A 144179-nucleotide genomic window follows, 5' to 3' on the forward strand; every position below is an offset into this window, starting at 1 on the left:
ATATCTTTAACAGAAAATAGGAGAAATAGTTTCCTACAAAACCTACCATAAATTTAGCTGATTCTGAAGAACTATAAACCACAATTGGTTATTGTCCACATCTAATTTACTTCAGGGTTGACATTCTTCACCCACATCCAGTCATGCAGGATTAGAAGTAATCTTTTTTTATGCTAATCAAGAGACAGAGTTTGCTGGGAAGCTCCCATCTTCTGTCTAACCTTAGAGTGGCACATCTGTCATTTTATGGTATTTCCTCCTATCTGTGCCACAATGGTTAAAATCCAGAACAAAATGCCGCCATTGCAACTTGCCCTTGAAAAATAGATACTTAATAGAGCTGACTTCCACGAGGTGAGTATAAGAGAAAGAAAGGCATTTCCTGATAAAAACAAAATTAATCTTAAGGTCTCCAGCAATAACCATAACTCACATAATGTTATATAAATAAAATTTCATGCAACATACTCTTTGGAAACAAGGAACTTTGCATGCATTGCTTTCCTTTCTTTTTCCCTGTACCCTTGCCACAGCTTGCAAAGCTACTTCTCCACTAAATATATTTAATGTGCTCAGGAGCATCCTCAGGCTATCCTGGCACTAAACTGCTTTCTCTGTAAACTCTCTTATGCTTTAAGGGGACCTGACTATTTCCAAGTCGCTCTTTGGAAGCGGCCACTGTCAATGCACACTCTCATATGGCACCTGAGAACCATCTGCAAGCCTGTGGGTCAAAACTGAAGCAAGACTGTTCCAACAATTTATCAACATGACAGTCAAGTTCCAGTGCCTGGAACATTTCAGTGTTTAATTTCCTCTTGTTTATGTAGCCTAAATTTTAAACAGCCTGGCTCAGGTCCACATTTTTTTACAAAGACAAGTTTTGTTCCTAAGCTGTTATGTTTAACAGTTAAACAAATGCCTTGAGAAATACATTAAATAAATAAACTTGATGACAGCAGAAATGTCACAAATCCATTTTAAGTAAAAATCAATATACAAAGGGGAAATCTTTCATGCTGCCCTTTCATTTTCTTCTATTGCCTCTATAATTTCATGAGAATGAATTTCTTTTACTGGGGCCCTCCACTGTCAGCTTCATCCTACTGATGGCCTATTGATAAATAGCCACTCCTGAAATGCACTGTTTTACTGAAGTCACCAAGTAATTTCAGGACTAAATACTATACTGCCAAGTGCCAATGTAATTTTTATAATTCGGTAGAGAAAGTTTAGGAAATTAATAGTATAATTATTAAATCTAACTTCCCTACTGTTGGCTGGTGTACCAGCTTTGGAAAGCTGGAACATCAAAAAGGCAGCAAGAGTTGAAAGTTATTCAGGACTTCAACTAGACTGTTAGATAATTGATAGAAAAAAGAAAGACTGATAGCATATGTGCTCTTTCCACTGTAGTTGGGAAAATGAAACAAATTCAAGATGCTAATGATTCCACTATTCCATATACAAATAATGTGGTGAGGGTTTCAGAAAGCTGAAACATCAAATTATTTTAATATACAACAAACAAAATTTTATTCTGTAAAATAAAGAGGCTAATTTTCCAAACGGGAAAATAGTCACAATCTAGAGTAAAAAATTAATTTCAGCAATTTATATTTTTAATACCCCCCAATTTATCCAAACCTCTCAGATTCTAAGTTATTAATATTGTTAATCTATCAAATGCCATATATCAATAGACAAGTAAAATATCAATAAAGATTTGGAAAAAATGTGGTTTTTACATAATCGAAGAGTGAAAAAAATTAAATGGCTTTTTGTATCCACAAGCATCCAACTGTAGAAGAATAAGCAAGACAGGTGCACAGCGCTTACAAATATACAACTTATATCTCTCAAATACTAACACTGGTGAGAAAGACATAATCACACACAAAATATTACTGAAATTTTCTAGATAACTATATAGGAACATATTCTAATTTGAAACAGTATATTCCACTAGACAATTCTAACAGTAGCTAGTCTCATCACACTCTAAAGTCTGTATCGATCTTTTTTGGCTTAACTAATCTTGTCACTGATTTAGGATAAGATTTGCAGGAGTGTTTTATATCTGCATCTTCTTGTGTGTCTTAAACTTTAGAAATATTAATATAGATTTTCCTTTCTGTCATGTACAGTGCAAGGCATAAACCAGATCAGAGGTTTGCTCAGCTTGTACCAACTACTTACATGTTTAAATTGATATTTGTGAATTCATTTTCCTAAAACACGAGTCACAACCATACAACATTCTGGTTGTTTTAGAACAAGCCACGTAACGCTGTAAAGTTCTTTGATATAAATCACATTAACCACCAGGCTATACATAAGGAATACATTCTACATTTGAGCACGTCTACCTTCTTTGGTATGGAAAAGTATACCCCATAAGGGGAAAAGATGAAACAATTTGCATTACCAGAAATCCCCCACCCTGAATCCCAAAGTTAAGTTTAAAAACCTGCAGATGATCCTATGCCCTCATGCCTGCAAATGCAATGTCTTTGGTGATAAAGTCAAGATCACAGCTCAACATAACACGAAGTTCTTCTTGGAGACTTTTGTTTACATTGCATTTAGTATCTACTTCGTGCTATCTAAAAAATGGGAAAAAGAAACAACAAAATTGAACCTGATGACAAGGATAAAAGTATAAAAGAACATATTATACTGATATAGTATAATATCACTATTATAGATATAAAAGAGGAACTAATTTTAAAACTAATTTGAATCTGCTAAAACATAATTTTAACACAACTATGAAGAATAGAATTCTGGCTGTAAAAAGAAAGACCAAAAAGTCAACCAAAAACCTCAACATGATTTCAGTCATCAAATTTTGAACTTCTAAAGCATTAAAACAAATATTATATACATTAGGTGCTTTTCATACTCTGTTTTCATTTGAGTCCAAGACAAAAAAAACCCTAAATTCTAAGACTCTTTTAAAATTGGAACTGTGACAAAAAACATGCCTATATAAAAAACTTCAGATTTGAGTTTAACATATTTTATTGTGTTCCTTTCTACTGATGCAACCAGACTCCACAATGCATTTCAGAAATGTTCCTGTAGAAAACCATTGAAATTCTATACCTACAGTAAATTTCCACTATAGCAAAATTTATACATTTATGGTTAAGCATTTAATCAAATATGTTTGAGAAGGTTTCTAAAAATTTTCAAAAACTATGTCATTTCATGAACCTTTTGTATACAACACCTATATTCTATGAGATTTGGAGATGTATCTGCTGTCCTTACTGCCAATAAACTATCTATGACTATAGCTGGCAATGCAAGGACTCTATTCTTCCTATCATCTCACAAATGGAGTCCTCGGCAGAGTTCTGATTGTAGAATCTGTTATCACCAGCAATGCTGATAGATGGAACTGTGAGGCAGCATCAGCCTCAGATTCTTGCTGAATTTGATAAGTGAGAAAACCACCTGCAGATCTGAAATCTGAGAAAAAAAAATTATTGAAGTTTCTCAGTTTTCCTTACATACAGCTGAAATAGAATCTCTTCATAGAAAAAATTTGTAAATGTTACTGCAAGTCAGCACAGAATTGAAAATAATTCCAAACCTGACATACACAAAGAATTAGCTTTGAACTTGTACTTTCTAAGTCAGAAATTCGAGGGGTGATTTTAGTTACAAAATTTTACATCAGTTTTTACATATTTTTATACACTTATATATTTTTTTACTTACTTATATTTTTTTACATATTTTTATACACTAGCAAAGTAGAACAAGGTGTATAGAAATGTAAGTTGATGTAAACCCTTCAGAAATTATTATTGTTTCAGTGATTTTTCTTGCTATGAAGCCCCTTGACACCAGCTCCAATTTCCTTCTCACATCAAGCATAAATACAGGAACCCTGAGTATATCTATCAAGCACAATCCGACATGCTGCCATTGATTTTGAAATGTCATATCAAAACACATTCTCCAGTGTAACATGAAAATTACAGAAGCCACAGTTCTGCAATGAAACCAGCTGAAAGACAGAAAGGCAGTCCATACTGAGAGCTTTTTTATCATCTGTGGATGTCTTAAACACTTTAACAGGAGTTTGAGGCCAATAATTATTGTTATATAAACCAAACTCACAAACGTACACCTGGTCGTGAAACAGCAAGGTCAAGAGAATCTCAAATTACTCTTACATGACTGTGCCCTTGAAATGCCTTATAAACTTACATTTAAAAATGCACTGCCACGACTTTCAGAGCCTTGGCTGATATTTCCTTGCCATGCTAAGGGAACTTCCCTGTCTGGCCATCCAGGATCCACTCTGGTAGTGACTCTCATACCACCTGAGATGGGGTGGAAGTCCCTCCACAGGAACACATACCACACCCACAATCACATCAGGGGTTCTTACTGGCTCAGTTCTAGGTTTCCCATAGCAGAGTCTCAGATGTCCAGATCCTTAGAGAACTTCAAGCTTTGTCAAATTACTAAGTATTAAAATAATAGCTAAAGCTGGTTCCTCCAAGGAGGGGCTCTGAACAAAGAAAACTAGGATTTTATACCCTCGCAGTCTAAAGGTGCCAAAGCCTGGGGTCCTTCGCTTCTGCTGTGTCCCTGAGTGTCCAGTCACCTGTCTGCTCTACAGGTCCCTTTGTGTGAAAAGGGACCACCAGGCTGGGGCCTCTTGCCTCGGGGTCTAATGCAGAGCTCAGCTCACACCTGGTACTGCAGCTGCGCCCACACTGCCTGCACTACCTGGGTTCCTCAACAGCTGTGGGTGGTGGTAATCAACCCAGGTCTCTGCTTGGTGCCCAAGGCAGGATGGTACTAATTCTCTCAGGACAGTAGGCACTTTCTGTTAGCCTTATATTGCCAAGCACACATGTTGCTATGTAAAATAGGAGTTACTTAAAATTTTCATCCATTTTTTTGAACCATAATTCAAGTGTCTCACAATCAGCCAAAACACAAGTAAATAACACTTTCTCTTCTTGTTCGAATTTATAACAGCTACTATAAAATATTAGGCACTCTCAGAGGCATTCCAGAAATCTGGCTTCAATGTTTATGTTTTTTCGGGCTCAGCACAGACAGACTTCTTGTTTTATTTTTGATTCATAACTGTCGTTTCTTGTTGGCATTCTAAAACAAAGCATTCTTCTTGTTCATTAGTTATGTTCCTTTTGCTGATTATATTTCTTTGCAATGAAAATATGGTCCTTCTCTGCAGTATTTTACTGCTTGTAACAACTTTCTATCTACTAGATGTAACACAAAACTGACCTTTTCCCCCAGCTTTCTGGGCCTGATTAATATTTTGCTGCCCTTTCATTCTTCAGTTTTCCTATTTCGCAAAGGCAAGAAACACTGTTTCTTTATTACCGGATGGCTCCTTTCCCTCAGATAGAAGATCCCTTTGTCCCCCTAAATTTATTATAACTGAAAGAACCCAGAACACAGTAAGCAATACTCAGATCTATAAAAATTAGTAGCATGTATGATGTAGACATTAAGCAAAGAAGAACAAAAATTCTTCATGTAATGTGTTTTAGTCTTACTAATATCATCTCTTTTTGGATCAAAAATTAAGATGAAAGAAACACCAGGGTCTTTCTCATCTGTGCTTGTACTGCAAAGCTTGTACTTTAACAATGGAACAAGCATTTCAAGTATGCCTTGTTTGAAGCATATAGTGAAGGAAACATAACTTAAAAGTGTTGCAATCATGCAGTTAAATAAAAATAATCAGCCTACAGTAGCTATGAGATACTCAGAATCTGCTTTCCTTTCACAGCAGAATGGGACTACACTGATTTGTTCACCTTCAAAATATAAAACAACAAGTAAACACTTAAGCATCCTAAAAACTTTTTGGCAAATCACCCCACCATCTCTCTTCACCATTCATTGAGGGCCTCAAAAGCCTTTTTGATGAAAATCTGTATCAAAGCCAATATGTTAATATATCAGCCCAAATAATATACTTTTTTCCTTTCTAAAAGTTGTTACCAAAAATGTCAGTGTAGCTGTGATCAAAAATGTTCATGCCAGTTTTGTGTACAAGACCCAAGATTCTAATCCAAGTCAGAAAGAATCATTAAGTACACTTACAGTAAAACAGAAAAAAAGTATATAACTGATGAGTTTCAGTGACAGATGGTTTTACTACCACGCAAGAAGGCAGGAGATTCACGAAATATTACAGTTTGTCATATGATTCCACATATGCTTGAGCCTATGCTTAGACTAGCCTAACACTCACTGTACTTGCAGCCTCAACCAAAGGATATTACTGAGTCTAGAGGACTAGAATGGTTCAAAAATAGCTGGACAGGCAGACAAAGCACAGTCTCTTAAAGAGGAAGAAATTATCTTTGGTTCCATAATAGCTGAGCCACAAATCACTAGGTGTTGGGGGAGTGATTTAGGGCAGTATCATTATATGCTTGCTCCCTAGGTATCTGCTATTAGCCAAAGGATACAGAGTAGATAATGATTTTTCTGAATCGAAACTGTTGCTCTTATGTTCTTATTTTCTGAGATTTGTTTCCTGAAAGCTCAGCCATAAGCCAAGTCCTTAGAGACTATGTATGATAGCCTTTGAATAGAAATTGTTCCAGAAAGTATAGTCTGGAAGCAGAAAATCCACATAACTATCCTTGCTTTCAGACTTTAAAGCATTCACAGCACATATTCACTGTTAAATCTTCTTTTGATTCCATCAGAATTAATAGCATGCTTCAGAAAGTGTTTTATTATAAGATTGGAAATGCTATTTATTTAATGCCCTGGCCATAGGCATGTTAGGAGATCAGAAAACTATTCAGTGTAAGACCTGTTTTTTGATGTTGCTTTACCTTTACCACAGAGAACGTAAGATTGATTATAAGTATAGGGAAAAAATGGTTTCCTTATTCTGTTTTACATAAATGTTTCGGAGAGCAGGAACTTAAGCATTCAAATGGCAGTACCTTAGAGTAGCAAAGCTGCCTATTTGACATGCTCCAGCTAGATGCTTAAAAGCACAAAGAGTGAGATAATCAACTCTTAGGAGCAACTAGAAGAATATTAAAAAAAACAAAAAAAAAAAAAAAAAAAAAAAAACAGTGAGGGTACTTCAGACATGGCAGAAGACCATGGGCAATAATGTGTTCCATGCACTGGAATAACTGGAATACATGCACATATCAGAGATATGTAGGGCAGGGAGAGAAGATCAAACACCAAACCAAGCATACAGACTACAATTCTGACAGCATAGACATATATTACAATGTTATAGTAAGTGTTCTACAGTCAACGCAGAAAAGCTCCCAGAGATTATGGGATATTGGTTCTGTGGTAAAGGAGGTCAGGAAAGCAGCTGGGCTTGATGATCTTAAAGGTATTTTTCAACCTAAAACATCCTATGTTTTTATGAAAAAAATACTAAGCAACAAATAGAAAAAAAGAAAAATTTTCCTACATATGCAGAAGTCACCCATGATACTTGACAGAACCAAGACCTCTCATCAAGAATGTTCAGGGAAAACAAACAAAAAGCCCAAATACTTTCACTTCGTGTTCTAACACTGAAGTTGTATTTTTCATGACAACTTTCTGTCAGGTCATTTCAGTACATATTTTTTGAGGACAGAAATCTTTTCTCCATCTTTTCTCCCCATGAAAAGCTACTTAAGCACATTTCACTGAAATTGACAAAAAACTCTGTAGGGAAGAAAATGACATTTTCTGACAGTTCTTGAAAACTGCAAAAGGTAAATATCATTAGTGAGACTGTGGAGGGAAACTCCGCACACAGTGAGAGGTATTTCATAAAAAGAAGGTACCTTTCATAAAAACAACCCTGAATGTCATATTCATTAATAAAATTACATCTCTTAAATGAGACAAGAAATTCACTCAGTTCCTGAAATTTTTCAAGAGCTGTTTACTTCTTCCCTGTTTACTAAAGCATTAAAAAAACCTCCCGACAGTTTCAGTAAGTTTTCAGACATGCTGACACACATCATAATCTCAGAATGTTCCCTGCTCTAAAGCCTCAGTCACAGATTTTTGATTGTTTCAGCTGACATTTTGAATAAACTTTGCACTAAAGTGCTTCTTTTTAAAAAAGAGGAAAAGCAAATTTTGATGTGATGGGAAATGACAGTTATATAAAAACTGACTGCATATGGTTGCTCTCAACCTGTGGTGGGGGCACTACACAGGACTGTGGCATGGAAATCTGCTTGAGGAGTAACAGCCAGCTGCTACATTGCACTTTCTAGGAAAACACAAATGTAGATAAGTATGGATGACCAAAAGGAAGCAGGAATTAGACTAAGCATTTTCCCAGAAAACATGCTATAGCATCACCCTACAGAAATAGTATACATTGGAACTTGTGTCAGACAAGAACAGGAATAAGTTTAAACAGAACACAGCAGGAATGAACTCAGAGGAAACAGACCCAGGCAGCAGCGTGCTGTATTCTGATCTCAGCTAAACGCAATTAAATGCAGAATAATGCCTCTGTTGAACAATTCTCCCCTGGACTCCTGCAAAACTTTCAAGTCTCAGTCTCTGCATGGAACTTACACAGCTGATTCTTGTGTCACACTCGTTTGTAGCTGTACCTGTATGGAGCCTTTTTCTCCTTCCTAATTCCACTTATTTGACATAGTTTAACTCAGACAGCAGTCAAGTACCCTGCAGCATTTCACTAAGTCCCCATCTCAGTGGGATCAGGAGGAGAATAAAAAAACGTCATTGGGGGAGATGTGAAAATTTTCATAAAACTCAGAAAAATTAATAATGATAATAATGAAAAAAAACAAACTCCAAGAAGAACAAGTGACGCACAATCAAATTGCAATAGAAATTATAATTTATGGAAAATTTTAATGTAATCAGAGAAAAAATATGAGATTTCTTTAATTTACTTGGGTTTTTTTTTACTTATTTTCTATGAGGCTAAGAGAAAAGTATATTCCCTGTTTTGGGTGCCATGCTTTTTATTTTATTTATTTTTGCTCTGTTCTTGATTTTTGTAGTTCATTTCCCTGATTCTTGTTTTTGAAAGTTCAAGGAAGCAGAGAACTCACTCAGACAATTCCCTAACCCCTCTCTCATGATCTAAGTGTTACTAGGAAATTGTTTCATGTGTGGCACAGCTCAAGTTCATTTTTACATATTGGGGAGGGGGCATTAGATCTATACAGTGTGATCTGTAAAACACCAGAGCACTCAACACTGACATAAGAGATCCACTGCTTACTTCTTTCAGTAAATTTAGCATAAAGCTACAACCATAATGTTCCCAAGACACTAGATGGAATAGAGGTGACGGATAAGGGTATTTACTCTGAATAAAATTATATAAACAAAGTTCATGCAGCCCTAACCCATCACTCTTCCCTATCCCATTGTTACTCCTCTTCCAAAAAATGGTAAAGACTGTTCACTATCTTTACATTACCATGTTCTGAGCACACCAGCTTATTTCCTGCTCACAATGACACATAATATATGGAAGTACAACTTCAGATATCAATTTTCCTTGGATGTTTTTCATCCAAGAGTCAACTGTGGCCAGTGTGAATGGAAGACAGCATTCAGTGAAATGCTACTGCTGAAGGCACTTAGTAACCCTCTCCTTTTATTTATATTTTATTTTGATACAGTAAGCAAAACCAAAGGGATTATATATTTAAAGAAATAAAAGAACCTTCAGATATACTAAGTCAGAAGGTCTCTAACAAAACCTCGTGGAATTCATTTGTGCTTTCAATTTCACCAAAGTGCAATGTAAACAACCATAGGAACCACACAGCCAACTTTCCAATTAAATCCTACAATGAATAATTTATATTTTTAAACAAGGATTAGAAGTTCCATTCAGTTGCAGAATATCATGGGTGGCTTTAATAATTTACATGCTTTCCAAAGGTGAATAAAATGCCCTCCTGAACAAAAATCAAAACAATGTAAATATTTTCTTTGTTAAAACTACACTGTGATTGACAAAGGAGAGGGCCACTGTCATAAAATTGAATGCACATTCTATGGGAGATAGGGAGAGGAATTCAACCATCTTCAAAGTAAAAGTCTCAGTATGGAATTCCTAAACTTAGCAAGAGGAATATGCAAAAATAAAACCCATTATCAACAGGGAAAATCTACATATGATTTTTGACCTTTACTGAAGATCTTGAAGTTTTACTATATAATTTTGTGTGTGTGTGCAGGAGACCACATTGTCCCCTCACAGCAACTGAAAAAGAACTCCAGGTCAAATGTTCTCAGTATTACCAGGGTTGTCTCTGACCTTGCAGAAAGACATTAAATATAAAACACATTATATATAAAAGACATACAGTCTGTGAAGCACTATCACCTGGCTACAAGGAACATACTCTGACTTGAGAGGACTGATTGAAACTAGAGCCACCTCACTGAAATTTTTGTAGGTAAACTGGCTGCCTCTGCTGTAATTCACAGCCTGTGTTCTTTGCAGTCCTAATAAATATTCTCTCACTATCTTTATCCAGAACATGTGTACCCTGTAAAAAAGGGCAAGGAATATTGTACCTGATGAAATAGAGTCCACTCCTCTGGAGAACTCAATACAATCACAGCATGAGTGATCTATATCTTTAATGCTCAGGCAGCATTAAGGTAAAATTTAATGCAAGACAAATGTCCAGTGCTGCAGACATAGTTCATAAATTAAATACACATTCTCCTCTAGTTTTCATTCCTCCATGAAGAAATAGTAAAGATGATAGCTGCTTTCTTCAAACATATAACAGGATCATTATTTGCAAGGAAATACCCCGGACCAGACAATTATTTGTAATTTTGGTTTAACATTTTTAAGAAGAGTTAAGCATTCTTAATCTCTGCTCACTGTAATACTGATACTAGTTAGGTCTCACATATATAATCTGAAGCAATATATGAATGAAACATAGTTTTATTTCAACAAATGACATCGTTTATCATAGACCCATTGTAAAAAAAAAAAATGGCAGGGAAAAAAATTAAACCATTTCAAAACCAGGTGACCGTAAAGATCAAAGTGAGTCAAGACCAAATCCAGTCAAAATTTTTTTGGGGGGGTTAAATAATAGTCATCTCCAACCTGTATCTAAACAGACAAGATAAATGACATAGAATCTTAAAAATGCAGAAATCAAAGGTTGAAAACAAATTACTTGGGAGAGCACCAGTAAATGAACACAAATACATTGAGTCTGAGCCTGGCTCATTATATCATTATAACAAGTCCCCGAGCTAAGAGACCCAGTTATAAAGCAGGAATACTAAGGAAGAAAACTCAGATATAAAGACAATGACTTTAAAATAAGTAACAGGCAAAAAGCTGTCTGTTGTACTTGCACTACCGAGGGAAATGGTCTTCAAATTTTGAATGCAACACCAGAACCAAAAGTAATTTTTTGAGGGTTCAGCTTAATAGTGTGATGGAACACCAAGTCCAGTAGAAAAGCTATCTGTATGGCTTTTAGAGATCATGCTTGGTCATTCTAGAGTGCAGATTAGTATACCTGCTGCTAATACCTTGGGAGAATTGGTTCTCTTAGGTTGATCTGGAGACAGCAAAGAGACAGGAAGATTTGAGACATATTTTATTGCCTGTAGATAGACATACATTAATTTCACCAAAGAATTAAGGTCCTGATGTTTCTATTGTTTTACTCTCTTCCAGTTTTGTTTATTTTCCAAACAAGACTGCAGGAGAGTTATTTGCTAAATTAGCTGTCAAACTACTGTACTAAGCCACTCAAATGCTGTAGGCACCTGAAATTTTGCTCAGGCATCTAAATAATCTTAGGACTCTGTACTGCAGTATACTGAAGCACTTTGTTCCCACTCATTTTTATCAAGGTCTATAAAATCTTGTAATAAACAGAAATTACGCTTAATTCTCATATCCTCACACAGAACTTTTCCTCAATCCTAAAATGATGGATCAGCATTATGAAGACTGATGAAGTTCAAGTGTGAAAATTGGGACAACAAAAATCCCGCAGAGTGCATACACACAAAGTGACACAGGCAAAAAGAGAAACTGCAAACATCTCCATATCAGTGTTCAGTAATGTTTGACAGGTGGAGGGGTTTTAGCACTTTTCTTGCCTTGATTTCACTTTATCCACTCTTACTCATGTGTCCTTTAAAACTTCCTCCTGAAGAGCAATTATTTTTAGACAAAAAGGTGTCTGCACCAAAGCCAAGAAATTAAATTATAGCAGGATCAAAAAATTTGGCTATAGACAGAAAAAAAATCCAACACAGAACTATCAGACAGTTCATTTTGTATGAGTGTATGTAACTTGCAGTCTTCCTCAAACAAGAACATGTCCTTATTTTCTCTCATTTTTCACAGGTCTTTTCTTTATTCAATATTTTATTCAATATTAGACTACACTGCTTTGCCCATTAAATTAGTTCACAAGATAGGATCCAATCAGATTCTTTATGCTACTCCTTTTCCCTCTCATTTCAAGCCCATACTATATTAATTACTGCAAGTTTTTGTGAAGACATCTTAAATAACATTTCACCACTTTTATTCACACCAAAATATTTAATGGGTTTAATTAATCATACCAAAAGTTGTAACATGTCATGATGAGCTGCAATTTCTAAGATGCAACGTGGGGTATCCTGTACTATTCCTGAAATTTTGAAGAAAGTTCACAGCTCTTATGAATTAATGGAATGCTATACAAGTCAATAGAACTGTAATAATTTACACCTACTAATCTATAAGATATTAATTAGGGGGTAGTGGGGAAACCCAAAAAACTTTTTCAATCTGGGTAGCAGAGCCCATTGTATCTTAAACATACCAAGATATCTTAACTTTCCACAGTCTTACTGTGATATGTTTCTGGCTGTCCAGAATCCTGAAAACATAGAATTATTCTGTGAGAACAGTGATATTACAGTTATTTCAATTGGATGAGAAGGATCGAGCAGTTTTCAGAGGTAATATATTCACTAGTGTAAGAAATGGTAGATGAGGGTGGTCAGACTGAGGGGAGACAAATATCCTAACATGCTTTCAGAATCTTCTGCTAAGTGGTCAGGGCACAGTAACACTACCAAGTCTTTCAAGTACAGTAATTTCATAGTGGAAAATTCTGACTGCTGTCTTGAAAATGGCAAAATAGGAGGCAGATAAAGCTCAAATGCTTCCACCCAGTCCAAAACTTGGTTGAAAAACCTAATTAAGCCTGTCCTACTGGACTGCAATTATTTTGAGTAGTCAATCTCCTGTCTGGATCATTTCCAGCTCAATATATATCATTTGCTTAAGTAAAAAGCTCTCATTTCTTCAGGGAAAGTATTCCTGTTTCAAGTTATAAGACTTTTTATTATTATTTTTAATAGAATACCATCTATTAAATATAATCAGCCTTTTTTTTTTTTTACTGTAATAATATACATAGACTGTTAAATAAAATTGGAAGGGAATACCTAACCTGCAAAGATCATTCATCTGAATAAAAGCTACAGAAAATTGCAGAAGATAAGAATATTCTCACTGAGAGATTGTCCAACTTCTTCAGCTCTGAGCTGTGGTAACAAGCACAGGTAAAGCTGCTGTGGGACAAGACATACATTCTGTAGTGCTAGAAGACAGGCTTACCTCCTGCAGCAATTCTGAAAATTCACCATATTTATCAAATGGTGATAGTAACAAGAGAATTTCAAATTTATCTTTGTATATGTAATGCCATTTCTATTTCTAAAAACACATTCTGATCCAACAGGGGAAAAAAAGATACAAAACAGGATCCATTTATCAGAATTTATCTAAAGGATACACATGAAAAACTGCTCACAGAAAAATTACAACCAATAAATTAAAAAAAAAAAATCCCCTTAAATTAATCTTACTGAGTTACAAGCAAATGCTACACTGCTCAAGCTGGTGATCATCACATACAAATCCTTAGTCCCACAAGGACAGAGAAAGCATTTATTCAAGAACTGGGCAACTTCCAAGCATGCACATCAGAAAATTTGCTACAGAGAGGAAATAGAAGCACTGAACATTTCTCCATTTGTGAAGAAATGTCAACAAAGAAGGAAACAACCTGTGATCAAGGAAAATGTGCTTGTTACTTGAAAGTTTACCAGGGAAGCGGATACTAGCGACCTGGCATTGCTGAAACCTTCCTCTTTCTTTCTCACTACATTTCTCTTGCCTAACTTATTTTCAGGTGATTAATGAACATTAGGTGAATATTGCCATAAGATTCATGATGTCCAAGGAGAAAATAGAGTACTTGATTTTAAAGAAGAGTTAAAAAGAAGGTACTTGATGTAAAAACTGCCATTTTCCCTCATCCCTTAAGTCACTGGTTCAGCCAGGTGGAGAGAGGAGAGTGAATCCTCTACGTCATGGACCTTATCTGCCTGTGGGGCCTGGCCCAGGGCAGACAGGACATGATTCCAGTAGCCTCTTTGTCTCTCTTTTCTACTCATCTCCTCCTGGAGCTCTGCCAGTAAGTGGAGGAGTTTCTTTACCTGGGTGCAACTTCCCACAGCTCTAATTCCTGCTATCATTCCTACTGGCACAGGAGCAAGGGCCACCCTAGAGCCTAGCACCTGGCATCTGTGTCAGCCATGGTGGGTGCAGAGCTTGGAGAGCCCATGACTTTCTGCCGGATCAAGACCACTGTTCCCCCATGGGGCTGGTTGAGCTTCAGGTCCTTCCTGAACACCCTACCATGCAAACTGTCCTATCATCTCCTGTTTGTGGTGCTCCTGGCTGCTAATGCTCCCTAAGGGCTCCTGTCAAGTGTGGAGGGGGGGCTTGGTCCCCAGTGCTCCCTTTGTCCTCAGCACTGGTGAGGCTGCACCTCAGACTGGTTTGCAGTACTTCATTACAACTCAGACATTGAAGTGCTAGAGCCTGTCCAGAAAAGACCCTCCAAAACACATTCAAAGAGCAATTAAGCTGATTAAGTGTCTAGAGAAGAAGGAACACAGGAAACACTGCAAGAGGAGTGTCAGCCTACATAGCTTGTAACTAACATTAAAATCAGCTTGAGTCAGAACAATCAATAAACCTTCCAATGCCAGAATTTTTTTTGCTTTCTTTCACCATTGGTTTTCAAATGCACATGGTAAAGCACTGAACCCTGGAAGGTAAAATCTGGGAATATAAAGCAGCTTTTTGCATTTTATTGGAGATGAGAACTTATACATTTTATTCTGCTTTATAATTTCATGGGGAAAAGACAGACCACAATTTAAAAAGCAGAAAATCAATAGGGGAGATATCTGAATCAGGGATTTATTGTTTTTTTTCTTTATCCCATAGGTGTTATTTTGAGGACCATGATAGCATTCAGATTTTTCCATAAAATATTTACCAAACTTTTTTTGACTTGATTAAAGACCAAGTTCCCCAAAGCCCATACTGCTATGGATGCAATTACTCATCATTACAATAATTACACAAGACAGTTTAGTAAAAATTATAGAATCTGGCCCTTCTTTTTTGGTGAAAAGTGAAATTTTTATCTCAAGCTAATTTACATGAGAACAATTTGCAAACAAATGTGTGTATCATCAAGTATTCAACAGTTTTGCATGCAAATGATCCCACTTAAGGGCTACCAGCTCTATGAGCTGAGGCTGCTCCAGTGCAAAAATACTTTGCTGGTTTTCAATGAACATGGCAAACACCTGGCTGCTTATCTTCCTTATTACAATAAGAAGAACTAATGGAGATAACAAAAGCTGCCATGAAAAGAAAAGGAACACATTTAAGACAGCAACAAGAAGAAAGATTGTTGAAGAACTAATATTTGCTTCACATTATCATGTGAACAACAGAAAAACAGTTACTTTTAATTATACCAACAGGAACCAACAGATCCTAGTGTTTCACAGCTAATTCCCAAACACTGGAGGTATGTGTGCCCATCATTACAGTTCTTTATACTCCATATAAATGAAATTCATTAACGTAAATGAGGAAGGACTTTCAAAGATGTTGCCAAGCAGAACATGTTAAATGCTATGATGTATAGGCATGGGCTTCTCATGCTGAAGATCAGTAAGAAAAATTCCTTTGGAGCATTGCTTTACTCTTAGTGCTTTACTGAGGTGAAATTAAAGAGACATTTTTCTCTGTAAATTCTAATTTATCACAAGCTGTCTGGAATCTTTAATCTCATGTTAACGTAGGTCTCTCCTAGGCCTCATCTTACATTAACCTCATCAGCCTTTATCAGCATTTCAAATATCTTAACTTTCAGAAATGCTGAGACAAGATTTTGGATAAGAATCTTCCAAAAAAGTGTTTCATGTCTCGTGTGTTATCAGATGTTCCTGATGAGGAAAAATATTAAGGCCATTGTACTTCCTTATGGAATTTCCAAGACCCTATTAGTTTGAACACTACTTGAAGCAATATGCACTCTGTATTTCTCACTCAATAGATTTTTTGATCCCTTTTGATATTCTAGGGAAGACAAGCCACCAATTTTAGATAATTTATCTGAAAATAAAGGTGTATGTTGCTGACACTTATCATCTGTACATTTTCACCCACTAGTCAATCACTCCAAAAGTATTTGTTTTTCTCTTAACTGCTACTTTTGGAAAGGCATTTGACATCAATATGTATCTGAAATCCTCTAGGGAAAGGATAATGTTATAAATAAAATACATGGATCAAGGAATGTTATAATCAGCTATGTTATACAGTGGTTGCTCTAGAGACCAAATCTTTGATATTAAACTGGAAAAATGGAAATGTAACTCAATGAAGATACACATGATTTAACTTAGAGCATAAGAGAGTCCCAAAGGGCTGGAAAACTAAAGACATAATTCCTGCTCGTTAAAATATATTCTCTCCATGGAAAACTGCCTTTAAAATTACTTGTTTCTTTCTCATAATGAACATCCAGTCCGGAAACTTACTTTCTTTTCTTACTATTAATGTTAGCTTTTGGGTAGAACCTGTGTTTCTGATTTCAGAGTGATTCTTTGTTACTCTGCTAAATTCTGTGATGCAAAGCCTTTATAATTTAGGCAACACAAGTTCCTTTTTTAATCTATCATTTTGAAACTCCTTTGAGTTTACCTGAATAAAATTTGAGAATAGACTTTAGGATTGTGCTCTACATTCTTTTAAAAAAGAAAAGCATAAAAAAGTTCAATGCAAATATGCTGTGAAAAATATTCTCAAAAAAACCCTTCTCAAAAAATTTACACATATTTTAAAAATTAATGTAAGTGAAGGAGGCAATCAAAATGACAGATTCCAATACAAATCCTACATTTACGATATTTGTACAAATGCCTATGACTTCTATAACAGTGCTGCAGTGCCCTGATAGTCTTGGTTATATCACATAAATGTCAAAATCTACCTATTTAGCAGAGGTAAAGTGTCACGGTACCACTGCTATTTACCTCTTGGATATTATAATTTTAATGAGAACAGATGAATAAGAGCACAAAACCTGCCTGGCCAGAAAACACTTGGGCAGAATTTTAAACCCAGGCTTGCTTAACACTGTTGAACAAACCACACACTGCACTGCTTAAAACTGGTGGTAAAAGTTCTGTTAGGCTCCTAACAGCAAGGTCCCAGCAACATCCTGATTTGTTACAAACTGCTCCAGCTAACTGCTTTACAAATCAGTTTGTGTGTGTTTTTTTTGTTTTGTTTTTTTTTTTTTTTTTTTACACTGACTGTATGATATCAATAAACAAGGTGTAGAAATGAGAATAAATATGTGACTACTACAAGCTGGACAAGGTGGACCTCATGCATAAACTATTCCTTTAGTTCTGCTATAAGAAATAGTAAAATAGAGCACAGTACTGAGATTCATCTATCTTGGAGGTATCACCAAGGTTAAGTTGGCCTATGTGCTACATCAAAACTACATAAAGGGAAAAAAAAAAAGAAAGAGTGTCATTGTCATAGAAGGCCTCTTTCTGACAGGAATGTGGTAGTGCTGGGTTAAGTGTTGCACTCAAGGTCTTTTCCAACCTAAATGATTCTACAGTTGATTCTATTGGACTTTCAGAAATGCAATCTTCAGCATCTTAGCCCTAACTTGCAGAAGGGTATCCATAGATTTGACAATGCAACATTACTGCCAGCTGGGGATAATTTCAGCCTTATTGTATACAAGCAAGACATGGAATTTTTGAAGTATATTGCTTTCCTGTAAATTACCTCAAAAACCTTCCAATGTGTCATTCTAAGCAACAGTGAATGCCAAAGACCCAGTTCTGGCAGTACCTCTATAATACAATATAATACAATGCCTTCAGTTCATTGCAATAGGCAAAACCAGCTCTGTGGCATAGATATTTTTCTCCCATTTCCAATTTTTATTGCAAGAGTTAACATGAAGCAGGTATTATCCAGTTATGTTGTGAATAACTGATAATATTTTTATCATTGTTCTTTTAAGAAAACAAAACAATTTTCTGAGAACAGTCAAGTTTAGCTGAGCTCTCCCCTAAACTTATGAAAAAAAAATGTTTCTCAAAAGCATTCTTTTTCTGCAAGACAGTGTAGCACTATATAGTTGATTCTTTCTTTAATAGGCAAACTACTGCCATATTATACTTAATTTTTTTAACTTTAATCACAAGACTTTTATACATTTGCTTACCCATTACACCAATTACTCTCTTGTGAAATATGCTTATGTACTACAAGGCTCAGGAGGGGATTTTTTATCATAAATGGATTGCAGAGATGGATTCCAACAGAAGTGGAGACTGTAAATATTTTACCAGTTTTGATTTAGTGCTGTCTCAGTTCCTAAGTGTGCTCTGGGAAAAGGAGGCTACAGCAGCTCAGGACTGGTATGGTCTCCAGACTACTCATTACCTTAAAGAACATCCAAATGGAAGGGCAGAATGCACCATGTGGATAACTTCCACCCAGCCTCCAGCATACTGTCAGAAGAATGTTGTCTGTTGCATATCTAGGTCCCTGAGAATAAAATCAATGATAAACAGAAATGGTAACTTAAACAGGAATGAAAATGCTAAACATGCAGCTCACAAAGGAATTGCAATTTTCTTCTAAATTTTGTCTAGAGAAAGAAAAATCTCACACATTTTTTCATAACGCAGCATTAGAACAGCCCCACTAGGAAAAGAGTCAACCTGTGTGACTAATATGGCAACCTAGTAAAGTAGCTAACTAGTGAGCTGGAATTTGGATATGATATCACAGCTGTCCTCTGTAGTGGTGGGGTAATACTGAAAGGCAATACAAAACAGCAGTCAACATTTTTCTAAAAAGACATTAAAAAAATTTATTTTGCAGAAGAGATTTAAATTACTAGATAAACAGGTTTTTTTTAGCTAGGTTTGCCTACCTCTCAGGAAGACTTATTGAGAGATTAGTATAGTTAAAGAATTTATGGAGCTTCACAGGGAAAAATAAAACCCCAACAGCAGCACAGCAGCAAAGGAACACAAGCTCTTTAAAAAAAAAAAATAGGAACAAACGGCTGAATGATAAAATGGGAAAAAATCAGATGGAAAAGAAATGAAGATTTGTCAGGAAAGTTCAGATCAGATGTTAGGAAAAGTTTTTTCTTTGAGAGGATGACTGGTCACTGAAACAGGTTCCCCAGGGAAATAGTCATGACACCAAGCCTGTTTGAGTTCAAGAAGTGTCTGGATGATGCTTTCAGTCATACAGTTTTTAGATAGTTCTCCGAGGAGCAGGGAGGACAATTCCTTACGGGTCACTTCTAACTCAAGATATTCGTGATCCTATGAAATTAGGCAGGGATTTTTTTATCAGAATTATTAGATTCTGATAAAAACGAGATACTGTTGGCAGTATCTCAATCTTCTCTATGTCCTCTAATTTAGATGAGATACATTCAAAGAGATATTATGAACTATATAGAATAAGTCAGTAGAAATTGTCAGCATGAAGACAGCATTATACAGTTATTCTGGCAGCTAGAAAAGTCTTATTTTTAAAAAATGTTTGACTCACAGTAATGTAATTTTTATATACTCATAGGTCAGACATTGAACATTTCTTAAAATTTCCCTTCTTCAGATTTATAGATGAAATCACTCTTCACTGGGTTTATTACTTTCTCTATCTCAGCACAATCAGCAGAAAATTCATAACTTATGTTCTGGTCAATCTTGGTTTTGAAATAGTTCAAAATACCAAGAAAGATAGATTGTGTTTTATGATACTGTTTTAAAGGAAATTAATTCTTTCAATGTGCATCCTCAGCTACCAAGGTAGTGTGTATCAATTTTACGATTGCTATCAGTTAGTTACACAAAAGAAGAACACCCAAATGAAATCAGGTAACTTCACAGAAATGTATATTAAGCAGCAACACAAATAAGCTCAACACCAAGCTCCATTTTCCACCAATTCTGACCACATGGAAGAACAGTAATTAACTTATGACATCAAGGGAACAATCTATTTATAAATCACTGAAACCAGAGATTAACCTACCTGGTTTAAGTTCATCCATTCCTCAAAAATGTTCATTTCCTTCTAAACATGGGGGAGGAGGTTCCAGGCCTCATTCTTTGTAGCTTAGGGGCTCAAACTCAGAGTCTCAGAGTGGTTTATTTTCTAATTCCTCCTTAGTAGGTGGCACAGCTCCCTGTTAGTGGAAGCCTCCTTAACTACAATATCCACTAATAGGCAGTAGCACATTCAGTCCTTCCTACTGAAGTTATTCAAGTCCCTGTAGAAAAGCTGAGGATTATCTGAATCCAAGCAAGTACAGAAGACTACAAAATCTAACACCCTCCTCTGCTGGTTCATCAGACATACATGGGTGGACGGGAAGCTTGAGGTATCTGGATCAGATTTTATTAATTTATTATTTATTACTTGTTAAGACCTGTTCAGAAGGACTTTTTTCCAAGAGTGTTCTAACTGCCACAAAATTTGCCATTATCTTTTGAGATAGAGAACTGGTCTCAAATTTCCCTCAGCAGCTCTTGACACATTCCACCTAAGGTGGAGTTCTCTATGTAAGCTTGTAGCCTATCTCAGTGACTAGGCATATACTCAGCAGGTAACCTTTACCCTAATCCTCCCTATTTTAAATCCAAAACATACTATTTTGCAGTATATGTGAATGTTTGCAGAAAAAATATGTGAAAAGTTAGTTTCCTAAAGAATCAGGGATTAGGCTGTGAATGAAATAGAACCCCTAAATTAATAAATTACCTCCCATGTCTATAAAACCCAGAATTTAAATATCTGCCTAGAGTAGCCACAGCTGACCCAAATCAGCTCTACACTTTCACTTATATTCATGCAAAGACCTTATAGTATTTTTTTCAAAGGAAACCTAATTTGTATGCCAAATCAGGAATTGATTTCTAACTGAATTACATGCCCAGTAAATTTCATACCAGACATTTGCCTGCCCACAATGCAACAAAATAGCATCCCTCACATTCAGCAGTATTCCTTAGTTCACCCAATCTTTGCCATAAGTGTCCAGCCTCAACACATTTGCACAAAATTACTTTTACACATCACATCATTTTCATTGCAAACTCTGACTATGATGAGTGTGTAATATCTAATTATCAACATACCAGTCAGAAATCAGCGCTGTTTATTAAAATTACAGTGCAGGCAACTCCCCGTTTAGAACTAGTCTAAGACTAGTCACATCTGGGTCATAGATGATTATTTCACTTGGAAAGGAAATACCATTCTACATAGACTATATGGCCTTCATGTTCCATAAAATTCCTCATTTTCTTTTCTAAGTTTCAAAATTTCTCCACACTTTTAGAACTTTTACCAATTTTTCCTAAAGCTTTTACCATTTCTACCATTATTCATTTAATAGAAACAAGCTTATCTATCTATTCAGTGTGATAATTACACTGTTCTTCACTGAGCACACAGATTTGTTGATTGAAAGTGTATCAGGGCAGTACTGAAAAAAAACACAAGCATTTCTTAAATAAAAAGTACTAGCAAAGAGGCAGTCAACAAGAGAGAAAACTGACTAGGGTGAGGCAAACGAATACAAATGACGGAAGGGAGGAAATAATGCACAGAACGAGAACACACTGATATGATATTGCCATGTTCTGCAAGTCTTGTCTGTGTATGCTGAAGGGGGAGAGGAGCAGATCAATAGAGGGGAGAGTATATATTTCATGTCTTTCACACATATTAGGTCCTTATGCTATTTACTCATTTTATATGTTTTTCAGTTGCATTATTTTAAAAGTTTGCAGTGCTTTTCATACCTTTTAGTCATTAATTAAAAAGTATTACTCATACAAAATTAAAAAAAAAATAGGAGGACACTCAGCTGTAAAGCAGTGTATTGAAGTTTTGTTAGTCAGGCTTCCTTCTGCCTGCCACACATCTTGGCTTTTTTCCCACTTCCAAACGATCAGCACGCTAATAAATACAATCCCAACATACCATGAAGTCGATGTTCCATTTTCTGTATATAGCGTGGCTCTTTGTACATACTTGTCATTTAAGAATGTATTTTTTTTACATAGTGCATTTAGAGTAACTCGAGAAAAAGAAGACAAAACAAGACCATAAAATCTACAGCAAAACTGCTGCAGCCACTTACCTAGGATAGATCTTAAGGCACAGCAGGTTTACACACATCCACAACTTTCAGTGTGAGCTGAAACTTAGATATGAATGCAACTCTGGAAAGCTTGTGAAAACAATCAGAACAAGCTCAAAACAATCAGAAAGCAAAGAAAGTATCAGGTTGCATAAGAGATGAGACTAACACTAAACACATTAAAATGCCATTATATAAACTAATGAAACTGAAAATCTGTGAAAATTTTGTTCAGCCTGATCACCCGGTCTCTAAATGGTAAGAGCAGAAATAGAGTAGTTCCAAAGAACATCCATGAGTCTGGTCAGAGCATGGACAAGGTGCAGGCAGCGCTGCCAATACTTGCTGCAGCCCATCTGTACTCTGCCGTCCATCCTAGAGGAGTATGGGAGCAGCCGGTGCCAGGCAGGCTGGAAGCACCTGGCCTCCTGCTCCCTGAAGAGCTGTAAGTCCAGGTGTATTGAATGCTCTGGCCATTGTTGAGAACAAGACTTGTTAGGGTACCTCAGAAACAACTTAACCTAAACCTATTATCCACACAACAAGGAAAAAGTGAGTGATCCAGGTGATTGATGAACAGATTAGAAAAAAAATACTCAATTATATCTATTTCTTACAAACAAGAAGTGCTGGATGATGTAAAGGTCAAGGGCAGCCTTGGCATCAGTGATCAAAATACTGTGAAGTTTAAGATCTGAAGAATAGTGAGTGAGATTAGCAACAAATTTGGACTTCAAAAGAGCAGGCTTAGATTTGCAGAAAGCTAAGCAAGAAATGAAGAAGACGAGCACTGATGAATGTCGAGGACCTAACTTGACCTTAAACACAAAAAGGAAATATACAGGAGGTGAAGGGAGAAAGAGGCTATATGGGAGGAATATGAAGACCAATCACATCAAGAAAAAGCCAAAGCCCATATCAATCTGAAACTACCAAAAGAGACAAAGGGTAGTAAGCAAGATTTTTCTAAGTTCCTCAGCAACAGAAGGAAAGATAAGACAAAAGTGAACTCATTGCTCTGGGGCAGAAAGTCTTATATGGCAAGAGATAAGGCCGAGGTATTCACTGCCTTCTTTGACTCAAGTTTTCAGTGGCCAATCTTGTTCTCAGTCATCCTCCAAGTAGAATCTGAAGGAGCGAAGTTATACCCTCAGTAGAGGAAGAAAGACTTATGGATTACTTAATCATCCGGTACATATAAAAGTTTTTGGAATTGAGGTTTATGGAGCTGGTTGTGTCACTGTGAGACTGTTCTCTGTTATCCTGGCAATCATCAGAGGCTCCTGATGGCTGGAAAAAAAGACTTATGCCCCAGAAAGGTTATGGCCCAATTTCCCCTAGAAGCTATTTCTTGAAACAAGATACAAGAGGATGACTAAGAGCAATGATTTGTTAAGAAACAAAAAAAAAACCCACCCAAAACAGCCCTGTTCCTAAAACCTGAATTCCACCTAAGTCCAGCTGGAGATGTGATGACTGCAAGGTACTCTAGCTACACGTTTGTCTCATTCTAGACCTCTCAAATTCCTCTATGCATAAATAGGACTATTTCACAAGAGTTAAGTCTTCTGTGAAATTTTTATTTATATGAAACACAAGACTTTTTATAGAATAACGTTAATTCTATTGTACAGCTTCAGATACTGACAGACCACCAAAAAATGATACTGGTTGTTTTGGGAATATGTTTGAAGCCAAGGGCTAACTTCAAGTCCAATTATTCAAGGAAATTGTTTCTATATAAATCAAAATTTACCTGCATGTTATAGTAAAATTTGGTCACATGATAAATAAGAAAAGGTAGGCTTACCTTTTCAACGAATACAAAAAATTTGTCAGTACTGTTTTCCTTTTTCAAACCTTGATATAGCCATCAATTTCATATAAACTTACTTAATACTACCTTCCTAACATAAACAGATTGCATTTTAGCCCCAAAGGGACTAGGAGAAGCCAGGATTTCAAATAGGGTATTGGTACATTCCTAACAGAAAAACAAAAAAGCAAAAAAAAAAACAGAATATACTAGAGCAAGCATCCCACCATTTCTCAGTCGGTTACAAAAGAATTAAGAACTTGACCAGGGCTGTGACATCAATTCTCAAAAAAGATGAGGGAGACATTCATCCATTGAAAAAGCAGGTCAGCATATTTCTTAATTTATATGAAGAGATAACAGTATATTAAAGAAATCTCATATAACATCTAATATGCGTTTCTTTAAATGGAATGTTTGAATCAAAGAAAAAAAAAATCACTCAAAATACCAAAGAAGATAAACAGAAGCATATAGATGATAAACAATTTGTATGTCAAGTGATACTCTAAACAGAATAAAAAAAAAATCAAAATATTTCAGCAAAGCAATAAGCTTTTTATTGTTACAATTTAATTTTTCTTGTAGAGAAACAAAATCATACAATATTCAACTTAAAGTAAATTGTGATTTTTCATCATTTTTCTATTCTTTGAAGAAATATAACAGTGATTTTTTCCTCTGGAAGTTCTGATGATCCCAAACACCCCACTTCTGTTGAATTTTTGTGATGATCGAAACTCTACACGAGTAAAATGTAATGCGCTCTAGTCAAAGGGAGTTGCTTTTTTTTTTTAAAGAAAACAAGCAGATGGAAGGAGACAGCATGAGTAGTATAAATGTAATTATTAATGTTGCTGAGTGTGAAAGGAAATGAACTTATTAGATAAACTCCATCGTAAAATGCGGATTATATAAAAAGCAGTGGTGCATAAGGGTACATCACATCTGACTAATGTCATGTCTATGTGCCATATGAAGGAGCAATCTTCTCCATCTCCAACTAATGCATAGCAGAAAAAGTTGATTTCAATTTCAAATACCTGGGAACTCCTCTCCAGAATTTTCAATTCCCATTTGGCCATCTTTCAGTCAGATAATTATATAGAAGTTGACAATTTAGGTGATGGGGGAGAAGAAAGCAGCTATTCATAGTGACGGTGAGTGAGGACAAGTGACATCTTTCTTTTCTTACTGTAGTCAGTCAGTGCTAGCTGGCTTATTGCTCTCTTCCTGTTAACTCAATTAATATTATTTATCTGCTTTATGTTTGGTATCTCTCATTTTTTTTACATCACTGCACTCATCTTGGGTTTTATTTTCCGTTTTCTTGAACATACTTTCATGCTGTTCCAAGGAATTATTTGTTTACTCTCCCTCACTTCTAGATCTGTTTGAACAGTTAATGCATTTGTCATGTAATTATTTATTGTGGTTTTGTTTTCTACGTTTTTCTTACTCTGCTGAATGTTTCAGTTCTGGACAGTATTTGAGACAAAGTTTACAGAGCAAGTAAAGTGCTTTGCACTGTAATTTTAATCTAGTTAAGTGTAAAATTACATCTACCGTAAAGCCAAAGGAGGGAAATGAAGATACTGGATTTGAGAAAAACAGAGTTTAGGGGAAAAAATTCAGCAGGTTGAGTGAAATCGAGTGTAATGAAATGGCAGAGAGGGAACAGCAGAGAGAAACTGAAATGTGTATAATGAGATTAAAGTGTGCCCAAAGGATGCGAAATGCAGAACATACAGCAATAAAATGAGGAGTTTAAAAAGCCAATATGGCCAAAGGAGCGAAAATAGGAAAAAAACAACAACCCACACAGTAAAGAAAATACAATACAGATGGAACCTCACTGATATTCAGTATGAAAAGATTTGTGTGGTCATCTTGACCCAAAGGTTTTGATAATATTGAAAACATCAAGTACAGAGAAAGATTTGAAGGAATAGAAGGAGAGGCTGTGATCCTAAAACTAATTAAAAAACAATCCTGCAGTGTAAGATAGCTGTACCAAAAATAGATTAAGGAGAACTATTTCAAAGGATTGATGTAAGAAATTGGGAGGATCTTTATTTTCCTGCCTACACATGTTCCTATTGCCCATTAAACAACAGGAACTGAGAAATTATAGACATTCAGGGCAAAAGCAATCAATGCAAGAGGCCGTAGTGTTGCATTGGAAATAAAAACAAAAAAATTACTCGGTGAACACCAGTAATTTCTGAACTTTAAAAAAATGAACATTTTTCCAAAATTCTTACTTGGAGTGAGATAGGTAAGCACAAATTTTGATTGTATTTTTACCCTTATATCCAATTAGAATATTTATTTTTAACTTGCAGATTTAAAGAAGTGGCAATGATCAAATATATAATTCATTCTTTGAACAATTAGGAAGTTTTTCAACATCAAACATTACTTTCCCTAAATTAACCCACTGTACAGTAAAGACATTTTTGCTTGTTATCTCACCCCTCAGCGGGCTGGTCCTCTTATAAGTGTCATGCAGAAGTTTGCTGAGGAAGTAATTTTCTCCTCTTAAGGGAGCTACAATACTCAGGAAGACCAGAAAATACCGTGGCAAATCTTGATCTACAAACTCTTACAGAAACTGTCAGTTCAAATGAGTTTTGAAACTACACTTTACTAGACCTTAAAAAGACCTTATTTTTAATGATTTTTTTTTTTTTTGAGGGGGAGTAAAAAGCTAGCACAAATCAGCACAATTTATTTGTTTTAGTTATAGAAAGTAAAATATTCTTCTGGGGAAAAAAGCAAAATTTTCCACTTTTATTGAAAAGTATTTTCTATTTTAAATCAGTTCTGAAATATTAACCTCACAAATATTATCACAATTAAAAAGCACCTAAAACCCCAACCTACCTCCCCAAAAAACCTGGTTTCCATTCAAAAAATAGAAAGAACAGTCTGTCTATTATACTATGTGTCATTACCTTCCTCTCCACTTTTTCTCTTTGTTTCTCTGGTTTTCTCAGTCTTAATTTAGTTCAAGTTCTTACATGAGTAACTCACACAGATATTCTCACAAATTAAAGGCTACCACCTGATCTCGTAGCCCTTATAAGTACGGACGGATACCTTTGGGGAAAGGTAGGTTAGAAAATCTAAGTTGTGATCCATCAGTGAATCATCTTTTGAGAACCTTACTGTTTATGAGTCTAGAGGGAATCTAAGGAGACTAACTGAATAACTCAGATTCATGAAGCCGAACAGGTTAACAATGTTGTACTTTCCTTGTGCAGTCACCCGTCAGACAAGCAGCTTATTAGTAAATTTTCAGGAACAAATATTTTGCGTTAGAGCGTATGCATCAAGCCATTAATACAGTTGTGAGTTACATATAACAGGTTGAAATAAGATTTAGTAATTTTTTTCAAATAATCAAAAGAGATCTTTTCAGACATAATAATAATCATGTACTGAAATAAGTGATTAGTAGAAAGAGAACCTCGGGTTTAGTAGGATCCTGATTCATACATTTGTTTCCTGACTGACTGCTGACAGAATGAGACTAGCTGACCCAAGAGGAAAGCTGAGGAAAAAAAAAAAAAAAAAAACCACAAACAGAACAACAAACAACAACAAAACAAAACCAAAAAAAACCCCAAAAACAAACAAACAAACAAAAAAAAGCCAGACAAACCCACAATGAAATTAGAGCACAAGAGGAAAAGGACTAAATAGTTTGAGGGACTTACAGGTCAAGTGCCACTTAGATGTAATATCTGTTTCTGGAGATAATTTATCACTGTTGCTACCAGCAAGAAACTTTGCAAGCATATCTGTACCTCTCCAGTCATGAGATGATACTTTTGAGATTCCTGTACAGTAAAGCAACGCAAGTAATTGCATAGTCTCTGCCACTGTTTTCCGACGCTGTAGCATCATTGTCTACAAAGAGAACTGACCCATAGCTCCCTAGAACTATCATCCAGAATACTTCAGAGGTAATTTAACAACATTGACCTGGAAAACTTCCCCATGGGTGGCAAGTAAGGGTTTCTTGTAATAAAAAAAACAAATTAGAAGTATGATTTTTAACAATACTGATTTGGGAATGGGGGAATCTGACAAACAGAAAACAAGCTAAACTAAATTTTGAAATCTTAGATTGAAACTAGGTTGGGTTTTTTAGGCATAGTTCTAATTCTAAAGTTTATGCCTGTTTCTTATCATTATTTAAATTAGAGCATGATTGAAGACTGAATTTCAAAGTTAGTTGATCATTGAATAAACTGGTTGCTATAATAAATAACATTGAATAAACAAGTTGCTCTCCAACTCCTCATTTCTCAGCAAACTCTCTCGAGACATTTAAACATAGATTCAAATGCAGCAGAATAACTGAAAATGAATTTTAAGGCTATGACCACATACTTTGTTTTCCTCCTTTTATGCTATCAGTCAGGTCATCAGAGCCGCAAGCTGATCATTCTTGTTTTGATCATCTGGGATTTTGTACCAAAAAAGCATAGAGAGACATTCTGAGTTGAAAACTGTCCATTTTGAAAGAGGAACAAGAATCCAGGTAGCTAAATGATAAACGCATATTCTACCAATTGCACACTGATAGTCTTCGGAGTATTATTTACCACAGAAAAAGGCAGAAATAAACAAAGGTTCAAAAACTGATCTCTTAATAAAACATGCCCTGAGTAACCCAATTATTTAATACTAACTTTATACAAAACATGTTGTGGTAGTGAACAAGACGGATTGTGGTAAATCAAATACAATGATTGGCAATGACAAAAATAAAGTCACTATAAACGTTGCCTCTGATATGTAGGTAAGCTGGTACACATGGACTTCAGTGATCATAGGCATGAATTTTTCTCTTGTTTAGTTGTACCACAGTCTAAAGAAGCCTTAGCAACTGCTGCAGACTTAAGCCCTCTTCAGTGCCAAATATTTCGGTGAAGGTCAGTAGTATTCTTAAAGCACACACAGAAACTACAATAGGTTTTGAAGATTTATCTGGATGTTCTTTAGAAAGAGGAATAAAACAAACAAAAATTCCCTTTAGAAGTTTTCTATGAATGAATTCTATTTGAATTCTATTCTGTTATTAGCAGAGATGAGATTATTCAAGGTCAAACATGTCTCAACTCCATGACTTGCTCGAGACCTCGGAGCTGTCAGAGCTGCCTGATAATTTACTCTGATGAAGACCCTAGAAATTCCAGAGGCAATGGGAGAAATATGTCCAAGGCACAGACTTTTTTTTTCTGTTAAATTATTGCCTTACTACTGAGTCTTTCATCAGTTCAGTGATACTCTGATATAAAACAAAATATACTCAGAATTCGTTTTCTCTATATGAAGTAAACTTAAAAGTCATGACTTTTACTGTGACCCTTTCCTACCAAAAATGAGAGATGGTGTTCTGCTCTCGTGATTTAAAAACTTTTTGGAAACAAGATTTATATAATTCAAAAAAACTCCAATAAAACCTCCCAAAACCGCCCCCCAAATATCACCCAAACAAAAAAAAAATATCCCCAAACAAAAAAAAATATCCCCAAACAAAAAAAAATATCCCCAAACAAAAAAAAAATATCCCCAAACAAAAAAAAATATCCCCAAACAAAAAAAAATATCCCCAAACAAAAAAAAATATCCCCAAACAAAAAAAAATATCCCCAAACAAAAAAAAAAAATCCCCAAACAAAAAAAAATATCCCCAAACAAAAAAAAAATATCCCCAAACAAAAAAAAAATCCCCAAACGAAAAAAAATATCCCCCCCCCAAAAAAATCCCCAAACAAAAAAAAAAACCCAACAAAAAGACAAACAACAGTGACATTAAAAAAAAATAAAAAATTCCCCCCAAACCAAAATAACAAAAAAGGCCCTACAAACCTAAAAAAGTCCAAATATTTCTTCCTAACAAAGAAAATTGTGCTGAAGACAAAAAAATCAAGCTGATGCCACAGAGACTAAAAAACTTTCAGGATTTTTAGTACTGTCAAATCACATATGTTCTTTTCCATTTCACTCAGTTGTGCTTCTACCTGAGTTGACAAGGCTTCACATTTACATCTGCCAGAGGTATTGCTATTGTAAGTTTATCTAGAATGTACTGTGCCATATCCTACTTGCCTGTCCTACACTTTGAATTCATGTTGCCTTAAGCAGAACACACAAACCCGCTCTCAGAATGGCAAAGAATAAAAAATCCAAAGCAAACCCAACCGAAAAAAAAAAAGTTTTACTTTGATCCTCAGCTGCCAGTATTGCAACCTGAACTTTTGGTTCTGCATTCTCCAGTTGAAAGATCAAACCACACTGATGTCCATAAGTTATGCACAGGAATCTGGAAGTACTGAGAGATACAAAAATGAACTAGGAAACAGGGAATTGTGTTGCTTCCATTTAATCCATAATCAAAAGATTCATCAACCAAAATTTATGTTGATTTATGTTTGACTAAATCTGATTGCAGATGGGAGGAAAATGTGAAAGTAGGCACCAGAATGGGAACTGATATACCTAGCACACATAGAAATATTCTGGATCCTGGCACATTGAGACTTGATTTTAGGTGTCTCACTTTCCAACACTCCATGAAGAAATGTCCAACCGATTTGCTAGATAAATCAATTAATACAAATAACTATGTTCATCAGCTGAGTACAGAATATTAATCTGTAGATTAAAGAGGAAAGTGTCAGAGTTTAGTCTTGCAGATCCTATTAGAACTCTTAAGATTGGTGAACTAGTTCAACAGTAGCCAGGACAAGACTTCTGCTCTTACTGAAGGCAGGCTGAAGAGCACATGAACAGCAGTATGCATAGCCATTACAAACAAAACAAAAAGTAAAAAGGCGAGATATGTACATGTAGCTTGTCCACTTTGTCATCAAGAAACAGCATAGTTACAGAAATACTGGATCATGTGAAAACTTGAATTCCTGTTGAAGAATTGGGAAAACATGAGAAGAAGCATTGAATGTGTTAAACTAGTACAGATATGCTTTTATTTCTGAGGGAAAAGATATGCAGTTCTGTTAACACCAGCTGTTCAGAAGTCCAGAAGAGGTTAGGTTTATATATTTTGTCAGCAGAATGACAGACAAAGCATTTGCTCTAAACCTGTACATGGGAATGTGCTTTGGAAAGAACAACTTAACCTACTTGTACACACAGAGGTGGATAACTAATTCAGAGCCTTTTCACAGGAGAGATTCAAATGTCCATGTGGACACTATAAAGCATCTGCTTAGCCTGAATAGACTGAGACAGGTCTTGAGAGCAGCAAAGAAAATTATCAACAATAAACATCTGAAATAAACATCTCAACAGAAACCAGTCTATAAATTCATTTACTCATTACCTATGTCCATCAGAGTTCACACCACAAAGAAAAAAGTGCTACTCCCAGACTCTATGTTGAAGCAGCACAGTGTTCTAGCTCTATGTTGGAGAAAAGTTTTTGCCATTAAAGACATAACAAGGACAACTTCTATTAGAATAATAATTCTGGGTCATGTCTCTATGGACTATTTCTCTTTGTTTTCTTCTGGGTTTTTTTCTTTTTTTTTTTCCCTTTTGTTTTGTCTACGTATGCTTGTGTTTGTGAAAAGAGCACCAAAGCAGACAACATTAATGTATGTTGGAGTTTGTGTGATTTTACTGGTCAGTGTAAGTAACTGTGTCCAGAAATAAGATTTTGAAAGAATCACTGAAATTATTTCTCTTTTATGATTTATTGGGAGAGGTAAAATGTCTTGTTACTAGGAAGTAAAGAACTATGAATTTACTAGGCCTACAGCAATTTAGTTAACATAATTTAGTTTTGTTTAAAATGGCTATTGTACTAAACCAGGGTTGGGTTTACCATTCCATCAGACTTACTGCAGAATACAAAGATGACTTCCTGACTGGAAGACAAGGGGGAAGAAGAGGTGTGATACTTCCATTTGTCTGGAGCCATGCAGTCATGTCCAGTTATAAATCTGTTGTCAGGTTCACTGATCAATAATGGTTAGCAATAAGCACCACTAGTCTCCAGCTTGACACTGATGAATGGTATAACCAAGAATGGGATAAATCTCCTGATAACAGCATGTAGATTCAAAGAAGTCATCCATCTTCTTCCTTCTTTCTCCTGTCCTTCATCCCAAGAACTTATTACTCTAAATGAGTACTATTCCCTTTTTATCCCTGTCTCAAGATATGCTTAACCCTAATTTTGTTTCAGTCCTCTCTTGCTGATATGTATCTTCCTATGAAACTCACTAATTACTCTATTCTTCCACAGCAATTTCTAAAGAGCAAAATCTCTCTAGTTTATAAGCATTTCTGTTTTACTAGAAAGAAATTCAGAAGAGAGAAACAGTAAGAAAAATTCATCATGCAGCAAAGGTACCTCTCCATGAATAAAAAGACTAGCAATCTTTAAGGCTAGGTGTTGAAAAAATTATTTTATTTGTTCCTGGGAGAAGAGTATTAGATTTCTACACATGGACATATGTGTGACTGTATATTTATTTTACATATTTATTTAATTTCAAGCAGCTTTAACTTTAGGTTCCCAAGTCCACATGAACAACATGGTTCATTACTGGTAGCATTAACTTTTGTCAGTGTTACTAAGACAACTGAGTTCTGCTTGCACATTTATGCAGCACAGATGGAATCTTTTAATCCAAAACATTGTAGAATAATTTTGTTCAACTTCTTTCAGTTTTAAAGCTAAGTTATTATTAACGTTTTAGAGCTAATATAATTATTATTAGTGCACATCCCACTGGATTTTACAAAAATGCTTCATGGAAAGAATTGAGGCACCTCCACGGGAAAATACTAATTATGCCAAATTTCACCTAGAATAACACTTAAATTCTTTATTTGCACAACCACTTTTAAGCCAGAAGTAAAATAATGCAGAATTTTCATGGGATTTGCAGAATTTGATGGTGATATCCAGTTTTATTTGAATGCAGAGATATTATTCTGTTGAAATGCAATTTTGCAGAAAGAAACGCCTTCTGCAGTTTAAAGACTGAAATCAGGTGTCTATAAAACTGAAGACCCCACTCCATCTGACAAAAAATATTAATTTAAGCATATTATTTTGCTCTCAGTATAATTTTGGTTTAATTTTCTTATTTGATCTCAATAGAATTATTTTTAAAAAGCCTAGAATAATTTTTAGAATTCTTTTTACTGGTGTTAGTTCAAAACAGAAAGCAGCAAAACACATTGGGGTACAATCACAAAATTTTCTTCAACTGCAATGGGTTGGACAACTGTATTCTGCAGATCACCTGGAGAGGTGCCACCTGACAAGGAAGGCAATACAGAAACACATTGGATTACTAAAGCACAAAGTAATACTACAAGTGTTTTAAGAGAAGGGTATCTTTATCCTTTCACTGTTCACTTCTTAAGAAGCAAATCATGTAAGCACAGATCCATTTCATGCTATCTCATCGACATTGCAATGTTACTTTTCAATTTATCTCACATTTGTTGAGCACACAGGAAAACTTCTCAATAACACCTTCTAAAACTTCCATTGATTATTGCTGTACTTAAAAATTCTTCTAAAGTAGAATTATTGTAGTCCCAAGTGGACCTTGTAGGAAAGGGGAAAATCTATTATAGAGGAGAAGTCAAATCACAATAGCCAGTTATTATGGCTAACACCTCTTTAAAGAAAGGGTACTATCAGCTAAAGCCTTCTATCAGATTTAAAATGCACAATCATGCCTGAGATAAGCTTACCTAATTTTAACACAGGAGTACACATCTCAATGTTCTTAACATACCTAGCAGCCCTTAAATTCTGTGGCTATATACCACTCATGCATAGATCATTTTGTGGCCAGTCTGCACTTTATATCCGCCAATTATCTATTCAGTGAATGAAACACAGGTGTCAATCAATTGCAGAGTAGACTAGATATGTAAATGGAGTGAACCAAAGCAAAAATAAGACTATCAGGACAGAGGCTGTAAGTCTAAAGTCTTGTACAAAATATAATGACAGGAAAAATTCAACTGGAGATGTTAAATGTTCAGATAAGTCTTGCTGCCAGTAGTCATGATAGCAATGAAAAGTGCAAAGATGACACTGAAGTAGTGGAAAAATATATGCATGTTTGCTGCCTTTTTGTCTTTTTATTTATTTTTAAATTTTTGGCCTCTGCCTCACCTTATCTTTATATATGAGAAATTTGAAGCACTAAACACCAAATCTATAACCATCCTTCAATACAGCCTGGAAAAGTGAATTAATTTGTTAGTAGTACATTTCTCAGTAATCATGGGGCTGTCATGAAATCATGCTTTCTAAAGACATTTTTAAAACTGTGTTACACTTCCCCATCTTCATGTAGTCTTTTATACTGCATTCTGGTGCAATACCAATTATTTCTCTGGCTTTCTTATCAGTACTCTCTAAATCTTAGGAGAGTATTATGCATTTCCTCTGGACAGTCAGACAGGGAATTACACTGCAAAAAGCAACATTTCTATGTGCATTTTTCTTACTGTAACAATATGAGCACATTGATATATGGTCAAATTTAACTTGCTGTTTAATGTGTTAGAAGTCAGATGATTAATAACATAAGAAGGCATGTTACTATTATGCAAATAGATGCACCTGTAATATCTTACTGATAATATCTTACTATACAAAGTCAAAGAAAAATACTATGGCCCCCTATGTTCGTTTTAAAGACATCCTTATTGTCTATTCTTTGTACTTATCAAATTAGTGGAAGTAATTAATAGTAGCAATTAGTCAGAAAATTCAGCACTTTGGTAAAGGGATGTAAAGCCACTCTTATGGACACTGGGACTGTCATGCACTGGGCCAGGCTGGGACTGAAGGGCCTGGAAGGCTCTCCTCAGTTTTCCCAGAGCACTGCTTGTTGCAGCTGCTGCCTGTTCTGTCCTGCAATGCCGATGACACCCACCTGGCAGATCTGTCTTTCCAAGGGCATCAGAGAACAGTCCTGGGAGAGATGTGGGGAGAAACTCTTATCCAAACACTGACCAGAAACTTCCCAGAGCATTCCTTTTCGAGTCCATGGGATGCTTGGTGTGACAAGGGAAGCCAAGTAGTCCTACGGATGAGGCTCTGCAAGACTCTCATTAGGACTTTTTGAGCTCCTCATCCTCTAGCCACCTCTCCAGAGACTGGGGTATCCTGTCTATTCCCTGACATATTCTTTTACCTAAACCAAGGTCTCACACCTCAGGATGTGCTTGCAGGGCATGTTTCCCTCCCACTGGGAAGGGCTGAATTCCAGTGAAACCCCTCTGGGACATCTGGAGCTTATCCAACCTGTTTACTGCGATCACACTGCTTTGCACTCCATTGGTGACATTCACTCCCTTAATGGGAGCTGAGGACATAAGATGACCTTGTTTGGAAACTGATCTCTTTCTCTCCATGCAAAGCTTTGACCTTTGCCTTCTCCCACCTGATATTGCCACTGCCATGCTATCCCTGTCCTACAGCCTCCAGTGCCTCTCTCACCGCTCCTGCTAGAGCGACACAGTACTAAAGAAACCACTAATGTTTAGATTCCTAGTTTCTGCATCACTTCATCACAGTGCAATTGCACAACTGAACAGGAAGCTGAAATTAAGGTCAAGGTCTCCAATTTCTTGAGGTGGAATCCCTTCCAAAAGTTTCCAAAGGACTAGTGGAAATTCTCCTCGTGAGCAGAGACTGAGGTCAGGCCTGCTTCAGTGGGCAGAAAAGAAATCCAGGTGGGATTGTGGGATTGTCAAGTATGGATTAAGAGAGTCAGAAAGCACTATCAACCCACAAAGGCAGGATTTAAATGTAAATATTTAGGGCATATTTTTTAAGTTTGATAAAATGCACTGATTATACACTAGTATATCCACCAGTATTAGATCCCTGCAAAGTCATGTTGAATGGTGACTGTTTCGGCAGTAAGAACTAGGCAGTCTGACTTTCAATTATTAGTTCAAAACTGCAATCTATGCTTTAAATTAATCCTGAATAAATCTTGTCACTATTTTACTTAAATTTGGAAATTAAAATACCTTTTCAAATAGTTTGTTAGTTAAAGCACATAAAAATAAAGGTAGTCCAGACTCCGCACTCCACAGGTGTCAAGCTACTTCATGAAACTAATATGAATATTAATTCCAAATCTAAGAATAGTATCTTTCTAACACAAATATTCAACATAAAATAGGAAGCCTTCACATACTACATTCCACTAGTTGATTCCTAACATATCTCTTTTCTTTGGAATAAGATTCTAAACCTTGCAAAAGTTCAGTACTACAGTTGAAAAGCAAAAACACAGATACAAAACTGCAGAGTTTCTAAAAATATTATTACAGCTTAAGATCCTATTAATTTTAAGAATTTCATGCCTAGGGTGATATAATATAAATAAGTAAAAAACCCAGACAAACAAACTCCAAAGAAAAAACACACATACTTCTCTCAGTTCTTTGTTCCTCTTATGCCATTACTTTTCTAAAATATTTAACTTTGTATATGCACCATTTCATTCTGAACCTCTCTTTTTCTCATGTACCAAATACTGTACTCACCCTATTTCTCTTTTGTCAATCCCTTGATGCACTATGACTATATTCTGTCTTCTCTTTTCCTCTTACTATAACCTAAAGCCTGAGTGCAACAGATGTTAATGTCTTCAAATTCATACTAGTTTTTCCCTTAATCTCTCATTTCTTCTTTAATTTTTAATGAAATGTTACGGAAGCATTTTAATGGAGTTCAAGAGCTCAGGCTAATGAGCAGTTATGAACAATTCATAACTACCCTTCCTGAAGACAAACCATAAAAGAAGATGTTCATCAGATTTTCAGTTTTGTGAGTGCCTGAGGATAGCAAAGGACAGTGGGGACAGCTATAAAGGGAATTAAATGTATTCCCTATTATTATAATGTTTCTGCCTGCTAATTAAATTCACCCAGGGGTAAAGATCTTCCAAAACCAATGCATCTTAAACTTTTCCATATTTTGTGCAAGCATGATGCACCTTGGAACCAAAAATTCCTTTCTGTCTGTGCCAACAAACCCTTGTATACTTACTGTGGATTTTATCTAGAAAAAAAATGCACTCTTAGAGCTGATAACAAACTTTAGAAAAAGATTAAAGCAAAAAGTCAGGATCCAGGTTTCTATGCAGCCTACTTACAATACAAAGTAGTGATCCTTTGAAGTTTCTTAAATAAAACAGAGTTCATTCCTAAACTAAATTCACTTTTTGAAGTAAAAATCAATTTAAACAGAATCCATTTTAAAAGATCCCATTTTCTACTATCTGGATTGCTTTGCTTTGTATATATTCAGTATTTCTGACAACATTTAAAAGCTAACAATTTTGAGTGCATTAAAAAGTTAATATAGCTGGTTTTCTCAGTGTGCAATATCAGCTGAGTTCCATAACAAAATGCAACAGGAGAGAGGGATTTGTAAGTAAAAAGAAAATTTATAAAACACTGAAGTAAAAGGTTTCCTTTAAGTAGTGTTTATCAGTACACCTGTGTCAGATTATGGTCCAAGTAGATGCAATCCCTACCTCCTGTTGCCTCCAAAATGAAATAGAGTGTTGTACCTTTCGTTGATTAATACAGGAAACAACTCCTTTTAACTGAGCAGAAATTAGCCTTGAATGAAAGGGTCATACTGTCTTTTTAATTAGCCATTTCTTGAAAGCACAAGTAAGTATAGGTACATTCATTCAGTCTTATGTCTCACAAAAATTATTGAAACTGCAATTATGCTACAGAAAAAAAATGCATTTTTATTAAATACAATTGGCTGAATATTACCAATAATGAGTCTTCCATCTCCATTAAATTTTCATGCTATCACAAACACAGGTGTGAGCACTTTCCCATCCATATTCCCTTTCATTACTGATCCTACATTTTCATTATATGAAATAGCAAAGAGGAAGGACATATGGGGGGAGAGGGAAATCAGTCACCATCTTTTCATTCAATTGAAGTGATGAGGAAAAGAAAGACTATTTATCTAATTCATGTTCACCTGAATCAATTCCTGCCTCCTGAAAGTAATACAAAGGCACTCAACCTGAAGGAAAAATTCTGTGTTTTGTTAAAGATACAAGTAAGCAATAGGAGACAATTATCTATTTTATAGCCATATGATCCTTGACATGCAGTTCTTAGACTCAGCTAAGACTGATTAGAAAAAAAAAAGTCAAACAAACAACAAACAAGGGACAAAGAAAATGGCATATTGATACTGTAGCAGTTTCAGACCTAATACCAAAGTTAGACATCAAGACAGACGGATAAAGCAAAGCAGAGAAATACATATGACCATTCTGAAAGCAAATGAAGTATCTGCACTTAGCAGTACACTGAAAGTATTTTGATTTTCAGTCAAGACTTAAAAAGATATCTAGCCCAGAACCCTCCTTACTCTGCAGCCTAAGAGCTCTTACAGGCATAGCGAGACGTATACATGGGAACTAGAGTTAAGAAAAGACACCTGGGTCACAGACTTGAATCAGTCCTGCAACCACCTCCTGGCTGATGACCAGATGAAGATGAAGCTGAAAAAACAGCATTTACTTGAGAACTTCTGAAAAAAAAATCTTTTGTTTCTAGAATGCCAAGTTTTTGTAACTGAAAATGCTGCAATGGTCCTGATTCCCTACATTCTTAGATCCAAGTAATTTTCGGTGATGTGTTTATAATAAAATAACTAAGATTTTCTTCAAGTTCTCCTTCTTCTATCTCTTTCTGATAAGACTGTTGTGGAGAGAAAACCTCCATTTGCCTTACTGGAATCTGATGGTTTTAGTGCTGCCCCATGGCACCAGAGAGAAGTCAGTGCTCTTCCAAAAATGTCTGAAGCAGGGAGTTTCAGACTTTCCCACATTTCATGCCCTTTTGTATGACTTGAAAGGAAATCAATTACAAAACACTTCTCTGTTTCTCTAGAAGTGCTCAAAGTATCTAAAATCCTCCTCTATAACACTTTGTTTAAAAAAGAAAATATCAGGTCAAATAGAACCTTGCATCTCGGTATCTTTAGATATCTTTTGGGACAAGCTGGACCCTGCCTTTCTATTTTACCACATTATTGAGTACCATTTGTGATCTTCAATCTAGCCACAGCAGATTAAACTTGTCAATTAGTCTGACCCCTCACTTGCCCTTCAGCCACTTAAGAACACTGTACTTAAGAAACTCAGTATTAAAATATATTGTTTAATGAGTATCATAATCTTTATTGTAAAAGAACAAGAAAAGTTCTTCTGCACTCTGTTCTTTTCTATAATGGAGTGGGCAACTAGTAGCAACAGGCTCCGGCCATTACATACAATCTTGTAGGAATTTTTATCTTCTTTTTTTGGTTTTAAGCTCAGCTGTTGCTTCCTACTACTACCTCTGTTGCATATCTTCATCAGATGCATTCAAGACGTTCTAGTATCAATACCTCTGTAGCCTTTCAATATCTAGGAATATTATATTATCTTCTAGTCTTTAAGCACTGTTAATTGGACTATTTTATTCAGTCTTACACTTTCAGTATAGTAGTTTAGAGTTGAACCCCAGAGAGACCATTCTGGAATACAATTATACCTTTTGATTGTGATTTTTGCCTTCTGTTACAACAGCAACTATGCAGACAGATCAAAATGAAGTTAAGGATTCATGCCATGTATGAATTATATGCAGAAGTCCCAGGTATGACCGAAATCACCTTTTGATGTTTGTTGACTTCTTGCTCCTTTACCACCCATTGAAAAAACTCATTGCAATGTGCATTCTAGCTTTTCATATCACAGTAAGACTGATAGTGAAATTAATACTGTAAATTAAATCATTATTTCTGTTATTTCAGTAACCTTAAAAAATTCTGAAGTAAAATGGTAACTACTGTGGAGCAGCATCAGAGCTTTTTGGCAATCCCTGAATAGCAAAATACCATAGTTTATGAATTATAGTGGTATTATACTAAAGCAGATCAGTTTCTTTACTATAGTATGAAAGACAAGGACCAAGAGGTTCAAATTCACTCTGCTGCTGGCTTTTTATTTCACAACAGGGATAACAAGCAATAAGTTTAAACATAGCTTTTGAATATGATGTCTTAAAAGCATAAATATTTTCCATTAATTTGTCTGTGAGATTCCACTTTTCTCTCCAGGTTCCAAAAAAGAAAAAAAAAAACAAAAAAAAAAAAAAAAAAAAAAAAAAAAAAAAACCAACTCTCAACAATATGAAGACTAACATGTTAAGAAAGAATGACAAGAGATCACAAGAAAATAGGAACCTCTTCCCTCCAATGATTTCAGTGAGAGGACAAGTTAAAACCTGAGTAGCAAGGTATGTGAACATTTCACCAGGATAAGGACATTTTTCATTACAAATTTTCTGATATACTGCATATCACAGTGCTTAAAATTCAAAGCTGCTCAGATTGTATTCCATCCAATGTACTTGTTGGTTGTATTTCTTGGGTATGTAATTTACTTGACAGGCAGAGTTCAAATGCTTTAAAATAAACCATTGTACCAAGAACAGATGCAGTGTACTAACAGAGCTTCAGTTTACTGGGCTTTTAACTGCAACCAATTTGTTAGGGTGAAATCTTTAGAAATGCATTTACAGCCCCAAAACCTGTAAGTAGAAGAATCCTTTTGCATTGCCTTTTTTTTCCTCCTCACTGAACCACTCAAACCTTTTCCATTATTCATACACAGAGGCTCCAGTAACTTATTATCTGTAGTGTAGAAGACGTGGCCTGCTACTGTGACTGCAGCACCTATGGCTAATCCAGCTCTGGGCTGAGCACTGATGAAAACCACAGTCAGCAAAAGATTCTGCTGAACACATCAAAAGACATTAAAACATTACACTGTCTTTTTATACCTGCTTATCCTCCATCCTCTATTTCTTCCTATATATTAGGTAATCTAAAGTGTTTTGTGTTATGTTTGTTTGCTGTTGTTTTGATTTTTATTTCACAAGTACTTTAAAATAACTCTGTATCCTCCAAACTCTGTGATGAAGGCTGCCTCACTCGAAAGTTGTATAAATACACTCTTAAATGAAAGTTTGCACAACTCAAACATGATTCGACAGATAAACACCCTAAAACACATTACCAGTCTATTATTTCACATTGAAAATGGCATATTCCATTCCACGTTTCAAATATTCCAACAGGCAATAGTTATGTGAAACAGCTGATTGTTAAAATAAACGTTAGAGTATATCACTTCTGAAAATGCAAGGGAAAAATAAAAAGGGAAAAGAGTCAAGGTGATGAAATTAAAAATTTCCATTACTATTTTGTTATCTTACAGAAATACACAAGCAATAAGGTTATTTATCATCCCAGTTAAGTGGTCTAATTTTGGACACCAACTGGAACAAAAGACAGCAGTATCAATTAAAACTTAGGTTTCTTTAATATATACTTCATACTCTAAAATATTTCCTTCTCCTTCTTGACCTGCTGAAAAAGGCTCTATAATTTTTTTCTGTTTGTATTTCAGTTGAGTTGACAATGACTGCCAAAGTTACCCATTTCTCTTCTATTGATTAAGAACTTCTATTGATTAGTCTATTGATAGGCAACCACTCAATTTTTATTGCTAAATGAAGTTGTGGGGTTTTGCATGATTTTTTTAAATCTTAGAATCTTGATACTTACAAAGTTTATTGAAAGCCTATGTAAGGTCTAATAACCTAAAAAGAAATAACATGAAACAAAACAATACTCAAGTACCAAGTAATAACTTATGAGGGAACAATCAGCTTTTAATTTGTAACACAAACATGTGGAAACCATACAGAAAGGAAAAAAAACTGATTATACACAAAGGTTTCTGATCTCTCATGGGCAAGCCTCTGGATTAAATAAAAGACCTCAGGGGCAGACTGTCAGTGGAGAAGGTGAATGTGTTGATCAGTTCTCAACCCTTGTTCTTATGAGATTGGCAGGTTCTGCAAAAACTTGTAGTATTTTATGGAAACACTGGTGTAGACCAACTCTAACTTTAGTAATCACAGTGCAAGTATAGAGTTTCATGAATATATTGAAAATATAGACATTAAATCATTACATGGAAAGAGAGAGATGATGCTATTTAAAAGTAATAAAGTTCTACTGCAATGTCATGATCTTAATATGGAAGCATTTTCTAGTAAATATACTTTTTCATGTAAAAAGATGTCAGACCTACTATGAACTCTAGCTCCGAGTCAGATGAATTAAGTATTCTTTGCCAGGCAAACAGCCCTTCTACTCACAAGCTGTGGAAATAATCTAGAAATAAGTAACAAAGGACACTGTTTTCTGGGAGGTATCTACAGTTTAAGCATAGACATAATCCAGGCTGTTAGCATGATCTTCCTGCCCTTGCCTCCAGAACAAGCCAAAGCAACATAAAAGTGACATCCTGCAATTTGCTGCTTAGGTCTAAGAATGGCAGCTTGTATGCAAATATGCTTGGTAATCAAGGCAAAAAGCCCCCAAGATGGAACAAGAAATTCCACTAGCAAGCAAAGATGTGTGCATATAATGGGGGAGTCACGATACTTAAAATGGTAAGGTTTACACTGGCCACATACAACAGCATATATGGCCAGGGACAGCAGTCAGAAAGAAGCATAAGACACCCTTTCATGTACAGACAGGGATGGCCAATGTCGAATGGAAAAATAATACACTGAATTTGAAAAAGTTGTTTCCTTTGGCTTCCACAGTCTTTGTTAGATCAGGACCAGATAAAGGAAATTAAGATCTTTTGTGAGAGGAAGAAACTATGATTATTTTAATGATTTATCTGTACAACATAGGTCTGGATTAATTGCCCCAATACTACTAATTTTCTTTTACTTAAAAAAAATACCTTCAAGATTTTAATTATCCAGAAAGTTCTAGTGTAATCACTAATCTGTTAATATTAAAACAGGATTTGACATATTCTCTAAGAAAATAAAATCAAGGAAATTTTTCAATTCATTTTGTGGAATAGTGTACCATTTCCAGCAACATCCTGAGAGAGCATGAATTCCTTATCCTGGTTGAACAGATTTCTGGCGTCCTCACTGAAGGTAGTAAATCCACTAGCATACAGGAATGAACACTTTATTTCGAGTTAAGTGTACAAAATCCTGTATGAAGTTTAATCCTCTCAACTAGTAATCAGACTGGCCATAAAGCCTTATGCATGCTCTATTAGGAGCTCATATTTCTTTTCTGCTCCAGTCTAGCAAGCCTTTCTTGTACTGAAAAGGTGCAAATGTGTTCTACATTTTGTACCTTGCACTCCTCTTTGCCTTGCCTCACATATCACTACCTGAAGAATTCTGCAATTTCTTAGTAACCTCAAGACATTGCCAGACATTCTTCTCCTTTTCTCATGTTACATTCCATCAGTGACTTTAAAATAAAAGACATGTTCAGACCCAAAAATTCAAAACTGGGTATGGGTACAGAAAAAACTGTGGTTCATAGACAAACACTTGAAAGGATGTTTTAGTGAAATCAGTATTGCTTTACAGCAGGCATATAAACCTGAAAATGATCACATCTCAGTTGCAAGCTGGAATAGACCAAGATCTGTTACTTTTTCTTTTTTTTTTTTTTTTAAGTAATGGTGGACTACAAGAGCTAAGCTATGCATCATTCATCTAATGAAAAAGGAGTTTTTCAAATTAACATGGTACACAGCTTTTTTGAGATATCACCCTTAAATCCTATTTTTTTTTGTTTAGCAGTATGAAGCACTAAATGGTCTTAATTAAGAAGTACTCAAGACAGCTAAAAAAGGATACATGAAGGAACCCCAGAAAGAGTCAATAAATATTTTATCTAAAGAAATTACATTTTTATTACCAGAGTTCAAATTTCTACAGAACTGATATATCAAAAGGATTTTAAAATGTGCTCACAAGATACATGCATGCCTGTGCATTCACATTTTGCAGCAGCACTACTCTGCCTTATCAGTGAATGCTACAATGAAGTCAAATTTAGGGATTCTCCAAAGTAGTATCAGATGAAGGAACACTTGACTTTTATCCAGTAGTAGTCTGAAGTACTGATGTGTACTTTCAAAACTATCTATACTTTTTAACTTAAAATATCCATCTACATCTATCTATATTACCTAGCTATATATCATCTATCTGTATAGGTAACTAGCACTTCCTCTCAGAGGACTTGAAGGCAACTGATGTTGACTATGAAGAACATTAGTGAGAAAAATATTGGTAGATTGTGAATTCACTGCTGCGTCCATCTAGTTTGTTTTGCAAACTATGTAATTTTCTAACTTGAGAGTATGTCTCCTAGTCCACCCTGTCAGTGTTGCTAGTTCCAAAACTGTAATGTCTGTAACATTAAGGGAATGAGACATTTAGGATGCTGAGATCAATTTCAAATCTAACAAAGTCTAAACTTGATCCTAGCTATCATTTACAACAACACAAGCTAGGATGGTATCACTTTGTATATTATGTCACAAAATAAGCTCAAGTTGGAAGGGACCCACAAATATCATTGAGTCCAACTCTCTGTCCTGGACAGCATCATCCCCAAGAGCTACAACATGTGCCCAAGAGTATTGTGCAAACACTTTTGTCCCTCTCCTTCCCCAACATATCCCTACCCCCCATATCAAGAGAGAAAGGCATTGGTTTATGTCATATCAGCTAGAGAGCAAAGTGTACTACCCATCTTCAAAAAATTTAATAATCTTCTAATAGCTTTTTCTTTCCTTCTCATCTCTTCCTCCAAGGATCAAGCACAGTCAAAAAAACCCACCCCAAAACACTTCAAAAAAGGAGTTAGAGGGTTTGCTCTTTCACAGTTCATCAAACCAATCAAGAACTGATGATGATGTACCTGTGATCGAAAATAAGATTTTAACAAGCAGGGAAATGAATAATTAATTTTCAATGTGATCTTTGGACTGGTGTCCCCTGGTTCTTCTCAAATTCACTACTTCAGAAGAATTACTCTGAAGAGATTTCACATGACACAAAGATTCCTTTGTACTTGTCAGAGAGTCAAGGTGGCCTCCCATCAACAATATGGCTTCAGGTTCATTTTCTTTCTCTTTTTTATTTCGCTCTCCTGAATACTGATTAGGACCAATATCTGCTGTGTTCCTGTGACTTTTAACAGATCAAACAAACTCAACTTTGTGAAGACATTCACTGGAAACTGTTTGAGGCAGGACCATGTCAGCTCTCTAAGACTGAAAGGATTTTCTACTTGCCACGTGGATTGTCACTGCACTGACCCTCAAAATTGGTATGAATAAGATGCATTTCAGCCCTCCCTTGAAACATTTTGTATAGAACATTTGTGACAAGAGCGACAAGATATTGATTTTTTTTACTATAAAGCTCTTTTCTTATTGCAATATAAGTGGAAAGCAAAGTCAAAATAATACACATGGAGCATAAATTACAGATGTGAAATTAAATACTTTAAAAAAGTGAAGTTCTTGAACATCAAGATATACTGGCATTTCAAAATATGACCCCGACATGTTTCTGTATTGTTCCTGTGTGAGCATTAGTTGCTTTTTTTCAGAAAGAAATATATTTTGGCAAGTATTTCTTCTGCTTATTCAAAAGCTATAAAAAGGTGTATCTGATACAGACCTTATATTTCATTTTCAGATCAGTAACAAGGTCTTCTGGAAAACCAGAGTTACCTGTTTTCTTATCAAATGTGCAGTGCTTTGTGCTAAACACTATCAGAATGATAATATTTAGGAAAGGTTGTATTACCTATATTTTCTGTTTAGGATACCAGCAAGATTTGGGGTTAGAACACCTGGAGGAAAGGCAGGCTTTTCCTCTGTGAACAAAAGCTTTCCAATATTCCCAGCATAGGCCCAACACAAGGAAAGGAATGCAGATTTTTTTTTTTTTTTTCTCCACACTGGGCATTGATTGAAGGGATTTACCTAGCATATCAAAAGAAATCCAAGACAGAAAAGATTTAACTAGGAAAGAACCCATCTCTCCTGGAGCAAGTATTTACTTTTTTTTTAAACTGGAAATGTTCTCACATTTTGGGAAAAGTGAGCTCACAGAAATCAAAAGGGAGATGATTATAATTAATAGGCACTAGAACATCTGACTGGGGAAAGAATCAGGAGACTGTTTTAGAAAAGGCATGTTCCTTCATTACTGAGATCTTGTTAGTATCAGAGAGCTCACCCTGAAAAGCTAGCTACTGAAGGGGAACAAAAACTGTTAAGGCATAACAGACCACTTCATTGATAATTTTATAATTAGGCAGGACATCAGAATCGTTTTGATTATGAAACAACTACAGTCCCACACTACAGCAAGACAGAATCCACATTAGTTAAACCTTTCAAGGATAGCTAAGAGCAAATAACAGTATAAACAGAAACACCTGTACACCTACACATATTTCCTAAGACTTTAAAATGAAAACAGCTGAGACACCATAAGAGCAGGTATTCTTTATACTGAAAATCTGTATAAATTGATAGCACAGCTTAATACAAGGCTGAATGTTACCAGAAATGACACAAGATCATGCTCACTCCACAACTATAAAATAAGCATAAATATTTTTAGAGATTTTCAATTCTCTAAACAAAAAAGTTTAATTCTAATATAGTCAAATTATAGCAAGTTATGCTACTAAATAGAAATTCATACAGGCAATCACTTCTACCTCAAACTCCAATGGTACTTAGAATTAGCAATATGATACTGAATTAAGATATCCTTCACTCTAATGACTCCTATCCATTTCCAGATTTATACAGACAGGAAAAGACAACAATTGTGGAGGGCACAGAGAAACTAGGGTATTAGTGCTAGGTTTCTGAAGGACTGTGAAAAAGTTCAACTTCGCCATTTCTTCTCTGCACAAAATAAACACTCCCCTCTATCCCCAAGAGACAATTCTGCACTGTCAGCAGTGAAGTGAAAAGCAGGATCTTTGTCCTCCTTCAGTCAGTGTTCTTTACTACACAGTAGATTTTAATAAAACAAACAAAAACCCACCCAAACAAATCAAGCCAAAAAACACATCCTCCAAAAAACAAACAAAACACCAAAAACTCCCAAAGAAAACAAAAATACCAAAACCCAGCCAATCAAACCAAACAACAAAACAACTTTAAAAAACCAAAACAAACAAACAAAACAAAACAAAACCACAAAGTCTACTAAGACAAGCATTAAAACAAAAGTCCATGGTTTTCAAAATATCGTATATACAAAATATCACACAGGCATATGGGCATTTATTTCTTCCACAGACTTTTTGAGAAGGTGATTGAAACAAATCAATGCAGCTTTGCAATTCACAGAAACTGTTACTATGCAACAGTAGAAAATAAATGGGCCAGTGTCTTACACACGTCTTCAAATAGCCACTGAGTGGGAGCACATATCAGCCTTTGAAATGGAATTGGTTAGACAGTGCTTGTTCCTCTAGTCCCTAAAGGACTACAGACCTGTTTCCACATCAGTAAATTCAGTGGGAACTTACTTGCTGACACAAAAATCTCAAACTGGGACACTGGCAGGCATACTGTAGGCTAGAGTGTGACTCTAGGCAGGGTAGAGAGACACTGATAGTATTTTAGCCACTGCTCTTACTAGTCAAGATATTAATAGCAGGAGACATCCTAGTCCAGAAAAGCACGTCAATATCAATTGCTCTCTCCTTTTTTCTTTTTCTTCAGGGTAGACTTTGCTGTTTCAGAAAGGACTCTTGGTAATTTACTATTCACTCCATCCAACCTCAAACCAATTTGGCCAGAAAGTAGGACAAGAAGCAGAAAAATAATATTAGAAAAGGACTCAAGCTGGAACTTGGGTGGTGTGACATGGTGGGTCGAGGCATTGGCTACATAAGGACTTGGGAAGTTGGTATGAACCTGTTGTGGATAAAGACTGCAGGAGCAACATAATGCTGAGTGTTTTGATGAGAATGTTGCATAAACTGTCCCCTGTATTTCATGTCTTCAGAGATATCTCCTGCCACGAAGAAGTGTAACAACTACTCTGCTATTTTTCTTATGGGTTTTTTTTTTTTCCCCTTATTTTTCTCCAGAGGAAAGTTAATTACATCCAAATGTGCTACCATATAAAATTACCCAAATTAAGGAAAAAAAAATGATCCAGCTCTAATGCAAATTGAAGAAACTCTGCTCTTGAGCCAAACAGGAGGTTTTGCCTCATCTGCATGTTGATATCCAAAATGACCCCAAAAGTCACTCATCCTAAAGTGAAGTGTACTAGCTAAGGAGTGGACACGTGATGTGAGGTGAACTCCATCCGAGCTATCAAACCCAGAGCTACCTGGGCTATCTCCTCACAGGCTCACGCCCTAGGAGAAAGAATGCAGGCAGTGCTATGCTGCTCCATTACAGAAGATGGAATAGTACCTTCAGTGAAAGGCAATGTTAACTTTTCTGCAAGCAGAATAAAGAATGACACAACAACTCATACAGCTGTGAGCAGCTGGCCTTCACTCAGGCTCTGTCTTGTGTCAAGGTCTGTCTCTGTCCTGGTATTACTATTCTGCGTGTCATCCTCCTCAGTGCAGCCTTCACCTTTTTTCTGAGGCTGTGAAACAGAGGGTTCAGCCTGAGGATCATCATGGTATAGTTCACAATGGCCACTTAGTTTTCATCCACTGAGAAATGGGATCTGGGATGCATGTAAATAAAGACAATAGTCCCGAAGAACAGGTTGACCACGGTCAGGTGGGAAACACTTGAGCTGAAAGCTTTCAGCCAGCCGTCAACAGAGCAGATGACAGCAAGGTTGATTATCAGCAGTTGATGACTAAGTTTAGGAGATGAAGACAATGATGGTGTTCAGGATGCTGAGCACAAAGGACAGGGTGAAAAGCACTAGCTAGCTACTGAGGGCCTAATGCAGGCACAAAAGATCCCTATGAGGATACTACAGAAGTGGCAGATCATGCTGGTGGCATGCTCCCCACACTTCTTATTCCCATGCACACAGAACTCCACTGGAAGCAGCAGCAGCTCTCCCTTATTGCCACTCCTAGGGCTCTCTAATCTTGCTGCTCCTCAGAATGCTTCTGGGTGCATCACTAGTGCCCACAAACAACAGTAATGGTTAATAGTTACTTTGGGAAGTTGGAAGATTCTGCTTGAAAATTGCTTTTGAAATCAAATACTAATTTCACTTTTTAGCACTTAGGTTTTGCGCCTGACAAACACTAAGAATGAAAATAGTAACTGCACTCCTCTGAACATGCAATTTTTCTTCAAAGTACCCTAAAAACCCCACAATTATTTTTCACTGCTATTAATCTGAATCACCCTTTAGTGCTTCCAAGTAACTAAACATTGTTTTATGTCCTTTGCTCAATGTTCTTATCATTGTGAAGAGAGGGTATCACTAAATAGTCAGATGTTGTAGCAGGGTCAGGGTCTTTGACCAACCTGGTCTAGTGGGAGGTGTCCCTGCCATAGCAAGGGGTTGAAACTAGACAATTGAAAGGTTCTTTCTAGTGAAAGCTATTCTATGACTCTGAAAGCTTCTTGAAGAGTAATATGAATAGTAATAATCTGGGTTAGGGAAGAACCTCCATCACAATTTTTAATATGTATTTTCCAACAAATAAATAATAGGATATATACTGTGTGCTGTTATACCACGGTCAGTCAAGCACTCCACTAAAAAGCACAGGATAGCTGAATTCATATGGCTAACAGTAGATTTTCACCAAATAAATTTAGTTCACATTTATGCTTTTTAAGAAGATGGCAAATAATATCTCCTACTGGCAAACAGAAGCAGAATATAGATATCTACATTCAAGATTTATTCTTAAATACACTTTTTTAAATTTCTCACATGGCTTACCTGTCTTTTAAGTATACACTAATCTTTTAGGTATACACTAATAAAATGTAATTGTACTCCAGCAGAAATACAGGGTTATTCTGGTGGATCACAGATAGAGTTAGGCAATGCCAGTCTGATCCAGAGTCAATACCTGCAAGAAACACGAAGGGCAATATGAAAGGATTCTAGAAATACACAAGCAGCCAAAGGAAGGGCATGGAAAAGACTGAGATACTCAAAGTCATATCGGCCTGTCTCTACTAGTAAAAGAGTCTTTCAGGAATCCCAGGCCCAGAGACCAGAGGGAAAGTATGGAAAGTTCTGTGAATGTAATTTATGCCCAGAAAAACACACCCTACAGCATTTTGTGAGAAGGCCTTTGAAAAACTCAATACTACTTTGTTTTCCTCCAGGCATTTTGAAAGAGTGACATCTAATGCCTCCCTTTTAATTAATTATTAAATCAATTAATTTAAAAGTTTATTTGTTGCATTAATATTCACTAGTCAGGAAAAGAATCCTGTTTATCAGTAGAAAAAAATCTGTAAGGCTGTCTAGATGTAAATCAGCGGTTAAAAAAGGGACACATTCTATTAGAATGCTTTGTATTTAACTTAAGTAAACTGCAAATAGAACAGAAATGTGAGTGATTCTGACACAGCGCTCCACCTACTCAATGCCATCAAAAAGTGGATGCAGAATGCTCAAGGAGCTCCTTCACAGACCTCAGTTAACCTATAAAACACCATGGTGGGACAACTGAGAGAAGTTCCAAAAATCAAGACACTCAAAAAAGGGTTAGCGATTGTATGTATAATGAAAACATCTACGGATATGACTTAAGATATATACACCAATCACTGGAGAAAGCTCCTTGAAAGGCAACAGTATGTCCTTGAAAGGGTAGTTATGTAATTTCCAGTATCAAATGAAATCATTTTCTCTGAAACACTTACTACTCCTATTCTAAGCAAAGAAGGACCTACACTCATTGTGGCTTATGTCCCTAATTGATAAGACTCATTTGGATTTACAGCTACAAGAGGGAAATAGCTTGTCTGGTGCAGAGAACAGAACTATAACTATGGATTTATCTATTTATGTAACTGAAAAGGACGTAAGTGTCAATACAACCTAATGGTACCAGCAGCTGCTTTTCTTCCAGTATCAGTCCTCTAAGTTATTTTACAAATACATCATACATTAGTGCAAAATTACATCGGTGAGAGCTGTGCTAGCTTTAACAGTTAGTATTTACATTTGCACTTACAGATGCCCCATCTGAAGTCTGAAGGAAAGACCTAAAGTTAGGAGCTTACACATAGTATTTCCTCAAGAAATCCTACACCAATAATGCAGAAAATGAAGCATGGGTAAGAGCATATTAAAATCTCTTTTTTTAGTTTCCCCTTTATTTCTTCAGGTGGAAGCAGACACAATAGTCAGAGCCTATCCAAAAACATTTTACTGAGGAGAATCTAGCAAGCTACATTCCTTAGCTGCAATATGAAAACACTTTATTGAGGGTAATCAAGTAGCAAGTTATTTGTAGGGCACTGGCAGGATGGGCTGGAATTTCTGGTCATTCTCAAGAAGGAAGTCATGCAAAGCACAAAAAATAAATGAAATCTAAGACAGCTGAGAAGTGTTTGTCCAATTTTGATTCAGAGTAACACTGAAAAGCATTATTCTCATTCTATGGCGGAATGAATAGTAATGGCAAGACTTTGCATGTTAACACAGATACATTCACTGTCATTAGGCAGGCAGGCAGACAGAAGTCAAAGCCTGGGGGAGCTTGAGCTCTTGCCACTACATCCTTCTCAAACTCTGATTCTGAAAGAGGAATGGGGGGGATCCTTTTAGGAAAACATTGATTTACCAGATCATGTAAATCATGTTTAAAAAAGAAAAAAGCCCAAAGTTGTTAGTTTAAGTTTATAAATGAAGAATGAAGTAACTATAGTGGAAAATTATCTTTAATTTACATATAATCACAGTAAATATTTTAAGTAACTTCTATAGGAACCTATGACCAGCTTTATCTAATAGCAGAAAAGTGTTAATAAAACAGGACGGATTTTTTTTCCCATTGAATGTGCTGTAAATAAACAGCAGCATTCCCACAGCTGAGAGGAGAATTGAGTATGAATTATTTACACTGCCTGGAATAGATTTAGATTCTTTCAGACATTCTGTGAGTTTTGCAGTCAAGATGCAATCTTTCAATAATTCAAATGTCATCAGAAAAGAATAAGAAGTCATGTTTCGAAACATCATAATAAATAAGTTTGAAGTGTTGAAAATACACAATGCAAGGACAAAATGAAGTTATTGTTTAGCTGGCATTTGAATTAAATTGTTTATATTATTAGGTTGACTATGAGCTACAAAATAAGGGATTTTAAAATGATGTTGTCCTGTGGAGGAGTAGGATGAGCTAGCAACATTTATGAGTGTCAGTCATATAGAGATGTCCTGAATGTAAATGTAACACTGAGAGAATAAAACCAAAAAACATCACTGAATTTGTGCAGATCACCTTTTTGATTTTAATTTAAACCAGTTCATGAGACTTTGTTAAAGTTAGGTGTTACTTTTCAAAGCTTAGAAAGGTTATCTGTTAAAGGTTACCGTAAAGTCTGAGTATATGAAATTATTTACTGATTTAATCCAGTAAATAGCAATTTATTTTTGGTAATATGGTAATTCCTGATCATACTTTGCTATTTCCATTAATTCTCAATCTTCCCTCAACAAGTATTAATTTGAGGCAGAATTGTACCATATTTTCCTTAACAGGAGTTTAAACTGCCTTAGGCGTTCTTACTCTCTAAAAATGACTCATGTCTCAGGGAAAGAGAAGCAAGAGGCCTCTAAACAAAAAGATTAAAACTCATTGATAAAGCAGATAAAATGTCCTCTCTGTCCAGTATTGCCTAGAACCCTTTCTTCCAGTTCTGCTTCCTAGTGTTGATACTTTCAGTGGCTCTCATGGCTGAAATTCTTAGTCCTCTTGAATCCGTAACAAAGGTTTTATAAGCTGCTGTGTAGCAGCTTAGCTCTTGGTCTGCCCAGAAATCTGTTTCTCTGTCTGCACTGCTCCTACGGTTGCCTGTTTGCTCTATACCCCTCTGAATGCTAAATCCACACATTGGGAATTTCCCAGTCTTAGTACTCACAGCCAAGAGCCTCCTTCTAAAAGACCAGAGCCAAAGTAGGAAAAAGCAAAAGCAACCTCATTCATTTTAATGAATATCAAGAAATCATGGAGCAGCCCATTGAACAAGGCAACAAGTCATGCATTTGCTACACACGCACTTTTATAATCACATTTAATGACAATTGACCTTTATATTTCTGTAGCATATATATATACACACATGTAGCAATAGGAGCTTTGGAAAGAACCAAACTGCAGTGGTCCACAGAAAGAATAGTCCAACCAGGCATCACTCTCCATCCTCCCCTTCCAGTTAGCAGGACTGGGGTCTTTGTGATGGATCCAGGATACAAATAGATCACTGCTGAAACTGTCAATATGATATTTTATCTTCACAGAACAGAATAGGGAAGTCTGTCTTTTATATTTGGTCCATTTATACTTAAATGATATCCTTGTTTCCTTCACTCTTGTACATCAGTTAGGTGGCTGATATTGTAAAAATTTTTCAGACTCAGTGATAGTGCAGTGATTCCAAGTGACAGACACAGAGTGGGCACATTACAGCAGTGTTTTCACCTCTGCCTCAGGCATCATTACCAGCAGTGAACATTGGCTGGGTTCAGAAGTAGTAATTCTTATAAGCCCCTGTTTCTCACAAGACTACAGAAGGTCTAAAAGGTTTTTAGAGAGATTCAGCTGACAGCATCAGTCACAGCAGTGTCTTATCTGATCAGAGACCCTTTATTTCTGGTGCTATCCTGGTAAGGGGTGGGACAAGAATCTCTTTCAAAACCAGCCTACCAACAGAACTGCTAGAACTGCCACCAAGCAATGTGTTACACACACATTTTCACAAAAAAAGGCTAGGAAACACAGTCTATTCCTCACCTAAACTATTAGTCACATCCACTTTTACCTCAGCTGAGAATATGCTTTAGTAAGTCCTGAGCTAAAGGATTCTGAGGGCAATACAGAGCTGAAAGTACGGGGCAGGGAACCAAACTGTGACACTGAAAAGGAGGCACCTCCAGCATCAGATGCATTTGCTTTGGGTAATCTTTCTGACGTTGCACACCAAGGTCCTTTGAGTTTCACGTGTCAGTTTTTTTCCCCCAGTCTACTGTCTCCTGATTTCTTACTGATGTAACTGCAATAAGAGCCAACTCTACAAAACAGGTAGCAATTTCAACCCAATAGTTGCAGGGTTTTTTTCCTTAACTGAGTAAAAGTAAATTGAGATATGTTAAAATGAATTATCACACAGTCTTCAGGTATAGGGAGTGCTAAATGGGAACATTAACTGAATACTGACAGCTTGAAAAAATACTCATTACATGGTGTCACAACAGTTTCTGGAGCACAGCAGTGGAAAGATACATGCTAATAATATCCCAAGGTCCTTGTAACCTCCTGCTGGTATGGGGAAGATTTCCTCAACAGATGTGGAGTGCAGTTATTAGAGACTATGCACTAATACAGAAATAACAGAGAGACTTCTGCTTTTCTTCAAGAAGAATTTGCACTGAAATTCTGGAGCAAAAGAGAAATTACAGAAAGGGTACACACAACTACTCCAACATAGAGGAAAAAGGGACATCAAGTTTTTCCAGACACAGCAGTTTCTTTCAACATCAAAACTTTCTTGAGAAAAGTAATGTATTCTGAGCAACATACACAGTGTTCCTCTTCCCGTCTGCTCACATGTTGATATACGCCACTCCTCTAAAGGTATATACATTTCAGTGTGGTCAGGTACCTAAATGCATCTTCCTCCATCAGAAAACCATTTTTTGCTTATTTTGCTTAAAAATTAATGCTCACATGAATGCACCACACAACATTCTTTTAGGACAACCTCTAATTCTGATTTTTGCGAAGTCTAAAATTTTTAAACCTCATCACCTCCTCTGGCTGACACGAATTTCAGGTTCTTTCTGCTTTTATACTGAACTATGATCACAGAGATATTTTTCTAACCTAAACAATCCTATGGGATTTTTTTTTTCCAAAATCTTAATTTTTACTGTTTTAAAGTAATTTTTCCTCAAGGAAACAGGTTTAGAATAAAACAAAAAACCTCCCCAAAACACAATAAAACCCAAAAGTAACCTGCATTTTTTTTTCTGAATTAGGCACACCTCTGTAAATATAAATTTTGAAGAAAAAATATTTGATGTTTGACACCTGTATTTCTTAAAAAAATGTTGGCCTACAATTTATTTATATCTTTGCTCCTTCTATTTGTGATTCCTTTCATTATTTCTGTGTGCTCAAGATATTTACAAAGAGGACAGAGCCATGATCACCCAAAAATAATTTGGATAACTGTAAGCGAGTAAAAAGGCTTCCCAAAGTGCATTTATTTTAGCATTAGAAATGCCTCTCTCCTCTGTAATTAATGGGGTTCCTTTCACATCCAATTTCATAGCACAATAGACATAATTTCATCCATTTTCATTTCCCCTAAAGGGTTAGAGTAGAAAGGAAGAGGGGAAAGACAAAACCACATAATAGAAGGTAACAACAAAGACCAAGGCTGAGAGGCTGGGTTTGAGGGGTACTTCAAAATATTGAAATGCACAGTAAAAATCCTATTGTTACAAGTGCAAGCATAAGCATTCTGCAGCACTCACTGTAAGTATATTCCTATGTGTTGATCAAGAACATTAATCCCTTTTGTCAAAACCCTTACTGAGGCTCTCTAGGCAGTTATTTAATTTTTACTAAAACTGCTATGAGAAGCATTTCTGAATTTCTTATTTTTATAGTTCTTACTTTTGTTCTGTTGGATGTTAGCATGGAAACAAGTTCTTTTCATTAGAAACTTATTCTTTACCTGGAGCCATAACATTTCCACTGAAAAATGACAATGATGTCACAGAGGCAAATCAAAGAGGTTATTCTGTTAAAAAAGTTGTGATTACAGGGTTGTTCTCAAAGTGAGAAACAGAAGGTGTCTCAATAATTGTTTCAGAATGGAGTTTCCCACGTTATAATTTCCTTTAAAATAAAAAACAGATTGGAGCATTAGAATTCATTCTTTCGCTCTGTATACGCAGCTTACTTATAGTGCTACCCACAGCACAGCCTCTGTAATTCCTACAGATTCATGAGGCAGAGCAGCCCACCAACTCCCTTTGATTCATGTTACTGAAATTAACCCCCTGAATACGAATTCAAAACCTTCCTGTAACAGGGGCACAGATTGAACAGCTATTGATTGTTTCTTCAGGGTTATTCAGGAGATTCAGCAACTGAGTGGTGAGCAAAGAGCAACAACAAAACCATCACTGCCATGTAAATCAGGCCAAATACTGAGACTAAACAGAACAGTCATGAAAAAACAAAGGAAATCAGAGAGACAAAAAAATAATATTGCTGGACATCTGAAATTCCATTGGTTTAAAACTATTTTGTTTCATAAGCCAATGGTCATGAAATAACTATTAAAATAGGGAGGAATTATGTTTGAAGTCAGATTGTTTCACAATTACTTTTTTTAGCCACTCCAAAGCAACAGAGAACAGTTGCAGCAACCATGTTTAAGAGGGTCGGGACAAGAGCAGGTGAATAAAGGAAAGGGAAACTACTGAAAACTGCTACATCAATAAAATTGCAATGATAGGTTTCTAGAAAAAAGAAGGCTGAAAGAAGCATGCATATGACCTCCACAGCACAAGGGATTTCACCTAGGCCAGAGAAGGAAGCAAACTTCTTTCTTATTTCAAGATGTCTTTCAAGATATAAGCAGACACCTTAGAATCACTGAGGGTCAAATTATCATCTGTGTTTTGTTCCACAAAAGGAACATTGTGAGGCTCCAAAAAATTCCTTTTATGAACAAAGCCCAGAGATCAAGTAATGTTTTTAATCTTTGAACATCACATTCACCACAACATCAGGCTAATAAAGGCACCTTGAATATATAAACCAAAACAATTTGGCAAGTATGGTAAAAATTCAAAATTAAGCTTATTTTAGAATCTATTCATATATTTAGATCAAAGATGTGTCTTTGATCATAATAAGACATAGTATGTTGATCATAATAAGACATAATGGCATCATAATAAACTCAGAAAGAAATCATATCCAGAGGGTGCTAGAATATTCAAATTAGGCTATCCTTACAGCTGTCTGGATATTTTCAGAGCAACGACAACCTTGGCAGGAAAAATCTTATGGACAATTTCCTTCTCTCTTCTGAAAGAGTCTTAGTCTGTTGAAGTATTTCAAGATTACACTCTATCCCATCTCTTTTCTTCTGCACATTCTTACAACAAGCAATTAGGGAAAAAAAAAAAAAAAAACCCAAAAAAGCAAACAAACAAAAACCCACCCAAAACAGAATTAATCAAGACTTAGAAGTTGTCTTGGCTGAGAGAAGGTGTGGAGCTGAGCACTGTGTGGGCATGGCCAAGTTGTTGCTCTATGTCATGCACTCTATCATAAGGAAGGGGTGGTTTCAGGAGGAAAAACTGGCTGCCACTCGAGTTGTGAGATCTTTTTGGAGTTTAGTTTCTGGCTGGTGTTAAAACCAGGAAAGAAGTGAATCTCTTTTGTCCCTTGGAGCCAATATACTTAAAATATAACAACTTACCTTTCCAGTGACTCAGGCTTAACAATCAAACCACAAATTTAAAGCATCAGGTACCTCTGAGCCCCTTCTCCAACATCCCTAAAATATACTCAGCCTTCTTATGTGAATGGTAACAGTCTCTACATCATCTGGATGTGTTTTCTTCATCTTCTTTCTAATAAGAATGCAGAATAAATTGCAACACCTTATCTTTATGGACTGCTATGTCTGTATATAAGGGGAAAATACAGAAAGCAGTAACATAAAAGAGTTGTGAAAACATCACCTCACAGTGTTTCTTATTGTACTGCAAGTTGTGAGAAGTAGATAAACAAGGACTAAATGGGATCCAGTCTCACTTCGTACACTGCAGGGAAGTCTGCAGGCAGCATGAGATAAATTGCCCTAGTCATAGGTCATCTTTAATGTTTATAGAGCACTTTCCTTGTGAATGATCAGAGAGTGAATCATGAACGTTATAAACAAATTACATTAACATGCACACTGGCTTGCACTTGACAGAAATACCAATAAAAGGAATTCAGTATGCAAGTAATACATACAGTTTCTCAGCTAAATAAAGTTTTGCTTTCATAGACCGAAAAATTACTTTCCAAATCAGAAATGGCCAAAATCTTATCATTTTCTATCATCTCAAACAGAAGTTAGTATCAACCCAAAAGAGTCCTTGGCTCCTGGACTATCTCTTTCTCCCTAGCCTTCAGCAGAAGTTTGCTGTCCAGTTTAATCACCAGATACAAACCTTGAATTGCTAGGGTACTTTAAACACCCTGTTTATTCATACTAGAATTTTCACCTAGTTACTGCTAGCAAGTTGGGATTTGTGTTTTGCTGTTTCATTTGTTGTTTTGTGGTGTGATGTGTTGTGTCATGTGTGTCTCTCCTGTCCCAGTTTCACAAACTTCTACCATAGAACTATCACAGAGATATACGAGACACTATTGGTTTGGGAGTGTACATGATATGGTATAAGGCACACTCCTGGGAGAAACGCATTTGCTTCTATCCCTCCTCTTCTGAAAATAAATTTTACAAATTGGAATCATTCTAGTGCATTCTGACCAAGAAGCAACTGTAAGTTTTTTACTAAATCAGGTTTAGCATTCTCCCATGTAAATTCCCACCATCTTCTTTCATGTGCCAGGAAATCCAGTCATGGGAATTGAGGCCCTATTCTCACTCACCCAATTTCCTGAAGGGTAGGTGTCTCAGTGAGAATTTTCAAGCACAGACCCGCAAACCTAGTGAATGATTCAAGCTAATGGGTGCTATATTTTCACAGTCCTCTTACATTCAGTGCCTTTATGTCTAGTACATCTGTTACCCTTTTCATGTCCCTAGTAATGCTTTGTTCCAAGAGCCTTTGCAGATCAACTGACCATATAGAGACATGTGTCCAAGTTCATTAATGAAATTCTACATTTCATAAAAGCAACTCCATTTCATGTTGCAGCTTGTACACCAAATTCTCATTTAAACAGATTTCTGTTACTGAAAGAGATCACTGTCACAAGAAAACTTTTTGTTCAGAGAATTACTGTGGAAGAATGAAGTTTGGAGTTTAAATCATGCAATTTCCAGCACAATTCCTGATTTTAGTGAAACTATACAACAGCAGGGAAAACCAGAGTTTCAAACGTTCTCCTATGCCATTCCTCTCAGATGCACAAAGGACACGCTCTTGTTGAACAGCCTTTACGTGGTACATCAATAAAGATAATGTTAAATGCCCTTCTACAAATCAGGCAAAAGTCAGTTCTAGCAGACTTTTGTCAGTTGTACTGCTTTGAGCCTATTCTTTTTAGAGAGATGATAAAAAAAAAATTAAAATCCAGTTTTTTTGCTATAAAATTTCAGATATCCATTTTAAGTTGTGGATAATTTAAAAGAAGTAGATTGTGGAATAATATTACTGCTTTCCTTATGGAAGTTTTTTGCTCTTATACACTATAACAGAAGCATCTTGCATACCATTCCCATATTCATGGCCATTCAGAGCTCACTCATATTCTGAAAACAAGATTCAGTGCTTTTTCTTTTGTTTTCCTGATCATTTCTGCTTCACAGATCACTGCTGGTTGCCTTAAAGTCATCAACATTAGTCTAAAAGAGCAATATGGAGTTTCAGAGATGAGAGAGGAAGTTGATACAAAACTCTCTGCAGTTGTATCCCTCTGCCTGCAGTGCACCCTGCATTAAGTTTTGATCTATATGAATACAGCATCGAAGCACTTTTCTTTATGAAAACATGAGAAAAATAAAAGCAGAAACAATCAATGCACATGAAATATTTTGAATTATTACTATCTTAAATTGCTATTCTCTTAGAAAAAAAATCTCTCAGCTTGTTAGCACAAAACTAAACAAGCAAACAAAATAGCCTGTGTACCCTTAACATATACCTATGCTATTACTATCGGTAATACCAATAGTCCAAGTAAAATTGTTTCTTAAATTTCCACTGCAAATAAGTATATTCAACATCTGCTATTATATTTGCATCATCATAATTTATTGAAATTCAGGAATTACCACCAGCTAAAGTAGATTCTTTTCAAAGTAGAGCAGTGTTTTTACCATCTTGGAATTAGAGGATACGTACATATGAAAAAAAATTCATACTAATTTGAAACATTAAAATATGCATAGCACAAAGCAACTCTGAGTGTTACAGGTAGTTGACTTTCAGATTGCTCAGGATAAAAGAAAAAAATGTTTTTACATTTCTCAAAAGAAGCACAAACACTTCTGAGTTCATTTTGCAGGTTGTATCACTCAGAAATAAAGAAACCTCTCCTAATTAATATATAAAAAATAACGAGATTATAATTCTCCAGAATACCAATTAATTGTACCATAAAAAAAGGCAAACAGCAACATTTTCTGGTTTTAAAATACTAACTGAAACACCATGCTTATTCTATATCATTGCATATTACCTCTCCTCACAGTTTCAGGTGCATAAAATATCTAGAAAATCAATTTTAAAAACCCAAAAACACCATAAAAAACCTGAAAGCAAATATTTCTATGCCTAATCGGAAATTAATTACTTTTGCTTGTCATGAGAAACTAATCTGGTAGCATAGTCACTAGAAAAAAAATCAAAACCATAACTACATTACCTAAAATTACACCTTCAGCAAGAAAATTAAGTGATTCAAAGTCAACAAACAGGTGGAAAGGTCAAAGGGCAAAACACATGGAGGGTAGGAACAAAGTCTGTATTAAAAAAAAACTTATAGCCAGCAAGAGGAACACATTCAACATAGCAATTAAATTCATAATCAAGAAAAGCACTCTTAAGAACCTCAGCCACCACTTAACCAAATCGCACTACAAGCTTCCTCACTAAAATACATTCCCGTCCTTAAAGGGCAACTAAACTTGAAATTTGTGTTTATTTTAATGCAGACTAGAAAAGTAATCCCTAAAACCAATGCTAATCAAGTAAATACTTTTTTCACTTCTTCAGATATCCACAGCAACAAAACCAAATGGCCGGCAGGCCCTATGAAAGCATGCCAAAAAGCAATGAGTTTTACACAATGAAAATTAAAAAAAAAAAAAAAAATAGACACAAAACAAACTCATGCACCAAAGCATGAAAAAAAGAAAAAAAATAAAAGCAAAAACTCAAAAACAACAAACACACCACAGAAAAAGCAACAAATCTACAACTTCTATTACAACAATAAAATCAACTAAGCTCGCCCTCTGTTTCTACTTCTTACCTTTCTTAACCATTTTGAGGGTGCAGTCCAAATCTCATGAGCATTTTACTCTGGTTTCTTCTCCAAGCGACAGAGGCACTCCTGGTAGCTTTGAAACACTTTTTAGTTTCTGATCTATTTTTCATTTTCTTTAAAGTAAAATAAAAAAAATCTTACTGTTAGAGATTTATTAATGAGTTAGTAACTCAAAATCTTGAACTTAAAATAGTAAAAAAATAAAATCCCAAACAACAAAAAATACAAACAAACAAAAGATTTTAAGAAGCATAATAGCATCATACAACATACAAAAAAAAAAAAAATCCTCATCCTTTCACATCCCTGACTCTTAGCCCACTAAAAAGGAAGAAGGCTAAAGGAAAGTATCTTTTTTTAAATCTCTATTTATATTGGCACATGAACCTAATTAAGTTCAAACACAAAATAATTTCATTAAGAAAAGACAATTTTACCAGTGGGCAACTGAAAAATGCTGTGTAACTTCTCATACGTTTTATGGTTGCCCTAACAGCACTAATTACCTGACCCCTGACAGCTGAAAGTCATCTGAGGCTATCAGTAGTTACCAGGAGACAGCTGGTCAACAGGGAGGATACTCAGCTCCTGCTACTAATCCAGAGATCAACGGATCACTCTTCTAAGACCCAATTGGTGCCCATTAATTTGGAACCAATTTGGCAGATAAAGGTCCCAAAAGTTTTTTGTTTAATTTTAACAAGGATCCAGAAACAGATACATACCCACTTTTCTTGAGCATTTTAGGACACTTCTGTAAGAATTGAATCTAGTCACAGTTACACCAATTCCCTTTTACTGTTTTGTAGATACATGAAAGGGAATTGTGATCTTGAAGTGAAATTCCATAAATCAGGGTAGGCAGTGTATTTACTTCATCACTATGAGTTAGATTCATGAACGGCTGCAGTGCTACTCTCCAAGAGTTTTAGACTAACAGCAAGGAAATCAGATGTGTTACCTATTTAGGGTTTCTGGAATCCACTTTCCATCCATGATGGTATTTGAAAACTAGAATACTAAAAGTAGCATTGATCATTATTGCCCTCAATGACAGTATTCTGAGTTTCCCGTGTAGCTCAGTGGTGGCATTTTAAGGCCTTTTTTCTCTACTGCCAATGTCACAAGTGCATCCTGTAAACAGTGGGCTGTTACTAAAAACACCATTATCAGAAGGACTTTATATATGATAAGCTATGACATTAATATTTTTCTAAATGTATAGCAATCAAATCCCAAAGACAACAGAACACAGATGCATGAGGCTATTAATGAATTACAGCTTCTTAAAAAGCCCCACTGTTCCTACAGAAATCAGCATACCCAAGAATCTGAAAAAAAAAAATAAGGTTTTGAAAAGGAGAGTGAGCAAAACCAACCTTTTTTTTGTAAAAAGTAGGAATTAATTTTAACCTGCAGGCTCATCCTAACAAAGACTGGTGACTTTAAGCAAGTCACCTATCCGGGCTCAGCAAGCCAATATAACTTATAGACTAATCAAAGAATCAAGTCATTAATGCAGTCAAGGTTTACCTGTAAAAGTGTGATATGATAGCAGAACAGCCAACTATTTAGTCACGGACAGATGACAAATGGTAGCATAAGATATAATCAAACCTGATAGCTAAATGGGATAAAAAAAAGCATAGTTGATGCCAAGTGCATACCTGAAGAGATGCTTGCATGACAGTCATGGTGCCATTCACCACTGGATGTAGAAAAAGCAGGATCCATCAGCAGCATTACACTCTTTTTCCCTGGAAGAATTCCCTGAACAAAGATTCTTTGGATGGCCAAACTTCCTGTTTATGGAGAACAATATAGAACAGATGAAAGCCATCCTTATGTTTGTATCAGCCTATTATCACTGGATAATCACAGATTTTAATTACTTTCAGGTATGTAAAGATAGATGAGAAATGCATTGTGCAATTTTTTTTAGAGGAATTATTTATTTGCTTGAGCTGTTTATGGAAGGATGTGCAGCAGTAATACTGATGTTCTTTGAGCTATTTTCTTGTAAATGATTAAAAAGTAAAAATGTACTCATATTACCTTGGTGTGTGTCTGCAAAGTTTAAGAAAGTAGCTCCATGAGACACTGAAAAAGAGATAGCCGGGGACCACACCAGGGTCTGACCCCCATTAGCACAAAAATGAGGTGCTATTACTATGGCAACTGCCTTTGGTTAAGAGTGGAGGTGGTTGGCATTTTTCTTCTTTGCAATACCCCTATAGGCCACATAAGAACTGAGGAAAATACATCTTTTCTGGAGGAACAGATTCATGTTTCAAACCCCACAGAGCAATTTTATCCATCATGCAGCACTGTTATCCCCAGCTGGAAATCCAGGGCATACACACTCACTCACAAGGGTGGCAGGATGCCCCCCACTTGGAGGACTTGCATTCATTTTCATTGACTGTGAATTCCAGACAATCCCTGTGGTTTTTGCAAATCAGAGGGTAGGTATGAGACCCTAAGCTACAATTAATTTCTGCCTGTTAAAGCCTCATTTCAGTAAGGAATAGGCCTTCTTTTTTCTTTTCCCCTTCACTTCATGAGAGGAGCTCAATGCCCCTGAAATAGTTGGTAAATGCTTTTCTGCAACAAAGGCACATGCACAGGCACACATTTATCTGTTCTTCCTTTCTTGGACAGACTTAATGCCCTACGAGGTATATGGCCTTTATGATCGTGGAAATGGGTTTATTGGCATCTTAGCCAGAACAGTAAGAATGAGTTACATCATTATGGAAGGTACTACTATGTAATTTATGAACTTCTCCTTAAATGCATTCACATCCCAGAGACCAAGTTTCAGAAATTACATACATTTTCACAGAGAACAGAGGATCCCACAATAATTTTATATTTTTGAACACAGCTGCTATCGAGCAAAGATCATTTTAAGTGTGAATGTTGGTTTACCACTTACAAAAGGGCTAATAAATTCAGATTCCCTATATTAAACATATACATTTGCATATACATTTGCCAAGTAGCTTAATTGCTCATTACAAAACAAGTTCTGCATGATGCAGGCTAAAGATTGGAAGAAGAGTGTTTTAAGTTTTCATTAATAATATAACATTTCAGTTAGCTACTATGTTTTTCAGGAAGATAGCCATAACAAAAATAACTGGTTTTCAAGGGAAAAAAACCCTAAACTTAGCAAAAGTTTACTGAGAAAACAAATTCAACATTTTCTCTGTGAGAAACATTTTTTATTTTGCTGTAGCTTTTTCTTTAACACTTCTGCTAGCATTGAAGTATTTCCAATGCATAAGGATTCTAAATGTAAAACTTAATTCCTTTGTTCTTTGGTTAGTCCAGGATGTTAGACAGCTAAATGTAAAGTAATCTGCAGGGTTTTCTCTACTGTTTTTCATCTGGCAATTCTTCTTTTATAAAGGGTCATAAAGGCAACAGCCTGTAAAATCTGTTTCAGGTTTTCTTGCTCAGTTGTACTAATCTTGGTATCTTACTCTTCTTATCAGAGGCTGGTGTCTTTCTTTTTTCAATTAGAATTCTCTGAATGATTCTTCATGATGTGGAAAGTCTTCATCTCTTCAAGGAATCTGATTCAGTTAACCTAAAGTGACCTCAATTTTGAACACAATAGAAATAATTTGTTTTCTTTACCTCTACTTTTTAACACAGTCATGCCTAGATGATCTTTTCTGGTAACCTTAAAAAGAGGATTTGGGTAAAACATTATGGGAAGAGAAAAGCTAATTGAAATTACAATAAAAAATTAATTGCCACATCCCACTACAATAAAGAGGTCAAATCACTCTCTTACGCTCATTGTGCACATTGTCAGAAATACTTTGATGCCGAAAAAAGACCAGTAATGGTACCATTGATCTTGCATTCATTTGCAGTTGGGAGAAGAGTAAAACAAAGCAGTTATTAACCCTGTTCTCATCGTAGCACTGTGAGCTTACTCGGGGGTATATAGAATGTCCAGTGGTAAGGTATCAGATGTCTGCTGTTTTGTATAAATTATAAAGTCATATAAAATGTAATTCTGGGATATGTCACATTATGAATTTATATCAACTAAGTCAAGAATGATCTGGAAAACTCCCTGGAAGTTTTTCCTGTATTTCCACATCTTTTAATCACAGTGTAATGGGTTCTTTCTTCCTGGTCATAGTTTCTCTTGCTAAAACATGTTTGTTCATTACAAAGAATATTTTTTGGGAACATTTCCACTTTTTCCTGACCTAAACTAATCCCACCTCCATGGTAATGTCATGTCTCCTTGGCACTGCTGTTGGCTGTTGCTGTTAGGATTTCTGATGGATCTTCATATATTTTTCATATAGCAAATATAGAAGTGTGATCTCTCGGTAATGCTAATGGTCCACTTTTACTACAACTTGAATGTAAAACATGCGTGACCTATTTCTCATAACTCAACCAGTCACCTTTTTATTTTGTGCTAATAATAGAGTTCTATCTCTCATACTTGATTAATCTGCTTACAATAAATGAAAAACTGTGTAATCAGTAACTTTCACCCAAGAATAAACTTTTCTTGAATCTTAATATCAAATTTGCTGATGATAGATACAGTTCTTGTGAAACAGGTTTCCTTTAAGATCCTTTCTATCCAAATGTTAATGTCTAGATAGAACTAAATGAAGTATATTAATTTTCCCAAAATATTATAAGAATCTTCACATACAGACTTGCATTCCATCTGAATGGTCTCTGTCCATAGCAAGTATTAACTCCACTTTGTTGTTAAATGGAAAAGAAAAAAGTGTCTAACATTATACCAAGACTATTACACTATTGCTGAGGATATGCTCCAATATACTAAAAAAAACCCCTAAAGACATTGAATTCAAAAACATACCAACTTTATTTTGTACTGTTACTTTATTGTGTCACATGATTTCATGATGCATTTATGTAATGTACATTTTGAGTTAGTCTGTAAAATGTTTTTGAGTTAGTCTGTAAAATGTTTGGGTTTAAAACAGCCATTTTATTTCTCTTTTTCGTTTTATGTAAATTAGTACATACTGTTCTTGTAGAAATTTTTGTTCCATTACATTAGAAGACATTTAAAATTACAGTATCTGTAATTGTTTTTTGAAGGCAATGTTTGAAAAGTACTGCCTAGTCACAAGCATGATGAATGCATCAAGTAGAGTTCCATGTCCTTGCACTACTGATTTCAATTTCTTTTTAGAATCTTATGGAACTGGAAAATACAAATCTCATGCATAAAGAAACTAGATCTGAACCATTAAGGTAATAGAAACTTATTGTGAATCTAACTGATGCTGAAAATTACAATAAGACTACAGTTTAAGTTTCTTAGAAATTTTGCCTAAGTACCTTTAGAAGCTGGACTGCGTCTAGACTGTGGCATGAAGATGGTCTAGAAATACCCTCTTGAAAAATATTGTACAACTTTTGGAAGCATGGGGGTCTTTAGGCCAGCTGAGTACTTTCAAACTCTATTATTTGGACAGTCAGTACTCATGCGATATACAGAAAATCACATGTAGTTCCTAAATCAAACAGAAAAGATCAGAGGTCAGAATGTCATGGCTTAATGACAAAAGACTCCTCTCAAGAGTTAAAAAGAGCTAATTAAGACCAGTATTTTCTTTATTCTTTTTGAAGAAAGTCTAATGTGCTTTGAAAAGAGTTTGAGCTGCATAGCATTGAACTTTGAGTGAAATGGTTTGAAATTGTCATGTCATTTCCACTTGCATTCAAGACTGAATCAGCAGCTAATTGCTGGTATAACAGCACCCCATGAGGAGGGCATACTGGGCTTTGTGGGCAAGAACTTTTCCAGAACTAAGAACAGGGCAAAAAGGCCAACTATTGGAATTAGCACGTTATCTCAGTAACAAAGGGAATAGGGAACAACAAGGTGATTTTCCTGTAATCACTGGAAACACATTTCCCTGATCTTTTTTTCTTCCATGCCTTCTCTCACGTGAACAAAACCTGAGACAGATACTTTCACCTCAGTCTGCATTGAGAAACAGGATGAAGCACTGGAAAGACAATAACTCTTGCTAGATTACCTCATGTTTAGGGAAAAAAAAGAGTTTAGAACACAAAAACAGAAACAAAAACAAAACATAAACCCCCCAAACAAGCAAACAAAAACCCCAAACAAACAAAACCAAACAAAAAAAAAAAAACAACCCCAAACCGAAGTGAATGAACTCAGCAATTTTCTTTCCAATTTGATAAAAGTAGTTATTCTTCAGTTATTTCAAGTTTAAGCCACAACATCTTTCATAGATGGTAAGCCCATTTCAAGGAAAGAAATGTGGAATTACACTTAAACTTAATTACACTTCCCTAGAAGGAAAATCTGCCTGCTAAATACAGAGCATATGACTATCTTTACCAATATAGAAGAAATTTTTAATAGATCTTTCATAAATTTCTAGATAGTGAGTGTATGAATACTAGGCCATTGTTGACTTCACTGGGAGCAGCACTGGAACAAGGCAGAAAATCATAAAAATTTTTATTCAGAGAATCAGAGCAGCAATGTTGAGGGAGACAAAGGTGAGGAAACTAGAAGGGATATTAGAAGACTATATTAGATAACTTTCTTTAACCCTTTAATAGCTTAAATCTGTTTATGATAAAGGATGACATGAATTAAGAATGGCTTAAAGAAAGTCAGTCTTATACCACATGGCTTTTACTAAAGCAAAATTGTGTCCTAATTGTGTCCTAATGTGTCCATTATATCTTCTAAGGCTACAGAGAAAAAAAATAAATCTGTGTTATGATTTATCATGTAGTCATGGACAGCCAGTGGCTTTCCAGATGTAAGCATTATTGCAAGGAAGGTTATTCACCATGCAAGATACAGTGAGCTGATTCACTTTTCTATTGACCAATCACATTTAGAAAACCAAAGAAGTTTTAAACAATTGTTTTATTTACACTTACACATTCTTCAGAAGTGTCCTGGGTGTCAATATTTACCTTTGAAGAATATATGTAAAAAGTCAAGTAATTAGTAAAAAAACGAACCATTTTTTTGCTAGTATCTCCGCCAGTTCAATGGAACAGTAGCATAACACACTATCAAGTGCAATCAATGGTATTTGCTGACATGAATATTTTAATTATGCATTAGAGAAATACAGTCAATTCTGGAGAATCTTTATACTTGTATTCTCAACTCATAATTATTTCAACAGCCCTGTATGTCATAATTTGATTAATTGAAGGGCACAGGAAGCCCTCATGTATACATTACAATGATACAGTATCTGTAATAAAAATGCAGCACACAGCAATCTTCCTCACTGCTACTTGTAATATCATTTAGCCTCTGATATTAGAACTGACATTATCTACCTGGTGGCCCTGCCACCATTCCCTTGCAAGGACTAACTGAACATAATGACCAAGAAATAAAACTATGAGCTGTCTAGAAGCATCATGATCTCAAAAAAGCTGTGCCTGCATGAAATAATTTCCTCAATAGCACAACACTTAGATTTCACTAGGGGATCCTAAAATCAGCAGTGCTTTTCACGTACAAAGGGTCTTTTTTCCTTCTTGACTGTTCAACTCAAACTTCTCATGTAGCAAAACAGAACCTTGACTATATATTTCGCAGATTCTTCCACAGGAAAGAGAAAATTATCATTGCTCTTGCACTTCTGGCTGTATGTTTATCATCGAAAGGGTTGGAGGAGAGGTAATCTGCCACACAACCCACATTTCACTGGAGATGTGCAGGGCTTTGGAGCATAAACATGAGTTTGCCAGTCTGAATCTGAGTTGGCAGTAGCACAGCAGTGACAGAAAACAGACTGAAGTGCGATGTGGAGATGTAGAAGGTGTCAGTTCAGGGGTGGTATTTAGCGATATCATCTGTAAATGGGAGCAGATGAGGTGGCCTGAGGAAAATCTGTAGGAGATAGAGGAGCGAGAATAAATCTCAGAGCTCTAATGGAAATTGAAAGTAGATAGAAGCTGAAAAGAAATGCTGCTTGGATAATAAGAACAGAAAGAAAGCTATCAGGACATACAATACTAGTCCAGATAAAAGAGCAAGGACTTGTGGATTACAGTATTTGAGAGAAAGACTTAGGGTCATGATACCTGAGAAATTTTCCCAACTGCTGTCTTCATTTAAACAGATACAATTTCTTAGGGCAAAACAATTAAAAAATTTTAAGAGAAAATTGAAAGATCAAAATTGAATATAGCTTTGCAATGTAAAAAGTCAAACCATCCATCAGTGCACAGCTCTTCACCTCCTCAGTGAAGATCAAGCCTTTGTACATCAGACACTGATAATAAATGATGTTTTACTAGCAAAACTTGTATGTGTTACCACATAACTCATGAATAGAGTTAATGTGAACTTCATTGCCTCTGCCAAGAACTAGGATTCTGCACTGCCTCTCCACATCAGTGCTGCAATACCACATGGAAGCAGGTGTTCTGGGTGCTCTCCCAAAGACTTGAGATGTGGATTTGGATCCATTTCTGAAAAAGGAGGTATTAATTTGTCTCACTCATATTCAAGGCAAATGTGCTAACTACCAATTATTGTGGGAGACTGAGACCACCTTTGTGAAGGGATGGAATCACCCAAGAAGAAAATCCAACTCCTGAATCATAATAGTCTTGTATAAGGTACACAAACTCTGCAGAAGAAGAAAAAAATATCCACGCAGTCTGTCCTTTTCATCTGCCTCTAAACGTGGAAGCAGTTTAAACGATGCAGTCCTGTACACTAATGTACAAAGACCTTTCCAGTCTAACACAAAACATACAAGGTTTTTTGTTGTTGGATTTTAAATTGCAACGTAATATCAACTTAAGAACCCAATTAAACAAAACAAAAAGTAATTTCTGCATAATTTTTCAAACTGATTCTTCAGAGTGTTAATGAATACTGTTTGATCTAGGAGGTGTCTCTGTCATGTTTTAACTGAAAATTTTGTATTAAAACTCAAAAATGTTTATTTATATGCTGGAATCCCTTTTTTGTTATGGACAAATATTTTCCCATTGGAAACACTGCTGAAAATTAATAGTTTTGAGTGGGCTGTCTCTTAGAATGATTAACATGGAAAAGAGAATGAACCACACACTGAAAGGTAAATTGAACCACCCAATAGGCACCATGAGGCAGGGTTGTATTACTGTTTTTGCCAAGAGAAAAATATCACTTCAGACTTGTGATAGAGCTTTTACCTCTGTCCTTTTGGTTGACAGACATCTTGATATGGAAAATCTATAGCAGGAGCTAAAAATAAAATGTACTGTTATGTATCTGAAAGAGTTGAACCTTTGTCCTATGAACCTACTATAGGAAAAAGGGGATGGGGAATCTATATTGCATTCAGATGATATCTGATGGATAGCTATGCTAAATTTAAATCTTTATATTTACCAGTAGCAAAATATATTATGTACATCACCAAAATATTACTGCCTTGGACAGTGATAGAAAAGCATCATGACTACAATTTATAGCAAAAAATATGCTAAAAAATATCAGTCTTGCAGAAGGGACAAAATAAAGAAACTACAGCACTGTATGTAAGTATCAAGTAATGACTAAGTCTTAACAGGCTTTGTTAAACATGGTCATAAAATATCTTACAAAAAACTTAAATTATGGTAATGGAATGAAATTATAATCCTTAAAAAATATTATTTTCTTTACCTTGTCTGACAACAGAATGACAGCAGAAACATAGCACACTCTCCACTGCGCAGGCAGCACTTCTCATGCCCGCTCTCAGCAGGCTTTGGAACACAGAGCACAACCCGGCTGGCTCTGCCATCAGCACACCCCAAACACAGGCGGAGGAAGAAGCAGGGGCTGCTCTGCAGCCATGCCCAAGAGAGACTGGAAGGGTGCCCTCCCTCCGCTCATCCTTGGTTGGTTTCTGACTGGCTCTGAGGCAGGGGCTGCGATTCCTCAGTTGTGGCGACCACAACCGCACCCGGGAGATCCCGGCACTGCCGGGCAGCGCTCTGGACACTGACACGGTCCCCTCTTCGGAGTCTCAGCCACTGTGCTGCTGCTTCCTTTGCTCTTAGGCACATCCAAAGCTCCCTGTTAAACCTGGATGGTCTCTGGTTCTGCCACCTTCCTGATCCTGTGTAGGGATGAAGCACTGCTGTACTTTCAGGAGGCCATTCCTGAAAACGTCCAGCATTCCAAGCTCCTTTGCCCTCTGTGGACAGTTGCCATGGAATCCCTCACGGCTAGGTTCAGAGCACACTCAAGCTGGCCCTTCGAAAGTCCAGGACCCTCAGGGTGCTCAGCAAGACCTTTAACTCCACAGTGTTGCGGAACTGGAGCTTCAGCACAAGCACGTGTCCAGCCTGATCTGCCCTCATTCCTCTCTGTCTGTGCACAAAACACGGCGCACAAGAGAGCGGTGGGAGGGGGCCGTGTGTCCCAGGGCTCTGGATCTACATTGCTTCAGCTCCACAGAGACGCAGATCGAGTGAACAAGCCAAACTGTTTCTTAATGGAAGGCAAAGCAAAGGGAAGAGCTGGGAGGGGAAAAAAGGGGACGGACATGGTCTGAGGGCCGAAGGGATGGGAGCTGTCAAAAGGGAGGAACAGCAGCGGGAAAACGGACGGATGGACAGTGTGGCAAGGCAGGGAGAGGGCTGAAGCCATGCGAGCTTCCCACAGGCTTCGCTGTGCCAATCATCAGCTGTGCCTGGAGCTCCGGCTGGTGTCTTCTGGTCTCCAGGTGGTCTCATCTTCTGTGGCACCTGAAGGTCTTCTAAGGACACTGCTGCTTCTGAGCTAGCAGATGACTGTAGCTCTGCAGCTCGCCCCTTGAACGTCAGTCGAACTAAGAGGCTTATCAGAGAGGGGCTGTCGTCTTCCCTCAGGGCCTGAAGAGCTGGAAGAGACAGGCACAGAGCCGCGGTCAGAGCCCGGATGTGCGGGAATCCAAGGAGACCCTCCTGCCAAGGGCCATCCCACCCAGCTCCTTTGCCACGGCCACCACAAGAGAGGAGGGGCCAGCTGGATTCGCCGTAAGGTGCTGGCCCCACCAATCGCCCCGCCCGCGTCCTTGAACTGTCTCCGCGTTCTGCCCACGCCACCCCTCGTCCACACAGCGAGCGAAGCCCTCCGCAGCCAGGGCAGGGATTGCAGCCCCCTCCCCAGGCAGTGCTGACAGCCCCCTGCCCTCAGTCACCCTCGCCGAGGGCCTGGAGCTCTTCCTTCTGCCCCATCAGGAGCACCCCGGCGACCCCTGGGAACACAGAGCCCGTCACGGGCCCAGCGGCACAGGTCCCTCCCAGTGGCGCTGCCAGCCCTGTGGCCGCACGCCCTCCTGCCCCGGCAGGGCTCAGCCCGGGCTCTCTCATCCCGACGCCCGCGGCCAGGCGCGGCTCCGTGGCCCGCATGCCGCTGCCGGGGCTGGAAGGGACCCCGGGCTCGTGGGTCACCAGTGAGCCTGATGGCCGCCTGCCGCAGGGGCTTCTGTGCGCTCTCCAGGTAGGGCAGGGCCCGGCGCAGGTGTTCGGCCGCTCGGCTCTCGTCCTCTACCAGCTGGAGAGAGCGGCAGGAGGGACAGGTTGGCGCGGGCTCGGGCCGCACACAGCGCTGAGGCCCGGCCAGCAGCCGGAGGGGGCAGAGCGTCGGGGGATTCCCCGAGGAGCCGCCCCGTCCCGCGGGAGCCTGGAGAAGAGCCCGCGCGGCCCCGGGGAAGGGAGCGGCGTGTGGGGCGCAGGCTGGCACCCCTGCGTGCAGAACCGGGCAGGGGCCACAGCTGCCAGCCCCGCACACTGAGCACCGCCGTCAGGGGCCTTCTCCGGGCCGTCCTTAGCAGACACTCGGCGAAGTTCGACAGCTTCTGCGTCTTCAGCGCCTGCTCGAGATCGCCTCTCTTCAGGAAGCCAGCCGCACCGTGCAGCGTTTCCCGAGAGGCCTGGAGAGCAGCAGAGACGGGAGATGGCAGCGCAGCCCAGCCCAGGGCACGGGACCTGCGTCCCTGTGCCAAGGGCAGGAGGAGGCTGCAAGCCGGGAGAGGTGCCCGGGCAGGAGGCACCTGAGCCCCCTCTCAGGGATGCACCAGCATCACACAAAAGCTCACCCTCGCCACGCGCAGGTTCACCTCGTGGCAGTGCAAGAAGACTGGGAGCAGGCTCTGGCTCACAATTCTCTTCAGTGGCTCTTTCCCCTCATCCACTACCGAGCCCATCACCTTTTGAAAAAGCTGAATGTAGAGCAGCTGCACGTGGCTGTTGTCCTGAAGGAAAGGAAGCACAAGAGACCTCAGCACCAACTTCTCCAGCCCAGCTGGGTAGAAGCCTTAAAATCCACGGGGCATACAGTTTCTGGGCAGCAGCCAGTGCCCGTGGCACAGAGCCTTACATTTCCAAAGAGTGACAGGAGTAGCTTGGCTAGCTTCAGGGCAGCGGTCCTGCCTATCACGGTGTCTCTGTTCTGGAACATGTTTGTGCCGTGGGATGGCACTCAGGGGGATCGCCTCCAAGGCTTTCCCCAGTAGCAAGCTCAGGCTGCCAGGCCTATGGTTCCTGGATCATCCTTGCCACTGACCCTTCCTGTGCACGGCTGTTCCATTTGCACATTTGGGCTTGGACTTCTCCACTTAACCAGGACTGCACGTAAAGGATAGAGAGCAGCCTGCAAGCTCTCAGTTATTATGCTGCTGGTCTTCCTGCATCGAATGGACAGAAACCTCCGGAATGCGTGCCGGAGAGCAAAGGACAGAGAAGAGAGAGAGGCGTGTTCCGTGGAGTTCTCCAAGCACGGAGCTCGGCTGAGCAGTGACAGCAGGCCCAGCCCAGGTGGGGATGGCTGCAGGTACCTTCAGTGTTCTGCGGAAGCGGCTACAGGTGGGCTTCTGCTCCTGTGTCTGGTCCGTGCCTGCATCTGGCAAAGAGCGAGCTCAGCCAGAGCTGAGGGGCTGCAGGAGAGGCCAGAGAACCCAGCCCTGCTCTTCCCAGGCAGGGACAGCCCCAGGATGCCCCAGGAGATGAAGTATGGCAAATTCATGTTGCTATTAAATTATGTTTGTATTTTTTAATGAATATTCTCTCTACTCCTCTTAATATCTTCAGCATTATTGAAGATCCTAAAACTTTTTTAGGTCAAGGAAATGTGTGGCACTGTACTCTAGAGCTGGATTTTTATTGCCTCAAGATATTTATGTTTTAATTTTGTTTTAAACATAACCCCAGTAATTTTTTACTGGTCTACACAGACAAGATCCCAAAAGATATTTTGGTATTCCTCCTTGACACTCCTTTTAACAATCAAGTTATTCATCCTGTAGTAGATTGTGACTCTTCTTGCAGTTATTTTTTTTCTTTTCCTTTTGTTTCCTTTTTTTTTTCTCTTTTCTTTAGGTTTCATTTGGATTTTTTTTTCTTTGTGAGGCTAAGAAAAGAAGAAAAGGAGAAAAAAAAAGCTAAAATAGTATTTGAATGAGTCAGAAAGAGTAAAGCCATCATCTGTGCTGGGGCAACTATGGAAGAGCATTCACACGCTATTGTAATACCGATTTGCAACAGAGTTCAAATATAGGCCAAGCTCCACCTAAACCGTGTTCTACTGCCCGAAGAAACAACACTAAACAAACAAACTAACAACAAAACAAAAGAGCATAAACCATCACACAGACAGAATTAATGATCCAGATTTGGATGGAAGCAGTCCAAGTTCAAATTTCATTAAGCCCCAATGTTAAATGATAGAATAGACAAAGGACAAAAAATTTAGTAGTACATTTTGTGGAACAATAAATTACTCATTGTTACCAAAGGATTCAGAATGGGCCTAGTGGGAAGTGTCTCATATTGCCACAGATATAAGTCTGAAGATACTAAAAATTACCCTGTTTTCCAGAACTGAGGTTCCACATCTTAAGGGTTTTATTAAATTTTGTTCCAGACAAGAAGACCTTAAGATACTCTTTTATCACAAAGTCACTGAATCAATGAGTTTGGAAAAGGCCTTTGAGATCATCAAGTCCAAACTACTACCAAACACCACCATGTCAGTTGGGGCATGACAATGAGTGCCACATCAAGTCTTTCTTCAAACACCTCCTGGATTCCACTACCTCCCTGGGCAGTGCATTCCACTATCTAGTCATGCTTTCTGTGAAGAACTTTTTCCTAATGTCCAGCTTAAACCTCCTCTGGCACAGGTTAAGACTGTGTCCTCTCATCCCGTCATTGATTGTGTGGGAGAAGCCACCGACTCCCACCAGGCTACCTCCTCCTTTCAAGCAGTTGTAGAGAGTGACCAGGTCTCCCCTGACCCTCCTCTTCTCTGGGCTAAGCAACCCCAGCTCCCTCAGCTGCTCCTTCTAGGACTTGTGCTCCAGACCCTTCACAAGCTTGGTTGTTTTTCTCTGGACATGCTTCAGCACCTCAATGTCTTTCCTGAATTGAGGAGCACAGAAATGGACACAGCACTCAAGGTGTGGCCTCACCAGTGTTGAGTACCAGCCAGGGACAAATCCCTGCCCTGCTCCTGCTGGCCGTACTATACCTGACACAGGCCAGAATATCTATCACTTGACAGTTGAAAAGGCCCTGTGTAGGAAAGCACATCTTCAGGTATGAGGGGACAATCTAAGAATTTGTCTGTACAACTGCAAAGACAAGTCACAGTGATGAGTCCCAAAGACAATGTGACCAAATGTATTTTCTTCATGTGGTAACTGCACAAAAAGAATGACGGCTGCTTCTTAGTTGACACTGACTGGAATGTTTCCAGTTATGTATGGGGAAGAAAAGTTCTACTTACTCTCTTTTTCTGCTCTTCTGCTATCACCCAATGTATCTCCTTAAACTTCTTGCTACTAAATGCATGTTGCCTAAAAATGCTTTGAACTTCTGGTTCCTTGAAGAAAAAAAAACAAACAAACAAACAAAAAAAAAAATAGCGTGAGGGAAAAGAAAATAGTGTTCGATCAGCATATAACAAATCACCTTTAAATTTCCACCTCAGCCTCCAAGGAAAACAAAGATCTATCTCTGTTTCTTGTCCTGTTGGCTTCCATCGCATCCTGTTTCATGCCTCATATCCTGCCTATGTTCTGTGCCTCTCTTTGGGCAACAGAGGCTCCTGCTCCCAATTGAACAACTCCTAGACTTTTTTTCTTTAAAAAAATATTGCTCCAAATACTTACTCTCCTGAAAGTAATATATTTTCTCAGTAAATTGCTGCTGACTTTTGCCCACTCACACAGAAAGTCACAGACATTTCCTACATCTTTCTAAGCACTTCTGTTTGTCCATTTTTCCAGGAACTTCCCAGAGTAAATGAACCTAATAGTGTTTCATTTATTACTAATCTGTTTTTATTTAAACTATGAATTATCTTAAAAGTTTTTTCATTCGTCTATACTATAATGTCTATAGGTAGGATGTTTGCCAGAGAAACAAAGATGGGTTTAAAAAATGATTAGTTAGCAGGCAAAATTAAATCTCTACATTTAGAGTTTGTCCTTGCTCTGCTCTGTGCAAGCAGAAAAAACAGCCACCAAATACCACAACAGTACTCGTTGTAGAGCACACTGCTTTAGACTGATCAAAGAAATTTTTTACATATTCTTGAGAAATTTCAAGTTGAAGAAATCAGTATAATTGGCACTAACTTTTCAGATAAAACAAAAAGTAAATAATAGCATTTTTAAAAAAAATCTAACATAAAATAGAAATGCTAAAAAATGCATTGCAAATTGTCAAAACATTTCAAATACTTTGAAAAAACATTTTAAAACTTTATCCTCAGGGTATAATTTAAGGCAATGTCTATCTTGTCTTTTCCCTTTGCAAATGGATTTATCCTTATAAAGCTGCCCATGACTTGACACTCATTGGAGTACCACTTTTGCAGGACAAAGGATAAGAAAACATAAAATATTTTCTAAAACCCCCTAAATTTTCCAAATGGTTTTAAAATTATATAAAAAGCAACTCTTTAATGAAAGTTTTCAGGTGCACAAATATGGCTGTATGTACACATGATAAAGGATTTCTACAATTTTTATAAGGTTAGTTAATTAATATGGCTAGCAGGTACATCCAATAGGAGATCAGCTGCTCCAGTAACTCACCCTCATGTCAGTCCCTTAAAGTTAGTCCAGGGTCTTCTTTGCCCCATTTCTTGTTATGTCTCTTAAGTTTTAGTGCAAAACAAAATGTCCTTGTCAAAAATTCTTTTGTTAGGAATAAGATTAAACAGAATTTAAAATTTGTCTTAGTAAGGGTTAGCTTATTGTTGAGAAATGGCAGGAAAAGTACTAGAAACCATACAACTATATATTAAAAACCTACAAGGCTAGAAATATAGGAAAATTATATAACAACTTAAAAAATCTTCAGGCATCTATGATAGTAGGAAGGAGACATGACTTACCACCATATTCTGCATAAATATGTTGATTTTTTGTCTGATTTTGCTACCCTTTTTGATCTGCTACTGATACTCTGATATGCTCCAACTTTCATAAACATCCTCACCTTTAGGCCACCTGTTAGGATTAATATGGCTAGACTCTTATGGCTGTAACAGCTGTTTGTTCATTTTCTGTTCTTATTCTATCAGGGAGAGAGAGAAACATATGTAAGTTAGGCTTTTAGTCATTTTCCCTTAAGAGGAAAAAAAACCCAAAAACAAACAGAGAAGCAGCTCTGTGGGAGTTTGACTAGAGAGCAAATAAAATAAAACTTCGGGTTTTTTCTGTGGTTCAGTTGTAATTAATTATTTCAGTTTAGCTAGATCAGAATTAGAGAGTGATCCCTTCTTTAACTGCTTAACTTTCAAAAGGGAACTCAAAACTTAGGCTAGTCAAAAATAATAGTGCCTCTTTACTCTCTTCAAATTTTCATCAATGTGTTTTTGTACTTTGCTTTTACACTGGTTTTAGTAATGTCCACATTACTCTTCCTTCCCTTCCATTTTAAATCAATTGAAAGATTTTTGTATAGATTTCTGAAGAAAGTCTGATGTGAGTTTAGATGCCATCTATTTTTGAAATAAGAAATGCATTAAATAATAAAACATGAGTAGAAAAAGGACAGAAAAAATATAAAAACTGCTAATGTAGAGTTTCTAGGAATGCATGGGGATCTGAAAATGGCAGTGCCTTAATTTCTAACATTTATGTCTGTTTCAAGGCTGCTTTTTCTTAGGGACTTTGTTTATATATCTATGTAAACTGTAAAAAAATTTTATTTCTACTTCAAAACACTGTAAGCTAGGAAGAAACATTCAAATATTTTCTGACTTAATACCTGCAGTTTCAGTCTCTTCTACTGCTTGTTACTCAGTCCACATTTTCAGTATTCTTCATTAAGCATGGATCAATGCACTGAATTGTGCCACCGGTCACACACAATTTTGTATTTAAATTACAAAGAAATATGCCTGCTAGCTGAATAACTAGCATTCATAGAATATTTCTGATCCATACATTTTCACAGATCTCACATTGATAACACCATGCAACAACAATTCAAACAAAAAACCAGCATGACAGAGAATGACAGATTTATTTTGACATAATTTATCTTGATTAATATTGAAGTTTTCCATATAAGCAAATTCTGAGCAAGCAGAATCCTAAATGCTAAGAATAAATTTATATTGCTCATTTCAGACATCTATTTTGATGTTTGTTTTCATGTTTCTGGACATTTAATACATTTAATGTCTTTTAAATATCCTCCAAAAATTAAAGTAATTTTTAAAATTACTTTAAACATAAAATGTTTAAAATATTGAACATTTAAACAAAATCTAAGTAGAAATACCAAATAAATCCATCTAACAAGGTAGCGACTAGACGAGTCACAGCTTCTCTGGAGCAAAAACTGTTTCTTCTAAATTATTATTTCTTCTTTCTAAATTATAAGGGTTTTAACCTCCCTTAGAATCTAAACTAGCACTGTCCTTGTACAAAACAGATGATCTTATTCACTGCTACTAAACTATGACAGAAACCATGATTGAACCAACATAGAATGTACTCAGTGGAGTTCTCAGAAAATGCTTATATGTGCAGACATTATAGCAGAGTGTCAATAAAGAAGATACCAATGAATAGATACATAGTTTTTCAACTTTACTTTCTCTTCTCAAACTGGGTTATGTTTTTCTTATCATAAACACACAACTGTAAATTAAATGTGGCATCTAAAGCCATAAGAGCTTTCATTCCTCTTTTCTGGCAAAACCTCAGATTTTGTCCTGTAAGTGAAGATCCCTTTAGCTACTGTAGTTCTTGGACTCATTTCTGTGCATTTGAATGGCCTACATCTTTGTCTGGAAAAATATAGTCTGAATCCCACGCAAAATTTTTTTTTTATTTCAGTGTGACTGTGAAACTATACAGAAAGCAGTGTCACTAATTATGAGCAGTGCCCTTTTATATCAGGATAAAGTGCGGTAGAAAAATTGAGCCAGTTGATAAAAATGAGACATGAGATATCCTGTAGAATGCTACCTAATTCTTGTGATTTTATGTACTGCTTACTCATTATTCCTAGTATGTTTTTAAGTGCATCACTTAACTCAATGAGAATATTTCCAGCTTACTGATAAGATGCATAAAAATGCACTAAGAAATAAATAGAGATATCTATGTGTAAAATCTTCAAGATTCATTAGGATTTTTAGATGTTAAAAATACAAAGACAATTAGTGAAGTGAAAAGGATGTTGGCAGTTCCTATCTTTACAGTCTGAAGAAAATTTTAATGGTCAGCTACTGATTAATAAAATTTATTTCCTCATCACTTATGCTCATGCTTCCTAAAACATGCATGACCAGCAAAGGCTAACACTTCTTGTTTTAAACAGCACTTAAAGTCCTAAAATTCAGCACTTGAAGTGCTAAAATGAAAATTTTCCAAACAAAATTAAACCATTAGTTCAATGTAATAGTACAACCCAAGGTGGCAAACAAGACCCTCACTAGTTCTCATTCCCTCACCCCTGAAAGTGAATGGGGTGGGGAGAGAATTGAAAGAGTAAATTAAAAAAAATTGTGAGTGGAGATAAGGACAGTTTGATAGGTAAAGTAAAAACTGGATATTTAAAAAAAAAAACAACTGTCTCTCTCTATATATGAGCCATGATTATTTAATAACAGTATTAGAAAAACTAGCTATTCTGAATGTATGTTTCTGTTCATTACACAAAGAAGTTTTTAGTTTAAGTAGGTGGAAAAAATTATAAAACTGGGCACAGAAATTCAAACCATGACAGTGTTTCTCCTGTACTATACATATGTTCGCACAGAAGTATTTGTTTGTAGATACATCCTTAAAATACAGGTTGTTGAGAAAGATTTTTCTCTCAAAGATAAGTCAGTTGTCAGTGCTTTGTGATGCATTTTTTAAAATGCAGAAATGTAGCCTTATAAAATCCAAGTAATCTCCAAACAAAGTATCAGCCTATTTGCTAGGGAAGTCACTTTCTGAAGCTTCCATTATAAATGAGGAGCTTTGCTTGGTTAGTTTTTCTAGGATTTAAATGTGTTCATGTTAAACAGCACATAAACATTACATGTACACCATTTAACACAATGAGCGGCTTTACTCTTTATAAGCATGGGTCATGTTTCCATGACTGTCAAGCATTTCTCTTGAAGATTTCATTCACTTAAAAGCTGGTATCACTGCTATCAGGTTCATCAGGTGTCTCTTGAAATGTGAGAGATCAGAGGTGAGAATGTGACCTGATCTTAACCTCTTTAACAAAATCGCATCCTGAGGCAATCAAAAACTGGTGTTTCCAAAAACCTCACATGATTTTGTTAGTGAGGAGGGCATGCCTGAAAGGTGCATGGCACATACCTTATATTTACAGCCTCTCTTCAGTCTGGGATATAGAGGAGATAATTAGCAATTCTGCACCAAATCTTTAGAGATCTTAAGCATCTGCTAATTAGCCCAAGAGCTGTTAACAGCAGGAGACACTATAAAGTCTCAGCACATCCATAAAACATTGAAAGAAATCCTGCTTTGCAGTTAATAATTTTATCGTAGCGTTTTTTTTTTGTAGTTTAGTATTTTCTTGCTTATTGTTGCACTTTTAGCTGATTGATTTTTTGTAATAATTTATTTTAAATGCAAATCAAATATTCCATAATTGAAAAAAACTCACATCCATAGAAAAAGAGGGGGGAATGAATAAGATTACACAATCAGGATGCTGACAGTCATCAACTCTGCAATATTTGCGTATGTACAAGTTCGCAGCTACTTCATTACTAGAAGCTATACATCAAAACTTTGAGTAATTTTTCTAGTATAGATAACACTTGAGGAGAACATTCTGAAATATAGTACCTAAGTGCATAAACAAGGAACAACTTAGTCACCTGTCAGATCTCAACCGACCCATTGAAATGAATGACTCGTATGGTCATCTGATAACTTTTCCAAAACCACTTCTTATATCTAAACTTAAAGATCCTCTTATAATGATTATTGTTTATGTAATTTTCTTTAATTTTATTTGCATTCCCCTAATATCTTTACTTGTTTGTTTTATTGATTAAGCTTCAAACAGGAAGCACTTTCAAGCATTTGATAAAATTCTCTTCACATAGGAATTTTGGAGAAAATGTCATGCAAGAAGATCAGTCCATTTTTAAAAGTCTAATTAAAGACATCAGAAAGAAATTACCTGAGGGTAGGAAGAGCAGTTAATGGATGTTTCTTGTCAGAAATTGTGAAATGTGTTTTGCCAAAGGGATTAAACATACTCATTGAATTCATCATGTCATACAAACATCCATTTTTGCCTGTTCAGTCTGTGAGAAGGAGAAATACTTCCCCATATCTTGTGGTTATGAAGCTGCTACTCCTGTGGCAACACAATATGTCATTACATATTTGAGAAAGAGGCCCCTCTAAATTAGGAGAGTGCCTAAAGCCCATAAGTTAACTTCCTCTTTTCTCACCTCCAGCCTTTCTAGGAAATCTCACAGGCTTCCTTGTGTACCCCATCAAGGAAAACATGAGAAGCTCTTCCTGATGGCAAGATACTGTACTCACCTTCTGTACATGCCTACCATGCTATTCCACAAACCTGGAAGATGACTAGATCTTCTGAACAATGAAGGCACTAACCCACTTGGCATTTATGACTTACTATGATAGTTTCAAGCAAAGGCTAACATTTAAAAATGTGGGTTTGCTACTATCATATTTTGAAAGAAAATAATTACTCAAGGTTTGTTTTCAAAACAGGCTTCAGGTCTGTATATGCTAAACAGACAGCTCCTCACTCAAAGTTCAGAGTCACTTGTTAATGCTCAACAGAAGTCTTGGGTAAGATATAAAAAATTGAATTGTCATACTGGATGTTTCTCTTAATCTCTCAGGAGTTTGGGTTCATTGTGAGGTGCTTTCCATCATAGGACACCCAACTGGTTTCTGTGTGGAGGCCCAGGGGCCTGAGATACCCTTTTAGATTAGGGTGAGAAAAGCTTTCTTTCTGTGGGACTTGGCAGCAGCCCCATGTTAATATTTCTTAGGTTTTGTTGTTCTATTGGTTTGTTAAGTTTATTTCACCCTGTTACCATATATGCATACCTCCCAGAATGTTCTTCCTTACCCTGGATCCCATTGGGTTATTTCTGTGCCACAGTATCACACCCCTGTGATCCGATTAGTCCCCCCAGTTCCTAGCCTCCCCTTGCACCATTTTCCCCATCTCTATTGGACCCTGACCCTCAAGCTCTGGTATATAACCCTGGATCCTTGGCCCCGTTTTGGCTCTTGTCCCTGGAACACATTTGAGGCTGTACCCACAATGCATGCAATAAAAATCTCTTGGATTTCCAAACATGACCCTGTCTCCTCGTCTTTATTGTCAGCTCCTTATTAGCAGAGTGCACCAGCCCCAGAGGCACAGGTCGCTCTCAGGGACACAGTAGCACAATGCTTTAGGTCTCTGCATTGATCTCCTGAAGACAGAGCTCTGAGTGGTGTTAAGGGAACTTCCCTGTTCAACTATCCAGGAGCCACTCTGGCAGTGACACTCGCACCACCTGAGCTGGGACCACATATTCACACAGTCAGACCAGGTTTCCTTACTAGCTCAAGCCCATAAGAGAGTCTCAGATGTCTTGATCCCTTAATCTTGGTGCAAAAATTGAGTAACAGCTTGTGTTGGTGCCTCTGAGGCAGGAGCCCAAAAAAAGAAAACCCTGGGATTTTATGCCTTCAGTCTAAGGGGGCAAAAGTCTGGCATCCTTGGCTTCTGTTGTGTCCCTGAGTGTCCAGTCGCCTGGCTGGGCCACAGGGGTCCCTGCACCCTTTGTTATGCAAAGTGTCAGCACTCCAGCTCCCACCATCAGGAGCCGATCCTGCAGCTCTCACTGAAGCTGCTCATTGAGCTGCCCACACTGAATGTGTCCCAGCAGTGTTTCCCATCGTAACACTGTCACTCTCAGCATGAGTTTGCTCACATTACTCCAGCAGCATTCAGTGGTTGCCTTTCACAACAAGATTGCACTCAAAAGTGGTGGGACTCTGAACCCCTCAGGAGAGAGCCGGGTGGAATGAAGCAGACAGACCCATATGGGACCTCATCAGGTTCTCCTGGCTTCTCCTGGTGAGAAGCTAGGTATGAGAATGCTGCAGGCCAAGCTCGTCACAAAGCAGCACTGAGCACTGTGTGTTTCATGATTCTTGAGGCTGTCGAGACAATTCTGCACAAATGGGATTTCACTTAAAGCTAAAGTAAAAATGGAAATTCTGCAGAACAGAAACACTAAAATTATAATAATTCAAGTATTTAAATAATAATCCAAGTCTCATGAGGAAACTCCATGTTTAATTTTATGTATGATATGGAGAGTGGGTTTATTACTGGGTACCAATTAATCTTTCTGCAAGATTTGTTAAAATTTTTTTTGCAATGCCCACTGGACAATGATAAATCATTGCAATTAAGATTGGGCTAAATTAATCTTGTGGCTTCATTTTATGTCTGTTCTATCTCACTTGCTTTTGATGATCAGCTTTTAAATTTGGGGTGATGGCAGCAAATAGGTAATGTCACAGCACAGCTAGAAATCTTGTATAATTATGTATTGCTTTTAATGTCATTTGCAATGTGTGAATTTGCTATGTTTGATTTCTTTTGCCTGATGATTTATCCCAAAAGCTACTTTTAGGCATGCCAAAGACTTCTGAAACTTCATGACACTGATTTACCACTGTTCTCTAGGAATCACTGACATCCAAGTAGAACTGCCAGCCATTAATTCAGGAAGAGCTAATCATACTGGCCATAGTATTGCTTCTGAATATGCTTCTAATGTCTTCCAGGGTCTCCATTCATGCAGTTGCATATCTTCCTTTGGTAACATTAGTCTGCAGCTTATTAAAGGGTATAATGGCAGAGATATCAGTCTAAAGACCTGGATAGAAATCTTTTAACTGGCACCTTGTATATAGAATTGTGCATTTACTTAGTTTTTAGACTCTGTTGGAACTTCTCTCCAGTATGTGCACATGTGATCTATGCATCCATCTTCAAAGGTGTCACTGACACTTCAGAGGCTTCCAGAATTTCCTGAATGTGTCCCAATACCTTCTTACCTGTTCACATTTTGACTATTTTTATGCATTACGCAAAGTCATTAATAGTTTTCAGTCATGATCTATTTGTTTACTATCTCCCACTTATAATTTGACAAATATAAGAACTAAGAATTGTCTTTTTTCAAGCCTGCATTTTACCTTTTTTTTAAGTAAAAATCCCTGTTCTTATTTGCTTATTTTAGGCTATTAAAAAAAAAAATACCAAGAAGGCAAGCCTGAGGATTTTTTAGTCTATTGTTCTTATACATATGAAAAAACTCCTCAGTTTTACAAAAACTGGCATTGGTAGATCACATCCTGATAGAGCTCCCAAGACAACTTGCTTCACCCTATAATAAAAATCAGAAACCATTTCATTCTGCCCACTCCTATTTTACATCTCTTTTTTCCCATTTATTTATTCTTGTACTGCACCTGCTTAATAATTCCAATCAGTAGATATCAGTAAAGAATATATATCATCAGGATTTACAAACAAATATTCCCAAGCAATATTACAGTTCAAAAATAGTCCAAGCTAAGAATAATGCATTATATATCTGGAACACATCATCTGTAATCCATTTTCTTAGCAATGTACTATGTTTGGTTCTTGTATAAAAACACCTTCTGCTCAATATGTAACACTCTTAAGCTAAAAAAAATCTTAACCCAAATACTATTAAACTGAAAATTAATAGAAAAAGAAACCTCAAGCAAATCAGTTTTGTACAAGGTCTATTGTTATCCAATCCTTTCTGCCTTGATGGTTAGAAAAAAAGACTCACTCCAAATCTCCCTTCAGTTAACTCTTTAGTAAACTATCAATACATACAAAGTCAAAATCTTGCATGTCTATTGCTGATGTTCTTATGTGGATGTCACACATCTACAGAGCAACAAAAGCAATAAATGAGTTTTAGAAGATGCTGGCAGCATAAGTCCTGAAAAAGCAAGTGTGGGCTTAAAATTACACCAAAACAAAAAAGAAAAAGGGTGATTTCTTTTCAGGTTCTGAAGAAGTGTTTCAGAATTTTTCAGATTGCCCCTGAACATTTTTCTAAAAGGTGTGTGATTAAACACACCCAAAATCAAAGTTCAGAACTCCCATCCATATCAGCAGATATCCCAGAACTAAGTGGTGTGGTTGGACAAAGTGGATGAGTAGTTGTACACATTATAACCTTTTGAAGACAGAATATGATACATTAATAATAAAATGCTAAATAATACATGGACCAGCATATGGCTTAGTGATTTTGTAGCTTCTGGTGTATGTTTGTTTATGCATGTGTATATATAAATATATCTGCTGCTATTTTAGTTATGGTCATATAGGCAATAGCTTCTTGACAGCTTCTTAGTAGCAGGTTATGTGTTTTTGCTTTCCTAAATGTCACCATTTGGTATTTAATAAATACCAAGAAATCTCACCAGGTGTCAAGTGTGCTGAGGGGTAACTTTGCACTGAATCTTTAACACATAACCTATACTCTTTTGACTCTTGTCTAACCAACACATTACCTATTTTTGATAAATGAGGAGAATGGTTGTCAAACTTCCGAAAGGAGTAACATGTCTAGACCACTCTGATACTCACACCTTTACTGAAAAATCTACTGACTGAGAAAGCCTAATTTCTTAGCCAACTCAGCCATTTGCTTAAAGAAAGTATCCTAAAATGGAGTTCTCACAAAGTTTTAGGGCTGGCTTCTCCGTAAAATGTGACTTAAATCTAAATAAAATTTATGCATGAAACACTGATCATGTTGAGGTATAGAGCCTAAAGAACTAAACTTTGTAAATTAGTAGTCTTACTCTTCGAACAAAAATGCAGCAGGAGTCCCAGAACAACTGATTATGAATATGGGCAATTCTATGGGAGTGTCCACTTTAAATGAATAGAATTTGATTTTAACTTTATTTCATTTTCTTTAACTTGAAGCATCGGTCTTCAGACCGACAGAATACTAAAGTACCAGAGACTGGACAGATTACTCATGGAAAGGTTATTAGCATTTGCAGTTTCAAAGAACCTCTTTCTGATGCTCTAAACTAGTGGATCACAAAGCAAGAGCCTGCAAAATGGGTAATTTGGTTTGCAGCTCTCTGTGCAATCAAGAAAAATATTGACAAGTAGAGTTTATAGATGTGATTACATCATGCAGTTAGAAGCATTTTGAAGAGTCAGTAAGAGTTCAATTTTTCAAAATCAGTGAAAAGGTGTATAATTATTTCTCTTAGATTATTGCTCCTCAACATAATAGTGAAAAAGGAAAAGTCTAGTAAATGCTAGACAATGTTTTAGTATACTGTAGGCTTTGATTCTGTTTATACTTCTAAGAATGTAAAAGAAACACAAAACCAAAGAAAGAGCAGATCGGTTAACCAGTCTGTTTCATTTATTACTGAGCAAGAGGCCATTTTCACAGAATCACAGAATGTGTAGGTTGGAAGAGACCTTCAAGATCATCAAGTGCAACCCAGCCCTAACACCTCTAGATCATGGCAATGAGTGCCATATCCAGTCTTTTTTTAAACACATCCAGGGATGGTGACTCCACCACATCCCCAGGCAGGCAATTCCACTATTTAATCACTCTTTCAGTGAAAATCTTCTTCCTAATATCCAACCTATATTTCCCTTGATGCAGCTTAAGGCTGTGTCCTCTTGTTCTGCCTGGAGAAAGAGACCAACCCCCATATGACACAACCACCCTTCAGGAAGTTGTAGAGAGTGATAAGGTTACCTGTGAGTCTCCTTTTCTCCAGGCTAAACAACCTCAGCTCCCTCAGTCGTTCCCCATATGGCTTGTGTTCCAAGCCCTTCACCAGCTTTGTCACCCTCCTCTGGACATGTTCAAGCATCTCAACATCCTTCCTAAACTGAGGGCCCAGAACTGGACACAGCACTCGAGGTGTGGCCTCACCAGTGCTGAGTACAGGGGCAGGATGACCTCCCTGCTCCTGCTGGCCACACCATTCCTGATCCAGGCCAGGATGCTGTTGGCCTCCTTGGCCACCAGGGCACACTGCTGGATCATGTTCAGCTGCTGTCACCAGAACCCCCAAGTCCCTTTCCTCCTGGGCACCATCCAGCCACACCATCCCCAGCCTCTAACACTGCAGGGGATTATTGTGGCCAAAGTGCAGGACTCAGCACTTGGACTGATTGAACTTCATCTTGTTAGACTCTGCCCATCCATCCAACCATTCCAGATCTCTCTGCAGAGCCATCCTATCTTCCAACAGGTCAACACACGCTCCCAGCTTAGTGTTGTCTGCAAACTTATGAAAGATTCAATAGCCTCATCCATATTATCAATGAAAATATTGAACAGAGTTGGCCCCAGCACAGACCCCTGAGGAACACCACTGGTGCCAGGCTGCCAGCAGGATACAGCATCATTCACCACCACTCTCTGGGCCTGGCCATCCAGCCAGTTCCTAACCCAGCAAAGAGTGCTCCTGTCCAAACCCTGGGCTGCCAGCTCTTCCAAGAGTGTGCTGTGGGAGACAGTGTCAAAAGCCTTGCTGCAGTCCAAATAGACAACATCCACAGCCCTTCCTGCATCCACCAGGTGGTTCACCTGGGCATAAAAGGAGATCAGGTCTGGAGACCTACCTCTCCTAAACCGATGCTGGCTGGGCCTGAGACCCTGGCCATCCTGTAGGTGCTGCGTTCATTCGGATCTTTGTTACAAGAAGGAATGTATCTGCTTAGAGTACTCTGAAAAAGTCTGAACTCATTCAAGGCAATTGCACTCAATTTAATTTATGTGAGCATTAAAAATGTTGCATTACTTTCCAGTTTTGTACAATAACATGCTGCATGCTTCAGAACTTATTGTTCTGTTTATTTAAGGAAACAAGTATTTTATTTTTTATGTATTTGCAAGAATGCACAAGCACATGATGTGTATTCTGTGACTGTTTCCTCATGCATTTCTCAAGTTCCCTATGTTACATTTGGCCTTCTAGGATGACTTGTTTTTCCTCTTTTAATTGCTACTTTTGTTGCAGTAGGGAGAAAATCCCTGATTATCAGTCTTGGGCTGAAATTTGAAGTAAGAATTGTCAGGAGTTTTTCTATGTCTTCTCTGATGATTTTCAAAGTGAATATGCTCTTGTGTTGAAGTTCATGTTCAAAGTTGGGGGTCAGTTTCCAGTTTTGACCACTCATATGAGTCAGATGCTAATGCTGCCCAGATACTGGAGATAAAATATCTTAAAAGCAGATGAGAATTTCCACATTTAGAATCTTTGCCAGCAATTGTGATCCATATTTTTTCTGTCTAATACCATTAGGACAAGTTTTCCTTTCTTGGCTATGGTTCCTTATTTCAAAGGAAATTTATTAGAATGCATTAATCTCTAACCTCTTTTCTGCATAGTTTTGCTGTAGTCTTATCTCTTTACTTATATTTATTACCTGCTTTATTTATATAAGTTGAAGTATTGTGTTCACGGTCTCCTCTCCTAGAATACTAATCAATTCCTATATTTTAGGCACTTATGGTTTTGAGTATTTAACTTAAAATCACTAAGAAAGTTGTTTTATTGTTTCATCACCAACAGAAGGATGCTCTATGTTGAGCTGAGGGAAAAGAGTAAAGTCATTCAAATTTCAAGGTGACTCTTTCTTCTGTGGAGGCAGAAAACAAGCCAGAAGAGGAAAAGACCTGGAAAAATTTCTCCTGGGATCTGTGTACACTGATTAACCTAATGTCAGAGAGTAATAATTTATGATAGTCTGGTTGCAAACAGAAGGTGATCTATGGTTTTCATGCCATTATTCTTATTATTCTGCATTATTGATGAGAATTGTTTCAACCTCTCCCATGAGCAGGGTTAAATCTTAACACCTGTACACCTTTACCTCTAGAAGTTGTAATAACTTTTCTCTTATTCCCATTTCAGATAAGCATTTCTCATTAAACTTTAAAATCTGTTTCATTCTACCAGTGAAATTAACATTTATATAGCTGACCATCACTTCTGATACATTTTAAAACTCTACAGTCAATTAATAACAAATCTAGATACCATATTTTATGCCACTGTAAAATTTAACTAACCAAATGGAAGTATGTTGCAAATGAGCATTCCTTTCTTTACCCTGCTTAAAGAAACAATGCACTACTTTCCTTCCTTTCCACCCTCACTGGTGAAAGTAAATTAATTTGCAAGTATGTCCTCCAAGAGAGGCTATTGTAGCTAGGACATCCTTTTCAATGACTAATTATTCCACATGGAAACCTTTTTCTTTAACAGATTCCTTATCACACAGAATAAAAAGCCTGTGATTAAGTTCATCCAGACTGGTTACTAACATAAAGCATACAAACAGAGTAGAATTGACTTCAAAGGACATCCTTTCTCAGCTTTCCTAGGGAAAAGGGGTGGTGTACAACTGCCAGATTACATGGAAAGATAAACTGGATGTCAGTCTAATGACTTTGTAGTAATATATGCTGATTTTCTGAGAGAACTTTAATTGCATGAGTTAATCAAATTTGAAATTGTGATGTATAATAGCAGAAGCTTCTTTTCAAAACAAACCTGCAAATCTTGTTGCCACTATCTCACAGGTTTTCCTTTTCTAGTCTATCTACAGACCCTTCCCATGTTGGTCATAGCAAATTACTCAGCATTCATACTCAGCAAATGTCAACATTGAAGGCAGCTTTTAATTAATAACCTCAGGTATTTCCACTCCACAGAGTGTACCTGGTTCCATGATCTACTTCCTGCATGAGAGGAGTGAGAAGAGGAATTCTCTCCCACAAGGAACAACTCGAACTACATGAGGAATAAGGAACATCCATGCAATTTTCCTTTCACCAGAGCTTGTTGATGTTTTCCATGGAGAGGCTCTATCTCCAGGAAAGGAAAACAGTATCTCCTTTTCACTTTTTCTTTATATCAGATGATTGTCTTTTCTCAAGATGTCAACTTTCCTGGTCAAGTTTCCATTCCTTTGGGAGAAGCATGGGCTGAAGTAGCTTTGTGGTTACACTGCAGTGAGAATGGACTCAGTGGTGATGGGATGGATGCAGGACAGATGTGTCCAAAGGCAGCAGCTGCCATGAGACAGCAGCCAGAGATGCCTTTCTTGCCATGTTGATGGTAGGCTGAAAATGAATGAAGGATATGGCCACAAGCTGTCAAGAGGGGTGCAAATAGATAGATTATTGATTAAATAATGGTGAGACTTACAGCACCCTGCAGTGAGTCATCATATAGATGAATGACCAGCAGTGGGGGTTGACAGATGGTGAATGACCCTTATATAATTAAAAAGTACATTTGAAGCCTGCTGAGAATGTTCCAGCAGCAATTTTATGATTTCATTCAGTTTTGAGGAACAATGAATGACTGGGGGTTTTCATAAATTTCACATTTGCTTGTGCATTTTTCACATGAATATTATAGATGTCACTGTGTATAATTCACAGTTACTTCCTCTTAAAATAATTTTCATATTCTCTAAGGGAGCTATTAAATCTATTTTTTGGAAATCTCATCACTATATTTTGTGAGAGTATAAATCTTTGCAGTGATCATAGTTCTAAACATACCATGAAAATAAAATTTTAAAATAATAATATTGCCGTTTTCAAAAGATACTTCCATTTCCCCCAAACATTCTGCCAACCATTTAAAAATAAAGCCAGAAAAAACAGAGCATTTACTAATCAACAAGAGAAATTATAATATCCATTTTGTTTAGGGCAGTTAAACAAATCAATATCAGTTTATCAAGATACTTGGATCTAACTGCCATCTAGATGAAATGTATTATAAGTGTTAAAATACCTACCTAAATAAGCTCTGAAAAATATACGCTAGTTTTTTCCCTAAGAAATTATTTATGCATTTGCAGTATGCAAGTGAAATTGTGTACTACAGAATCAGAGGGGATTTGATGTGAACAACAGAACAGAAAATATTCAAGGCTGGTTGAGGATTTTTTAATATAAACATCAGTATTTTTCAATATATGAGTAGAGAAAGAGAACCTAGCATTCACCTTATAATGGAGGGCTTACACGAGGCCAGTGCAATGACCAGGGATGGAACAACTTACTAAGAACTGGTTTTATGTGGGTAGTTAACATTCTGTGGTAATGATCATGTTTTGTTAAATCTTTGATCTTATGTCTGTGCAGACCTGATCTGTCTGCCAAGAGTCTATTGCTTTACAGGATTTTTGGAACTATTGTGCTTACATCATTTCTCATTCAGTAGGAAAAATGTCCCTGACGTGGCTCAGAACAACACTCTTCCTCTCCCCCATTCATACATTAAATTTACACAGTTGTATTTTTCATTAATAGCTTCTCATGCACTAAATGTGTGAGCAGATTTTTAAAGAGTGCTTTGGAAAACATCTTTAAATAGGTAAATAAAAAGATAACTTTCATACACTCTTTTTATTGTTGAGTGTATCCATCCATCTTTATCTAATGAGAAATACATTTTCCTGTCTCCAGGATTTCCTTAGTTACTGAGCCTGTCTGCTAATTTCTAGATATTGCTGAATAAATCTTACAGGCCAGACTTCACTAAGAATGTGCTAAATACAGTATCCAAAAGAACACTTTAAGTTGTATGTTTTCCCAAAGCAATTGGAGTTGGGCATAAAGGTCCAGGCAACAGAAGTCAGGACCTTCCTTCTTGTGAGAAAAGACGATTAAATAAATAAACAAACAAACCAACCAGCAGAGTTTAAAGAGTATAATACTGTAGGAAAGCACATTTAAGATCATCAGTGATTTTTATAGGGTGTTTTGATCAGATTGAGTGGAATGTAGTGATAAACAAGACTAGAAACCCATACAAAAAGTGTTTTATATAGAGGAGATTGTGCTTCCAACAGATATCTGAAGGGGGTGTCTGATTTATAATCAGAGTTCTATACTTTGCCAAGCAGTAAAATATTATTCAATTGAATTATATAGTTGTAAACTGAATAAAAAATTAATGATAAGGCTATGTATTAACAGGCAAGGAATCAATGTCCATTTTTGTAGCCATTCATAGAGTATTCACTCATTTTTGCACATGCATCTGAGAAGCACAGTATATACAGTTATGCTAATGAAAGAAAACCATTCACCCGCAGATAAGCAAATGCACTCAAAGTATATGAAATAGGATTATTGATATTTGAGGTATTTGCTTACTTGCCTCAACAGATCATGCCAATTTCTTCTTTGCCATGGCGTGACAATCATTCTAGAAATTAAAAAAAAAATAAATTAAGAACAGCAAATATCAGACAGGACAATTTGAGCAATGATTTATGGTTGATAAATCATGAATAGAGAGCAATTAATGAACATTTTGTGATTTAACAATACTTGTCCTAGTTGTTGTAGACAGCTGTATAAATTGTAAACAATCAACCTCAGTGTTTCTTTTTCTTCAAATCAGTAAAAAGAATTATAGCGATTTGGTGAGTTTGGGATCAGTTCCTAATAATAATATTCTATTGAATAAGGTTTCTTATCTAATAAGCTTTCTATCAGCTGTGCTTAGAAAGAACCTCAAATGAAGAAAAGCAATGCAATACATAATAATGTAAAAAATAAATGCACCTGACTCATGGTTGACAAATGCAGATAAATGCAGACTAATGAGTTTGGATCAAAAAAAAAAAGAGAAATTGTATAGCTGCTAAATGGAAAATGAGCATCAGGACCTAAATAGAGATTTTGGAACTATTACAGACAAATCCTTATACTCTGTAGCCCATTAGGTGGCTAAACCAAGAAATATAAATGAGATACTGGGATGCAGCTAAACATGCACAATATAAATCAAAGTCTGAACTTATTTTAGTTAATGAAGCTACTCAATGTTGTACACATTAAGTATCAGTAACAGACAGGATTTCATATCAATCCCCAGGCAGGATAACCTTTAAAAGTGGGGGACAATAATTACGTATCTCAAAAGGCAAGAGACTTAAGATCCAGAGTGATGACACCACTTGGCAGCATCCATTCAAGTAAATTCAGATGCCTAATCCCATGCCCTGTACAGACAATGCACACAAGTAAATTACATTCCCCAATATCTCCAGGCAAAGATCAAGGCTTCATGAAGTGAAGTAGTTGAAGTGCAGATTTGGAGTAATTAACACGACTTTGCATAAAATTGTAGCAGATTTCTTGAGGTGATTGTGAGCAAGGAATGCTGCTCAGGCATTACTGTTGTGCATTGTTACTTTATGGTTGCTGCGTTATCACCTCAAATTGGTCTTCAGCATAACTGTGCATTACATATTCTATGGCAGTTGTTTTTGGTATTTGTAGACATAAGCAGGCATACACACAGAGGATCCTATAGTATACAAAAAATATCTGTATACTAAATTCTATCAAGATTTCTGAGTTTAGAATAATGTTTTTGAGGATACTGCTACTTTATACAATATAATTATTCCCCAATTATTCTGAAAAAAACTTGTCAGAAGAACATTAGTGAACATAAACTGACTCTTGTGCTATGTAACTGGGCTCTGATATGTCTTTACCCTAATGTTTTAATATCGTGACCATTTTAAACAAAATGTATAAGTGAGGAAAATACCAGGATTTTGCTATTAACAACTAAAATGTGAATGTTATTTCTTTCTCATTCAGTCAAGAAGTGTTTACATTGCAAATGGCAGAACTTTGATGAATATTTGTAGCGAGAAAGAGAAATCGAAGAACTGTAAAGAGTGCCTTGCTCCTTAAGAACCTCACAAAATCAAACCTTTCTCTCTGGCCTGGAGTTCAGAGCACTTATAGGAAAGATAGCAATGTCTTTCAGCCAGAAAATTGCTGAACCTTAGCTGACAGGTAACAGTGAGTCTCACAAATATGACTTTACCCAAGACCAGTCTGAAGAGCAAAGGCCAAAGGAGACACACAGACAAGGAGACAAGGATGGTGAAGGGTCTGGAGGGGAAGCCGTGTGAGGAGCAGCTGAGATCACTTGGTCTGTCCAGCCTGGAGAAGACTGAGGGGAGACCTCACTGCAGTTACGACTTTCTCATTGGAGGGGAAGAGGAGGAGCAGGCACTGACCTTTTGTCTGTGGTGACCAGTGACAGGAGCTGGGGAAAGAGCATGAAGCTGAGTTGTGTATCAGGAAAAGTTTCTTCACCCAGAGGGTGGCTGGGCATTAGAAAAGTCTCCCCAGGGAAGTGGTTACAGCACCAAGCCTGACAGAGTTCAAGAAGTGTTTGGACAATGGTCCCAGGCACATGGTGTGATTCCTGAGGTGTCCTGCACCAGGAGTTGGAATTCTGAACCTGATGGATTCCTTCCAACTCAGCATATTCTGTGATTTTTTATGATTTGTCGAATTGAACCAATCTCTGCTCTCAGAATAATTCTTTTCACAGAGCAACTCAGTCCTAAATTAATAAGACCAGCATGTATCTTACATTCTCCTCTCCATAGAAATCTCTTTAAGGACAAAGTGATGTGTTCAGTGAGCTGCCTTTCATGTCTCACTTTTGAATTTTGCATTCTACTTGTCTCAGTCACCTCACTTACCCATTTGGTTCTCTTATTTGAAAAGACATGGCTTTCAGTTAACCACCTTACTTTCTATTTTGATGCTGGGCATGTGATATGATCTGCTTGCAGATCTGCAGCTTTCCCAATCAAACAATAGTTCTGATCACATTAAACTTCTGTGTTGTTAATACAACAGACCAAGATTATGCCTAATCTCCCAAAACAACACATTTCCTTTAAGTAGCCGGGGTCCACATCTCTCATCTTCCATGGCCATGATAAAAATGTTAATTTCTTATGACATGGGAGAAAATACTTTCCTTCAAACTTCTAAGTCCTCATTCATGAACTGGAGGCTTCCAATGGCCTTCCATTTTAGTGAAATGTAGGATGTATATAAGTATAGATGCTATTCAGAAGGCTAGCAGGTGAAGGCAGAAAAATGTCTAGAGGAAAATTACTATGTTTAAAAATAGACTGGTTTAAAATATTTCTAATTATAATTAAATTTTGCCAAATTGATAGAACTCCATTTACATCTGCATATGCAAAAGGTGCGTGTGCATGTATATGTAGACATAGATATGTATCCTAAATTACCAAATAGTATCCTCTAACATAGAATCAGCTTCAATTCCCATCCATTTATAGATGCCACAGTATATTAATCATTGAGATTGAAAAGAGCTATCATATCTCTAATGGGACATCTGGCATAATAGACAGGCAGGCGTATTTTCATTCAGCCATTGAGGCCTCAGCAAATTATATCTGAAGCTTTGGATTTTGAAAGTACTTTTGTTTAAATGAAGCCAGTTTTGGTAATGATTATATGTTAAAGCATAATAAAGAAGTGTCTTTATAGTTCCAATAGGGAAGCAAAGTACACTATGTGGAAACATTAGAAGTATTCATCTCTAAATGTCACTCAGCTACAAAGTTAGACAGTTGTACAGACTAGCCCAAATGGGAACTTGGGGAGCAATACAAAATCCTGATATTGGACAGATTTTGAAAAGGCATGTGGGGACAACAAAACCACATTATAAGTACTGTCTGATTCTCATCACACAGTAATTGTTGAGCTCTCTGGAACAGTAAAAGAAAGAAAATTAAAATATGATGCATTTGTTCCACAGATACGAGTTCAGAAAAGCGCAAATGGTAGGCTGCTTCTTCAAAATGTACATCTTTACAAATTCACAGTCACATGGAGAAAAAGACAAAGCTTTCAAAGTACATTCGCATTAAATATTTGGGTAGTTACATATTTTGTATATTTCAACTGATCAAGCAAAAAATCTTTTTACGCATCCTTAGTTTTATAGTTGAATAAACCATCATTTGACTCCTACTGATGTTACTTATACAACTGAAGTTAAGAATACACAGATATGCTTTCCTGGATTCTTTACTCAAGTTCTGATCCTTATCATAGGTTTCTGTATGTAAACTGATCTTTTTCAATTGGATTTAAACCAGGCAACTAATGTAGCAAAGCAACAGCCTCATCATTATAGCTGCCATTGTTATCAGTTGTTTCTGCCATTTTTTTGTGCAAATGTCTCTTATTGATGCTCAGTATCAATATTCCATGATCATACATTATTGAGATTTAATGTGAGTTCTGCAATCGATTGATTTCAGCAAGGGAGGACCCCTGGTCAGAAAGGAAAACAAAAAAGAGTAGAGTTTTCTGTAGATACCAGACCAAATTTCATGCTGAAATCAATAAGTTTATAAGTAGTGTAAAGCCAATACAGAATTTAGACTGAATAATCTTGAGCAATTAGATGCACCCAGACTTGCATGGCTTCAGTCTTCTATTGATTTTGTCATTGCCTTACAACATGTGTTTTAGTAGCAATTATACTTTCTGGCAAACTTTTTTTTCTCTCTCAGCATCTAAATTGTTGCTTCTTGATTAATCAACAGGAAAAATCAATGCTCTATCCATTGCACTTCCAAGCTTTAATTCAATTACCATCTGTGAACTAATCAAGCATTGACCTAGCTATGTCAATAGGCAGAAGGCAAATTTTTTAATACCGCTATATTTCCTTGTCATTAAAGGTTACATTTTAGTTCACTTATCGCAAGTCAAAATATTTAGTGTAGTTAGAAAGAAAATCTCCTCTCAACTTTAATTTCATTTAATTAAAAACTCATAGACCTTTTACGTCCTTTTGCCTATTTTCTGCCATTCATTCTATATTAGTGCAGGGTTATTTTGCAAACAAAAGTCCAAAGTACTTTTTCCAGGTGATTTTCATAGACTGAAACAAGAAAGAACAATTCTTTTTTCCTTCTTGTCAAAAATTACATGTCCATCATTTCAATTATATTGCCACTGACTTTCTCCTCTCTTAGCAGCTGTTCTGTCTATTCATTTAAGGAAAAAGGGTGTTAGGTTTTTTTAATGAGTAAGTACTTACCCTAGTAAGGAATGTTTTTTTCTCTTCTATGAGCTTCCTTGTCACTGCTTACTATATGTCTCTAACTAAATGTCAAACTATTTTATCTGAAAAACAGCTACAAGCAGTTTTGAGAAAAGGTGGGGTTAAGCTCTTATTTACTGTCTCTGTGGAAGCAATTACCAAATGGTAACTCCACTATTTTTATTGCCCAGTCCTAGGGCTATCAGGATTGAAAGAAGGAAAATAATCATAATGATCAACATTAGCACTAGTAATATTATTACATAAAAAAGTGAAAATTTAAAACAGACAACAGAAAAACAAAAACCCACAAAACAAACAAAAAAGAATTCCAGGGCCCTTTCATACCTTGGATTAAAAGACTTAAAAAACACAGAAGTGTCTGTTCTAAAGGGAGAGGAACTTGACTTGCCTGCCATGTAAATGATAACTAAAAACAGCTAAAGCAAGAAGTAAATAGGTAAACCTCTTTTATGTCAGTTAGCTTTGCCCTAGGGAGACTAGATACCCTGAATATCTTTTAACAGGTCTAGGGGTTGTAGTGTAAAAATAATTCCTGAAAACCCAAAGAAAACATCAAATAAATTTCCTAGAAAAGGCATATAGGGAGTGAAGGAAAATCTTTAAAGAGCAGGAGTCCTGAATTGTCCTGTCCCTTTCTTTTCCCCAAATCTTAGCTTATACCTCTGAGCACATGTGATCACTGAGAAACCTGGTATTTCACAGGAATTGCTTTCACTGCTATACTACAACCTCAGTAATCCATGTCAGCTTTACCTAGGTGTGTTAAAATTAGTCTTTAGGAGTGATTAAAACTTTTTTTCCTCCCCAAATTCCAGATGCTTATTAAGTATTAGCTATATTTTCTTTTACTCATTTAATACTCTGTGTAAGCTGTCTCATCTTATTTGGGTTTAACAAGTGTTTGTTTTTCTTTTATTTCAAGAAAAAACTATTAGATTCTGATATAAATCCTCTTAAATTCTGAAACAGTATTAACATCTTCTGGAAAGAGTGCTCTGGCCTTCCAGTGCTTGGAAGGAATTTTCTTAAGTGTTGCCAGGTAATTACTTTCTCCAGTTAGTATCAATATTCTTATATTAATAACTAGTTGTATTATCAAATTACCTCAATATATTTTTTATAAATCATGTAATTACTCATCTACAAGAGTATTAAGAAATTATTACATGAAGGTTATATAAAGATACGGAGCATTTACAACATGCCTTAAAAGGCCCTTGTCATTGTAGACATAAAGAAGAGCCAAAATTTATTATACTAAGAGGAAATATGAGTCAAATAAAAGCTAACCAATGCCTTTTCTATGTTCTTTTATTGAAAATGCTTTTCTATGAATCATAGCTCTTCACTTGTGAAAGGAATAGAAGCAAGTTCATTTTGTAACATTTACAACTCTAATTGGAATCTCAATACCATTATGTTCACATGTTCCTCAATAGAATAGCCTTACATTGTTCTACATTAAAGACATTTCAAAATCAATCTCAACCTGAGTTTTCCAGCTAAAAGTAATTCCAATATTCCAATTCAATTCTCCTAAATGTTCCTGTTTCTGGGAAAATATTCCTTATTAAATGACTTCTGAGTTCTTGAGTATTTATGACTTTCAATTACAGAAAACACAAAATAATCAATATTTATTCTTCAGTGGAATATAAAATAATATTGAGAATTAAACGGGCATGTAAATTATGAAAATCTACATTTTGAGGTCTGTGTAAAGTATGGTGGTTTATGATCCTGGATTATACCTTCTGGACATTGCTTTATCTCTAAACTGAGACTCCAGAAACTACTAGTATGTTCTAAATCAGTAAAGCAATAACATGAACAGCTGAAACAAAAATCTACACTAGTATATCTGAGTATGATTTTCAGATAGTGGAAATATACAGATCTATCTCTCTTAAACATTAAAAAGACTCAGAGAAGATTGCAATTACCTAATTACACAATGAATACTACTAATTATATTAAAAATCCAGTCTCATACTTCAAAATAGCTGTGTTCTATTTTTATACTTCCAAATAGCTCTGTGCTGTGAAATTTTGAATATCTTCAGAAAAATAAGAGAAGGTACTGAAACTCCAGGACCTTTCTGTGTCTCTTGGTTTAGTACCTCATCAATCTCATAATGAAAAATATTTTTCAAATGTAAAAGTACAAAATTGTCATCTTGGTATTTTTGTGACTGTGATTATTTATTTCACTGTACTTGTCTGAAAAGCCTGGTTACAGGTGGAGGAAAAGAATTAGCTGTTATTACGGACTTTTTCTTGAGGCTAAACAAATCCCTTTGTAGAATCAAGTAGCCCAAAACTGAAGAAGGTGTAGCATAAAGAAATCCAGGAAAAGAGAATATTCATGGCACTTAACCTCTAGCTACTGTCTTTCTAATACAGCTCAACTGCTGCTAGCATTCCTCCACCCCAAAGGAGCATGGCTAATTCCCTTGTGAGATGCTATTCTACATTTTACACCTTCATCCACAAAAAGTCCCACCTGCAGCAGTCTGTGGGACAAAGGGAGCAGAAGAGAGCACTTACACAGGTGGAGTTACTAAGCTCAAAGGTTAGTGCATGCTTAAATGCCTCTTGGAATGGGACTATATTTAAACATGTGTCTTCCCGAGCAGGCATCCCCAGGCATTCATAGTCAAGGAAGGTTCAATTAAATATTAATCTACCTGATCCTCCATTCAAAAGAATTGAGCATATTTCCACTTGTTACACTGGGATAAAATTCTGAGAGTACTCTTCTGTTCTCAGGCTTCTCTGAGTAACTATGGAGCCAAGTGGCACTGCCACCAACTGGAGCTCTAGCCAGCATTTGCTACTTAATCCTGACTGCTTAGCCAAATGCAGTCCCATTAAAATCAACGTGCAGAAAGAGGCCCAGCATGATCATTTCCCTACATGACACTTAATACATTTCAGAGCAATTGCTGCAGAATTTGCAGCCATAGGATATAACTCTCTCTTTTAGATTTTTCAGTTAGGATTCAATAGAGATTTTGTTTTATAATTCTGTTGAATCATTTAAAAATTAAATAATACCAGAAGAATTACTTGAATCAAAATTATGTTATTAATTTTATGACTTTTTCAGAACATGCAATGTTCCACTTTTATTAGTCAATTGATCATTGACTAATGTGATCAATAATTCCAGTTCTTGTTGAGTCACAGGATAATATTGTTTTTTAGATCTTGGGCTTTAAATTTTAATATGCAATGCTGACCTTTTTACTTAGTTGCTCTTTCTTAAAGCACATTTTGTGGAAAAATTTACAGACTTCCTTTCATGCCAGCTACAAATAATGAGATTTTTCCTTTTATAATTTTTGTAATAGTGCAGCACAGTCACCTCCCACCAGGCAGTTTATACAAATTACTACAAACATAACGGTAAATGTTATTTTAACACTTGTTTTGGACTCCAACATAGAAATATATTACATATTTTATTAGCTCATTTACCACCTGCTAAGTTATGTTATTAGTTAATTCATTGAACATGATATGTGTTGGGTAGATTTGGTTACCACTTTAAAGGGACTCTTCTCTGAGTGTGGTCTGTGCTTTTCTGAATCCACAGAATTTACTATGTCTGTGTGTTTATAAGTGAAAAATAAACCTGAGAGATGCAGGAAGGCAGAAAATGAAAGGGTAGGATCTGCCTCTGTCTCACACACCATACCTTATTATAATAAGTAATTGATTTCTCATTGCCATTGTTCAATAGTTCTGATTCACAGCCCATTAAGGTTAATGAAAGAATAAGACCCATGAGTGAAACCTGAACTTCATTTAAGTACTTGTTAACATTGACAGTGACTCTATTGGATTGGGAATTTGGTAAATGTTGAAGTGGCAGGATCTCAGACAAATTCCTTTGGTCTTGAATTTTGGTGGGATACATAACCCAAAATTCCCAAGTTCCATTAAAAATCCTCATCATAAAAAAGATATCAACTAAGACTTTTAATAGCCTAGTCCTACTGAGCATTATTAAAGCCTTGTGTTTTTATAAGCCTGCTACAGTTCAGGTTGTCAGCAAAAAATGAGTCATGCATGTTACAGTTAATGCATAAAGATTTTAGGGAATGTCACCTTTGAAAGCTGGTTGTGTCTTAATAAGAGCTCATTCTATTAATGAAATATATTATATGTCATGCAAAAAGAATTTAGGATGGGTTTTTTTGCTGTATCTTAGATAAAGATTTTTTTCTTATAATTTGGCATAGCTTTTCTCATGATATATAGCAAATATGTTTTTAATAGCATTGTAGTCCACAAACACATCAGACACTTCATGGTTCTAACCAGACTTAAGAAACCTCCTGAGGATCTTAATGCTATTAAAAATGTGCAGCAAAAAGCCGTGGTGACTGGAGTGAGAATAGAAAATGAGGAGCATTAGTTAGGGTAGGAAAGAACAAAAAACATATCAGAGAGAGAAGTTGCAATAGCCACCACCCAGCAGAAGGATTCTGCAGTTTTACAGCAAGAGGTAAAGACAATCCCATGCCATAAAGGGGAGTCAGCTTAATGAATGACACCAGGTCAAAAAGAACAGAAAAAAACATAAGTAAAAGTAAAAAAAATTAAAAGCAGAAGGCTGAGGAGCCAAACTTTGACAAAGTCCCATAGTATCTAGAAAGAAGGGAATTTGATTCTAAAGTGGAGAGGTTGAAGATATAGTAAGTAAAAAGCATTGATGACCTCATATAAAAAAAAGGAATCATATCTCTGAATGCCTGAAATGTCTCTTACAGCAGGCAAAACTAAAGAATAAAGAAATAAAATAATGGGAATCACACTTAGATTAGAGAAGGAAGGGAAGAAAAAAAGTAGGAAATAATGGACTGAGGAGCAATAGGAGAAATCCACCAACATTCTGCCCCCCGCCTTGCACCCCAACCCTGTGGTAATGAGACATAAAATAACAGAAACTGAGAAAAGCAAAGAATACTTATCGATACTTTTGTCTCTCATATCTGAGTTTTGTCCCATATGGAGGACTGAAACTAGGCTTAAGAACTCCAGATAAAGTCCTGTGTGACACAGTAGCATCCTTTTCTCTTACAGAGAATTAGTACTTCTTTAGCATTTTCTACTCTCCTATGAATTTAGCAAAGGGTTGGAGGAAAGCAGAGGAAATCTCCTATGGAGATTATTTTAATCTAATAAAAATGCTAATCAATACTTACTGAAAATAAGGAAAACAGAAAAATATTCAAGAAGGTAACTCAGCCCTAGAGTTCACCCACCTATACTTTAAGGGTGGTTAATTCTAGTCCATGTGATAAAATCTGCTTCCAAAGCTGTTTTATAGTATGGTTGACAGCCTCCAGCTTCTCAGAATAATGCTTCTGTCATGACTATCCTGCACATTAAATGTAAAAAACCAGCATGACCGAGGGAGACATCCAGGACTTTTATCTGCAAGCTGGACTTTTGTATTTCCAATACTGTCCCAAGAGGCTAAAGGTTTGCCAGCTATGTTACTAAAAAATTCTCCTAACAGAGTTTTTGGCCCTTCAGTATAGGCTATGGAGAAACACAAATTCTTCATGGTAGATGTTCAATGAGCTGACTTGGAATGATGAGAGAGGGCTGGGCTAACCTTTCCTTAATTAGCAGCTTATATTAATATCAGTTGTAGTAATAGTATTTTAGTAATAGCCATTATATAGGATCAACCCGATATTTACTCAGCTGGTTTTTTTTTTCATCCAACAATATTCCATACTTAGCACTGATTATTTTTTGACAGAACTGGGTCAGGGATAGGGACTGAGGGAGCCAATGGGTATACTTCAAAGCTTTCTTCATGCAAAAGAACTAATTCCTGCGTTTTGCTAGAATTTACCCATTTGTTTTGTGCAACACAGCAGAGTATATCAGTGTGACCCATTATGCTATCAGTGCCAAGAAAGCTTTACTTTTCTGTTTGGCCTCTCTTGGCATACAATCAACGCCAATTGCCTTTTTACCTCATAGCTTTTCCTACAGAGATGAAAGTGAAGCCTTACTGACACACACAGGATGGCAGTGTGATCACTGAAACAGCTTCAATCTATTGGTACAAGCATGATTAAGTTTCTCTCTTGTCATTTCCCTTAATGCATGCCAATTTGGCCTTGTCAGTCATTTTATCGAGTTTGACAGGAGCTTTCATCCAAAGAACATCTCCAGGAACAATCAAAAAGCACTATGAGCAGGGCTGGACTGGAAGTACATTTCCTGTACTGAGCACTCCTTTTGTTCTATTAAAAAATAAAAATTAGGCATTCTCCATTACTGAACTGGAAAATCAGTTTTAAATTTTAGAAGTGATCAGCATATCCAGACTAGAGTAAAAATAAAAATAATAACTAAAAAAACCCCAGCACTATCAGAGTTAGTCTCTTAGTTTAAAAAGGAGCAGATTTCCTTTAACTTCCAGATGAAAAATAAAAATTAATGGTTTTTTTTTGGCCAACAAGTTGATCAGAAGTGTTCGTCTTGTGACTGCAACAGGCAGTCCCTGATCATTCTCTGCAGTACAGCACTGTATGTCTGTGAAGTATTTTTGCCTTATTGTTAACTGATCTCCAGCATTCTGCTGGATGTCACTTTGATAAAGATATAACTTGATTGCTGTACCATCAGGCAAATCTGTCTTTAGGCCTGTCCATTCATTCCTCTTCATCAAAGCTTTATGTATAGAGGGGAAAGTATAAGTAGGAAAAAAACACCAAAAAGACAGTTAAGAATGAGAGTGCTTTTTGGGTCAGTTTTTCTGATGTTTAATATTGCATAGCCAATCTGCAAAAATTGGTCTTTTTGCTGTTCTTTTTCAAGGGGCTTAAGACTCTACAATTTATTTTCCTGTTCATCCAAGTGTTTTCCATCCATGAAGGAAACTTTTGAGAGTCCAGGTTATTAAGCATCAGGAAATCCTAGCTTAGATCCCTTCCAGATGGAAAATGCCTTTAATGCTCTCTTTTAAAATTATTTTTTATTTTAATTCCAATAGGATTAACAAAGGTCATGAAAATATCTTAGGACTTTTTCTTATTGGGAATATCATGCTGCCATAAATATTCTCTTTCCTTTCTTTCTGTATTAAAAAAAAAAAAAACAACCAAAAAAAGAGTGAAGTTATTGAAAGGATAAGTATCATAAGTATCTTTGTCTCCAAATGCTTTCCCGGGACACAGGATGAAGACTTGAAGAGGCGTTCAATTGTGTGGACCTGTTGCATTCCACAAGGCAACTGAAGATATATTTCAGGGTTAATGACTTCCTCTGTTTGAAAGAGAAAGAAAAACAACTCATGGATCAGAAAGCGACCCCTTCGGGGAATAAAACAGGTTGGATAGTAGATATGTTTTCTGTTTCTTTTTACATTTTCCAGGGTGAATCTTAAGCAGCTCTGAATCTAGCCTTTACAAGACACTCCTGGGATTCTGAATGAAATACAGAGGGCAATAAATAGATAGCTGAGATGAAGAATTAGTCATAACTGAGACTATTGTGGAGGACTAGCAAGAAGAGAAAGCAGCTGAAGAAGAATGAATATTTTTCTTGCAGGATCTGAAACCTTTATTCATAATACCATTTACTTAGTTTGCTAATCTCTGTGACATTATTGGTAGTAAACAAGGCTGAAAATGCTGATGACATGTCTTCCCTTTTGTGTTTATGGATATGCAGGCATATCATGCTTACTATGTTTGCGAAGCAACTGAAATGCTGAAAAGCACAGGAGGGATCCATCCTATTTTTAACTTACAGAGGAAGATGACATAACAAGCTTATTTGGAAAGGATCCTGAGGTTTTGAATGTTTTGCTCAGTGTCAGACATATGGCTCTTGCTAAGAAGACAACTTTAAGTATTTGAAACTTTTCATTATCTAAATAAGACTACAGTAATACATAGGGCAATTTCTTGGCTGTTTTTTTTATTAACTGACAAGCCAGTTCAACATCCTAGAGCACAAATACTGATGTGCCTTCCAAAACTGAATGGCAGATGCTGTACTTGACTTTGTTTCTTCTTAAAAGTAGGCTTTTCCAGCTGAGCTTTCTAATAGGAAAACCTAAACAACATTATTTTGGCTGCTGCCATCTGTCAGTTATAGATCAACTGTGCTATTTTCTCCTTCCTTATTTTTGCAACTCTCCTATACCTTTAGCAAGTCACAACTAGATGAAAACATATTTAAATAGATTCAAGTATTTGTGAGTCTTATTTTCTAAAACTCACATGGTCAATGTAAAACAAAATATTATTTACAATGGAAACAGAATACTTAGGAGAAAAAAAGGATTGAAAATCAAGTAATGTACACATTGGCAAGAAAAACCTTATCTCTTCTTGCTTAGGTAACCACTGGGAATGCCAAAGCAATGTTGCAAGGCATCTACAAAGTAGATGATTTAAGCACAACACTACCGCTGGAAAGTAAGATAAGAAAGCATCTGCACTGGTTTAACAAAAAAACAGCTGGGGTCCGAAGGATTGCAATTGTACACAAACAGAGAAGCAGACACTCATGTAGAATCCTCGCAGCAGAGTTCATGAACATGTGGCTACTGCATGGAATCATGGTTGAACCATACTCTGCCCCTAAGCCATCACATCTGTGAGGAAGCACACAGTTCTATGCATTACACGTTGCAAATATCTGCACCAATGGCTCACTTCTTTGGAGGGTGTGCTCCCTTTCAAATTCACTAGAGTTCCTTTGATGCTCCATGGGCCTGTATTTTATTTATTTATTTGACTTGTCTCTTGCCAAATCTCCAGCACCCACTGATGGATTTTCCATAAACTAAATCCATTCTTGCAGATAACAGGCATTCCACAGATAGCACTCATTACATTGCTACAAGGTGCTACAGGTCTTGTCACCACCTACTGCTGCAGCTCTCTATTTCACCTGCAACAGATAACCTTAGGCGATTCACAACATTTTCCATAACTCAGAAACAGAGCTGGGTGCCCATAGATGGAAATGGACCATGAAAGATCTGAGGGTTTCTGTCATCTGCTAACATTCCACATAGCAAAGTCTTTTTTTCTCTGAGACACCATCATTAATGAAAAAAACTGTAAATCCTGTTTCTGCCTTCAAAGAATATCAGGAGTCAAGTCTACAAATTAAAAGTCTCTTCCACTGAAGTATCATCACTGCTAGCACAGTTTAAACTAGGCTATTGCTGTTAGCGAAGGCACTGTGGATATCTAGTTATTCTGTTATCTAGATAACTCTAACAGTACCTGGTAGCTATTTCACTGAAAATATTACAGGGATTATAAAAAATTAGTTACATTAAGTTTTCAGGCAAACAACGGTCTTGAGAGAGTAAAAGATAGTGTATTAGATTTTGATCAAATGTGCAAAACCTTGGTTCTGTAATGGGTATGCAGTAAAGAAGATATTGTGTGTAGCGTACATTCAAGAGAGATTAATGGTCATATTAACCTTTTAAAAATTATGAAACAGATATACCCCTTTGCAACTGGTGTGACAAAGCAATAAAAGCATAGTAAAATAGAACAAGATTCATGTCTTCTGACCATCAAATAAACAAGTAAAATAATCAGAGATTTACAGCATGAACACGTGCATATAATATTTCACATTTCATCTAAGCAATGGAGAAGCACAATTAGAGGGATGATAATAAGGTGTTATAAAAACTGTATGAAACATGTTCCAAACTAATATCAGCATCAGAAACATTGGTGCCATTACCTTTAATAAAATGCATAGACACATCCAAATCAATCTCTTAGAAGGTATTAAATTAAGAACCATTTTTCAATGTGTTAGCCTTTTATGTTTGGCAGTATTCACATAAAGTCAAAGTAAGCTATAATGTGAAAGGAACTGACCAAAAATAAAAATAAGACATGCTATATTTATTAATATTTTTGCAATTACCGTAGAAGTGAATGCTTAGCTGTAGTGTTGATTTCAGCATCTTTAAAAACTGGCCTCTTTTTCAGGTAAATATTATTGTTATGGCCAGCTTGAACATGCTATTTTCTTTTTGATGTAAGGAATCTTGGAAAAAAACAGAGAATACATAAAATACTGTTCATAGATCTATTTCTTTGAAGAAATCATGCCAGTACAATACCGAAAACTCATAAAAATCACCTTATCAATATCACTGTCAAACCCAAATGTTTAGAAAAGATGAAATCAGAAATGCCGCTTTAGCCGTGTGTACATTGGTACCTACCATGAATAATGTCTCTGTCAGACAGACTCTAAAACAACCTGGTCAGGATAGCAGCTGTGTGGTCTGTGCACCTTCACCTGTTTCACCCATGTTCTTACTTGGACCCATTTCCACTGGACTGGACTTTCAATCAGGGGAACTCAAACTTATAAAGAAACCTTTTCATAGCTGAATTCTTACAGACTGCATAGAATGGACCAACTTTGAAATCAAAGGTCTGAAAGGCCACAGGAACATGCTGTGCCTGGGAGATGTTTCACTGAAATCTTGATGACTGAAAGTCAAATGTCTGGTTGAGGGTGGTTGTCTTGGCTCTTCTATAGAAAATAAAAGACACAGTAACCTAGAAAATGTGATTCCTCACTTTGAGAGTGTTGACTCAGCCTTTTGCACCAAGTCCCATCCTAACTGCCAATGAACAATAATGCATGTGAAGGACAGTCGTCAATTTCAAGAATTAAAGCAACAAAAATGATTGGTTATTTATAAAAGTAGCTGTAGTGGCTTGACCCTGGCTGAATGCCAAGCGCCCACCAAAGCCTCTCTATGACTCTCCTCTGTAAATGGACAGGGGAGAGAAAATATAACAAAAGGTTCATGGATTGAGATAAAGACCATTAGAAATTACACACCTAATACTATCACTGGTAAAACAGACTCAGTTTGGGGATATATTTATTACTAACAAAATCAGAGCAGGATAATGAGAAGCAACATAAGCCCTTAAAAACACCCTCCTCTCCTTCCCAGCTCTTAAAGGCAAAATGAAAATCAAGTAACCAAAACCAGTGTTTACACAGCAATGTATGTGGATTGGAACAAAACTGATTTTTCTTTGTAACTTTATAACAGTGTTGTTACACCAGAATGTTAAAACAATGAGTAAAATATTTTTACCGCTATTTCTTGCAGAATTACACATTGAGTAGCAGTCTATGTGTAAAAGATCAGCACTGCATTTCAGTACCTCTCTGTTGCAATTAAATCTCACAAAAAGGACCTCACAGGAGGTGATGAAAACAAGAAAAAACACACTAAGAACATGTACAGAATTGCATGACATATTCCCAACAAAAGGGCTGTTTTCCACAGTGCTTGCTCCTGTTTTGTGTTCCACAAAACCTCTTTGAAAACTTCCAAAAGGTTCCACATATTTTTTTACACATTTTAAAAAATAGTCTAAAGTGTCTTCTTTCTTATGTCCCTTTGGGGTAAAAACAAACAGTGCTATAAAAAGCAATATGCTATTAAAACACAAAAAACTTCAGAAACTCCATTATAAACTTGCCATATAATGTAAGTGTATCCAAGTCAACATTTTATAGCATCAGAGACTACCTATAGTTCCCTTCTGCTGATGGTGTTGTCACTAAAATGTGCATTAGTATTGATCAGTTATTCTACCATGATCTTCTTCCAGCTAAGTCAGCAGGAGGATAGACTGGGGTGAAATGTACCTTTTCTGAGAACATCACAGATAAAAAGGAAATAATCGCTTATGTGAAATACTGCATTTAAACAGCTGTAAATACTTCCTAGCTCTGGGAAATAATTAAAATATATATTTGTATATGTATATTCCCTCAAGAGCTAGCAAATAGCAATTTGGTAACTGTCAAAACTATTATGCACATCATATGCTCAAAAAATTAAAGATGTACCATATTTTTTGCATTTATTTTATGTTAGCTAATTACTTTAATTTTTTATTAAAATTAAATTTAATTTTTAATTTTAAATTTAAATTTATATAAATTAAATAATTTCAAAAATGTTAGATCTCTTCCATCAGGTGATGTCAGTTCCTAACTCATTTCATCTGGATGTTTAACATGCAATAACCACTCATTCTCTTAGCAATTATTCAGGTGTTTGAAATGTTAAGAAAAAATCCTTGGAATTATGGAAAATAAAGAAGAGAATAATAAGTTAACATGATAAGAGTAGGATCAACAAAATCATAAGAAATTTAGGAAAGGCTTGCTAGGGGAAGAGATGAAAACCCCAAATGCAGGATGGTTTTGCCTCAAGCAGAATCCTTGGCAGGTATGTTATGCATGCAGAAAATGAGTAATCTGACAAAACCAGTGCTGTCCTGAAAACAGCACAGGAGGTTACAGCGTAATTTTAGTACGCATAGGCTTCAGAAGAGGATGCATGCTTCTTGGAGCATCCAGTTGACTGTCTTCTGTCACAGCTGAATGATAACTTGATATCATTCTTTGAACAAAGGCACTGTATTGAAAATTTCCATTCATTCTCCACAGTGGCTAACTTCCCACTAAGATTTTTTAACTGATATTGATATTTCAAAGTATTTTGAAAGAGTTTATGACTACCTGAAGCAAAAACCTGCTGTCTAATCCCACAGTTTACATTATAAACAGCACTTAATTATCTGAAACACATCAGGGAAAGAATATAGCTACTGCATAAAATATTAACTGAAGATTTCTTCTCACACCAAGCACAATTTACCAGCAAAGGAAAGTCTTTCTGTTTCTCTGTCCCAAGTCATGGGAGTTAGTACATTTCACTTTGCACATGGAGGAGTCACAGGAGGATGGGACTTGTAATATGGCAGAGGAATATTTTGCCTCAAAAAACCACAGAAAGCAATGACAATAGACGCACTCATATAACCCTCTGTCAAATGTGTATTTTTAAGTAGTGGATTGACCTTGGCTGGACACCAGACACCCACCACAACTTCTCAATCACTTGCCTCTGCAACTGAACAGGGAAGAGAAAATAAAACAGAGGGTTTGTGAGTTAGGAACAGACACTTCATTGCCCAAATACCTTCACAGGCAGAACAGACTCAAATTGGGGATATTCATGGAAGTTATTACTAAAAAAATGAGAGTGGGATAATGAAAAGTAAAATACATCTCAAAAACACCTTCCCCCCAGTCCTCCCTCCTTCCAGGGCTCTACTTCCTTCCCCCCAGCAGGAAAGGAGACAGGGAATGGAGATTATGGTCAGTTTATTCCATATAGGATCCCCTTCTCCAGTGTGGGGTGCCTCCTACAGGAGACAGCTCTCCAGGAATTTCTCCAGTGTGAGTCCTTCCCATGGGTAACAGTTCTTCACAAACTGCTCAGTGTGGGCCACTCTTCCACAGGGTGCCGTCCTTCAGGCACAGCCTGCTCTATGGTGGGATCCACACAGGGTCACAAATCCTACCAGGAAACCTGCTCCAGCATGGGCTCCTCTCTCCATGGGTCTGCAGGTCCCCTGCCAGGAGCCTGCTCCAGCAAGGGCCACGGTCTGCTCTCAGGCGTCCACCTGCTCAGACGTGGGGCTCCTCCATGTGCTGCAGGTGGATATCTGGATCCCTCCGTTCTTCCATGGGCTGCAAGGGCACAGCTGCTTCACCATAGTCTTCACCACAGGTTGCAGAGAAATCTCAGCTCTGGTGCCTGGAGCACCTCCTGCCCCTCCTTCTCTGCTCATCTTGGTGTCTGCACAGTTGCTCCTCTCATATCTTTTCACCCCACTTATCTTTGGCTACAATTATATCTGTGCAGTGACTTTTTTGGTTTTTATCCTTAAATGTTAAATGTGTTGTCACAGAGGGGTTATCATAATTTCTAATTGGCCCCTCCTTGACCAGTTGCACAGGAGTCCTGAGGCTGGCTCATACTGGCTCTGATGGACATGGAGGAAGCTTCTGGCAGCTTCTCACAAGAGCTATTCCCTGGAATCAAGAGACTAAACTTTTCTAAGCAATATTAAGGGTAATAAGATAAAAGCAACTCCTTAATTAAGGCTTTCTGGTGTGCACAAATATGGATGGCTATATGCACACACAGTAATACTGTGATAGAGGACAGGAAAAGTACTTGAAGCTATGCAACTATATATTAAAATCTACCAACCTGCGAATATGAAAAAGGTGAAAAACCTTTAGGCATCAAAACCACCTTCTGCAGCCCTCCTGCTACCAAAACTTGGCCAAGCAACCCCAATGCAACTTCCTTCAGCAATTGTTATTTTGATAGTTATACGATTAATACTGTACATTATATGGTTACTGATCAACAAGATTACTTGGCTCTCTCAAGTGAGATCACTAAAGTGTAAAAAAAGAAGTGCTGGAAACATTCAGCCTACTTGAACCCCTCTGGGCACTGTCCAAATTCATACTGTTTAAATGATGTTATAAAATGGTTTGTCTTGGAAGTGACCTTCAAGATCATCAAGTTCCAACCCCTCTGCCATGGGCAAGGACACCTTTCCACTATACCAGAGCCCCATCCAGCCTGGCCTTGAGCACTTTCAGAGATGGGTTAACCCCAGCTTCTCTCAAGAATCTGTTCCAGTGCCATATCATCCTCACAGTAAAAAATTTCTTCCTATTATCTAATCTAAACTTACTGTCTTTCAGTTTGAGGCCATACCCCTTTGTCCTGTCACTACATGCCCTTGTGAATAGTCTCCCTCCATCTTTCTCGTAGGCTCCTTTCAGGTACTGGGAGGCTGAAATTAGGTCACACCACAGCCATCTCCAGGTTGAACAATCCAAATTCTCTCAGCCTTTCCCCATACTCCAGTTGTCTGATCATCTTGGGGGCCTCCTCTGGACTGGCTGCAACAGGTTGATGTCCTTCCTGTGCTGGGGCCCCAGAGCTGGATGCTGTTTTCCAGGTGCAGCCTCACACAGAGTGGGGCAGGGGGGCAGAATCCCTTTTCTTGCCCTGCTGACCAAGCTACTTTGGCTGCAGCTCAGGGTACAATTGTTTTTCATACAAGTGTATGTCAATGGCTTGTGTCCAACCTCTCATCCACCTAAGTCCTTCTCATCATGGCTGTTCTTCATCTGTATCAAGCCCTCTCAATTGCCAATGTGAGAATGCTCATGGGTATCACAGATTTTTCTGCACAACTTACAGTTGGTGGAGAGATCAAAAGTCCTGGTGAATGAATAGAGTTTTATCAATGCACACTATCAGTCCTATTTAAAAATATATAAAAGCAACTGTTTTGATCAGTCCTCTATCTTGAGCCAATGACTCAATTTGTGAGTAATTGGTAGTAAAAATGAATGGAACTTCATGAGACTAAAAGAATTACAGGAAAAAATGCAGAATGCTAAGAGAAAGGTACAAATACTGAACTTCTTTGGAGAGAGAGATTCTCAGACTACAAACTTGCTGTATACAAATACCTAAGTGAAAGGAATCTTTTAAGACATAGTACAAGACTTGTGATGAGTTATTGAAAACTAATGTTTCTGCAAATCTCCAAGAAAAAGTAAAGCGTTAGAAAAGCCAGTGAGCTTAAAGATCTGTGAGGCTGTTGGAAATTTCTGGCACATCTCCTGGTGTATTTGTATCATAGACAGTTTGTTCCCTGGTGTCTGCACAATGAACCTTATCTCCCTGCTTTCTCCATGGTTTCCTAATCCTCTCGTCTCATCCATAAGCTGGAACGGAAGGTACAAAGCAGAAGATAATGCTATTATGAACATTTTAAGCTGCCATTCTTTTTTCCCATTGGGTATCCCCAAAAAACTGTCCTCTTTTCCTCTACATATTGTCATTTTATACCTTCACTTTCCACTGCCAGGTATTTGGGGATGTTTATGTCTTTGCTGTCCCGGAAGCATACAACCAACATGTGAATAGTTTATCAACTATTTTGATAAATATTTAGAAATATGGTGATTGGACAGACTATATCACCAAAAAAAGGTTAGAAAAAGAGCTAGGAGTTGTGAGGACAGGTATAGAAGTAAGAATTTGCTAAGAACCTAGAGAAGTTGGGAAGGTGAATGGATAGGGTCTTTGAAGCAAGTAGGGAAGGAGAACAAAGAAAGATAACTCAACCGTCAAGTAGTTGCAGGGTCAGACATATTTTTAGGAGCCAGTTCTACATAAATAGTCCAAGTAATCCTGAATAACAAGACCTTAAATAACTATTGAAGGTTTTCTTCACAGAAAGCCAAAAAACACAATATAAGAGAAATGGAGCTGACATTTACCACTGACATATTTAGTTGCTTCTATATTAGTAATTTTTTGTTAACTGTTATGCACATGAATGCACCTTTATATTTTTGAATAATGTTTCTTCTAAATAATTACCATCTATTTCATGAATTTTCCCATTAATTTCTTTTCTTTTTTTAATTTTTTTTTATATTAAGTCAGGTGTTTATAGATTAGCTGGGTTTTTTTACTAAATGTACTGCTCCCTCCTTGTCTGTAAAGTGAGATGAGAGCTTGATGTTTATGTGGTTAAACACGATTTGTGCTTCCTGCCTTTGAGGCACAGCCATAGATCATGCTGTGTTATTTATCTTGCTTACTCTAGCTTTTTGTGATGAATTATTAAAATATGCCTAGAAGCATGGAGCCATTTGGAAGAAGGGTCTTACTGGAGAGAAGAACAGATAAAAGCACTGAGATAAAACAAGCAACCCTGTCACCAGCAGACACAAGCAATATTGCAGAGAAGAAAGAGACCATTTTATCGGTCAAATTCTGCTTACAGCCACACTAGTGAAACCTCATCTAGTTCAGTGAATACAGCTGGCTGCTTGAACTCATCAACTGAGTAGAAAACAGTATAGTGACTATCCAAAGGCAAAACTGCAACATGAAACATGGAAATGTGGTTTACATTGTTAGAATACCTGCAGCAAGACTGGAAGATGACTATAACAAGAGACCAGTTCAGGAAAAAAAGTCCTTCTGCCTCTGAAGTCTTCATAGAGTTTCTTTTTCATCTCAAGAGAGGTAAAGCACTACAGGATTTTTCTCCCAGGGGAAGCGCTTGAATGGTGCTATTATTCTGTTGGGTGAAAGTATGCCTGGCTTTTGAAATAATCAGGAAAGGATTTCAGTGTTAAATATTGGTATTTCTAAGTTTGTAATTCTCATTTATTTTATTTCACTAACTACAATGAATTTTGAAAACCTTAAAACAATACATCAAACTTTTGCAAACAGTGTGTCTCAGATTTTTAGACAAATCTCAGGCAAAAATGCTCAATTTTTTTTAAGAAAAAGAAACAAAAAATAATCATGTTTTTATGCCCTATTAAACTCTGAGGGCAAATTAACTCAGAAGCCCTAAAGCATGCAGCAGAACATGAAACTTAAAAGAGGACTGACAAGAGCTAAGGATCTACCTTTTCTCATATTTCCAAAAGATCTTCCTCTATTATACAACTCTTAAAAGAAGTTTACATATGCTGAAGTAACATGGGTCAGAATTTAGCAGTAAATTCTGCAAAGATTTGCCATCCTTGACTGTATTCCGGTACTGTGCAGGACATACACAACCATTTCATTCACTACATTCATGATACTCCAAAAGGAAGTGTTCTCTTACTGTGTTCTCTTAAGGGAAGTGAGATGCTTTTTCTCCCCCAGATTGTCCAAGTAATTTCTGGACTCCAGCTGCCAGAAGATAACTTGGTGCTTATCCATAATTAAAACATGCCTGGAGAGAAAGAACCGAGGCAGGGCCTAGAGCATGAAGACGCAAAGGCAACTGCAGATCATCAGACTGGGACAAGCTAGTGTAGAATCAAGAAGTAGAAGACAGTTTGGGGAAAAAAAATAGAGCAAGAAACTAGAATGAACAAAGGTAGGGGAAAGAACTGAGGAAATTACTTGGAATTGTTGGTTTGGGTGTTTTTTCTCCCAGTGATAGCTGGCAATTACTATATTTTACATGAAAATGAGCTCTGAATAGGTCTGAGAAGCACATGGATCTTTTTCCTGATTGAGCAATCAGGTGAGTTGGACAGGAAGATATCACTGTCAAGACACAATAAGATTGTCTGTGAAGTTGAAATTAGAGTCCATGGTTTGGATTGCCCTGGGATTAGGTAATAGCTCAGCAGGGTTTCCAGGACCACACTTTTGGATTTAACTGTTTAAGTGGTGTTCAAATCGCTGTTTCAATATTTGCAAACTTCTGCCTAGCCCAACAAGCCTTTTCCATTCAACTCCTCCATAGATCTGATAAAATTAAGAAAGCCAGGAAATTCTGTGTGTCTGTATGTAATGTAGAAATGCAAGGAGAAAAATAACAGGACAGAATTCTCTCAAGACAAAAGTTTAGAAATCCTTCAAAGCCCAACAACACCAACAAAAAATAGCTTCTTTTCAATAACTGAATGGGAATATGAAAAGAATTTTTGGTGGTACTACCTGAAGACTCATATGAACTGCACCTTGATGTGCTGTAACACATGCAGTGTGTTACACTGATTTCCAGCTCAGTGAATCATACATATTTCTCTACCATCAAAGGTAATAGGAAAACTGGACAACTAATTCTGTACAAATGGTGTTAATGCCTTACTATACAACCTGACATACTACAGATTTTAGTTACAATGAGGTACCCACATTAAAATATTTAATCACCTTGTGAATTCCTAGAAATTTTTAAAGTGTCTGTTTATAACACCAGCTTATGAGGTGTGCAGCTGGAGCTTGTTTGGAATGCAGAAATAAAGAGAAAACTGACAGGTAAATGAAACACATGCAGGTGCTAAACAAAGAGACAATAACACCTTGGTCGCAGCATGGCTTTCAGAATCTATGGGGAAACTCAGAGGTGCTCTTGCTAAACTAATATACTCTAAGAGAAGTGCCCTGGAACCCAATAAATGAATTGCAAAATTTTACAGTAGATTAGAGGCAAGTCAGTTAGCACAGACATTTAGTTTAATTACCTAAATTCTGCAACTTGTAAATACAAACAAAAAAACCTAGGCATAATTTCTCTGTATTTCACTACAAAAATATGAATGATGAAATCTTAACAATTAGATTCCAATTCAATATATTGCATGCAAAATTTCAGATGTGTACAGATATGTAAGTAATGATGCTTCTATGCAGCTAGGCTTCAAACATTTAAATACTCTTTGCTACAATGTGTTTGCTGCTGTCCTGGGTTGTAGTATAGGATGTATTCTATCACCATCTTCATGAACTGATGAATCCAGTTGTTGGAGCAGTGGTCTTCCCAGGCCCCCCTCCCTCTGGGGTGCCTTCTGTTAATGGCCCATCAATGCCCATGACTCATAGATAACTCCCTCCAGGAGCTATCTCTCATTAATGGGCCATCAAGGACCCCCTGTATGACTCATCATCCCATTGTGAGATGCTCCGCCCAGGGGGAGGAGCCAAGCATTCTCACCTGGATATAAGCTGAGATTTGGGACAGCACAGGCAACCCTTACCCACTGGATTCTCAGAGGACCAGAACTTTCTATGAGATCATTGCTTCAGGAAGACCACCTTGCCTGGACTGCTTCCATTACCCTGCTCAGGTTGTATTCTGACTCTGTCAGCGGTCTTTTTGTATTATTGCATTTATTTTATTTTACCTTTTTTCCTTTTCTTCTCATTAAATTGTATTTCTGACTTGGAGCCTCTCACTTGTTTTACTTTCAAACCACTACAGCTGCCATTATTATATTCCTAAAAAACGTGCCTTGAACTTCAGTCTAAAACCTACTGACATTCTAAAGATGTTGTAAACAGATCACATCTCAGAACAAGTATTAGCAATAGTGCCCAACACCCTGTATTCACTGCAGTGTTTTTAGCAATAGTATTTCTCAGTAAGCCTATGTGAAATTGTACAAATGCAGACCTTCATGATTTTGATAAAGATGAAGAAATCCATCTGTCAGCAGAATACTCAAAAAAAAGTGCATTAATCCTTGATTTATTCAAGTTTGATGCCACTCTTTTGCCTGAATGAGGCAGAAGAAATGGGCAGATAAGAGGAGCAGGGGGAAAAAAAAAGGATCCATGTGGATCGGACAGAAAGCTTAACATAAATTTTGTCGACAGGCGTTCTCTCCAAGGAGGACAACCTGAGATATAAGACATGATGCGTGTAAGCAGGATCTCATGAGGAAATGAGGCCAGGGTTCCCAGCTGATGAGAAAAAACTATTACAATTTTGTCTTGAATATCCAGTTTAAACTTCGTTTCTATTCCTTTCACAGTGGTGTTCTTACAGGCATTTGTACCTATGTTGTCTATGCTGGGAAATGTAAATGGACATTTTTTTTGTTGCATCTTTCCTTAGCTCAAATCCTACAGATAATTTCAAGATGATGATTTTTCCTTTCCCAAACATATTGAGAAACTAAAAATAGCAGTCCTAGAGCCCACTGTCACAGCTTTCTGACATAAAGGTCCAACATATCAAAGAAGACTAAGATTTTTTTTTAATAGAAAGTCTATTGGATTATATCTTTTATCAAAGGGAGCAGGAAAGAAGTGAGGTCAGTCACTGTCACAAAAGTTTTCTGACATACAGTTAAATGTTTGAACGCTGAAGGTTCAAAGAAAGTTTTGTAAAGTGACTTATTTAAAACAACTCATTTCTGAATCTTTTATGTGTTTATATTCACTGAGAGATAACCTGGAGCTCTGGATTTATGTTGTGTTTGTCAAGGTAAGGAGAGATTTCAACTTTTCAGGATTTTTTTTCCTACCCTGTTTTGTGATAGGCAGAAGTGCATTCAAACAAGCAACATTAATTCAGTCACTTTCTGCAAAAGATTGGTCTGATGGCACACACATGACTGAGTGAATAATTAGTTGTTTATATTTTTCTGTTAAACATTACAGGACATGAATAGAGCAAAGCTGAAAAGTTAGTCTCTTTTGCTTGCCAATAAAATGTTTTTGTTTGAAAGAGTAAGTTCTCTTGTCATTATCTATTTACTGCTATATAACTTGGAAAGAAGTTACACTGAAAATAATTCTTTTGAATTAATAAATGCATAGTTCTATTTGCCACTCTTTTACACTCTACTATATAAAAGATGCAATTGGAAGAGGGTTTGGGAAGGGGTTTTGAGTTTGTGTTCTGCGTTGTTAAAGATAAAATCCAAATTATGGATATTTTTATCACCTAATAAGATCCTGACTTTGCTGGAAGCAGAAATCTTTATTCTGGAAATTGCTTCCATTGCTAACCATTGCTTTGGTATTATTCCCTCTGGATGTTTTTTCCTCATAGTATACTTGCAGTTAGACTTATAATACAAAATAATACCAAAAAATGTCACCAGACATCTTTTTTCCTTCAAAGGGTAGACTGCATCTAAGAAAATTTCTTCACATTTCTAAGTTGTATGTGCATGTCTGTATTTTCATTTTCTGTTTTGAAAGAAATAACCATAACTCTACTGACTACAGAGAACATGAAAACATTTTGGGCATATATTCCCAGACATATTGGGGATATATATTTCACAGAAAGGGCATGGCCTTTTCAAAGGGAAATAAAAAAGTAATAAGCAGGTTGAGCCAAATACTTTAATGAAGAAATATTAAAGAACACGGTTGTCCTACTAACCGGTAAGTTTTAGTTACTATACAAGTTGTGTGTAATTATATTTCTTTCAGACAACTATATCAGAAAAAAATAGCATTTCCTCTGCAAGTAATTGAACTGTTTTACATCAGACCAGTTGAAGGACAAATTTTTTTTCTTTTAATTTTTTTTTTCTTTTTTTTTAATGAGGAGGAGCATTAAGTTCTATAGAGTCTTAATTTGATGGTTTCTGCAACCTTACTGGAATGGTATGGTTTCTATCAAAGCAGAACAAGGATTGGTAGCATTTCCATTGGTTTTTCCAGAAAACAAATCAACTTTCAAAGAAAGTGCAATTCCCATTAATTAATTTCCTGACAGGACCATTGGTAACCTCATGCTGGAGTTTTTCTTAGCCCTGATGGGTTATTTCATTGCTCAGTTTGCTGATGCAGCAGCAGTCAACAGTTAAATGTTATTTAAAACTTCATTGATGTAAACAGATACAGGCTCAGAGTAAGGACTTGACCAGAAAGAAGGGTCTCCAGCCTACCTACCCTCTCCAAAACAACCACTTTGTCCTGTATTTTTTCTGTAACCGCACTAATCTTCTCCAGAGCCCAGATAAGGGTTCAGTTATGCTACCATTCCTCTAAAGATGCAGTTCACAAGACTATTTTTCATTCAGTTTCATATTCACTGGGAAACAATCAGCTTTAAAAATAAGGGGATTGAACGTGACCCTATTCAACAAAATAAACAATCTACACTAAACCATCTTTGCTTTAGACTCCAAGGTACAGGGCAGAGTACATTTTACTTAAGTTTGTATTACAATCCAGCATCGTTGCTCAAACTGCTAATTTTTATTGGACAAGAACAGGAAAAAGCAATCTGACAGTGGGCTGAGCAAAAACCTTGTATTTCTTGGAAAGACAGGACCAAATATTATGTGGCATTTGAATATTTGTCACTGTCAGGGTTGAAATACAGGCATTCCACTTTCTAAATAAATTCCCTACCTACTGATAGCACTCAATACTCATTTCCATGAGTAAAGAAACCAGAATAAGGATCTAAAAATGTTTTGCCAGGAAAATATGGGAAATTTTTTCTCTGTGCAAATATGTACATGTATGTAAATTTCTCCAAACAAGTAGCTGAGAAAAAGAGTGAGCCAAGCTTTATACAGTGGCATTTAAAACTTTTTTATAAAAAATCCTTGTCCAATTAAGATTTTTGATTGAAAATTTACTAATGCTAAGCCATGTGCTGAAGTTTATAACCATATAAATAGTCTGCATTCATTTCAGTAGGGAACACTTGCTTCTCACAGGAAACTGTCCAAAAAAGACAAAGATAAAGGCAAGAGGCACATCATATCTGTAACATATGGCTGAGCTTCCAGACAGTTTCATATGCTGGCTGATAGTTTGTAACTCCTGCCTTGCTCAGCTTAAAAAATACATGGTCAGAGAACTGCTGACATGGTGCATTAAAAGGAATGAAGTATAATATGTCACTACCAAAAAAGCCCTCACAGTATTCTGGGTACTTTTCTGAGGGTGTGATCCAGTACATAGCCCAATCTGTATGAAAAGATTCAAATGGCCTGTGGAAACCAATATGAATAATTTTTAAAATAATTCACTAAAGTTATAAAGGTAATTTACATCTAGAAGAAGAATGATGTGTGGTTCAGATTTCCAACTTTTAATGCAAGCCATCCATCAAAGCTTAAGAAATCGTTTTCCTGCTTGATCACAGCAGAAATTCTTTGTTTCTTTTTCATCACTGCTGGGTTTTTTTTTTCCCCATTCCATTAAGAAAGCTTAATTCCAGCTTGGGCCATTTGATTTTTTTTTCTTAGTATCTTTAAACCTCTGTTGTAATGGAATCAACAGAAGTACTATCTAATCATATTGTTCTGCTATTTATGAAGGTTTATAAATCTCCCTGCAAGTAAATTAGTGTCATATCAAACTGCTGAGCCTGAATTTTGCTGGCAGAGACAGATATAGGGCACTTTCCTTTAGCAGGGAACAGCAAATCCTGTTTTAAAAATAATTCCTTTCTCTTCCCTCCTAATCTAGTGTATTCAGGGGTAGGACTCTTATATGGGTCAGCTACAACTAAGATGAAGCCCTCTAAACTGCCGTTTCACAAAGTATATGTCAACTATTCATTTTAACATATTCATTACTGCTAATTTAAAAACTGTAGCATTTAAACTCCTGGTAATATAGTTATATTAAATCTTACTGCTTTTCACACACACAAAAAGACCCCCAAAACTCTTCAATTACTTTCAACAGAAATCAGCTTCAGTGAAAGAACATTTAGATACCATAACAACAGCAAATCAAAATCTTTCCTTACACAGTGAAGCCCATAAAGCAATGTGCAGTCCCACATTCAAAGACAAATTTGCGGAAGTGCTCACTGAGCCACTTTGCAGCACTTACCAGAAGTGCTGGTTTTGGACAGCTAAAATGTGACACCCATCTACAAGAAATGTCAGAAGAAGAAGGTGAGAAAGTATAGTCCTGTCAACCTGACCTCAGTGCAGAGGAAGTAGATCATCTTGATGCTATCTGTCAGTATGCCCAGGAGAAGCAGGAGATCAGGCCCAAACAGCAGGGGTTTATGGAAGGCAGGTCCTGCTTGACTCACCTGATCTTTCTCTGACAAGGTCACCCACTCAGTGGATGAGGAAAGGTTGTGGATGTTGTCTACCTGGGCTTTGGTAAAACCTTAGATGCTGTTTCCCACAGCATTCTCCTGGAAGTAGTTGAGTCACCATCTGGTTTAGTGGTGGACTTGGCAAGGTTAATGGTGGGAATCAATGGCCCTTCAGGTCTTTTCCAACCTAAACAATTCTGAGATCTAGGATTCTATAAGCTACTCTAAAATAACTCTTTAAACCTGCTATTTACACACAAATATTAAGTATTTGCTGTCTGAACTCTTCCAAACAAAATCCTAGAACTATTTTTAATGCGATATGCAGACAATTAATTCTAAAATTATATATTCTCAGATGTGCAATACATACAGTCGCTCTCAAGCTACTTTCACACACGTTAAAAATTCATTTGGCTGTTGTAGGTAAATAATAAGCTTCAATGGACTGGTTTTGCAAAGAAATAGAATGCTTAAATTTAGGTTGGGTTTTAGCTCTGAGTCTTTGTGTTTGCTTTGGTTTTAAATGTCTGCTAATATTCTGGTATGTTTTGAGTTGTTTGGCTTTATATCAAGTTATAAAACCTCTACAGTCACTTCTGAAAATACTTACTTTGCCAGCCTTCACATAGTTTGTATTTCTAATACTCTGTTGTGCTGTTGTAATAAGCAGTCCTGCTTTATGTGGCTTTATAAATACCGTGAAATGGTTGCTGCTTTACAGGATACTTGAGAATTTTTTTGAGTACTTAGGTCCCCTGACATTAAAGTTTCTGATGAAACTCGGGCATTCTTTCAACATATTATCAAGACTGAGTAGTCAGAACAAGAATATTTATGACTACTTCAAAGCAGGAGCTAGAGAAGAAATATAATTTTAAGAGACTAGATTGGCAGGGTTGAACAAAAGTGATTAAACCCCTGATGGTCAAGAGGGAAAGACTAGTAAGACTACCATTTCTATTTATTTACTGTATAGTTCAAGCCCAGATCTGAATAAGTTACAGATAAATTCTGAGGTGTTGCCTGAGGTGTTAAGTTCTGTTGACAAGGTTTACCAACAAATAAACTGCTTCTTTTGCTCTAAAAATTATATTTGCACAAAAATTATTTTGTGTACTATGCTGATCAATCACAATAATACTCCAAAGATTTTCTTTCAAGTCATTCCTACTGGCAATAAATATTCTTCTAGCACTTGTCTTTGGGGGTGGGGGATGCTGTGTATTTCATATGCTTCTTTATTACTCAAAAGATATTCCAGATCATTTTCTTTCACTTCTCATCATAAAGCCCTTTACTAACACAGTACTGCATATCTGTTTTCCAGTTTTTCAACTGATTATTCCATATTCCACATTACTAATACTGAGAGACATGTATCATGTGGAGAGAAATAAATTATTTATACATATTAATCTTAAATTGTTTTATAGCTGATCTCAGGAGTTTTTACCTCAGTTAAAGCCATTTCTTTAAATAAAGCACCCTGGTAATAATTTCCTTCATTCTGAGATTAAGTAGGCTATCACAGGATAGAGTTAATGAAAATATTGCCATTGACTTAAGTAGAATTAGGGCCAAGAATTGTATATTTGAAATGAAGCAAAAAATATCTCACAACACTGCTAATTATACCCTGGGGAAGACTGCATCTGAAATCTATGAGCAATGAATTCTGCTTTACATTCCAGCCATTAAAGTTATGCCTATTAATAAAAAAATAAAATAAAAAAGTTTTAATCTGTCTACAAAAACTTCAGCATTTCAATTACTTCTTCTCTAAGAGTGTTTATGTGAAAAATGCACAATACTTTTGTTATTGTTCTGTTTGATGTTGGTGTGTTACTCTCCTCCTAAATCCCTGAGGGAGATTTCCAGTTTTGAGGTAACAAACTTCGCCACGCTGTGCCTGCCACCCACCTCAGTTGGTGGGAAGTAATTTTATATGCTACATTTACTTTAATGATTATGAATTCTTAATAATATGAAAACCTATTCTATTTGGCAGATAAAGCAATTACATGCAAACCCAATGCATTAAATGTTTATAAATATTTTATAAAGCAAAACCATTCCTTCAGTGTACAGGTCCTATAACAATTTTTTTTAAAACACACACCATCTGTTTTTCCGTTCTGTAATGCCAGGGAATGGTCCTGCTTAATCCCTTCAGTTTTGTTAGTCCTGAAGGCAAAGACATATTTTCAAAAATATAAGTGAATAATTTTTATCACAAGAAGTTTTCTTGAAAACTACTGGATCTGTAATAACTTGGGTACTTTTGAGACATTACACCCAAGGGCTACCTTTTACAATAAGGCCACCAAATCTGAAGAAAAGAATACTACTAAATTATACTAAAGAAACTACAGATTTTCATACTGTTGAGGAAAACAGACACAGTAGAACCAGCCCTCCCATTCAGAAATTCAAAATGGCTCAACTGCTAACCAGGAAAGCTAACAGTAATCGTTTCCATGTTGCCTGGCCATCCAAAGCACCACAGTTTCTGATACTGAGAAATGGATTGTTTGTTAAGTGCAGTTGCAGAAGAGCTGATCATCCATAACTTCAAAATATTATTATCAAAGAAGGAAAAAATGAGGAGTACAGCTAATAATACAGATTATTGATAAAGATATCAAAGCAGGGCACATAGAAACATAGGTGAACTTGACCCAAGCTACTGAAAATTATGTTGCGAGCGTGATTAATATAAACTGGGAGAGGGCCAGCAATTGAAAGAATAGCACTAAAGTTCAGTGATGACCCTCCTGAAGTCTCTTCCTTTAGGGCCAGAATAGTAACTATAAGACACTGATGCAAAAGTGTGGAAAATTAAAGCCTAGGAAATTAAATTATCTCTTCACAGCAACCTGTCCACTAGTTGGGCTCTTCTCAGATTGAGGGGTGGACCACAGAATGGTGAGAGAAGGTGAAGGTGAGCAGTTACTGCCTTTTTCTACCAGTCCTGTAAGCCTAAGGAGCAGGACAATCAGGCCACTTGCTAGAGTACTTTTCAGGCTGTTGGGGAAGGATACAGGTGGGAAATAAGCTGAGCTTTCATCTTCCAGTGACTATTTGATTGATTAATTATTCAGTGAATTCCATAATCATACTAGAATGTTCAGATATTTCAGAAAATGACCGCAGTCAGAATAGCTCTTTCTTTGTGCCTACTTGTTCAATTTGTGTGAGAGTGGAAAAGCATTACTCTTTGATTCTATTCTATGAGTCCCTGTCTCAAGTTTCTGGATGGCTTGTATGCCATCAGTTACTCAGGTATCAGCACTGCCAGTGACAGGAGTTGTCACAAACCAGAGTGTCTTTTGCTAGAACGTGTCAGTCATCTCAAGTAAGAGGGTCATGGAAGCCAGGAGACCACACAGTGCAGGCTCACCTAATGTGCTAGGACAGCACAGCTTCTGATACCCAGACTGCTACATGACCCAGCTTGTCCTCAAAGGTGTTACCCAAGAGAAGGGTCACAGTGCAAACTAAATAAAACAATTTCCTTCAGAAAAAAAAAAAAAAAAAAACAAAACAGACAAGCTAAAATAGACAAACAAAAACAACAAAAAACTCAACAAATCCCTCCCCCCCCCAAAAAAAAAACCAACCAAACAAAAACCAACAAACAGACTAAAAAACCCCACAACCAAACAGTGACCAAGAAATTACCTCTGTTTGCCAGTTTCAATAGGGGTTTTTTTCCATAGGGTATTGTATACTACATTTTGCTTACTTATGGGGACATATCATAAAAAGCACAGCTGCTAATTTGCAATACATACTGACATCATGGAAAATTGCAAATGTTCACCATCTTTCCAAATTCAAGTTGTGTCACTTAATAGTTTTGAAACTGAGATATAACAAACAAATAAGAGATTATTGCAATAAAACTTTATAACTGGGCTTCAATCAGAAAAAACAAATAAATTAAAGACTGAGCATAAGGGACTAGGGTATTGTACATTTTAGATTGCTGTTTACAATAATGAAAACAGAAAAAGTGGAGCAACATTTCAATTCATTAAATTTCAGAAGCTTTTAGCTCCACAGAACTTTAAAAGCAGTACTCTATCTTGAGCTTTACTCACATTCACACAAATCTGAGTTCACACGCTACCTTATTTTTTCACTTTCCCTTTTAGTCTTCTATGATAAAAACTGCATTCAGTAAGTGTAAACAAATTACTTTCCTTTCAGGTTGGTTTTATTATATCTTACCAAACCTTTATTGTTTATTTGGTTGTGGAAGTTTGATTTTATGATATTTCTTGCAACTGCAGCTATCGAAATAATTTCTGAAATTTGCATTTTCTCTGACTTAATTTTTTAGTAATATTTAATTTTAATATTTTAATATTTTTCAGTTTGTTCACCTAGTTTTCAAACTTTTGTGAACATGATCTTCATTTCTTAAAAATTATCCCAGCACATGCAATATGCAATTTATTCAGTAGAAAAGTATGCTCTGCCTTTTTCAATCTGATGAATGAATTGAAAATAAAACAGTAGTCCTAAATTAGTTCTGTATTTAACCTCTTAAGTACATACAGTCATACCTTTCTAAAAACAGATACTGTGTGCAAAACTAGGGACATACTAACTCACAATAAATTCTTCCCTTTGTTAAAAATTGCATTAAACTGTTCTACTTTAAGGCCTACATTAAACAGTTCAAGAAATGTAGTTTAAATGTCTTTCTCTTGCAGATGAAACAGACTTTAAATCATTTTTGCATAAGGTTATGGGGAGTTCAGCAGTTGCAAGGGGCTCTGGATGTTAGACTGTCACAGTTCTTCAAAGCTGTGCTGATCAGAGCTTCTGAAGTAATTTATCCATGCCCTGCTAATTCCAGGAGAAACCAGCTCAATATGCATCCCTTTTCCATGTTCACATGTCAAGGTCTACAAGAGTGTCTCTAAATCAGAGTAATCCACCCTTGTCTATACTTAGGGCATCTGACAACAGTTTAGATAGTATCTTTTATCTTAAACTCATTTTATTCTCTTGCTGCATAGAAAACACTCTGGTCACTCTCCTACTCACTGATGAAAGGTGTGTTTGGGGGTTGGGGATTTTGTGTTCCACAAGTATGTAAATGCTGCTCTGTTATACTGGAAGTCACTGCTCTCACATAACAAGGTTTTTCAATAAGGTATAGAAGTCTTTTCTCTCCCACTGAAAACTTCTTGCTATTCCTAAATGCTCTTTCTCTGAAGTTTCTCTTCCTGTATAGCTTATTATTGCAGCCCAAATGCAGCAGCACTCTGCTAGGTGAACAGGTGGGTGCTAATTGATTCCTGCAATATTTTTTTAGGCAAATAGCAAACTATTAAAAAAACCCCAAACCAAAGGGAAACAGATACATGGCAGGGAAGATACATGCAAATTCAAATGTTACTGACTTAATTTAAGATTTATAGGCAATTGTAATTACTTTAATAGCCCTGCAGTAACAATGACAACATACATCTGTCAATCAGGTTTTACTCAAAAATAATGCACATTCATTATTCCAAAGATGACAAATGGATCAGGTTGGATTGCCACTTCATTTTACTTTATTTAGCCCTGGAGCAAAACACCATTATGTCAAGAACATTTAACAACTTCTGTGGCAACAATCCAAATGTAGAGTTTGACCTACAGTGATCAAGTCTGTGTACCTCAACCTTCAGCATATGCTCAGAACTCCAGTGATGTCTTTCAGACCCATAGTGCACATGTGACCTGGAAATGTACTGCAGGTGTTGTCACTATACTTTGAATAAAGTGGGAAAATACCAAGTTGTTATTAGACTTTTTTAATGTTGAGGTAAAAATTATTTCAATGCTTCCCAATTCTGTCAAAATGTTTCAGTAAGAAACTACTGCTGAGTGACAAATGCATTGATGCTGTCACACACACTGGAAAAGAAATCTGTTAAAGTTTCCTGTCCTTCAGAAGTTTGTAGGTGAAGACTGTTAATCTTGAAAATTTAAAGTACTGTATTTGATGGAGTGAACAGAATAGGTATAGAACTGTCTCCTGAGAGTTTCCTACCTTTGCAGTTTAAAGCACAGTTATAATCTCGCAGAGCACTCCAGTTTGGCTCAAATCATCTCTTATCTTACAGCATTTCTAAGTTTAACTGACTAACAATAACCTTACAGGGTTTAAGGAAGTGAACCCACTCATTGCTTCTTTCAACAGTAAAATGCCAAGCCAAAACTCAACTGTCAGTGCAATTTCACTGACTTCCAGGCATGCATCTGATATGCTGTAAAATGCCAGAATGGAGCTGTTCTCTCACAATTTTTAAAGGTCTAGCTTTTAATATTGTTACTAAAGTTTTCTTACCTTTTTCCTCATTAGTCATATAATGTGCCAAAGATCTCAAAGGAGGGTTATTTTATGAAAATGTTTGTATAGGAGGCAGACATCACATCAATACCTTAAAGCAAAAGTTGCCCTCAGGCTCAAGATCTCCCTTGCTGCAGTTCTCGAAGAAGATGCTCCTGATTCACACCTTTTGCACTGCCAGTAGGTGGGATAAAGCAATGAAGAGGGACTAGATTTGCCCTGCCAAGAAGATGGCCAGATGTTGTCACAGATATGGGATACCATGGATTGTTGTATGCACTGTTAAACCTGGCAGTCAAGCAAAAAGTAAAAGCCATTTCACTCATATGGTCCCAACTGTATGATCCTGCAAGACTGGCACAAAACAAAGGAAAAAGAGCTCATAAATCAGATGGGCAGGTTTATTTGCACTTAGACTGATCACTGCAAGCTTTTCCATTCACAACAAATCTTGCTCTTAACTCAGTTCACTTCTAATATTGCTTGCATCTTTGCTTATACCTATTTAATCTTAAATACCCCCTTAATAGTACTTTATAGCATGGTTTTAGTATTGCTTGTGATGCTTCAAGACTTTCCTTGACAATGTCTGCTGTTGTTCCTTGGCATAAGAAATTATTGCTTTATTTGTGTGCTCAACATATATTTGTATAGTTTAAATACAAAGCAGTAGTTAACAGCAAAACATACCTGAACAGCGAATATTGGCTATGAAGGGCAGACATTTGCAAGCTGCTAGCAGAAGCAAAAAATGAAATTGAAGAGAAGCAAGTCCAGCAGAATACCTGCAAAGGACAGACAGAGCTGCTGTAAAACAAGTTGCAGTTCTGAAAACACACAGAAAACAACTTCATGTAATCTTTGAATGCAGCCATTCATGTTCCTCTCATCACTTTACTGACAATAGATATAAATGCTTCTTAACCAGTTATCACAGGAAAAAAAAGTGGCAAAAGTTGTTCTTGAGAAAAAAGGTGGAGAAAAGTTTAAGCTTCATGAGAGACCATGAGCCCCAGAATACAGCTGGTAAATTAATGCATAACCATACATTCTTATAATCCCTTATAAAAAAAGATTAAGAAATTACCACATTTGAAATGCAATAGACAAGTAATTTTAGGTACTTCAATACATATAGTGAAATACTATAGTAAAAGTAATTTATAGGTATTTCTATTCAGCTTTTGACTTGCTCTTTTTCTGATGGATGTGGACCTAAAGCCCACAGTTACTAGCTCCAATAGTGTTGTAGCCATAACTGCAAGAGAAGAATCTAGGGACATTTCACAGAAACCTTAAAAGAAAGGCTAAAAGGTTTGTAAAACAAATTTAGCTGAAAAGAAAGATCAGAATACCACCTAAGGAATTAAACTGATACCTTCAGAATGCATTACAGTAAAATGCCATTGATTCTAATTGTGGGGCACTATCTTTGATTTGCAGATTAATTACCTCTCTTCCTGTAGCTGGAGCTATGTGACACCCAGACTTTTGCTAGAAGTGAGAGTACTGAAAAATGACCTATGTGACATTTGCAGTAGGAAACTCATTTATTACATCAGGGTCCTGGAGAGAAAACCTCATATTCTGAGGTGATGAATAATGTATTTTATTTAATTTAATCATCTTACAGAAACAAATAACAAAAAAAACATTAACTCCAGACATGAGACACTGAAGGTAGTGGGGTGAAAAATATACAGCATAGACTGAAGAGAATTATGTGTAATGAATACAACGAAAGATAAAAGGAAAATATAAAGTTGAATACATGGCATTCCAAACATTCATAGAGCTTGAATTTTGACAAAGTAGACTGCAGAATATGCATATGGCTTTCTTTATTTTTATTAAATTAGTTTTTAAACAGTGATATGACTATAATATAACTGTCTTGAGAACACTGAAATATGATTTTGAAAGTTGAAAGGGCTCAACATGAAACGTTTGAACTCCAACACACTCTTTCTCTCTAATTATATTATTAGTATTTTAAAGGAAGAGGAAAGCGTCTTCTCTTGTAAAACAATCAATTATAGTACTCTAGACTATCTTGTTCTGCATCATACCCTGCTAGGATGAACAGGAAATGTTCTAGTCAATCACATGTAACTTGAACCCTAGAGGAAATTTCTGTCTTTATGAATCAAAAGATTAGTGAAACCGGTAAGGACCCCAAGAAACACAAACAGGAGGAGAGAAATGCAATTCTCAGTAGACATAAACCACTCTTGACTCAGAACTTGAATTTGAGCTTGCAGTCCTTTCAACGAATAACATATATTTGATATGTCCATTAGATTGTCAGCTTTTTTACTAGAAACTTTCTTTCCTGGACATTTTTTTTTTTTGTTTTGAAGAATCTATATAGATAGATTATGATGAATAGGATGAGATATCATGAGCAAAGGCTCCAGTTAGATGTTCTAATTTGATTAATACTTGTATCAATCAAAGTCCAAGGAATTTTAAAGCTATTAAAGAAGACAAACGGATTTATTAGGAATCTGAAATGCTAAAAGCAAGATTTAACAGTGTAAAATTTTCTGCCTATTTTTCTGATGATAAAACCCCACTCAGCCCTTAAACTTTCAGCTGGCTTCTTTCTTCAAAAATATTTTTTCTTTTTTATTTAGATCAGCTAGAAAACAGATGTATATTTTTTCAGTCTTCCACTCCTTATTAATTTTCTAAATGTTTCACATCCCAATTTGCAATGAATGCTTATATTTCATGCACCCTCCAATTCAGAAGTTATCACATCTTTCTTTCTCTTAACTAGCTTTGAATATAAATTGATGCATGAGAGTAGCTAAGACTCCCTGGACAGAAATGCAGGCAAAGGTTCTATCTCAGGCCCCCAGTGTCCTGGCACAGCATGGCCAGCCAGGCAAGGGAGGGAGTTGTCCTGCTCTGCTCTGCACTGGGGCAGCCTCACCTTGAGTCCTCGTGCAGTTTTGGGTGTCACAACATAAGACATTAAACTATTAGAGAGTGTCCAAAGGAAGACTACCAAGATGGTGATGGTGAAGGACCTTGAGGGAAAGCCATACGAGGAGTGCCTGAGGTCATTTGGCCTGCAAGAAGAAGAGATTGAGGGGAGACCTCACTGCAGTTACAGCTGAGAGTCTACAGAAGGCAGAGGGGCAGGCATGGATCACCTCCCTGGTGGCCAGTGACAGGACCAAAAGTCATGGCCTGAAGCTCTGTCAGGGCAGGCTTGGGTTGAATATCAGGAAAAGGTTCTTCACGCAGAGGGTGGCTGGGCACTGGAACAGGCTCCTGAGGAAGTGATTACAGCACCAAGCCTGACAGGGTTCCAGGAGTGTTTGGACAATGCTCTCCGGCATATGGTGTGACTCTTCAGGATGATGCTGTGCAGGGTTGGCAGCTGGGCATGAGGATCCTTGTGGGTGCCTTGAACTCAGCTTATTCTGTGATCCTGTGATTAATAGTGCCAGTAATACCTATAAGCCACATCCTCTTTAAATAAGATTTAATAATGATAAAGATCTGTTAATCTTATATTTGCGTCTTACCCCAATAAATACCTAGTTTTTTCTAAAAAATAAAGAAAATATTTTCTTTTTCCATGTTATTGAACCTGTAAAACAGTTTATTAACCTCTCTGATTTTACTAGATGCCATCTCTCTTGTTATCATCTTTCCATCATCTGGCTTTCATTCTTTATCCAACAAAATTATAACCAATTATTTATAACTTTTTATTTGAAAAGGAGTTTCTACTTTATTCTCACTATTACTTCTCTCACATAGTCTCACATGCACACACATCTGTGTATATAAAAATGTGAATAGCATGTGAAAAAGGTTAGTGGTATGGGATGCATTCCATACATTTTTAGGCTCCCTCATAGACAACCCCTATGGAATACAGAGATAAGCTCCAGGAGAATTTATAGTCTTCCTTTGAAATCTGTAAGAAACAATAAGCTACTCATTAAAGAGTTCCAAAATATAGCCACCATCAAAGTACACAGAGTGATTAAGAAACTAAAGGACAGGGAATGAACCAAACCTCAACAATCAAGTACTGCCCCAAAAAGATCCACAAAGTTTCTCACTCACTAGAAAACCAAGCATCAAATTTTAGGCACAAAACAGCAATTTACTTCAGTAAAGGAGTGGGAGAGGCAGAGCATCACAACTTCCCAGGGTTCTCACACTTTTCTGTTACATTTTAAAGGATTTCTCTCAAGTGTCTTGTTTTTGTTAGTAGTATTTCATTGTATGCCCAAGCACATAAGAATTCAGGCTGGTTTCATAACATGTTTCTTACATTTTCCTCTTTCTTTCTTGAGCATTTGAAATATAAGCATAGCTAAAATTGTAAATTCCTTTCTCTATCCTGCTCTGGCAGTGCCTCAGCAAGAGAAATGGAGGAAAGTTCTCAAGAGAGAAAGGAACTACAGTACTCCAGCTGGATATGAAGGCTGTGGCAAGGTGTGACAGTGTTAGCAAAGGTGTGCAGAGTGTGTGAAACTTGACAGCTCTTCCATCAGAGCTAAGGAACAGGAAAGGGCAGTACTGGAAATATGGGAATTGGACAGCACATCTGTAGTGCAGAAAAATAAAGAAGGAAAGAAAGTTCATTAGGTAGGAAAATCAAATCTACCAAAGGAAGCAGAAAAATAGGAAGGAGAGGCATCACAATATAAAGAGTCAACAAAGTGCAGAATCTGTACATTGCAAAAAAATTTCCATCAATTGAGTTTTATTCCTACAGAGACCATTAGAAGCTTTGACCCAGACAAATGAGAAATCATACCTTTTGGATGAGATCCTCGCAGTGTGTCATTATTTGCTAGACATTCAAATTGAGGAATCAAATTATATTATTTACAGATTCATCCTGCTGTTGCTTAATATTTGTTTTGATAGCATATTTGAAGTATGTCAAAGGAATGAAAACTTGAAATTTCTTAACAGCTAGCAGCTTCATTCAATGCAAATTAAATTCTGGAAAAAAAACCAAACCAAAAAACAAACAACAAACAAACAAACAAACACCACTTCTATCTGAAAAAAAAAATACCATGACTGATAAACTGGTAGTCTTAATTCAGTACCCTTTGGAGTTCAGTAGGAAAATTAGTCTTTCTGAACATGAAGTCCTCTTTCAGTTGCACCTAGCATAGAAAGAAAAATTATTCAGACAGAAGAAATTAGAGTTACTTACCCATCCATGATGACAGTGATGTGTTAAGTTGATTTTAGCATTTGTCAAAAGAACGAAAATAGGATGGCACCAATTTCCAAAGCTGATGATCTGAAACCTCCTACTGGATTTCCTGGCTGATCACCCAAGACATAAATATACTCTAAAAAATAATTTATCAAATATAAGTGGACCTTAAAGAAAAGACTGCAATGACTTACACCAGAGATTGTAAAAAGAAATATGTGCTCATGTTGCTGTGCTTTATGCATTACTAGAAGGATGAATCTACTACAGGATTTAGATTAAACCAATATCTAATAATAAGAATAAAACCGAGCAGAATATTCCCCATGTTTCTGTTGTCCACAGAGTAATTTTTGCAGCAAACTAATAATTATGTACTAGCGATTTTTCGCCTTAGCTCTACTTGCTTTTAAAAAGTTACGTGTTGCTTTATCTATATTATTACTCAATTATAATTGCATATGGAGTAATGTCAGCTTCTACCTGAGATGATCTAATAGGATGGAATCTACATTAAACCACTCTTGCTAATAGTGTGCAACACTATGGCAAAAGAATAAGACCCCAAACACTCCTGGCACACCACTCAATCTGTAGGTTTCTGTATCCTGCAAGCAACTACAAGGTGTTCTTTGGTAAATCATATTTTCACAGAAAGACTGTCAACAAATAAGAGCTTATTTTTGCTTAAGCCTTTGTCTGTGGTAATAAACTGTGGAAACTTGCCACTTTTAAAACTTCTGCTGACAAAATATGGAAGAGAGAGACTCTAAACCTCTTCCTAGTCAGTGTTGTCTTTAGATTAAAATACATATTTTCCTGTTTCCATCAGTCAAAGTGACAAGCAGTGAAAATAAAAGCAGACTTAACATTGCTAAGATGCCATTCCATAGTTGTTCATGCTCAGATAATGTATTCCAGAGAGAAAGACTAAGATTAGAGAGAGATTTATATTTCTCTCCTGACTGCCCCCCAGGAGTAGGTATAGTAGACAAAAGATGATGAAATTCTATCAATTACAGGAAACTACATAACCCAACCTTACTCATACAAAAAAAAAAGTTATTTTCAAGGAATTATAACTTTTCTTTCTAACAGGAACTGAGATGAACAGCTGTAATAATACTCTGGACTTTGCTGAGATAGATTGTCTAACTTTTCTCATTTGAATTTTATCTATCACATAAATATTGATCATTTTAATATGTGAGTCGATTACAATGCCTCTTAATAACTGCATTTCTATATCCTGGATTATGCTGCACAATGTCTTATCTGTTGTATATAGCTATGAAATATTTCACAACCTATCCTTTAGAATACTTCAGGTTGGACAGGCTTCTCAAAGCTTATCTCTGATTCAAGGTTTGTCAAGGGGAATTGAGCTATTTTTTAGTGGATTTCTGAAAATTTATACCAAATACTCTGTTTCCCTAGTCATAAGTTACTGGAAGAAACATCAGTTGAAATGTAACAGCAGAGCTGAAATGCAAAGTTCTTTCACTAAACTACTTCTTAAGGATCAGCCTGTTTAGAAGTTGAAAATAAAATGTATCAGGCTTTTGTGAAAAACATGGAATTGACCCTATTGATCATCCCCAGTGATTTAGAGCTACTTATTTGGATTCACCTCGGTCATGTACCAATATTCTCTTCTATTTTTATGCTACCTATTTTAATAAATGTTAGTAGAAACATATGAGCAAGTTGCCCAGTAAATACAGCAGTGCCTTCACACAGATAAAATATAAGCTTTTTAGTGCAAAGAGGTTGAGTTAGCTGAGATGAAATAATATGAAAAGTAAATGAAAAGGGTATAGATGGGATTCTATCTTCTATTAAAAGACTCCAGGAAACTGTAGATTCCTGTCCCAGAGTAAAATGAATTACTTGAACTACAGGCTGAACTGAACCACCAAAAAGGCCAGTTCACTCATCCTTATCTAAAGAGTCTTGTTTGCAAGCGTTTGAACCTCTGGCGAACAGCCCGATGCAGTACTAATCAAAAGGTGCGTGCTTTCCTTAGATGTGAAAGATGGAGTTTTTCTGAAACTGTCTGATATTCATTTCAGCCTCAAACTGCCAGTAACAGATTGCCACTAGCCAGTAAAAAGTTCACTATAAAGAATTATTTGCCCTTTTTGTCCCTGGTGACAGTTACTGTGTTATCTACAGTAGGCAATTTTCTCATGTGTTCTTCAGAAGGTCATTCAAAACTCTCCTCCTTGGCAAGATGATGGGAATCTAAAAATATTATTATCTCCAGGCATTTAGCTTTAGTTAAATTTCCCAGTGTTCAAAATGAGATGAAAGTCAATAAGAAAGGTTAAATTCAAACAATCCAGTGCTTATAATTTACATGATATAACCAGAGCCCAATATTGCAATTTTGACAGGAGTTTGAACAGTCATCAATAATAGAAATACCAAGGATTCAATACATACAGTCCAATAAATTCCTAGACTATACATACCTTTTAGATATATATAATTCTCTAAATGCATATAATTTCTACTTTCCAGCTTAATTTTTCAGTAACCAAAAAAGCAAATATCCTGGGAACTTGAGTATTCATATTTCATCTCTAAAAAGATGCCCTCATTAGGTACAAATCCTACTGCTTCTGAAGCATTCACAATAACCTTGGAAAAATTACATATGAAAAAAACAAAAGCAGCAAACTTCCAGAAATATTTATAGAAAAAGGCCTCAAGCTGTGCAAGGTTTTATCAAAGGTTTGACTAGGTTTCGGGTTTGGTGCTTGAGTTTTTTAAGACCATGACTACAATATATATATGGTACAAAAATCTCAACAGCTGTACCATTCATATTCTTTCATGACTTCTTTTAAATAAAAATTTTAAATTATCCCTTGATAAATCAGGTAATGTATTTCCCTATTTGCACAGAAATGGCTTACATCCAGTTTCTTTCTGAGCACATATGATTGTTGACAGCAACAGCTTCATGCACAAGTTCCAAACTTCCAACTTTACTACCTCTCATAGGGCCAGCATAAAAAAAACACCATAAATACCATAGACAAGGGATTCTTACAAAGACTTGCTTCAGCTAATGAGGACTAAAAGAAAATGAGAAAGAAGGATTTGCATTTTCCCAGTCATCTGCCTTTTTTTTTTTTTTTTTTTCTGTGAATGCTCTTCTGAAAAGGAGATTTTACAAGGTATATTATTTGAGTTGTTTATACCTGGTATGAAAAACATAAAGGAATGAAGGAAAAGATAAAAAACAATATTAAGTAAAAATTTTTCAGGTGTAGCATATGTAGCTGTTGCTCAGCTATCAACAACTATTATATGCCCATCCTCTAGTCTAGCCTCTTGGATTACAGTCTTTATTCTTCAGAAAATAAGTGTCTGAGATTTGTCTGACTGGAGATTTCAGGGTGTTATTGGTCTATAATTTTGCTGGTTAGTTGCAGGGCAAGGTTTATTATCTACCTAATGGGCCCTCATAAAGCAGAAAACCCAGTAACCTCCTAAAGCTCATCTGATAAAAGGATTATAGACTGGAGCACTCTCTTTAATGAAGCTCAAGAGTGCTGAAGCCTTCCTTACTCTGATGCAAATTGGGCTTGGGCAGGGAACAGAGCCCTGCACTATCCAACCTCTGCCATTTAGTGATGGACAAGTGGAGAGACCAGGCTATCCAATGTGGTCATGAAACGACTGCTGTAGGTAAAAAAAGAAGATGCTTGCAGGTTTTGATCTATTTATAATTCCTCTGGCAACATCACTTGAAGACACAGTCCTATTAAATATCACTGCTGTGAAACTGAATGCTGTCATAGTTCTCCCAGAATTGTCATAATAGTGATGTAAATACAGCACCATAGTTTAAAATTTTCAGCACCAACCATTTTAAGGAATTCAGTTTTACCATGGATAAAGATGAATTTTTAATTGTGCATAGTATAAAACATACCTGGAAATACTTTCTTTCCTCAGGCCATTCACTCTAAGAAACAAAGGAAGAGTTAAGACAGAGGAAAATTTCCAAATGCAGTCAAATTGAGTGGTCTGTGGCTGGTCTTCTAAGTTATGTGCTACTAGCTCCACTTTCCCAAGTGAGCATACAAAGTTGAAAAACTCTTTATTGCTACATTAAATACACTCAGCTTTGACTAAAGCAGGTGAAAAATGAGGAGACAGTGGGCAAAGGGAAATAAAAAAATCCCCTGATCACTAATTGAGTATCATCCTTATTCAGTTCTCCCAGTCTTCACTCTTCACGTCAGTTCTGCTCAAACTAATTGCTAAGGCAAAGCAGACTTTCAAGTATTGATAAAATAAACCTGTTGCAGCAGCTCCCCAATGTGTTTCATGCATTCTATCCCACTAAGATCACCACAATGAACCATACAATCACCCTATTCTGTCAGCATTGCCATAGCTCACTTTATTTAGGGACATATTGTGAAAATAGTAGTCAGGATCCTCTGTCTGCATTTCATCCAGCTGCCTGCTGCGTCATTGAGGCAAGTGACTGCAAGTGTATTCCTCAAGTGCCAGTCTTTCCATTATTCTCTGTGTCAGTCTTTCCATGGATTCTCCGTGCTTTTCTATTCTCAAAAAATTCAAAGTTTAAATTCTCCAAGTGATCCATGGATCAGAGTTTTAACTACTCAGTAATAGTGATTTCAGCAAAGCTTTTAGCTTTGTGATCAATGATACAATATGAGCTTTAGTCTGAAATTTTGTATTAAGCACAGTAATAAAAAGCAACAACAATAAAGTGGTCTTCTCCCTTAAAAGGATATGAGGAATTATGGTACTTCCTAAGGAAATTAAGCTAACTCATATTGTAGAAGAAATAATTTTGGCAAGAGTAGAACTATAAAAATTAAGGGATTTGTGTAAACTGTTGAGTATGTATTAGCACAGGAAGATTGTAACAGAATGCCAACATTCACAGAAAAAATAATTTAAATATAACATTTGTGACAAATATATTTAAAAGGGGAAGAGAACGAAAGAAACCTAAACTAGTTTAAACAAAACCATTAGTATTATTTTATTGAGTTATTGTAGATAAAACAAAAGGCTTTTGTGTATTTTGATGGGTTTTTTAAAATAGCCTAATCACACACAAGAAAAACTTAATTTAAAGAAGTTCAAGCACTTTTTATAGTTTAGCAAAGTGTCAATGAACAAAATATGTATGAGCAAGCTAAAGGCTTCCCTCTTCAAGTCTAGCTTCACAATTTTAAATAGCAAAGACTATCAGTTATTTGTTGAAACATTTCATAGAAAATTAAGGGAAAGAAAAAGATTTTCATTTTCTCAAACAGAAGTGCAAAAAATGAAGTTAATTAATTCTCACCTATTTTCTTTCTACTCTACTTCAGCTATGTGTACATGAGATAACTAAGAGAATAAATAAGAGAGCTGCTAGTGTGTGCAATGAATGTTTCCCATTAAAATAATGAGGAAAAGAGTATGTCTCAAACCCTGAAGCTTGAAGTATAAGAATCCCTGGGGTCATGATAAATGGTTCTGGGTGGTCCCTCAAATGGCATTAAACACGCAAAAGTTCAGACTTAAAAACAGTAGCTATGTAAATTCATGCAATTTGGGAGGCTTACTTATGTCAAGAACTCCACTTACAAGGAGTCAACTGAATGAAGCGCTACAATATTTTAGAAGGAAAGGATCCTGCTTTGCAGTTTCTAGATGACTGATGTGTGTCTCACTAGGAACATCAGTGATATAGAGTAGAGTGGAAATAACAGGATAGAGTACAATGAACACATAATTATATGAAGTGGAAGAATAATAATTTTTCCAGCCCACACTCATGAATGCTTTCCACGCATTCCCCTTGAAACAAAGGGCCATCATCTATGAGCTTATATTCAAAAAGTGTAGATCTCCAGCATTCCATTAAAGTCTCACAAGCTTCTCCTACAGGTGGAAAACACCTTTCATGAGGAGTTTTCCAAGGGCTTCTAGAGCCGTTTATAGCAGTTAAACCTACCATTCCTTTTCATTTTCATTCTCCAAGATAAGACAGTTTTTTGTTGTTTTTTTTTTTCTGGTTATATTTGGTTAAAGCTATTAGTATTCAAACATGGAAATTACAACTAGGTGAATCTTCATTATATTTTCCATATTCCTACCCTTCAAACAAAAATTCAGTGTTTTTCAAGCTTTAATCAACTACATTTCACATCATTCTCTTGAGATACGCAAGGAATAAATAAAGAATTATGAAGCATAATCATAAGGATTATCATAACCACAAATATCATCAACATACACGTTATGCATGAACTTTTTGTTTCAAAAGAAGACACAGCTAACTGAAGCACTATTTCAGGCAAACAATTGTTTTCAGTTTTGAGTGTACTGTTTTAAAAAAATCTTTGGATTAGTTTCTTTATTAGATGGAAGATATTCAAAGAGTGAAAAATTCCTCATTTCAGCATCCCAGAGGTATCCTTAGAAACTCTGATGTCCTTAACTCTGATATTATTTATATCAATGCAAGTTACAAACATAACCCCTAGAGCTAGTAAAATCATACTAAGGAATAAGGCAATTAGGCTCAGCATTCACTGAAAATATGTAAAGATTGAATCTGTCCTGTAAGTAGTTGTTTTTTTTCTATTTGTCATAATGAGATGGACCAACCTCCTCCTACATTTGGTGTATTCTAATGTGAGAAATTACTGGCTTTATAGAAGGACCCAAGGAAAACACAAGGAGCACAAAGCAGAAATGCTTTCACTAGAAAGACAATTTATAGAACAATAAAAAGTCCTTCTGCTGTTGTTGATTGGAAAAGTTCAAGGAAACCAAAAAACATCCTATCAAACTCCAGTCACAAATGGTTTGTCTCCTCAAACTGGAACCAAAATAATCAAATGCACTATATTCTATAACTGTGGTCATTTTTAAATAATTTTAAACTTTTCTGCCTTAAAAAACAAAACAAACAAACAAACAAACCCACCCAAAACATAAAACATCTTACTTACCTTTAGTAAACAAAGGCAATACTTGCTAATTAAAATCATAATTAATTGCTTTGGAAAATCTATTTTGCTACTACAAAACCAGGAACACCTTTTTTCAGAGTTATTAATAGGTAATGTCAACTGGAAATCAAGGAAAGACACATGTCAGTGGTATAGGCTGTACTAACTAAACAGGCTCCAAAGCACCAAATAAGGGAACATTACAACTCACCTTATCATGTAACTCCATATGCTGTAGGAATTATTTCTTTATTGGATTCTATGATGAGACACCTATTCAAATAACTAACCTATGAATATCTTCAAAGATGATGCTTCCTATCTCAGTCAAAATATATTTAAAATAATTTATTATGGATCAATGGAGCAACAATCTCCCACTAGCTCTTTTAGCTGTAACTTCACATACTTTGAAAGTGCAAAAAAGGATTTAAATTTATCATTGCTCATTAAACCTGCAAAAGGCTGTGTTAATTGGATGTCGCCCTAATTCACTTACATGTTTCCTGACAATAAAGACCATATGATTTAAGTTCAACTGATTCTAAAGTCATTATTTACTGACTTCACTGAAGTTCATAGCCTGAAGTTGAATCAAGAGTGGTAAGAACTACCCCTTTGAAAATAAAAGGATCAAAGAAACACAATTACTCTAAATTAGGAGGGGGAAAAAAAGAGGTGTAGAACATACACTAACAACTTCAGTATTTTTAAAGCAATAACTCAATATCATCACAAAAAAAAAATCATGCAATACTTAGTAAATCTCCCTGCTTCAAAAAACCAAAAATCACTGTGGAAGATAAAGTTCTTTTTCACAAATTGAACTCACCATTTTGCTGTCGTGAAGTACTTGCAAGCTCAAGACTTCCTAAAGCATCACAGTTTAACTCAACCACACATAAAGGAACTAAAAGACTTTTAGTCAAAAAGATGTTTTGATAAGCCTCCTGAAAATGAGGGAGTAGTTGAATGACTGACTCTATCATATGGCCTAATAATTAGTCAGAAAAAGAAGATGCATATATAAATATACATATAAGACAAAATTTAAAGTAATTAGCAAATTACTTCAGAGCCACGGATAATGGGAGATATCAGTAAAGTATTACCAAACAGTGTGGAATTATTTGGGGGACACAGCAGTGCAACATAAGGCTTAAAAAAAACCCAAAAAAACCCGACCATTAGGTTGGATTGTTTAAAGCAAGCTTAAAACATGAAGAAAAGATAATAATAGGGAGAAATATGTGCCATGCTTCTATAAATTTTACTGAAATTATCTTAAAAACGGAATCTCTCTCCAGCACAAAGCTAACTGTCAAAAATCACACCACAAAAATGAGTCATGGTTTAAAGCTATCCTAACTTCTAAGTGGGTTAGCATTGCAGTTGACAAGATCCATTCTGTCTCTTTCTCTGCCCTTGGCAGGAAGCAAAACTTCAGAATTTACTTGCATATATATGGCAAACCATGGACTTTAGGTTGCTCATCTCCTGAGCATCATTAGTGCTGAAGACTTAGGATTATGTTATCAGAAATGAATTATTCAATCACTGTTTTGTTTCACATTCAAATTGACTTAATCTGTAATATTAGATATACTATGTCTGAAATAAGCAGTAAAACGGACAATAATCCTCTGACTACCTAAATTTCTATAAGAAAAATAAAAGCTTTCCTTTCCAATCATGTCCTCTGTCAAGAATAACTTTTTGTTGCTTTATAGAATAAATCCAACACATGATTAATAAATTTGTAATTGGTCTATTTTGTATCTGGTCTTTAAAACAAGAAAGAAAAAAACATTAGAATAAGCACAAAATTTTCCATCATCCAACTCACTCTGGGTTACATTACGAAAACAGCTGACTTTTGCTGTCTCCAGACCTCAGCTGCTTTTCCTGTTTCAGCATAGTCCTTTATGGACTTGGTTTTCATACTTAGAAGAACACCAAATATGTCGACACACGGCAATTAAAACAGACCAGGAAATAATGTCGCAATTTATGGTACCCTAAATGAAAATGATGTGTTCTTATAAAATAAGGGCCATTTAGAAAGCATTCTTCATGATACTTGCCATGGGCCTCCTGGTACTAAAAACAGCAATTGTGCACACTTCTGATATAAATGGGGCACTTTGCACTGTTTTGTTCACACATGCATGTCCAGCCCTGCTCCAGGAAAAGTGACCTGAGGGGAGGTTGGAGGCAGAGACTGGGCAGGTGGAGCAGGATTTTGGCTCCATCTACACTAGACCCTCTCTTCCACTCACACCTTTCCTGTCACAACAGTCAGAACATTTGAGACAAAGCATGCTTAGATCTGGTCCTCTACAATCTAATTACATCACTGAAAATGTTCATTATGAAATCAATTATTGATCTGACATGTTAGAGACTTTACAAAGCAAACCAAACTATTTCTAATTCACTTTTAAAACAAAATAATTGGAAATATTAGTGAGATGTTCATTTTAGCAGCCCTGTGTTACAGAGATCATGCAAAACTCTTCTTAGATTAAGACACATCAGAATCTTGACCAGAGCATCCTAGAATGTTTATCTGCAAAAGAGGGTGACCGGTGAAGGAACAGTTTCCAACATGATATGGATATTGAGAGATTATCCTGTACACGTCACACTACAAAACAAGTCTATGAGAGGCAGCTGGGATATGATGCAAATGCATTGCAATTGTCTGCGGGTATGTGAGTGACAGATGGCTGAATTGAGTGGAGGGACAGAAATAGTGTATTCTATTTGGGGCTGAAGGGAATACAATAAAAGTAGAAGCGTAATTTTTTGCAGCTGCAAAGAGTTTTTGACAGCAATTTTCTTGCAATCACTTTCAAGTAATACATGACTAGGACAGTAAACATCCTTTAAATAATTGACTAGTCATCAGAAATAATCAATTAATAGAATAATTTATTATTCACACCCATCTATTCCTAATGTAG

This window comes from Sylvia atricapilla, chromosome 4 (genome assembly GCF_009819655.1).
Source record: "Sylvia atricapilla isolate bSylAtr1 chromosome 4, bSylAtr1.pri, whole genome shotgun sequence".
In the NCBI taxonomy this organism is placed as follows: domain Eukaryota; kingdom Metazoa; phylum Chordata; class Aves; order Passeriformes; family Sylviidae; genus Sylvia; species Sylvia atricapilla.